The sequence below is a fragment of the Balaenoptera acutorostrata genome, chromosome 5 (genome assembly GCF_949987535.1).
Source record: "Balaenoptera acutorostrata chromosome 5, mBalAcu1.1, whole genome shotgun sequence".
NCBI lineage: Eukaryota > Metazoa > Chordata > Mammalia > Artiodactyla > Balaenopteridae > Balaenoptera > Balaenoptera acutorostrata.
In genome coordinates this window covers 50,467,195-50,604,353 of record NC_080068.1, presented here as the reverse complement: position 1 = coordinate 50,604,353, position 137,159 = coordinate 50,467,195, and the positions used below count along the sequence as shown (strand labels likewise).

The 137,159-nt window shown below is 41.6% G+C and overlaps 3 protein-coding genes and 1 pseudogene across 8 annotated transcripts; all 4 read right to left on the bottom strand.

Annotated features, from left to right (window-relative positions):
• Positions 1 to 384: 384 nt before the first annotated feature.
• On the bottom strand, positions 385 to 51,275 carry PPEF2 (protein phosphatase with EF-hand domain 2). Its single transcript, XM_007165557.3, has 19 exons — positions 51,254 to 51,275; positions 50,495 to 50,612; positions 48,401 to 48,667; positions 34,302 to 34,437; positions 29,567 to 29,694; positions 29,358 to 29,415; positions 28,321 to 28,496; positions 26,893 to 27,007; positions 25,792 to 25,838; positions 24,831 to 24,997; positions 24,329 to 24,365; positions 24,082 to 24,231; positions 14,342 to 14,725; positions 13,135 to 13,320; positions 11,864 to 12,006; positions 8,676 to 8,782; positions 7,568 to 7,731; positions 6,740 to 6,827; positions 385 to 4,377 (listed from the first exon to the last, which is right to left on the bottom strand). Exons 4-19 carry the CDS (start codon positions 34,354 to 34,356, stop codon positions 4,175 to 4,177), a joined length of 2,208 nt encoding a protein of 735 aa, XP_007165619.3. The 5' UTR covers positions 34,357 to 34,437; positions 48,401 to 48,667; positions 50,495 to 50,612; positions 51,254 to 51,275; the 3' UTR covers positions 385 to 4,174.
• A 19,399-nt stretch (positions 51,276 to 70,674) lies between these two features.
• On the bottom strand, positions 70,675 to 95,475 carry NAAA (N-acylethanolamine acid amidase). 5 transcript variants are annotated; one of them, XM_007165558.3, is made up of 11 exons: positions 95,199 to 95,474; positions 94,386 to 94,550; positions 91,756 to 91,882; positions 88,032 to 88,122; positions 84,066 to 84,142; positions 79,529 to 79,701; positions 79,308 to 79,370; positions 78,491 to 78,557; positions 77,125 to 77,153; positions 73,093 to 73,201; positions 70,675 to 70,928 (listed from the first exon to the last, which is right to left on the bottom strand). In XM_007165558.3, exons 1-10 carry the CDS (start codon positions 95,396 to 95,398, stop codon positions 73,126 to 73,128), a joined length of 1,068 nt encoding a protein of 355 aa, XP_007165620.2. In that variant the 5' UTR covers positions 95,399 to 95,474; the 3' UTR covers positions 70,675 to 70,928; positions 73,093 to 73,125. The 5 variants fall into 5 exon arrangements, 3 of the variants coding, with proteins under 3 accessions (XP_007165620.2, XP_028022052.2, XP_057403332.1); XM_028166251.2 differs by lacking the exon at positions 70,675 to 70,928 and adding an exon at positions 72,389 to 72,463; XR_009008441.1 differs by lacking the exon at positions 70,675 to 70,928 and adding an exon at positions 78,704 to 78,777 and having other exon boundaries at positions 73,092 to 73,201; positions 95,199 to 95,475.
• A 5,657-nt stretch (positions 95,476 to 101,132) lies between these two features.
• On the bottom strand, positions 101,133 to 101,650 carry LOC102999839 (mitochondrial import inner membrane translocase subunit Tim17-B-like; annotated as a pseudogene).
• Positions 101,651 to 106,346: 4,696 nt separating this feature from the next.
• SDAD1 (SDA1 domain containing 1) lies at positions 106,347 to 135,805 on the bottom strand. 2 transcript variants are annotated; one of them, XM_057547247.1, is made up of 22 exons: positions 135,714 to 135,805; positions 129,746 to 129,850; positions 128,847 to 128,945; positions 126,734 to 126,844; positions 124,421 to 124,492; positions 124,232 to 124,332; positions 123,201 to 123,258; positions 122,588 to 122,662; positions 121,319 to 121,420; positions 119,652 to 119,721; positions 118,546 to 118,649; positions 116,851 to 116,908; positions 115,681 to 115,739; positions 114,991 to 115,067; positions 113,332 to 113,429; positions 113,149 to 113,225; positions 112,448 to 112,577; positions 110,864 to 110,958; positions 110,582 to 110,772; positions 110,390 to 110,474; positions 109,068 to 109,229; positions 106,347 to 107,245 (listed from the first exon to the last, which is right to left on the bottom strand). In XM_057547247.1, the coding sequence occupies exons 2-22, from the start codon at positions 129,758 to 129,760 to the stop codon at positions 107,198 to 107,200; spliced, it is 1,887 nt and encodes a 628-aa protein (XP_057403230.1). In that variant the 5' UTR covers positions 129,761 to 129,850; positions 135,714 to 135,805; the 3' UTR covers positions 106,347 to 107,197. The 2 variants fall into 2 exon arrangements, with proteins under 2 accessions (XP_057403230.1, XP_007165621.2); XM_007165559.3 differs by lacking the exon at positions 135,714 to 135,805 and adding an exon at positions 133,879 to 134,087.
• Between the last annotated feature and the right edge of the window lie 1,354 nt (positions 135,806 to 137,159).

Genomic DNA, 137,159 nt, shown 5'->3' with positions numbered 1-137,159 from the left:
TGGAGAAAAGGGAACCCTCTTGCACTGTTGGTGGGAATGTAAATTGATACAGCCACTATGGAGAACAGTATGGAGGTTCCTTAAAAAACTATAAATAGAATTACCATATGATCCAGCAATCCCACTGCTGGGCATATAGCCAGACAAAACCATAAGTCAAAAAGACACATGCACCCCAATGTTCATTGCAGCACTATTTACAATAGCCAGGTCATGGAAGCAACCTAAATGCCCATCGACAGACGAATGGATAAAGAAGATGTGGTACATATATACAATGGAATATTACTCAGCCATAAAAAGTAACGAAATTGGGCCATTTGTTGAGACGTGGATGGATCTAGAGACTGTCATACAGAGTGAAGTAAGTCAGAACGAGAAAAATAAATATCGTATATTAACGCATGTAGGTGGAACCTAGAAAAATGGTACAGATGAACCGGTTTGCAGGGCAGAAGTTGAGACACAGATGTAGAGGACAAACGTATGGACACCAACGGGGGAAAGCCGCGGGGTGGGGGGTGGTGGGGATGATGGTGTGCTGAATTGGGCGATTGGGATTGACATGTATACACTGATGTGTATAAAATTGATGACTAATAAGAACCTGTTGTATAAAAAAATAAAATTAAAAAAAAAAGGCTGAGTAAGAAAAAATTCTTTCTCTCTGCTTGACAGTCTTTAAGCTGGAATATCAGTCTTCTCCTGCCTTCAGACTCAGACTGGAACCACACCATCAACTCTCCAGGGTCTCCAGCTTGCTGACTGCAGATCTTGGGACTTCTCAGCCGCCATAATCACATGAGCCTTACAGTAAATCTTTTTATAGACTAATCCAACATTTGACAAAGTAGTCTCATTCCTGGGAGTCTAGGCTAAGAAAATGTATCATTCAAGAGCTTTTTATGAAACAAGCTATATGCACAAAGTTATTAACCATAGTGTTATTTATAATAATTAAAAACTGGAAACAATACACATGTTTAACAATTGGAGCATGGCTGAATAGATTATATTACATCTATTTGAAATTATGCAGCCATTAAAGGAATAATCATTAAGAGTATGTAGCAACACAGATGTCAATTTATAAAAAAGCAGGACATTAAATTATATAAACATTTTAGTTTTAACAAGAAAAAGTAAATAATGAAAAGAATCCATATGTTTGGGTCATGGGATTACACAAACAATTTTTCACAACTTTCCTTTACCAATAAGACATTGTAAAAACAATAAATAAAAGGTATGCAATGAAAACAATGAAGGGGTTGAATTATCAGTGGTTCTTAACTGGGATAGACTTCAGAATTTTAAAATACTTATACCTGGGTCCTACCTTGTGAAAATTCTGAGGTGGGATAGGGCACCTATGTATTTAAAAATACGCAGAAACACTCTAACCTCATCCCCACCCCCAAATACACAGGTGATTATTTTTTTTATTGAAGTATAGTTGATTTATAATGTGTTTATTTCTGCTGTACAGCAAAGTAGCTCAGCTATACACATATATACATTCTTTTTTATATTCTTTTCCATTACGGTTTATCCCAGGATACTGAATATAGTTCCCTGTGCTACACAATAGGACCTTGTTGTTTATCAATTCTATATGTAATAGTTTGCATCTACTAACCCCAAACTCGCAGTCCATCCCTCCCCTTATCTCCCATCCCCTTGGCAACCACAAGTCTGTTCTCTATATCTGTGATTCTGTTTCTGTTTCATAGATAGGTTCATTTGTGCCATATTTTAGATTCCACACATAAGTGATATCATATGGTATTTGTCTTTCTCTTTCTGACTTACTTCACTTAGTATGATAATCTCTAGTTTCATCCATGTTGCTGCAAATGGCATTATTTCCCTCTTCTTTATGGCTGAGTAGTATTCCATTGTATATATGTACCACATCTTCTTTATCCATTCATCTGTCGATGGACATTTAGGTTGTTTCCATGTCTTGGCTATTGTGAATAATGCTGCTATGAACATAGGGGTGCATGTATCTTTTTGAATTATAGTTTTGTCTGGATATATGCCCAGGGAGTGGGATTGCTGGATCATATGGTAATTCTATTTTTAGTTTTCTGAGGAACCTCCATACTGTTTTCCATAGTGGCTGCACCAACTTACATTCCCACCAACAGTGTAGGAGGGTTCCCTTTCCTCCACACCCTCTCCAGCATTTGTTATTTGTAGACTTGCTAAAGAACCACTTTAGCGAGCACCACTCACTAAAGAAACTGTCGTTTTTTCATTTTATATCCTTGCCTCCTTTGTCAAAGATTAATTGACCATAGGTGTGTGGGTTTATTTCTGGGGTCTCTATTCTGTCCCATTGATCCATATCTCTGTTTTTGTGCCAATACCACACTGTTTTGATTACTGTAGCTTTGTAGTATTGTTTGAAGTCTGGGAGGGTTATGCCTCCTCCTTTGTTCTTTTTTTTTCTTAATTTTTATTTATTTATTTATTTATGTATTTATTTATGGCTGCGTTGGGTCTTCATTGCTGCATGAGGGCTTTTCTCTAGTTGCAGCGAGTGGGGGCTACTCTTCGTTGCAGTGCGTGGGCTTCTCATTGCAGTGGCTTCTCTCGTTGTGGAGCACAGGCTCTAGGAGCGTGAGCTTCAGTAGTTGTGGCATGCAGGCTCAGTAGTTGTGGCTCACGGGCTCTAGAGCACAGGCTCAGTAGCTGTGACACACGGGCTTAGTTGCTCCATGGCATGTGGGATATTCCTGGACCAGGGCTCAAACCCGTGTCCCCCGCATTGGCAGGTGGGTTCTTAACCACTGCGCCACCAGGGAAGCCTCCTCCTTTGTTCTTTTTCCTTAGGATTGCTTTGGCAATTCTGGATCTTTATGGTTCCATATAAATTTTAGGATTATTTGTTTTAGTTCTGTGAAAAACGTCATGGGTAATTTGATAGGGATTACATTAAATCTGTAGATTGCTTTGGGTAGTATGGCCATTTTAACAATATTAATTCTTCCAGGCCAAAAGCATGGGATATCTTTCATTTGTTTGAATCATCTTTAATTTCCTTTATTAATGTTTTATAGTTCTCAGCATATCAGTCTTTCACCTCCTTGGTCGGGTTTATTCCTAAGTATTTTTTTTTTTTTTGGTGTGATTTTAAAACGTATTGTTTTTTTACATTCCCTTTCTGATATTTCATTGCTGGTGTAAAGAAATGCAACCAATTTCTGTATGTTACTCTTGTATCCTGCTACCTTGCTGAATTCATTGATCAGTTCCAGTAGTTTTTGTGTGGAGTCTTTAGGGTTTTCTGTATATGGTATCATGTCATCTGCATATAATGACAATTTTACCTCTTCTCTTCCAATTTGGATACCTTTTATTTCTTTTCTGATTGCTTTGGCTATGACTTCCAATACTATGTTGAATAGAAGTGTTGAGAGTGGGCATCCTTGTCTCATTCCAGATTTTCGTGGTAAGTCTTTCAGCTTTTCACCGTTGAGTATTATATTGGCTGTAGGTTTGTCATAAAGCTTTTATTATGTTGAGATATGTTCCTTCTATACCCATTTTGGTAAGAGTTTTTATCATGAATGAATGTTGAATTTTGTCAGATGCTTCTTCTGTATGTATTGAGATGATTATGTGGTTTTTGTCTTTTCTTTTGTTGATGTGGTGTATCACATTGATTTGCATATGTTGAACCAAACTTGTGAACTTGGGATGAATCTTACTTGGTCGTGGTGTATGATCTTTTTTATGTGTTGCTGGATTCAGTTTGATAATTTTTTTTGAGAATTTTTGCATCTATATTCATCAAAGATATTGGCCTGTAATTTTCTTTTTTGGTGGTATCTTTGTCTGGTTTTGGTATCAGGATGATGGTGGCTTCATAGAATGTATTTGGGAGTGTTCCCTCCTCTTCAATCTTTTGGAAGACTTTGAGAGAAGGATTGGTAAAAGTTCTTCTTCGTATGTTTGGTAGAATTCACCTGAATACACAGGTGATTCTGATGCATACTGGTAGGCAAATTCTCAGCATAAAGTTCCACAAAGCTATGGAGAATAAGGGAGATATTCCCACAATGAGCTCAGCATTGCTTACGAGGCACCTTGGACGATGGGGACCAGACTGGCCTTAGTGTATATCTGGGCTGCTGCAGTCACTGTTACTAGTGTTTGTGGCTTGTCAGCAATCTGATGCATAACCCTTTGAGCAGGATTGCTCCACAAGGCGGAAGGCCTCCAGGAACTCATTGATGTCAATGTGGCCATCCTTGTTGAAGTCAATGCTCCGGGCAAGGTCACAGATGCAGTCGTCTGTGACATCAATGTTCATATGAGAGCTGAACAGCTTCCAAGTCTGCCTGAACTCGTCCAGTGAAATGAACCCTTACCAGAGAAAGCAAGTCACTTTAGTGAGTCAGTCTAGTTTTCAGTGCTCATTTCCTCTGACATTCTTGCAAGGACACCTGCTCCCTACTGTTAAACAAAGACACCCAAGGCCTAGTATCCACTTTAAACTCCCAAGAGGATAGCACTAAACCACTTAATCAGTGGTTCTGAGCGGGAAGCAATAGTGTTCCTCTCCTTATAGGGACATTTAGAAATGTTTTGAGACATTTTTGATTGTCATGACTGGGGTGGGGGTAGGGTGTTACTGCATCTAGTAGGTAAAGGCCAGGGATGTTACTAAACACCCTAAAATGTACAGGATGGGCACCAAAACAAAGAATTACTCAAGCCAAGATGTAAGTAATGCCACTGCTGAGAAACCCTGCATTAAATCATCCTAAACATACACTAATTTAATCTGCTTGTAAAAAGGCTTTGGACCTATACATCTATGGTCAGTTGACCTTTTTTTTTGGGGGCTGCACCGCGTTGCTTGCAGGACCTTAGTTCCCCAGCCAGGGATCAAACCTGTGCCCTCCTCAGTGAAAGCATGGAGTTCTAACCATTGGACCGCCAGGGAATTCCCTCAGTTGACTTTTTACAAGGGTTCCAAGACCATTCAACAGGTGAAGGATAATTTTTTCAACAGATGGTAGGGGACAACTGGATATCCACATGCAAAAAATGAAGCTAGACCCCTACCTTGCACTGCAAACAAAAATTAACTCAAAATGGATCAAAGACCCAACTGTAAGAGCTAAAACTGTAAAACTCTTGGATGAATACATACGTGTAAATCCTTATGACCTTCAGTTACTAGTTTTCTTAGATATGACACCAAAAACACAAAAAACAAAAGAAAAAATAAATTGGACTTTTTTTAATTAAAAACTTTTGTGCGTCAGAAAACACTACCAAAAAAGTGAAGAGATAACCCATAAAATCAGAGAAAATATTTGCAAATCATATATCTGATAATGGCCTAATATCCAGAATATACAAAGAACTCTTCAACTCAACAATAAAAAGAAAACCCAATTAAAAGATGGGCAAAGGATTTGAATAGACATTTATCCAAAGGAGATATATAAATTTCCAATAAGCACGTGAAAAGATGCTCAATATCATCAGTTATTAAGGAAATTCAAATCAAAACCATAATGAGATATTTCACACCCAGTAGGATGGTTATAAAAAAAATATTTTTAATGGAAGATAACAAGTGTTGGTGAGAATGTGGAGAAATTGGAACCCTCTTACAATGTCAGTAGGAGTGTAAAATGGTATAGCCACTGTGAAAAAACAGTTTGACAGTTCCCCAAAAAGTGAAACATCGTTTTACCATATGGTCCAGCAATTGCACTCCTGGGAGTACATCCAAGAGAACTGAAAACATATGTTCACACACAAAGTTGTATATGAATGTTCATAACAACATTATTCATAACAGCCAAAAAGTGGAAACAATCCAAATGTCTATCTACTGATGAATAGATAAACAAACTGTGATATATCCATACAATGGAATATTATCCAGCTATAAAAAGAAATAAACTGATACATGCTACAACATGGGTGAACCTTGAAAACATGCTAAATGAAAGAAGCCAGACACCAAAGGCCATGTATCATACACGTCTATTTATATGAAATGTCCATAATAGGCAAATTCATAGAGACAGAAAGCAGATTAATGGTTGCCAGGAGAAGGAACAGGGGATGGGGAGTGACTGCTAATCGGTATAGGTTTCTTTTTAGGGGGACGAAAACGTTCCAAAATTAGATAGCGATAATAGTTACACAAGCTTGTGAATATACTAAAAAAGCACGGAACTGCACGTTTTAAATGGGTAAATTATATGGTATGTGAATTATATCTCAAAAAAAGTAATAATATTTGAAAAGGCCTTTGGAACAATGAGGAAACAGGGTGAGGGTATACAGGCCCTCCCTGGACATTTTTTTGCAACTCCTTGTGAATCTATAATTATTTAAAAATTTAAAATTTTGAAAAATAATACTTTGGGAGTAAGATTGCAAAAGCCTTTCTGTTCTAGATACTCTTCACTCCTTTGTGGCTACTTTGATAGAAGGGATAAGGGATATCACAACTATTATAATTCTTCCTATAAGAAGTTCTCATTCAGTTTGTCTTCATTCTTCTCTGCCCAACCCCTCTTCTGTAGGAACAGCTCATGTGGCTCAAATACTATCCTAGTTTCTGCCCATTTATAAGCACTGCCACTAATTTTGCTCCAAAAGTGCTTGAGTAGAAAGGTAAATAATCAGGGAGGAGACTAAAAGGTGGGAGGTAAAATACTTGCTGTGTCAGAAGTGGCAGGATAATGAGCGCCTTTACCTGAATGATCACTGTCTATGATCCTAAAAATGGTCTCCAGGTTGGATCGGTTTCGATACAGTGCTTCCAGCAAACTTGATTGTATATTCTGCAAGAAAAAACTCATTTTCCTTCTATCTTTTATGTTTAGGCTTCTCCTGATAGATAATTAACACACAAGCAACCCTGACAATAAGATTCTTGAAAGAACCTGAAGATGTTTTAGGATCCCTTCACTCCAGCCCCCTTCAGCCTACTAAATAATCTGATGGTTTAAGAAGTACCTAGCCCATGATGAAAATGTTCTAAAATTGACCATGGTGATGTTTGCACATATCTGCAAATATACTAAAAACCATTGAACTCTACACTTTAAATGGGTGAACTGCATGATATATGAATTATATTGCAATAAAGCTTTTTTTAAAAAAAGTACGTAGCCCAAGGCCTCACATACATTACACATAAGCATTTACTGAACAAACACCTTTTTAAATAGGGGAAGCAGCATCGTGTCAAGGAAGTAAGTCAGACCTGGGTTTGAGTTCTAGTTCTATAACTTAGAAACTCTATTATCCTAGGCAGGTTATCTAACCCTTGTGGCCAGTGTTCTCTTGGATATGTTGGTGCTGATTATACCTACCTCTTGGAGGTGGTTTTCAGGATAAACTGAGGCAATATGTGTAGGTCACTTAACACAAAGTCTGACACATAGAAACTCAACAAATAGTTGTTTCCATTCATCTTCCCTTTGGGGTTCTCAATATTTGGTTGTTTATGATTCAAAGTTCTCCATAAGGGGCTTCACGGTCCACAGTACACCTTCATCCACCATTTTCACACCCTTACCTCATGGCTGAATTGTTCTTTGGCCAAGTTTTTCAGCCAGGACTTGTACTCCAGCTTGTTATCTGTCAAGCTGCTCACCAGCTGTGGCCTCAGCATCCGCCATGGCAGTCCTAGATGCAACACAGACTCCACGGCGGCTGCCCAGTCACTCAGGGTGATTAGACCTATAGGAAAGAGCTAACTTGTTGACTCATCACCTACAAATCTTTTATCCTGACATTCTTCTTACTATCTGTAGATAATAGAAATAATGGGTACTGTCATTATTTTTGTTGGTTATGGTAGAGTTGGCTGGAAAGTAGGGTTGCCAGATAAAATACAGGATGCCCAGTAGATCTGATTTCCAGACAGACTATAAGTATGTCCCAAATATTGCATGGGACATACTTATATTTTAAAACTATTTGTTGTCTATAATTCAAATGTAATTAGGCATTCTGTTTTTATTTGCCAAACCTATTTGGCAATACTACTGGAAGTCACACAAGACTCTTGTAAATAATATCATAAAACACTATATATATATACATATATACACACACACACACACACACACACACAGTACATATACACAGACACACACACATGTATACATAGCATTGGTTATTTCTATGTGTACGAAAAGATAGTGCTATGATTTTATGACTGTTACTGCTATTTCTTAATAGGGTTACATGTAGTCAATGTCCATTAGACATTCCATCGAGTTGAGAAAAGACAAAATTTCCAGCTTGGATAATAGAACAAGGAACAGATAAGCACACACTTAACAGTGAGAAACCAAATCACTGATCTTTTGTTAGTCTTGGACCCACTCTGGTAACCTGTCCCCCTGTTTCTTTTTGCTTAGTTCTGGCCTTGTCACCCTTCCCTTGACTCCATTTCTTTTCACCAGCTTTGTTTATATTTAGCTAAGTTCACGTTCTGCTAAAAGCTTAGAATTTATGAATTTAGGAAAGATAACTAGGATGTTAAGTTGAATAAGGGAGGACGTATTCAAAAAGGTCTTCTGGTCATTTAAACAAATATTTATTTGCTAATTACCTGAAACAGAGGGTTTTTTGGCCAGCTGCCCTCCTCTATGAATATTTTACTTGATTAGTCTTACCAGTTTTATCTTTATCATGCTTCTTAAATTCAACAAGAAGATCTGAGGAATGGGCAAATAACTTTTCATGTAGGGCTCTCAGAGCCGACTCCCCAACTCTGCTAATCCTGGGACAGGAGATGAAAAGGAACATTTTAAAACATTAGTATAGAATAAATAGTCTTGGATTTTTACTAAATTTCTCCTCTCTCTTTCTTAATGTCTCAACCTTCAAAGAGCTCGTCTCTTTTTTCTCCCCAATGCTCTCCTGCTTTGCCCTGCTGTGCACAAATAGGATCTGTCTGCAGAATGCTTCTGTCCTTCCCAGTGTAGGACAGTGGTTAGAGCAGAAGTTCTAGAGAAACACCACCTTTGTGGTAAAGTTATCAAATTATACTGTACCTCATTTTCGCCATCTACAAAATAGTGACAAAAATGGTACCTAACTCATAGGATTATTGTGAAGATTAAATAAGTAAATTCATGTAAAGCACTTAGAAGAAAGCCCGGCACATAGAAAGCACTCATCAAATGGTATCTGTTATCATAATCATATGCTTTCCTTGTAATTTATTATTACATTAAACAGTCACAAGGCAGGATTTATGAATAACAAAATATCACTAAGTTAGTTTTCTTATGCTTACTGGGTCAACAGAGTAATGCTGGGCATGGTACTTGGCCTAAAATGTGTTCAATAAATATCTGTAGTTGAATAAACAAGAATATAAAAAGAGATAAAAGGTAAATATATACTTTGTCCTATGTCATTGAGGAAGCAGCCATTCTATAAATGATGACCAGATAACCTATCTTTTCAAGTGCTAAAAGTAAAAAAAGGCCAAAACACAAACCAAAAAACCCCATTTTAATCATGTTTGATGAAAGTCTTCCTTGAAATTTAAGGTACTTAGCATAATGGTCTCCATAAACCCTCAGAAAAGTATGAGATGCCTAAAATTCATCTCAGATTTCATGGGTGTGTGAGCGTATGTGCTTTTTCTGGTGAGTTCTTTTTATCAGAGGCTAAAAGAAGTATGGGACCCCCTAAAAGTTTAAGAACCACTGGTTTGAAAAGCATTTAAACTATTTCTGGTAAATTGTGCTCATTGATGGTTATCATGCAGGGATGGAGTATAGCAATGGCCTTGAGACCTGCCTTGGATACGCAAGGCTCTCTGTCCCTATGTCAAGCAGCGCATATTGAGCTCTGCATGGATCATCTGATTAATCCTCCAACACCCACTGAGGTAGGTACAACTATTATGCCTATTACAGTGTAAGTAACTAGCCCAAGGTCCCATAGCTAATAAGGGGAAGGGCCAGAAATCAATCTTGACAAGTGGACTCCAGGCTGGCTAAACTATTATCATGAGATGTGGGTTTAAACCAAAAATAAATGGATTCTGAATGAGGGTTCCTCTAGGAAAAACACATGATCTTGAGTTGATGGACACTGAGACATCCATTATGGTTGTCAGAGATGTTTTCCTCTTTACTTCTTAGTTCTCCATTGTGGTCCAAATAGTTGGAATTGTTAAGACAAGTGACTTCTGCATAAATTAGGGGATGTTGTACTTGCTTTAATGCAATCAGTGAATATTTTTAAAAGGTGAGTGTTAATTATGGTATTAAAACACGTTATTTATAGGGTTCCCCACAGTGAATCCTTTTGCGGTGGGAACATCTAAATCACATGGAATCATGGTATTCCAGGTGCCTGGGGCCCACCCCTGGAGATTCTAATTTGGGAGGGGTGGGATGAGGCTCCAATAAACGATTTTTTATAAAGCTCCAGAGATGATTCTGTAGCATAGTACGTTTGACTATCATTTGGTGAGCTTAGATTTTCACATAATACTTCTGTTTGAGCGATGCTGGCTCTGATTGTGTAAAACTTGAGTGCTGAGTAACTGTTGAGTATTTAATAACTCAAGAGTGATTTAAAATAATGCACTTTTATAGCACTCACACAAGGCAGATATTAAATATTCCTGTATTCTTTTCCCACTAGATTTATGCTGACTTTTTAAAAAAATTACATAATTTCACTTTAAAAAAAATTTTACTTATTTTTGGCTGTGTTGGGTCTTCGTTGCTGCGCGTGGACTTTCTCTAGTTGCAGCGAGTGGGGGCCGCTCTTCGTTGCTGTGGGCGGGCTTCTCATTGCGGTGCCTTCTGTTGTTGTGGAGCACGGGCTCTAGGCGCGCAGGCTTCAGTAGTTGTGGTGCATGGGCTAAGTAGTTGTGGCGCACGGGCTTAGTTGCTCCGCGGCATGTGGGATCTTCCCAGACCAGGGATTGAACCCGTGTCCCGTGCATTGGCAGGCGGATTCTTAACCACTGTGCTGCCAGGGAAGTCCCTATGCTGACTTTGTTTTGATTTCTAATTTAGTTTGACTGATAATTAAGCTTGTTCAGCAGCACTGCAACTGTATCTTTCAGCAGCTTATATACTCTGGGGCCAGCTTCTCAGTGGGCAACAGCACTGTAGAGTTGTTAAGTACGTGGGTTCTGAAATAAGACTATCTGGGTCAAGGCTTACTTTCACCACTTACTAGCTGTGTGACCAATGGCCACTGATTTAACCTCTGTTCCTTAATGATCTCATCTATAAAACTGAAATTAGTAATGCTATGTATTTCATAAGCTCATTGTGAAACAATATATAAATCCTTTATAATAACACTTAGTGTATACTAAGCTCTCAACTAAGATTAGAACTCAGAATCATCTCAACAGAAACCATTTAAGTAATATTATATGCTCTCTTCCCAGGAAGAAAGGAGCATTGTTAACAAATGTGTGCACTGAAATCCATCTGCTAAATCCCCAGATAGTGAAAGAACCTTTGTCTGTGGTTGACTAGGTAACACAAACGCTTTAAGGATGAAAGAAAAAGGAAGAGTGACCCTGGAAAGATTTAGTGGCCTGGTATATGGACTTCACCCAAGACATACCCACGGAGAATAATTTCTGCAGGAAGCAAATTTGTCCCTTCCATTAATGATGGGTAGGTGGAGATTTTAGAGTGTATGGAGGAGAAAGAAGAGGCCCTGTTTTAATGTCTATTCTAGGTCCTACTGCTGACACAGCTAAATTTTGAACTCTGACTTAGAATTTGGATAAATGTAATGACATTTGCACTTCAAAGTTTCCACGAACACTATAATTCTGTCTTTCTGAAAATCATTCATTGAAAAGTCTTGCCTTTGCCTCATGGTAAGCGTGTGGGTTGCCTTGTTAGCTTGAAACTGCACAATGTGCGGGGTCAAGGCCGGCCCTAGTTTGACATAGGCTCCTCTGTTACTGCCAACTTCGTAGTAGTTGGAGGCAGAAAAGATGGTTAACACCTAAATGAAAAAGCAGGAAAGAGACGGGCATTCAGGTTCACTGAAGAACTCTTCACCCTCAACCCTACAGGGCCCAACCCAATTTCAGGGGTGGCTGTTCCTTCTTGATCTTGTCTATGTTTTTTTTGTTTCGTTTTGGATTTTTTTTTATCATTAATGCTAATAGGGCAGGAGTTATGACTCAAGTAATAAAAACTTGAACTCTGATAGGACATCCACAACATGTTTTCTTCACATTTTTATCCCAATCAAAAATAGCAGGGGTCATAGAAAACACTTCATTTGGTTCGACTCAGAGGCAAGCTAGGTCTGATTAACTGGGATGGCCATTACAACTAGCAGGCAGATCAGTTATTAAAGGTGGTGTGAAGCCTCAGAGCAGAGTCTCCTTTGGAGTGTTGGGCCTCCTGAGATGTTCTGTGAAAAAAATTTCCACTGTCAAGACAATGGGAAATGCTAGACACTGTATCTCTTCTTGGAGATTTACAATGAATATAGGAAATTAAAGGCTCTCAGAAGTCCTGCAGTAAAGAAACTTATACAACTGTTTAACACTCCTGTTAAATGTTTCTTACATTAGTTGATGTCAAACTTTTTTCCTCAGCATGGAAACCTGTAATTCTCCTGTAGAGTTGGTATTTCTGGGCATTAGGCTAAGCAAACATAGTAGGATTTGGAGATACCCAAAGATTTAGACAGGATGTTAATTATGCTCCTGAGGAGACAAACAATCCTGAATGCCTGCCTGGGGCTCAGTGCAGAGATCCTGTTACCCTACAGTGTAGTTTGAGACCTGTGACAGTAAGCAATGTGACAAAGAATAGAGATGTGGCTGGGAAAACACTGGGCCATATTTCCATCCATGAAATGGGACCATGTCTGCCCCTCACTTTCCTCTCAGGGTATTGGTAAGTGGTGGCCTCAATCAGATTTTGAGTTTTAAAGAGGCTACAAAAGTCAAGGATAAATGACTGTAAAGGACCTAGTTACTCTGGGCAAGTGGATGGCAAATGGATAACAGCTACAAGGCACAGCCGACAGTGAGGAGCTGAGAGCCTTAGCTCATCCATGCCCTGGAAGGGCGATATGGACCGGACCACTCTTGCGCGATGGCAGAGGCCTGCCCACCTTGCGGCCGTGGCAGAATTCATAGCCCTCGGGTTTGCACTCGTGCGAGCGGATCAGGAATTGCAGATTGTATTTCTGTAGCAACCGTTCTGTCACATTAGGCCCAAAATAACAGCCACCTCCTCGAACGGTGTTGGCCTTGCAGCCCGCCTGAGCCATGGGGTCACTCCACAGTATATCCACCACCTAGAGAGAAAAGGCGTATTTTGCAAAAGGAGAGACTTGCATTTTAAAGTTTCAGTTGTAAGTCGATGTTGAGGTCCAGATCGATAACTCAGGGAGAGTGTAACCCAGACTCACCGTCTCTCTCTTGGAGGTTTGTAACCTCAGAGTCACCTGCGATTCCTCCTCTTTCTCACCACCCTCCATCCAATCCATCAGCTAGTTCTGCTAATTTTACCTCTTAAGTAATTCTGAATCCCCTCCTTTTCTTTACTGAATGAGGCATAAGAAGCTGCCATTTTTCGTAGGTCAAAAATGGTTGAACACCAATGAGTTCAGGTAGTCCTATTAGCACTACTACACAAGATCACCGGCAGCAGAATCTCCCACCTGGATTACAGGTCTCCCTGCCAAAGTCTTGGCCTGGGGAAGCGGCCCCCCATTTGGCCGCCAGAGTCATCTATTTCGGCAAGCACTGTGCGTGCCTACTCAATTTCCGTTCTCCTCCTTCCTAGCTAACAGAACTCTTCCTGGGGTATTTGGCATGGCAATGTGCCTGGCTAAATACTTGCTTTCGCACTCTCCCTTGCAGCTAGGGGTGGCCATGGGATGCAGTTCTGAAGATTTTGGAAAAGCCTTTAGTTGCCTGAAAACAGAAGACAGAAGCGGCCGATGTAGCCCTTCTGGCCTTGAGCCACAGCAGCCAACTGATAGATGTCAGATATATATAAAATAATAGCATCCAATAAACTGTGGCTTACCTTCTTAGCCCAGTGATGCTAGGTCACTAAACCTAGTTTACGCAGACAATAGAGCCCACCTGCTACATCTTCCCATCCTTTATAAAACTCCAAAGTATGAGTCATTAGGCAAATACCAATATCCTTCTGGGGTGTTCTCACTCCAGGGAGGGAGAGAAAGAGGGGCGAAAAAAAAAAACCAGTCTGAATTTACATGGAAGGAGGAGATTTGTTCGGTTTTTCTGAAATCCTCGCTCCTTCCCGAAGGCAGCCAAACTGCAGGGAGTAGCGCCGGCCACACCCACCTGCCTCCACGCCTCCTGAGTGGGCTCTGGCCCCCCTTCAGCTTCCGGGTCCGCTTCGGATGCCAAGGGCAAGGGCTCCTCCTTCTCCTTGATCACCGGGAAGCCCGCTTGCTGCCGACACCTCTCCAGCTCCAGGTCCATGGAGTGCCGCGCCCAATGGGAGAGCTCGTTGGGGTCCAGGGGGACCCTGCAGGGGACGCTGGAGGAGCGCCCGGCTCTGTGGGCCTTCTGGCTGCTGGGGCGGAGGGGCGAGGTGGGGGGAGAGCGGCTTTGGGGGAGGAACCACGGGGAGGGTCTCCCGGCAGAGCTCGTCTGGTTGGCTTTTCCCTTCTCCGCCTGTTTCTTATGCTCCTTTCTCGTTTTGCACCTCATGGTGGAAACAATCTAAAAATGTCCATAAAAGATAACAGATGCTTCAATGAGACGGTTGGTCCTTTCTGAGCAGCCCTTTGGCATCAAGGCAGTGCTCCCCACATTGGGCTCCACGGATTGTCCCGGCAGTGACAAGGTCAGCAGAGAACTAGGAGTAAGCCTTTAGAAGCTTTTATAGCAATTTGATATTGCTGTCGTTCAAGCACGTGATCAGTGGGCTTATGTTTTGTTTGTATTTCATTTTTCTAGTCATTCACATTTATTGGATTTTACAATAGTATTGATCTGTGACAAATTAGAAATTTATGAAAACTGGTCCTCCACCACAGATAATTAGAAAATGCTAACCTAGGTCATTGTTTCTAGGAACCTAGCGATTTTTTAGACAAGGATGGGAAAGGGCACCTCTCAGGAAGGACAGCCCTTATTGACTTTCCTGTTGTTCCACAGACGCAAAAACAAAGGAGAAGAAATGCAGCCTATGGCTGAGAAATGTTGGAATGGGAAAAACTTGATGCTTACTGTGGGAGAGACAGCACTTACTGGCAGTTTACAGGAAGTGCTATCTTGTCTGCTGAGGAAGGACAGGGGAGGGGAAGGGAGGACCTCTTTTCAGCCTGGACCTAATCGGGAAGATACTCTTCTTGCCAAAGGGACTGAGTGTGGTCCCTCTCACTGCCTCAGAGTCATTATGGTACTGGGACCAAGCCACCAATGTAGAGGACACAAGCAGGAAGAATTCTGATCATGAGAAAGAGAGGGCTCAGGCCACAGAGCAGAGCTGGGGTATCCAGCCAAAGGGAGAGAGCAGCCATTCCCGGGGTGCCTGAGTGCCACCGTGAAGACTGAGGGCCACAGTGTTCCACGAGGACATCAAGATAAAGGTCTGGTTCACAGGGGGAATTCTGTGCAAGTGTGTAATCAAGGAGCAAGAACTTTCTGCAAATAGGTCTAAGGGCTGATGTACAAGAAAGCCACGTCCTGGTGTGGACTGACTGTGGGCGGGAACAAAGACACTCAGAGTGGCTCGGCGGTAACTGACTGACGTTTGAAGAGGGATCCAGATGGAAGAGAACAGAACAGAGGTTCTTCTCTAACATTGGGCAAGCACTAATTACTTCCTAGGCAGTTCCAGCCCTGGGCGTAGAGAGTGAAAGTCCACAAAATGTTGAGTGGACTCATAACCACCTCCTTCTCTCCTCATCTGTCTTCTTGCCAACTCACAGCCGAGGGCCAGTCCATCAGTCCTGCCCTTACGATCCTCAGGTAACTTTATAAGGATATTATCTGCTTCAGGAGGCATCCTTAGGACTTCCCTGGTGGCACAGTGGTTAAGAATCCACCTGTCAATGCAGGGGACACGGGTTCAATCCCTGGCCCGGGAAGATCCCACATGCTGCAGAGCAACTAAGCCCATGCGCCACAACTACTGAGCCTGTGCTCTAGAGCCCGTGAGCCACAACTACTGAGCCTGCGCTCTAGAGCCCGTGCTCCGCAACAAGAGAAGCCACGACAAGGAGAAGACCATGCACCACAACGAAGAGTAGCCCCCGCTCACCGCAACTAGAGAAAGTCCCCGCACAGCAATGAAGACCCAACGCAGCCAAAAATAAATAAATTTATTAAAAAAAAAGAGGCACCCCTAACTTTTATTCTTAAGGGGAATAATAGTTTTAATATGTATTGAGCCTTTTCCAAATAGGTGCTATCCTTGGCCCTTTATAGGAATTCATTGATTAGGCCTCACACCCCTATGAGATGCCATCTTCATAGTTTTGCATGAATTCATTGATTAGCCCTCACCTCTCTATGAGACAGCATCCTTACTTATAGTACAGGTAAGAAAATTGAGGCACAGAGATACTAAGACTGCACCAGGACTAACTCCAGAGCCCCTGCTTCTCCGATTTTCTGAAACTGGGGGTAATCATTAGTTAAATCCATTCCACCTATAACCTGCCTTCACTAATCAAGGTTGTTTTAATTGTTGCTACAGAAGACTTGAATGTCCTCCAAGCAGTACACAGCCTAAATAAGATGCTTGCCTGAGTTGTTTTCCGGGAACTTGGAATCAGCTGCGTCTAGTTCGAGCTGAGCTGGTTAAGACTGGAGGGGACCACTGACCTTTCAACTAGGCATGCACTAGGGTACTATTAGTGCCCTTTTGAAGGTGGAGAGGCCTGTGTAGCTTGGTTACACCTGCCCAGAACCATGATTACTGCACCTTTTTCTAATCACCTTTCCCCACACTCCTCACACCTCAGATGCCCTGCTGCTTTCTCCTATAAATACACTGAGCACCTTGCCTTCAGGGAGGCAGATTTGAGATTTGTTCTTCCTCTCCTCACTTGGGTGCCTTGTCAATAAACCCTCTCTTTGCTGTAAACCTCAGTGTCTCAGCATTTTGGCTGCTATGCTAGGGCAAAAGGAACCTAGTTTGGTAACAAATATGGCAAACCAGCCAGGAGGTAAGTCCAGATGGACCTTTTGGCTGTGGTTGGTTGGCCCCTTGCCAGTATTGAGAGCCTGTGGGTGAGTCCAAGCAGCTCCCTTGCCCGTTTTTTCCAGGGACCATCCTCTGGATTTCCCGGGTGAGGTGCTGCTGAACTTCAGTGCTTAGTTTTGCAGCAAGGAGACAGTTTTGGGGGTTTGGGGTTGGAAGATGTCTTTGGGTGAGTAACCTTGTTAAAGAAATGCACCTGTGCCTAGATTGTTTGGCAATTCTGACCTCCATACCTGGGTTAAAGGCCCGGGGCTCTGGTTTTTGGTTTTGTTTGGGTCTTGTTTTGTCCGTGTCCACCTATGGCTGATTGTCTTAAGTTGCTAAGGATTGGCAATTGGGGATTCAATTTCTTGGTGACTGTAGCAAGGACCCTTGGAAAAATTTCACTGCTGTGACCACCTGGAAGCAAAGCCTCTTCAAAAGGGAAAATATTAATTCAGTTCCCCCTTGCAGCCCTCTAGGCAGCATTCTCCAAAATTGGGAGACTTTCAGTTATAAATTCATGGAAAAGGTTTTTTGTTTTTATGGGGGTTTTTTTGGTAACACTGCATGGCCACAATATCCTTAAGACCCTGGAGCACAATGGTCTGAGTGGATCCTTGAATTACAATTTTGCAACTAGATTTTGTAAATGGGAAGAAAAATAAGATGAAATAATTTATGTATAGTCTTTTATGTTATTGTATCAGAAGACTGATATGTTATTGTAAGATTATGGTCCAGCAGGAAGGGAAGGCAAAGAAACCTGTTTTGCTTGATTCTAGTGAAAAGGAAGACGACTTGCTATTAATTCAGTCGAACGCCGCTTCGACTACTCCTCCTCCGCCCTTACATGATGGTGCTGCTGCTGTTTCATTGCCAGCGCCTGAGTCACAGCCTCAGGTTCGTCCCCACCCCTACCCCCCCCCCACCCCCGTTAGATCCAGAAATAGGAACGGTCTTCCCCTCTCATACTGCATACTAATCAGGGTACTCAGTTTGGCCAGGGAGCTACCCAAGCTCAGGTGGGGCAATATCTGTTAAGGTAAGTCAGTCCCCGTTGTGGGTGTGAATGCTGAGACCGGGCAGCCAATGGGACTCATCTGGGTCCACTCCCCCTTTTCAGCTTTAGATGTATTTAATTGGAAGAATATGCCAACTTTAGAGAGATGACCCAAAGGGAATGGAAAATCTTTTTTTCATCGATTTTTGCAACTCACAGCCCAGAACATCTGGGCAGATGTTCAAAATGTGTTAAATACCTTCCTCATTTCAGAAGAACTGGACAACTGGAATGGTGCTGGATAAAGCTAGGGAGGAGGCATATTGGCTTCATACTGAAACCCCTGGCAACCGGGTACGGGCTGCGGCAAGCGTAGCTGTACCAACAGTGGATCCTAATTGGGATGTGAATGCTGGGGACAGGCCAAAACTTGAACGTTACTGAGATTTCATTCTTGCAGATTGAAATGAACATTTCATTCTTCATTGCGAAGAGGGGTACCAAAACAACTTTTATTGGTCAGAGTGCCCCCAATATACAGAAGAAACTGCAGAAGGTGGAAGGGGCTTTAGGGATGCCTATGTCTCAACTTGTTGAAATTGCCTTTTTTTTAACGGCAGAGACCAGGTTCGGGAGAAAAGGGAACAACAGAGAAGGAAACGACAGGCCATTCTGCTGGCGGCTGCCTTAACACAGGAAAGAGCTGGACCAACTCAAGGACCCACACAAGGGACTCAGCAAAAGTTAGGCGGCCCCAAGCTTCCACTCGAATGGAGCACCCCATAGCGGGACCCCTCCAGTGACACTGGAAAAGAGTGTCCCATCCTAAATAAGACTCTTGAAGAAGGTAAACAACAAGTGGCACACCAGATGCCCGAACTGAGAATGAGTGACCAAGAATGATGGGGCCCAGGGTTTCCTTTAAATCCTGTCAAAATCCATCAATCTCTCTCCTACAGAGGCCCCAGTGATGATGAGGGTGGGAAATCAACTTTCAGATTTTCTGACCAATTTGGGGCCACTCACTTGGTTTTTAAATACCCAGTTTTCTAAACTCTCTTCTGAGACTGTGTTTTAGTAACTGGGGTGTCTGGACAAATCTTGAAAAAGTCTTTTCTCCTGCTGCTAGACTGCCAGATGGGGAAAACCCATCTGAAGTATAGCTTTCTATACATGCCTGAATACCCCATTCCTCTTCTGGGATGAGATTTACTAACTAAATTTACGGCCAAGGTTACCTTTGCACCTGGATGAATGGGTATTAAAGTATCACCAGAACAGGCTTGCGCACTGCAGACTTTATTGCTCTGACCTTGAAGAGGACAGCTAGCAATGATTCTGGATGAGATACTGCAGGAAGTGAGTCTGGAGGTATGGGCGGATGGGAGGCCAGGGAGAGCAAAGATGGCTAAGCCTAGACAGGTTAGACTTCACTCTGGGGCAAAAATTCCAAACTTAAAGCAGTAATCGTTAAAGGAGCAGGCAAAGTGTGGAATTCAACCCCTGTTACTGGCCTTCCTTGAACATGAGTTAATACGCCCGTGCCGTCACCTTATAATACTCCAATTTTATTGGTCCAGAAACCAGGCACAGATGAATATTGGTTTGTGCACAACTTAGGAGCAATTGATCAAATTGTAGTGAGCAGAATATACGGGTTAGGGACTACTGGATGAATATCTTCTACAATTTGATCAATTGCTCTTAAGTTGTGCACAAACTGCATTTACTGCATTAGAGTTGAAGGATTCCCTTTTTTTTGTATACCCATGAGTTTTGAATCCCAAGAGTCGTTAGCTTTTGAATAGTAAGATCTAGATACAAAAGTTAACAGTACCATTGGATAGTACTTCCTCAGGGATTTAAAAATTCCTCCACAAGGGACTTCCCTGGCGGTCCAGTGGTTAAGACTCCACGCTTCCACTGCAGGGGGCGCGTGTTTGATCCCTGGTTGGGGAACTAAGATCCTGCATGACGTGCAGCATGGCCAAAAAAAAAAAAAAAAAAAAAAAAAAAATTCCCCCACAATATTTGGAGAAATCCTGGCAAAAGATTTGAGGGACCCTCAACTAATTGAGGGAGCCTTGATGCAATGTGTGGATGATATTCTGATTGCTAGTAAGACAAAGGACACCTCAGGCCAGAATACGGTTTTGACTTTGAATTTTTGGTTGAATGAGGCTATAATGTGTCCAAGAAAAAGGCACAAGTTTTCTGCCCTCTGTCAAATATTTGGGTTTTGACCCCTCACAAGTGCAGCGAGACTTGCCCCCTGACAGAGGAAGCTCTAGTCAGGGTTGCCGTTCCCACTGCCGAGAGACAACGGCAGGGATTCCTAGGAATGGCTGGGTTCTGCCTCATTTGGATTCCCAACTTTGGACTCATTGCAAAACCCCTTTAGGAAGCTCTTAAAGGAGGAGGCAGTGAATCTCAAGACGGGACTAGGGAAATGCCATAAGGCATTCCAGGTTATCAAAGAAAAACTGCTAACTGCCCTGGCTTTAGGTCTTCCAGATAACATCAGAAAGCCCTTTGACTTATTTGTTCATGAGAGACAAGGAAACAACCTTGGAATCCTGACTCGGAAACTGGGCAGCATAAGGAGGCCTGTTGCATATTTCTCAAAGCAGTTAGATACAGTTACTAAGGGATGGCCAGTTTGTCTTTGGGCTATAGCAGCTACCTGTGATCTTTTACGAGAAGCAGAGAAATTTACACTAAAACAACCTACCACGGTGCATACCCCTCACTGTGCACTTCTCCTCCTAGAACAGAAGGAAGGATATTAGTAAACTTCAGGAAGATGAGGAAAATATCAGGCTATATTATTGGATAATCCTAATGTTACTCTGAAAGCAGTCTCCACCTTGAATCCTGCCACTTTGTTCCCAACTAATATTGAAGAGCCTATGCATGATTGTATTCAGATAATTGCACAGGGCTATTCCAGCCATCTAGACCTTATGGACCAACCATTGGAGGACCCAGTCCTTGAGATGTTCACAGATGGAAGCAGCTTTATGGACCAGGAACAATGCAAAGCTGGGTGTGCAATGGTAACTCATCCCAAAGACACTGGAAGCAGAAGCCCTTCCCCCATGTACCTCCTCACAAAAGGTGGAACTTATAGCCCTGATGAGAGCCCCCCCATACAGGTAAAGATAAGAGAGTAACTATTTTCACTGATTCTAAAATATACTTTCTTGGTGGTCCATGCTGGGGCCATTTGGAGAGAGAGAGGATGTTAACTGAAGAGAAGAAGGAAATTAAACCTGCCACAGAAATTTTAACCTTATTAGAAGCTGTCATGGAGCCAAAAGAATGAATGTCCACTGCCCAGGACATCAGAAATCAGATTGTCTGACTGCTCAAGGGAATAATCTAGCAGATCAAGCAGCAAAGTTAGCAGCCAGGACTAAAACACCTAGATCCCCAATGTTGGCCCTGATCCCCTGATGTGGATCTGACAAGATGCTATCCAAAGTATTTTCCTGAAGACTTAAGGCCAATGAATGGGGATCTGATTGGAGTCCTGGCCATTCTCAGGATGCTGACTCTAGGAAGGGTGGGTTTATAACAGACATAGCAAGATCCTTGTACCTGAACGCCTTATGGAAGATGTAATACGTTATATACACCGGAGTACCCACTGTGGGAGAGATGCCACCCTCTAGTGGATTCAGAAATTCCTTACAGGACCAAACATGCAAAGGACAATTCAGAAGGTGATACAGAAATGCATGGTATGTACTAAAAATAATCCTAAAACTGGGCCACTGCTATTAATCAAAGGAGTTCAGACTCCAGGTACTGGACTGGGAGATCTTCACTGTGATGCCAAGAGCCACTGGAAACCTTAGGTGCTTATTAGTATTTGTGGACACTTTCACTGGTTGGGTAGAAGCATTTCCTTGCTGGTCTGAAAAAGCCTGAGGTTGTTAAAGCTCTCCTAAAAGAAATAATTCCTAGGTTTGGGTCACCTGTGTTCATTCAGAGTGACAATGGAGGGGCCTTTATAGCAAGAATAACTCAAGAAGTATCTAGAGTCTTAAACCTTTGTTGGAAAGTACATGCTTCTTGGCGACCCCAATCTACTTGCAAACTGGAAAAGAGGAATCATACTCTTAAAAAGACTGTAACTAAAATTTGTCAGATTAATTTAACCTGGGATAAAGCCTCACCAGTTGCCCTGCTTTGAGTGAAGGTAGACCCTACAAGCAGGCTCCAGTTGAGCCAACTATGAAATGTTGTATGAGAGACCCTGCCATCGTTCCAGAAATGGTTTGAGATCCAGAAGGAACTCAAATTAAGGAACATAGATAATGTCAGGTGTGTAGAATCACTGGAAGCTACTCTAACTGCTCTAGGTAAGTTTGCTTCTAGCAGGTTAATGTTTCCCGCAGATGTTCACCTGTGCCAATTTTGTCCTGGAGACTGGGTCCTGCTGAAATCTTGGAAGAATAAACATCCAGAAGGCTATCTCCATCCTTGCTGGACTGGACCTTATGAGGTGCTACTCATGACCCACTCCCTGGTGAAGGTGAAGGGATTAAGCCAGGGATCCATCACACTCAAGTTAAGCTGGTCCCACAGAGATCAGTGTAGCCACCATATCCTGCCTACAGGAATGTTTTGACACTACATTCTGACCAATGGGATGAGAGCAGAAGAGATGTATGCAACGTCTTCATTATGTCTTTAAAGGGTAGGATCTTCTTCTTCCCTTCATTCCTCTATTGTATCGCCTGGAACACAGATGTGGCGGCAAGCTGTGCAGATGAGGGCGCGGGGATGACGCGCTAAGGATGGCAGGGAACAAGACCTCAGAATCCTTGGTCCCTGGACAGTCTAGTAAACAAAGGTGCCATACCAGCCAAGAAGTGCATGTTCCCAGATTCAAGCCCAGGTTTCATAAATGAAACGCTCTTTCATTTATGTCTCATAAAATAGACTTTTATACCAATTAGGGTTGCCCAAAGTAGACTGGCTTGTGTGTAATGACCCCTCTGTCTCTGGAACTGCTCAGGCTACTGTTGTCAAGGATGTCGTAGCTGGGATTCCTGTGTGGATGGGCAGTGGAGGAGAGAGGCTATAGGAAGATACCATTCAAGTGTAAGAGTCTATGACTAAAAGGAAACAGAATCTTTGCTTTTTTTTGGCTGCACTGTGCAGCTTGCGGGATCTCAGTTCCCAGACCAGAGAGTGAACCTGGGCCACAGCCGTGAAAGCACCGAATTCTAACCACTAGACCACTAGGGAACTCCCTAGAATCTTTGCTTTCTAGTTTTCCACTTCCAAAATGAAACAGAAAATCGAGACCTATTCATATTGTGGTATAATGTATTCTGTCTTTCATCCTCACCCTCCCCCTTCTGGTTATTGTAAGTTCCTTTAAGGCAAGTACCATCTCTGGTTATTTTTGTATTTCTGCTAGCACTTTCCTTGCATAGAGTAAGCAATTAAGACACGGTTGTTGAGTTTTAACTGCAATTGATCTTCATCTTCGTATCTGCCAACAGCATCCCCCCTGCATGTAGTAGGCCCTCAATATACCTTTGAGTTTAATTGAAGATGATCTGAATTATTTAGGAAATGGCAGCACATCAGGTGGCAGTGATTGAAAGGTAGTGATTAGAATTACCTAGATCAGGAGTGGCAAACAGGTGGCACTAGCTGCCACTCCCTACTATCACGTCCACGGCAAACATTAATTGATCACAGCACGCTTGCACCAGCTGTGGATCCCCAATCCTCTGTTCAAAGATTTAATGGATTTATTAGTCAACTGGAGTCAGCATGGAGTCAAGATGACATTTGTTTTATGTTGGCAGTGACACCTGGCATTATAGTGAAATCTGCATTATTTTAGCACTCAGTCAGTACCTTGTGCCTGTCTAGTTTAGCCAAGAACTCCAAGTCAGTCATGTCTGACACTCCACCATGAAGAATCAGGACTTTCTCGTCAACCAGAGTGGCCAGCGGAAGCCAGCAGAACACATCTTGCAGTAGTTTTAGTATTTTCTTGCCATGTGTCTAAAAAAATGACATTAATATGATAGATATTAAGTTTCAAATAATTTACTCAACTTATCTGAACTAAGAGAAGCTTTTGCTTTTAAAGGCAGCGTACCTTATATTTATGCATCACTTCCTTTGTGAAACCATATCTAGAGTTAGAAGCAGAAACAGATTTTAGATTTAGTGATATTAGTTATGGCATGCTTGCATTTTTATAAAAATGCATACTCTAGATGCATCTACTTAAATATATGGAAAAGACACTGAGAAATAATTGCCAAAATGTTTAAAATCATACCATTATCTGTGGGTAGAGATGTGGGATATTTTAATTTTCTTTTATCTATATTTTCTACTTTTTCTATAGTGAACCCTTATTGTTTATATGATAAAGTGGATGGCTATGTGAAAACAAATGTAATGGTTTTATTAGAACAGTAGGATATTGTATAAATTTTTTAAAAACCTTTTAAAATGGTATATATTGTGTATTCCACTTTAGAAAATTGGAAGACTACTTTAAAAAGGCATCTAACAAATAAGAAGCTCTGGCAAAATAACTTTACAATCACAACAAGTAAAGATCAAATCCCCAAGCGTGTTTTGGTTTGTACCGTAAGTTCACCATATGGTCCTCATGGTTTCCTCGGTTGAGATGGAACTCTTTTGGGTAAACCAACATGAAGGCAAAAAGAACCATCAGGATCTCTACTGAATCCTTCCCTCGATCCACAAAGTCGCCATTGAACACATAGGCCCGCTCTGGTGACGGGAGGCCGTTCTTCCCAAAAAGGAGAGAAGTCCAAGAAGAGGCAGTGGAAGGAAGGCAATAGGAAATTGGGTCAAGCCAGTGTGCATTTGACAGTCCTATCAGGCCTGAAGGCCAGTTCTGTGCTGTCTGGCTCTCTTCCAAACATGAAATGTCAGTAAAAGATGGGAATATTGGAAATACTGTAAATATTTTGTATTGGTCTCATATTTCCTTTCTAGCCAGGCTGAGGTTATGAGATGCTCATCGAAATAAACGCGTCATCCAAAGCCACACTGTTGCCAGGTGGTCTGTGCAAAGGGCACTGAACTTGTAATTCCAAGGCCCGTTTTAAGTTCCGGCCACTCTGTCCTTAACTAGCAATAATAACAATAGCTGCCATAGATTTCTCAGGATTTAACAAGACAATACATCAGAAACTGCTTTGTGTTAATTACATTAATAGAATATTGATATAGCTTGTTATATGCTCTGTATTTGATAACTAAAAATAGATATGAAAATAGCTTTTGGTTGCTTTGATAATAAACAATTTCTCTATTTAGTAATTGATTTTCTTTTTCCCAAATAATGATTCTTTCTCTTTATTAACCTTAGATTTTGTGTTTTAAACAGTTTATAAAAATACACTAGAATATAATGCAGTGATGACTTTTACATTACACATTTGCTACATAGTAGCAAATATTATTCTAAAATATTTTAAAATCCAAGTAACAACTTAAGCATTTCTTTAATGGAGACTGTATTTGAACTTCTAAATTAAACCTCAGAGCAAGACAGGAACATAATTTGAGCGTTCATACCTTATAAAATATAAATATTAAGTCATCCAACTGGCCGTGTAAATCTCCTAACAAAGACAGAAAAACATCAGTTTTGATTGATTGGTCTTCACCATTGTTTCTAATTTTTTATTATAAAAAGGAAAATACGCATTGTATACCTACCACTAATACAGTATTATGTCAGTTATATCTCAATTTAAATAAAAGGAAAATACCCAGGAAAACCTGACAAAGAAACCTATGCTTACTCATTTTTCCATATATAAGATAGGGATAAATATTAACTTCCCTTGTTGCAGGGATAGTTAATATTGAAAGCAGAAAGCACGATACTTCTCCTGTGCGATTATCAGTAAATGACTTACGTTTTTACTGAAGCAAAAATGGGACAGAAGAGTGCAGGGTTGAAAACCTGGATGAGAACTAGAGAGATTTTTGCCCCACCTGAAGCTAGAAGCTGCTACTCACGGGTCAGTGTTACAAGATTTTAAGAAGTTGGAAATCTGGATTTTAATATGAAATCCTCCAATTTTCAAATGCTGGAAACTAATGTTAGAAATTTAAGAACATTTTGAGGCAGACAAGACATATTGCAGGCTGCCAGTTTACAATCCCTGGTGTATCACTGTCTCCCCTAAGTTCAAGTGTGGGGCATCAGTCTATAATGGTTATTAAAACATCACTGAAAACATAAGGAGATGGAGAAGATTGTCATCAATAGGATTTCTCTCTGGAAGAAGAATAAATGTGGATGGAAGGAATAATTTGCTAGGCATTTAGCCCTGTTCAAATACAGTAAGTAAGTAAACTGTCTTCTAACAAGGGAAGGTCTGGTTATTTGCTAGGATTTTGTTCTGAATGGAGAGGATGAATTTGGGGCCAAATCTGAACCTCTGGGAAAAATAAAGCAGGGGCTGGGCCCTCTCACCCCACAGTTCTCCTTCACAGCACCACCCCTACCTTCAATAACTGTGGAGTAAATATGTAAATGTAATCAGTGTGAAGGCGTGAACCAGGCCTGCCCAAGTGGCCATCGGGTCCCCTCCAGCCCTCCTGCCCCTCCCTGATCACAGGCAGAGTTTTCTGCTTTGTGAAAAGCCGTTTCTGACTGGCTCTTACCACATACTGTGATTTCCTCGCTGTAACAAGTGGAGACCCGGTTGATGTTTGGCAGTTGTACCAGATGTTTCCTGGCTTCATACAAAAGATTCAAGACATAGCGAGCATGGAGCCTCTACTAGGAGGAAGAGGAGGGAGGGGACAAAACAACACACACTTGTGAGGGAAGATGGGCCTCACCTTTACTGCTTAATGACCCCAAGACCGCAAAAGGGACCCCAGTAAACTGCTCCTGGGACCCTATGCACAGATCCTTTCTTTCTCACCCATCTTCTGCCCTTGTTTGTGCTTTGCATCACCCCCCAAATACTGAACTGAGGTCCTCTTTCCTACCTACTCTATGTAACCCCTGCTTGCCTTGAGCTTGGGAGAAACACACGATTGTCTCAGCAAAGTATGAATAAGTGCATGTATATCGATGGTATCGGCGATCCTGACATTACTGGGAAAATCATCCCAGCTCCTCCTGCAGTGAATTATCTTCATATGAAAAAGGGGAAGGATTGGAATCTGTCATAAGAGCCAGAATCTGACCACTTCTCACCAGTTCCACCTCTACCACCAGGGCTTCAAGCCACTATCATCTTTCGCCTAGACTATTGCAGTAGTCTCTTGACTGGCCTCCCTGCTTCAGCCCTTGCTCCCTATACTCTATTCGGCAAACAGAATGATTATATTAAAAGGAAAGCTGGATTATATCATTTCTGCGCTCATTGTCTCCCCATCTCTTTCAGAATGAAAGTCCACCCTACTCACCTCTCTGTCTCCATCTTCTAATAGTTGTTCCCTGGTTCCCTCCTCTCCAACCACAATGGCCTTCCTGATGTCCCCGAGCAGTCCAGGCAAGGTCCTGCCTCAGGGCCTTTCCATTTGTTCCCTCTGCCTAGAACGCATTCCCCAGACGTCCACATAGAACCCTCTCTCACCACCTTTGACCTTTGCTCAGAAATCACCTTTTCAGTGACACCTTCCCAGACCACTCTGTAAAATTGCCATCTCTCCCACCTAGAACTTAGTTTATGCTCTGACATAGCTCTGTCACCTAATATATTAATATATAAATATTACTCATTTGTTATTTATTATCTGTCTCCCCACTAAAATCTCAGCCCCATGAGGGCAGAGACTTGTGTCTGTCTTGTTCACTGTTCAGTGCCTAGAAGAGTACCTGCACATAGCAGCACTCAGTAATCATCTGTGGGATGAATGAACATAGAGATTACATGATGGGGAGGAGGGGTTCTCAATACATAAAAACTAGCTGATCAATCACAAGGTCCTGGCTAAGAAAAGGGCAAGTAGATCTCTCTGACGGATCCCTGACACAAACACCCTAAATCCAGGGCCATTCCTTCTACATTGTGTCTGCTCTACTCCTACACATTCCGTGGAATTGGTGGTGACCCAGGTCCCCCGGGGTGAGCTTACTTGTTTCACTCTGAAAGCTTCCACCAGAGCAGTTGCATGGTCGGGAAGGAGTGGGAAGGAGAGGCGTGGCCCCGTGTAACTGTCCAGTACCTCGATGGATTCATAGTCCCTGCAATTCTCCATCTCGGAGTCCCGGGGGGATCTCTCCTCAGTGAACATGCGGTTCAGGAAGTCCCCTAGTCAGGACAGAAAGGGTGGGCCGGCTTATGATCAGACCTGCAGGCACGGGCAATATAGAATTCATTCCCTGGACCATACTTGAAGTGGGTCCTGGCCAGTCTGGCTTCGGCTCCAACACAGAAGAGAAGAAAGTAAAGGGCAAAGTGATGACAAATTAGGATGGGCGGGAGAAAGGTTACGTTATTATGTCAATTCCATTCTACTTTTATTTTAAAAGATTGCCTTAGAAAGTACAGAAATTTACGGGCCTAGGTTGTTAAGCAGGAGGAAAGCGAAAACTGCGGTGGAAAAAAAGTTCACGGGCATTTCTGGTGTACTTAGTGAGTGTGGCAGATGCCTCAGACTTTCAGGCAATTCATTCCAAATGCTGCCCCTTCGTCTCTGCCTGAGGGCCTTGTCCCTGGATCTGCAGAGAGCCCTGCATGGCAGGCCAGACCTGCGTGAACAACCCTTCCCGTCCGCCCCTCCCAGCAGCCTTCTACCAATGACTCTTGAGAGTTGAGACTCCAGTTCCCTCTGCCTTCAGGCGGGATACTTCCCAGGCTGCGTTTTGCACTATTTCCCAGGTACACTGCAGGTTTAGTAACCCACCCTTTTTTGCCTGCCTCCCCTTTCCTGAATCCCTTCCCCACTCCCTCCCCACCTCCCAGTATTTCCTGTATTTACCAAATAAACTCCTTGCACCCAAACTTTTGTCTCCAGGTGTGCTTCTAGGAGAACCATTTACTTGTCAGCCTCCTCGCTCATTCCCTGGCTGTCACCAGATTCACATTTCCCCTCCCTGTGCATCCCACACCTCACCCCGATGTCTTTGACCCTGAGACAGGAGGACCGGCCATGTGGCAGTTCATACTCACTCTCGTTGTGACTGCTGGGGGTGAAGTGATCCACAAGGTAGCTGAAGAAATTGTGGAGCTGCAGAAAAACCCAAGAAGACGTGGCTTTAGAGATAGAAAGAGAACCCAGGAGTGGTCCAGATCAGCTGCACCTCCTAGGCACCTGGGCCTTGCTGTGCGGGGCCTGGAAAGCAGGGCTGGAGGTGGCCCCATCCCACATCCCATCGCACCTTGACCTGGTCTTGCTGCCCAGCATACTCTATAGACTGGAAGATGCTCCAGGTGCAGTGCCGCCTCATCTCCAGGCGGGCCATGTAGCGCCGGTACCACCTCTGGATCAGGGCCGCTGCCTTGAAGGCTGTGACACAGATGGAGAAGCAAGCCTGTGAGGTGGGACTCCCTGGGCCTGTGGGGGGAGGTGGTGGGGGTGCCTCTCCCACTGTAACATGGGGACAAGATGGGAGGGAAAGCACTATATTTTGCCACCGGTAGGAAGGATTTGCCTCACTGCTGGCCGGGGTGCTCTTTTCCCCATTCCCGCCCCCATCCCTCCTCCATTCTTACCTATTACTTATACTAAAATCACTGGAGGACTATTGGGATTCCCACTTTTTGATGAAAACATTTATATGGGTAGAGATGCAAAGGTTGGATTCTGAGAAAGAGATGTAAACTGGGGAGGTTGCAAGGTTGCAGCATCCTTGAAGAGTAGGATGATGCAGGTACTACTCAGCCATAAAAAAAGAATGAAATTTTGCCATGCGCAGCAACACGGATGGACTTGGAGAGCATTATGCTCAGTGAAGTAAGTCAGAGAAAGGCAGATACTGTATGATATCACTTATATGTGGAATCTAAAAAATATCAATACAACAAACTAGTGAATATAACAAAAAAGAAGCAGACTCACAGATAGAGCAAACTAGTGGTTACCAAGCGGGGAAAGGGAAGGGGGGAGGGGCAATATAGAGGAAGGGGAGTAAGAGGTACAAACTATTATGTATAAAGTAAGCTACAAGGATATAGCGTACAACGTGGGAGATATAGGCAATAGTTTATAATAACTGTAAATGGAAAGTAACCTTTAAAAATTTTGTTTAAAAAAACACACATTCAAATGCAAAAAAAAAAAAAAAAAGGATGGGATGATGCAGGGGTCAGAGGGTGGGGAGGACATTTTGATACTGCAACAAAAGACAGGATGTCAGGAGTCTGGTTCTGGGCCTGGAACTGCCCTGACCAGCGTTGTGGCCTCAGGCAAGTCAACTTTCTGGGCCTCAGTGTCCTCATCCGGAAAAAGAGATGAACTAGATGGTAACTGGGGAGAAGAAACACACACACAAAATAACTACGTACTATCATGTCAGGTGGTGGTCACTGCTTGATATCCCCAAATTCCTTCTATCCCTGTGGCTTTGTGTCCCCATCACAGTACACCCAGGACCGTGCTGACTACCCAATCCGAAGGGCAGCCTTCGCTTCTCCTTTTGCCAGGACCTGTGCTGGGTGATCGTGTGCCGCAGGATGGCATGAGTAGGTTGAATTCTTCCTTTGAGCTCTGGAACCTGCAGTCAAGTACTGCTGCCAGAGAAGAGGACAGCTGTCCGCGTGAGTAACTAGATTCTCCTTACACTCCTGGGCCTGAATGTGCCACCAGGGATGAATGGAGCCTTTGTGGATAAAGCTGGATTGCAAAGGAAACCCAGCAGGTTCACTCAGGTCAACCTTGTGAACAGTAGACAGATTGATTTAATACACCTAGCTTGCGTTAGAGAGCTAGTGGAATTCCTACCGATGTCCCTAAGAGGAGATGAGATACAATAGTGAATGGGAAAAGAGAACTTGAGAGAAATTTAAGCAAAGCTGAATTTGGTTTTCTGTGAGGAAAAAATGTCATACACTAAGTATGTCCCAAAGGCACTCACAAAATAATAAGCGATGAGGATTGAATTCCGTAAATCCCCATTCAGAGTGGTGAATGAAACGCCCAGAGTAAGCGGTACTTAGCTAAAGTAACAAGTCATGGGAAACACACAGACATCTGCACCTCACCCTAGACCTACAGCATTAGAATCTCTACAAGGAACCCAGGAATCTGTAGGTTTAACAGGCTCCATGATTGATCCTGACTTGTGCTGAAGGGTAGGTATCACTGAGGAATATCATGGCCATCAAGTTTCCGTGAAAATGTTGTTTGCTAACACCTTGCCTCAAGCATTTTAAGGCAAGTGCTGCCAACGAGACATACTTATATCCTCAGTACCTCTTCGGCTGCTCAGGGTAGGCAGACCAGGCAGTGCCTCTGTTTCTCCCTTTTATTCTCCCTCCCAATCCTCTGTCTAGGGCCTGGGTTCCATTGAGAGGGGTGCTGTGAAGTTGTAGCGTAGTTTAAGGACCTCTACCCCATCCTCCCTTCCCATCAGTGCAATACTACATGCTTGGGCTCCTCTTCCTCAGCCTTGTGCAGACTAAATCCGATGGCAAAAGTTACAAATACATCTGGCTGTTAAAATTCCACATTAAGGACAAGGCAACCACGTGGGGAGACAGAGGCCAAGGTGAAGAGCCATCCTGGAAGCAGAACCTCCAGCCCCAGCTGCCCTGAGGATCATAGACAAGCCATCTAGCTGGGCCCTTTGCAAATTCCTGACCCACAAAATCATGAGCAGAATAAAATGATTGTCTTAAGCCACTCAGTTTTGGGATCGTTTGTTACACAGCACCAGATAATTGGAATGGGAATTGTATAAATGTTTTATAAAATTATAAAGCAAATTTAAATCAAAATTAAAAAAAAAATCAATCTCTAAAAAGCAAAAGTCAAACAAGTGAATCTAATCTTGTACAAGTTAGTGGCATAACCACACAGAAAGGAGTTCTTTCAAATGACTTGAAAATTCAGTAAGTTTTGTATGCCTAGTGGATGTACTCAAAGGACAAAAAGAACTACAAAGAAATCTTAAAGAGTTTTCAGTAATCATATTGTTATAATAGTATTGTTATTATTTTTCAGAAACTTTTTTATATGCTGTAGGACAAAGTAAATAATACCACATCAGTATCATTAGGGACAAAAGTTTTTTTTTAATAAAGAGAAAGGAGATATAATATCATATCAAAGTTGTTAAGTAAAAATATTGTGATCCTAAATATAAATTGGTCATTAAAATAATACATATTTTCTGTATCTGGTCACTGAAAAGGTGTAGGAAATAATGACCAACCTGGTAGCGAACACCCCAAGTCCTGGAGAAATAGCTATTTCTGGTCTGGAGCCAAAAATATGCAAGATGAGCCTGGGACCTATTGCCAAACTAGAAAGGAAGCCATGAGCTTATAAAGATGCTTAGGCTTATATAAACGAGGTGCTGTCACCATTTCCCTTGCTTCCTCCTTCATCTCTGGCTGCCTCTCCTCGGCCTCCTTCACTGGCTCATCCTCTTCGACCGATGCTTAGTAAGTACTGGAGTCCCTCATGGCTCTGTCCTAGGCCCTGGTCTCCGACCTATCTTTACTCTCACTCTAGGCTACTTCAGTGACCCCCATGGCTTCAACAATCACCCGTACTCTGATGCCTTCCAAATGCATGTATCTCCACCAACATCTCCAAAATCCAGATCTGAATATGCAACTGCCTACTCAGCACATCCACCTGCATGTTGCATGGGCATCTCCAACCCAGTGTGTATAAACTCAGCACCTTCCTTCTATTCGAGCTTGGTTCTTCTCCATTATCTTTATGCCAGAAATTGGCATTATCATCTTCCCATGTTTTCTAGCTAGAAACCTGGAGGTCATTCTTGATCCATCCTTTTCCCCAACCCCACACATGTAATCAGGTGGCTCCTAGCAATTCCACCTCCTGAATATTGTTGGAATTCACCCTCTTCTCTCCATCTCTACTGCCACCAACTCTGGACGAAGGCATTATCATCTCCTGCTTAGATGACTTTAGTAGCTTCTAAATTGTTCTTCTGGGCTTCCCTGGTGGCCCAGTAGTTAAGAATCTGCCTGCCAATGCAGGGGACACGGGTTCAAGCCCTGGTCCGGGAAGATCCCACAGGCCGCGGAGCAGCTAAGCCTGTGTGCCACAACTACTGAGCCTGCGCTCGAGCCCGCGAGCCACAACTACTGAGCCCACGTGCCGCAACTACTGAAGCCTGCGCGCCTAGAGCCTGTGCTCCGCAACTAGAGAAGCCACTGCAGTGAGAAGCCCGCGCACCACAACAAAGAGTAGCCCCCGCTTGCCACAACTAGAGAAAGCCCACGTGCAGCAACGAAGACCCAACGCAGCCAAAATAAATTAAATAAATAAATAAATATATTTATTTTTAAAAAATAATAAATAAATAAATAAATTGTTCTTCCTTCTACTCTTACCACTACCAACCAGCCTGCCTCAATCCCTTCTTCATGGAAGCCAGAAGGGTCTTCTATGTATGTAAATCTTATTCTAGAACTCCCTGTTTTGAAATCTTCAGTGGTTCTTCTTGTCTTCAGGATAAAGTTTAAAATCCTACAAGCTCCTGAGTGACATGGGCTCTGCATACCTCAGCATCTTCATGCCATGTGACCCTCCATCTTGTTCACTTCAGACCACTCAGTTCCTTGAATATGTCTCTCTCCTTGCTACTTCACGACCTTTGTACCCTCTACCTAGAACGCTCTTTCATCTCCTTTTTGTCCAATCTTATTTCATTCAGTTGTAAAGGTGTAGTTTGGGATAAACCCCAATGGACAACACTGACTCCTTGAGTAAATTTTAATTCTATTAAATATAGTTCATCAAGTCCTAAGACATTCAGCTGAGCATCCTAGTGGTCATATCACAAGGAGGAGAAGCCGATTTTCAAGAGTTAGCATGAGGAGAAATGTAACGATTTCCTGCCCGCCCTGAGAAGTCCCTCCCTATGCAATGTAGGCTTCGGGGTACCCACAGTTAGTCTGAAGGTGGGAAGCACATACCTTTCTCTGCATTCTGGAAAGCAAAATGATGTTGGGTTGAGGCGCCACTTCCCATAGCGTAAGTGTAATGTTTCTGCAGGACGCAGATAGCAGGTCCAAGGGAGTGAATTGTTTGCTGACAAAAGGAAGAAGGAACCTGCAATAGGGAGATTTGGGCAGAATATTAGTTCAGGTAGACCAAATTATCTATGAACCTTGTGTCCCACATCATAAAAAAAAATGTGAGGCTATCATGTGATAGCACCCTCCCCCCACCTCCCCAGCCTCAGTGCATGAGATATTCCTCCCCTACATTCCCTCCATGTGTCATCTCATCTCTCCCCTATGTTTTCAACCTTCCTACTAGATTTTCTTCAGTCTAAAAACATACTGAAGTCTCTTCTCAGAGCATTTCACCATCATCATCATCCTTTGACGTCCTATATCCCTCAAGCTATAACCCAACTTCTCTTTTCTTCTCATCCACATTTCTCTGGAGTAGACCACTTATTTTCTCCTTAATTCCTCTTAACACCATGTTTTTCATCCTCACTATTGACCAGACCTTTTCATGCTGATGTCTCCAATGCCTTCATCTTTTCAGCCCTGACCTTGCCGGAACAGCAAGGCCATCATGTCATAAGTCATGCCTTGATTTAAATTCTACCCCTTGGCTTTCCATGATGCCATGCTCCTACCTCTTGTTGACACAACATTAATCAGTCAATCTAAGAAAGAGTTGGAAAATTTTATTTGAGTCAAATTTGAGGATTTATAACCAAGGAAGAGCATCTCAGAAAGCTCTGAGAACTGTTCTGCTGGTTAGAAATCAAGGCACAGTTATATGAGTTTTTTTTGAGACAGAGAGCTGTACAGCAAATGATGTATTACAGTTTACACAATCCAGATCTGCAAGTACAAAGTGGCGGGTCATGTGACCCCTTACAAGATCAAGAAGGAATGTCATCTTCAAGCAATTGTCTTGCTGGTGCTGGGAGAATGTTGCCTTTACGGCTGAGCAGGTATTTCTGCCGATGGGGGCGGTTTGGTCGATGCATAATGCAGATACACAGTTCACAGTAGAGGGGAGAGAGGAGGCCAAAGGGCAGAGAAATTTTTTTATGTTTAAATTCTTCTTGTCTTGCCATAAAATATGAATTTTATTTCATACTGTCTCTTTCTTCTCTCTCCTTCCTGAGCTCATTTTTCTCTATCCACCCTTTAAATGTCGATTTGATTTGTATTCTAGTCTCAAATGTCTGCTCTCCTCACTCTGTATATGCTTCTTAAATAACTGAGTCACCTCACACTTTCAGCTATCACTTCCTCCCTCTTAAATCTCCATCTCCATTTCAGACTAACTCTAAACTTCAGCCTCACACACCCAGCTTCCTGCTGAACTTTGGGGTGCCTCAGACTCCATGTAACGCAAATAGAACTCATCTTCCCAAAAGCCTCCTCCTCCAGCCTCATCTCTCTTTTCTCCTTTCTTCGACTCTACTTCTTGACCACCATGACTTCTGGGTTCTTGCTCTTACCTGGAATGTCCTAGCCCACACTTGACTAACTTTACTCATTCCTTAAGGCTCACTTCAGGCCTCACCTTCCTTAAAGAAGCCAGTCCAACATGCCCCTCCTCTGAACTCCTGAATATCCTAGTCACATCTCTGATGAAATAAAATTTACATTTCAAGGCAGGACAAGAAAAATTAAACACAAAATTCTCTCTGTGTTTGTTTGGGCCTCTTCCTTCCCTCCCTAATGTGTAGTATGCATCTGCATTTCACATTAACCAGACCTCCTCAAAGACGGGGGTGCCTGCGGAACCATATAGATGAATTTTTTTTCTTTCCTCTTATGCTAGCAATGTGACTTCTTAGAAGAATAGTGCTCTTTCCCAGCTCTGTAGGGGGTCATGGCGACTTGCTGCTCACTTTGCCCATGCTTACCTGGACTCTGTATCCTTGATGAACTTCATGTAAAATATCGGTGTGTCATTTTGATGTACAATTCTTCGTCTCCAAAATGTATATGACTGTGCCTTTGACTCCTAACAAGTGGAACAGTTCTTAGAGCTTTCTGAGAAGCTGCTTCCTAGGTTACAATCCTGTTTGGCTCAAATAAAGTTCCCTTTATTTTTCTTCTTAACTTGATAGTTAACTGAATTTTCCTCGTCATTTTCTTGGGGTAGCCAACAGGATATCAGAGACACCCACAAGAGGACACCTGGAGTCTACCCCAAACCAGTGCTTGGTACCAGCATGGGCCCTTTGAGCCCCCTCCACTTCTCAGTATTCCTCAGGTGCTTCGGTGAGTTCTCCTGATATCCAGACACCATTGCTTTAAATGATGTCCTGAATTTTATTCAAGCTGTTTCTCTTGGGACTTGGAGTCCTAAGGGGATACTGGTATATTTCCTATTTCCTAGGCAGGGACCGAAGGGGAAATTCCTAGGCAGACACCTAGGAGGAACTTTGAAGTAAACTGGATTGGCCATCTTTTTTTAAAAATTTGGCTTAAATTGGAAAGATTATGTATATATGGTCTGAACAAACTGTTGCTGGTGAAATGAGAGACTGAGACTGCTCAGCTCTGAAGAAAAGGGACTTCGCTCCTTCCGGCCATTATGTGTCCTCAGGTGACTGAGAACCTAGCAGAAGTGTCTGAGAATCAATCCTCATGCCATGCAGTGGTCCTACAGGGGATCCCAGTACAATCATTAAGTAAATTCTGCTCCCCAGGGGGCACAATAAGGCACAATCACCTAGTGCTCTGGGCACCCATGGCAGTTTTAGACTGCTGGAGGGAGAGACTCAGACATGTAAGAGAGTCGAACAGACCCAAGGGTAACTCCTTGGGAAGCTAGACTCAGAAGCAGCACACATTCGATCCATCACACTGACCTCAGAAAGTTGTTCAGATCGTATCTGAATTAGGGTACCAAATGAATAACGGGAAACCGTGCCTCAAAGGCCGAACAGCTCCAGTATGTGCACCCACTCCTGGAACCCCGGCTGGCTTCATGTACAATTGAAACAAAGCCAGTGCTTGCAAGCACTTTAATCTTAACTCTTAAATGGCCAGGACAGAACTCTTTTGACGTTCCAAAACTGCAGAGAAAACCAGCTTGATAAAACATCTTTGCAAAATTCTGACCCTGAGAGAACAAAAGTATTCCTAGGAGAAAGCTTAAAGTTATAACTCTTATCATGTCTTGAAATGTAAACATAGCCCATATCGCCTGAGACTACAGCCTTGGCTCAATTAATAGAACTTAAAACTGAAAGGGGGAAAAAAAAAGGAGAGGGGAGCTTTTTAAAACGCAAGCAAGAAAACTATGAGATCTCTGTCTGTGTCTATCTGGATGTATGTATGTCTGTGTGTATGTTATAAAAACAATATAACCCTACCTCTGGATGGTGTTATCAAAATTAATTTGTAAAAGAGCTCTATTTAATTGACTTAAAAGCAAGTGCTTACAAATCAAATATTTCTAAATGTAACTTAAACTAACAAATTTTTAAAGGATCACGTGATCTAGGATTAATCTTTACTGAAACAAGAAGCAAGTTTAAACTGATGGTTTAATTAATATAGACATGTTTTTAGAGTCATCAACATTAAGTAGAATACTTTTATTGCACCTAGGTTTACTGAAATTCAATAAGTTCATTTATCTAAGTTATAAAATTTGTACAAGAAAATTAATGATCTGATGATATTTTCATAGGTAATGAAATAGATATAAATGGGATAAAAGGTTTTGGGTAAACTATTTAAGAACAATTATGTTTTATGGTATGTCTACCTAAAAATAGTTTCTCCAGATTTCTGGCAACTTGAAACCTTTGAGTTCTGGTAAGTTAAATGACAGAAATTCATTGAATGTCTAGATCATTTTTTTTCCTCTAGACCATTTTTAATAAGATAAAATGCTGAAACATTAATTGCTAAAGGAGTCTATGTTTACCTAATTTTGACTTCTTATTACAATGAAACTAAATATGTATGAGAATATTAATAAATATTTTGTGCTTTATTGAAAGATTATACTATGAAATGGCATATATTTCTAGAAATTTATTCTAAAACGGGAACCTTGAGTAAAGAGTTTTATGCATGGTCAAGACTATCTTAGAGGAACTTCCCTGGTGGAGCACTGGTTAAGAATCCGCCTGCAGGGGACACGGGTTCGATCCTTGGTCCGGGAAGAGCCCACATGCCGCAGAGCAACTAAGCCCGTGTGCCACAACTACTGCGCCTGCGCTCTAGAGCCTGCAAGCCACAACTACTGAGCCCGCATGCCACAACTTCTGAAGCCTGCATGCCTAGAGCCCGTGCTCTGCAACAAGAGAAGCCACCGCAGTGAGAAGCCCGCACACCGCAACAAGAGTAACCCCTACTTGCAGCAACTAGAGAAAGCCAGCACGCAGCAATGAAGAACCAATGCAGCCAAAAAAAAGAAAAAAAAGACTGTCTTAGATTAGATTGAATTTGATTAAATAAGTGAAATTTAATATTAAGTGTGAAAAGGTGTAAAACTAGAATTTTTTCTCTAAGTTTTCTTTGAAATGTTAATTTGCTTTTAATAACAGATTGTGAAGTTTCTTTACCAGTAACTTTCTGCACTTGCCTTTGAAATCGTTTACTGTCACTTTGGTTAAGTGAATAAATATTGCTTCACAGTGACTTATGATCCTACTTGGCCAAACATTTAAAACGTTTTGATATCTTTGACAAACTTTCTCAAATCAAATTCTAAATGAAGTTCTTTTGACCTCTAGCTAACTTTGGGATACTACAGAGGGCCCCTGAACATCTCAAAGAGAGATATTAAAATAATCAGGCTTATTTGGTCTGTTAAATTACATGGGAAACATTGTCAAATGAGTAATGATAGACCTTCTTAAGTTATATTCTATGGGTAAACGTTATTAATATAAATGTTCTAGAAATTATACGAAGTTCCTAAAATTTGAAATGTCCATAATTCTAGTCATTATCTTAAAATTTCATACATCACAGAAATAGCCAAATTTCCTTGACAGTTGCATTGTAATCAGGTCTTTAACCATGCTTTTAAGTCTTTTGTCACTTATAGATAGCTCTTGTCTTACTCTGACCCTTTTACAAAAATGCTTGTAAATGACTTGCTTTTATGCTCCAAAACTAAATTAGATTCGGTAGCAAAAGGACTTCTACGTTGTATGTGGACCCTTTCAGCAAGGGTTCTCTTATGTAAGACTACTGAAGACATAGTAATGGGGTCTCCTTTAACTATTTATGTCCCACACTCAGTTGAGTCTCTTCTAAACTCTCACTACATTTAGCACTATTCTGTATGCCAACTAACTTCTTAAGAGGCATTGTTGCTTTCTGCACCTAATACTATCTTGCTTCTATGTAATAACCTTAACCCTGCAACTTTGCTTCCAGCACTACAGGAAGAAAACACCAAACTGCATAGTGTTAACAGATTATCTTTTTGCTCCCAGGAATGACTTACAAGAAGCTCCTATTGATAAGGCTAATCTATTTGATTTACAGATGGGTCCTCCTTAAGGGATGAATATTACCGAGCTGGGTATGCAATAACATCCACAGTGGACACAACTGAAAGTTCTTATTTACCAGAAACAATGTCAGCAAAATAAGCTGAACTAATTGCCTTAACCCAAGCTTGCCAACTAGCCAAAGACCAGATAACAAATTTTTACACTGACAGTTGCTATGCTTTTGGAGTGGCACACAATTTTGGAATGCTATGGAAACAATGAGGTTTTTAACCTCTTCAAGACAACCTAGTTAAAAAATGGGGGAATTCCCTGGCGGGCCAGTGGTTAGAACTTAGCACTTTCACTGCCAGGGGCTGGGGTTCAATCCCTGGTCGGGGAACTAAGATCCTGCAAGCCGTGAGGTGCAGCCAAAAAAAAAAAGGAAAACAGGTTGCAGAGTTGTTAATTGTTATGCAACTGCTCAAACAGCAATTATTAAAACACCAGGGCATTCCAAATCTGACACTGTGGAAGCGAAAGGAAACCAGCTTGTTGATGCTGCAGCCAAACAGGCAGCTTTAAACACTAATCTTGCCCAGCCTTGAGAATGTCCACTGCTCTCCATTAACCCTGCTAATGAAATAAAAGATTTCTTTCTACAGGCTCAGGAAACCACCGCTAAAGAAAAGAAGCAGATACTGGAACAAAAAAGTGGAATTTTGACCCCACCACACAAATATGGTTTAGACCTGATTAAAAAACAAACCAGAAAAACCTTATAGTGTCTATTGAAGCACAATTGCCATTACTCCAGCATGTACATTCGTTACCCCTTGGGCATCCGAGAAAATGGTTTTACAGAAAAAACAATATTTTTGGAAACTTTCACCCATGGTGGTACAGAAGAAATATATTACATTATTGAAAGGGTCTTATTGAGACACTTTAAAAAACTGGTAACTAGCTCCTTTTACAGCAAGCTTCTGGGAGATGAAAACCTTAAGGATCATGGAATACTACCTAAAAGTTTTGTTTATTGGAAAGGACATCAAATAAAAGATTTTTTGCAGCCACAATGGCAAAACCTTGTCAAGTATTATTAACTAATCCATGTACAGCCAAACCGAAAGACATTAATTCATGGATTCACATCTTTATTTTTATTTTGGGCCTTGCAACGTGGCTTGTGGGACCTTAGTTCCCTGACCAGGGATCGAACATGGGCCCCAGCAGTGAAAGAGCTGAGTCCTAACCACTGGACTGCCAGGGAAGTCCCCCACATCTCTCATTTTTAAAAAGGCCCCTCCAAACTTGCACAAGCCTCTTAGATAGCCTCATCCACCAGAGGGCAGACAGAAGAAGCAAGAAGAAGTACAATCCTGCAGCCTGTGGAACAAAAACGACATTCACAGAAAGATAGAAAAGATGAAAAGGCAGATGGCTACGTACCAGATGACGGAACAAGATAAAACCCCAGAAAAACAACTAAATGAAGTGGAGATAGGCAACCTTCCAGAAAAAGAATTCAGAATAATGATAGTGAAGATGATCCAGGACCTCGGAAAAAGAATGGAGGCAAAGATCGAGAAGATGCAAGAAATGTTTAACAAAGACCTAGAAGAATTAAATAACAAATAAACAGAGATGAACAATACAATACCTGAAATGAAAACTACACTAGAAGGAATCAATAGCAGAATAACTGAGGCAGAAGAACGGATAAGTGACCTGGAAGACAGAATGGTGGAATTCACTGCTGTGGAACAGAATAAAGAAAAAAGAATGAAAAGAAATGAAGACAGCCTAAGAGACCTCTGGGACAACATGAAACGCAGCAACATTCACATTATAGGGGTCCCAGAAGGAGAAGAGAGAGAGAAAGGACCCGAGAAAATATTTGAAGAGATTATAGTCGAAAAACTTCCCTAACATGGGAAAGGAAATAGCCATCCAAGTCCAGGAATTGCAGAGAGTCCCATACAGGATAAACCCAAGGAAAAACACGCCGAGACACATAATAATCAAATTGGCAAAAATTAAAAACAAAGAAAAATTATAGAAAGCAGCAAGGGAAAAACGACAAATAACATACAAGGGAACTCCCATAAGGTTAACAGCTGATTTCTCAGCAGAAAAACTACAAGCCAGAAGGGAGTGGCATGATATACTTAAAGTGATGAAAGGGAATAACCTACAACCAAGATTACTCTACCCAGCAACGATCTCATTCACATTCGATGGAGAAATCAAAAGCTTTACAGACAAGCAAAAGCTAAGAGAATTCAGCACCACCAAACCAACTCTACAACAATGCTAAGGAACTTCTCTAAGTAGGAAACACAAGAGAAGAAAAGGACCTACAAAAACAAACCCAAAACAATTAAGAAAATGGTCATAGGAACATACATATCAACAATTACCTTAAACGTGAATGGATTAAATGCTCCAACCAAAAGACAAAGGCTTGCTGAATGGATACAAAAACAAGACCCATATATATGCTGTCTACAAGAGACCCACTTCAGAGCTAGGGATACATACAGACTGAAAGTGAGGGGATGGAAAAAGATATTCCATGCAAATGGAAATCAAAAGAAAGCTGAGTAGCAATACTCATATCAGATAAATTAGATTTTAAAATAAAGAATGTTACAAGAGATAAGGAAGGACACTACATAAAGATCAAGGGATCAATCCAAGAAGAAGATATAACAATTATAAATATATATGCACCCAACATAGGAGCACCTCAATACAAAAGGCAACTGCTAACAGCTCTAAAAGAGGAAATCGACAGTAACACAATAATAGTGGGGGACTTTAACACCTCACTTACACCAATGGTCAGATCATCCAAACAGAAAATTAATAAGGAAACAGAAGCTTTAAATGACACAAGAGACCAGATAGATTTTATTGATATTTATAGGACATTCCATCCAAAAACAGCAGATTACACTTTCTTCTCAAGTGCGCACGGAACATTCTCCAGGATAGATCACATCTTGGGTCACAAATCAAGCCTCAGTAAATTTAAGAAAATTGAAATCATATCAAGCATCTTTTCTGACCACAACACAATGAGATTAGAAATGAATTACAGGGAAAAAAACGTAAAAAACACAAACACATGGAGGCTAAACAATACGTTACTAAATAACCAAGAGATCACTGAAGAAATCAAAGAGGAAATCAAAAAATACCTAGAGACAAATGACAATGAAAACACGATGATCCAAAACCTATGGGATGCAGCAAAAGCAGTTCTAAGAGGGAAGTTTATAGCTATACAAGCCTACCTCAAGAAACAAGAAAAATCTCAAATAAACAATCTAACCTTACACCTAAGGGAACTAGAGAAAGAAGAACAAGCAAAACCCAAAGTTAGCAGAAGGAAAGACATCATAAAGATCAGAGCAGAAATAAATGAAACAGAAACAAATAAAACAATAGCAAAGATCAATAAAAGTAAAAGCTGGTTCTTTGAGAAGATAAACAAAATTGATAAACCATGAGTCAGACTCATCAAGAAAAAGAGGGAGAGGACTCAAATCAATAAAATTAAAAATGAAAAAGGAGAAGTTACAACAGACACTGCAGAAATACAAAGCATCCTAAGAGACTAGTACAAGCAACTCTATGCCAATAAAATGGACAACCTGGAAGAAATGGGCAAATTCTTAGAAAGGTATAACCTTTCAAGACTGAACCAGGAAGAAACAGAAAATATGAACAGACCAATCACAAGTAATGAAATTGAAAGTGTGATTAAAAATCTTCCAACAAACAAAAGTCCAGGACCAGATGGCTTCACAGGGGAATTCTATCAAACATTTAGAGAAGAGCTAACACCCATCCTTCTCAAACTCTTCCAAAAAATTGCAGAGGAAGGAACACTCCCAAACTCATTCTATGAGGCCACCATCACCCTGATACCAAAACCAGACAAAGATACTACAAAAAAAGAAAATTACAGACCAATATCACTGATGAATATAGATGCAAAAATCCTCAACAAAATACTAGCAAACAGAATCCAACAACACATTAAAAGGATCATACACCATGATCAAGTGGGATTTATTCCAGGGATGCAAGGATTCTTCAATATATGCAAATCAATCAATGTGATATACCATATTAACAAACTGAAGCAGAAAAACCTTATGATCATCTCAATAGATGCAGGAAAAGCTTTTGACAAAATTCAACACCCATGTATGATAAAAACTCTCCAGAAAGTAGGCATAGAGGGAACCTACCTCAACATAATAAAGGCCATATACGACAAACCCACAGCAAACATCATTCTCAATGGTGAAAAACTGAAAGCATTTCCTCTAAGATCAGGAACAAGACAAGGATGTCCACTCTCACCACTATTATTCAACATAGTTTTGGAAGTTTTAGCCACGGCAATCAGAGAAGAAAAAGAAATAAAAGGAATACAAATTGGAAAAGAAGAAGTAAAACTGTCAGTGTTTGCAGATGACATGATACTATACATAGAGAATCCTAAAGATGCCACCAGAAAGCTACTAGAGCTAATCAATGAATGTGGTAAAGTTGCAGGATACAAAATTAATGCACCGAAATCTTTTGCATTCCTATATACTAATGATGAAAAATCTGAAAGAGAAATTAAGGAAACACTCCCATTTACCATTGCAACAAAAAGATAAAATACCTAGGAATAAACCTACCTAGGGAGACAAAAGACCTGTATGCAGAAAACTATAACACACTGAAGAAAGAAGTTAAAGATGATAGCAACATGCAGCTCAATATCAAAAAAACATACAACCCAATCCAAAAATGGGCAGAAGACCTCAACAGACATTTCTCCAAAGAAGATATATAGATGGCCAACAAACACATGAAAAGATGCTCAACATCACCAATCATTAGAGAAATGCAAATCAAAACTACAATGAGGTGTCACCTCACACTAGTTAGAATGGCCATCATCAAAAAATCTACAAACACGGGCTTCCCTGGTGGTGCAGTGGTTGAGAATCTGCCTGCCAATGCAGGGGACACAGGTTCGAGCCCTGGTCTGGGAAGTTCCCACATGCCGCGGAGCAACTAGGCCCGTGAGCCACAATTACTGAGCCTGCGCATCTGGAGCCTGTGCTCCGCAACAAGAGAGGCCGCAATAGTGAGAGGCCCATGCACCGTGATGAAGAGTGGCCCTCACTTGCCGCAACCAGAGAAAGCCCTCGCACAGAAACGAAGACCTAACACAGCCATAAATAAATAAATAAAATTAAGAAATAAAATAAAATAAAAATAAAAATGGATACCATTTAAAAATAAATCTACAAACAATAAATGCTGGAGAGGGTGTGGAGAAAAGGGAACCCTCTTGCAGTGTTGGTGGGAATGTAAATTGGTACAGTCACTATGGAGAACAGTATGGAGGTTCCTTAAAAAACTAAAAATAGAACTACCATATGAGCCAGCAATCCCACTACTGGGTATATACCCTGAGAAAACCATAATTCAGAAAGAGTCATGTACTACAGTGTTCATTGCAGCACTATTTCAATAGCCAGGTCATGGAAGCAACCTAAATGCCCATCGACAGATGAATGGATGAAGAAGATGTGGTACATATATACAATGGAATGTTACTCAGCCATAAAAAGGAACGAAATTGGGTCATTTGTTGAGACGTGCATGGATCCAGAGACTGTCATACAGAGTGAAGTAAGTCAGAAAGAGAAAAACAAATATCGTATATTAAGGCATATATGTGGAGCCTAGAAAAATGGTACAGATGAACCGGTTTGCAGGGCAGAAATTGAGACACAGATGTAGAGAATAAACGTATGGACACCAAAGGGGGAAAGCCGTGGGGGGGTTGTGGTGGTGGTGTAAAAAAAATTTTTAAATAAAGAAAGAAAAGAAAAGAAAAGAAAAGGGCCCCTCCACCTAAATGGACTTCAGGCCCTGTTTCTCGCACCTGACTTCAACTAACTAATTCAAGCATCACCAAGCTAGGACAGAAGAAGACAACAGTAGCAGACAGCTAACCCAAGAGTCTGGACCAGGCCTCTTAGACCCATCCTACTAGTTCAACAGTAGTGTTTACCAAATATCTATCTCTATATCAAAATTTAAAGTTATTGGTTTTACTTCTAGCTATCCTTTTGCCCAGTGTTGAAGACGGAAGGAAAATTCTGTAGTAAGTTGTCACAAAGTATAGTTACTGGAGGCAATTTAACTGATTGTTGGATCTATCATCAAATTCCTTGGTCAATAAAAGGCTGATATAGATCCCTCATAATTCTTGACACTGACTTTTCAGATGTTCCTCTAAAGTGTTTCCTGTCAGCGTATACCTCCATGTTTGTTTACTACATTTGATAAATGTACTCAATTCTGAAGTTTCTGTAATGGGAAAGTGATGTTGGAAAACCAAATGGCTCGATTTTTAAAACTGCTTTGCAATGGGAAACTTGTTCTATAATCCAGACTGAATGTTGTGCTTTCATACCAGATTAGTCCGCTAATATAGCTATCTAATGACTCACATATAAAATCAGTTTTCTGCATTGAACAATCCCCTTTCCAGTCTAAATGAAATTCTGGGTAAATGGTTAAGCCCTGGGGATTCATGGCTTAAATCTTTGCTTCTGACTTTGCTATTGTTGTTGGCTATATTGATTGTGCTCTGTGTGATTAAGAGTAATAATCTCTTGTGCTTCTCAATGTATATTTAAAACTCCAACTAGAATAATGATGTCTAAATGACTTGAAACTATTGATGATATCTATAATTCAATATAAAACAATGGGCATGCATAATGCACATACAGGGTAAATTGACATAAGTACTACTGGACAACCTAGAATTGACTATCAGTCCTTGCCAAGCATTCTATTAGTCATTTTGATGTACGATCCTTTGTCTCCATAATGAATATGACTGTGCCTTCCACTTTTAAGAGGCGGAACAGTTTTCAGAGCTTTCTGAGAATCTACTTCCTGGGTTATAATCCTCAGTTTGGCTCAAATAAAATTCCCTTTTTTTCCTCTTGATAGTTCATTGAATTTTTGTCAATATTTTCATCACTGAAATACCATATTCTAGTTTTCAATTTTGTATCTCTCTACTATTAGACTGTGAGTTCCTTGAGAGCAAAGACTGTGTGTGAGCAAATTCATCATTTTATCTCCAGGACTTAGCACAGTACCTGACACGGAGTGGAGATTCATTAAATAGTAATTGAATAAACTTTATGCTGGATTTATTTTTACACAACATAGATGAATCTTTCTCTAGCTCTTCTTCAGGAAGCACTGTGAGATGTACTAACTAAACATCAAGAGTGGATTTCACATCTATATTCTCTTACTCCTTTACTTCTACCCCATTCTCCTTCCTCTATTTTTGAAGGTTATTGTACTGGGGATTGTCAAAGAGTTGTTATCTTTTCCCTTGCAAATCAAAATGAAAGGCTCACCTTACTTATCTTGGTTTAACATAATAAAGAAATAATCAAAGAAAAAAGCACCATATCTTTTTTTTTTTTTTAAGTCCACAAAATGGTTCCCAGATATAAGGGATGTTGTGAAAGCAGAATCTGAGTATGGGGTAAAGTGAGAAGCCATCATGACCAAACCAACCAAACTCCCCCTAGATACCTGCAGTTTTAGAGATGGAAGGGAATTCAGCAATGATTGAGTCCACCAATGACTCACAACTTGCTTTGATCATTGGTAACTTGCTTATTTGGCCGTGCTATATATTAAAGTGTTTGGGTTTTGGAAGTGCACAGAATAGAAAGAAGTAAAATAATTCTCAGGGCAAAAACTGAAAAAGTAAAAACTGCATAAGATCAAAAATGAAAAATGGGGGCTTCCCTGGTGGCACAGTGGTTAAGAATCCACCTGCCAATGCAGAGGAGACAGGTTCGAGCCCTGGTCTGGGAGGATCCCACATGCCATGGAGCAACTAGGCCCGTGAGCCACAACTACTGAGCCTGCGCGTCTGGAGCCTGTGCTCCGCAACAAGAAGGGCCGCGATAGTGAGAGGCCCGCGCACCGCGATGAAGAGTGGCCCCCGCTTGCCGCAACTAGAGAAAGCCCTCGCACAGAAACAAAGACCCAACACAGTCAAGAAAAAATTAATTAATTAATTAATTAATTTAAAAAAAAGACTATCTCCTATTAAAAAAAAAAGAAAGAAACACGAGCTTGATATGTCCTCAGCGCCTTTGGGTAATGACTAACTGCTTCTCTAGCTGGTGATTCCCCAGCTGAGCCATCTTCCCAGGTAACTGGCGCATTTACACTGCATGGGTGAGAGGCCTTGTCCTTCTAGGATTTGACTTAGTATCATCCATATCTGACATTATCTTTTTTTTTTTTAATGTAGATAATTGTTTATCTGCCCACTAAGTGAACCCAAGAAATGCAAGATTCATCATCCAGGACTCGAAGACCTCGAAACACACACAGCAAAGACCCTCCCTTGGTAAATGGATGAGATAACAAAGGGACCGTCTCTGACTCCGTCCCCAGGCCAAACCTGTATCTATTTCCCGTGTGAAACATAAGTTTGTTGCCCTCATGGTCTCAGCTATTTTCTGTACTTCAGGCTAGAAAGAAAGCTCTTACCTTCTTTGGTATGTGTTTACTACGAGCCACAACGAGGCAGAAACCTCTTTAGCACACAGGTGTGATCCCCATCTTGTCTTCAGAGTTGGCCGAGGGATCCCGGGCTGATCTGATTTCTTCCAGATCTAGAGTCCAATAAATTAGGTGCCGGGCTTGTCCGGCATACCTTCCTCGAGAAAGCCAGTGAGGATACCCACAGCCAGGGCCAAGCATTCAGGGCTCCCTGCTTTCCAGCAGCAGGCAGCTCTGACCTCAGTCAGATCAGGCCTGCAAGGAGGATTTGAAGAGGGAGGTTGCTCAGTTGGGGTGTGTCCCTCACACCCAGGCCCAACCCTTGAAGACTGTTTCCCTGCGGCTCACTCCTGCCCCCTCCCCACTTCTAAGTCTTCTTACTCTCCTGGATTAGAAGGCTATGTTTCTCAAGCCACATCTGAGAAGGCTGAGCTCCTTAACCTAGAAACAGAAGAGTGCTGACAAGACAGATGGGCCTGGGGGCTCCAGAGATGGTTCCAGAGCCCAAGGGGTCCCAGCTGGAGACACACAGGAAGCCAAGGTATTCTTCCTTGTGGCTGTCTTTTCTCTGTTTGCAAAACTTGATGGAAACATTTTGCCTTTTCTTGCTTTTTCCTACTATGGGCACTTTTTCCTTAGGTTACAACCTAAACTCTTACTATATTAAAATAGTAATCACTATTCCCAGAAAATTTACTTTTTCAATACATCTAAGATGCTTATGTGTGTGCTGGGAGGTACTAAATATTCCATGGGAATTTGCAAAAAGATTTATACTCTGTTTACGTATGTGTATTTAGTAGGTCAAGCTTGTTAATTATGTTGTTCAAATCCTCTTTATCCTTATTTATTCTTCCTGATCTGCTCATCTTTGAAAGAAATGTTTTAAAGATTTCTATGATAAGTACAGGTTTAGCAATTTATCTTTGTATTTCTGAATCTTTGCATTATACATTTTGAAGCTATGCAATTAAATATTAGATTGAACCATATGACATTGACATTGGAAATTATATAATACATTAAGGTTTATGGCTATTTTCTTGGTAGAAGATGACCTATCAAAATATCACTCTGCCCTTTTAAATCCTTTTTGCCTTGAATTCTCTTATGTCTGGTATTTTCACATAGGCTCACTTTTTGTTAGTGGTTAACAGCTAAGATACTGATATTTTCCCCAAATTGACTAAAAGTTAAAAGACTGATAAAATCCTATATTATTGAGAGTATGAGAAAAACAGCCCTCTCCATTACACTACTGGTGGGAATGTAAATTGTTTTACTTTTTTGGAATTAAACTAGACTAAACTTTAACTGAGATTTATTAAATTATGTATTTAATTTATTAAATTACAAATTTGTAACACGTAAACCCTTTGGTCCAGAAATCCCACTTTTAAGTATTTTATAAAACTATACAACCATACAAAAAGTGGTAAGGATTTTCACTACCATATTGTTCATGATCATGAAAAACTGGAAACAAAAGTTCAAAAATTGTAGAATGGTTAAATAAGTTATTGCACATACAGGAGAATACTATGTAGTCATTTAAAAAACTGTAGATCAATATCCTCTGTCATAAAGAGATGTTCATATTTTGTGCTATGTGCAAAAGGCAACCTGCTGAAATATATAAAATATAACCTCAATTTGGAAGAAAAAAATTATTTTGTACATTGAAACGTTTTCTAGTTTCTGTATTGATACTTTGGCATCTTGGGGCTTTGCTGACCAGAGAGGGCCCCCCCTCCCAGGGTTAGCTGATTCCTAGAGACAGCAAAGGGCTGTGAGTGCGATTTTCATGTGCAAACCACCCAGCCCAGACCCACATCCGCAACTGCCTCCTTTATTGGCTTTTACACTCAGGACCACTATTCCCACAGCCCTACCCACCCAAGGCCAGTATCAGACAACTAGGGGCAGCTCCTATATGATGGAGCCAATGAAAGTATTCAAACTAGCCGATTTTAGACCTGTTTAGCCCATTACCCTGTGTCAGCAGACATTCTTCCCCTCAAAAACCACAAAAAGGCTCCTGCACACAGTTTCCCCATCTCTCTCTGCCTGCGACCAACCAACCTCAGTGTTCTCTCCTGTGGTCCTGCATAGCGGCTGTGGTGTACCTCCCTCCTTTTGGGAACTGTGAGTAATCAGCTACCTTTTCAATGGCAATCTTGATCTGTTGGCCTCACCATACCTGAATAAAAATCAAATCTACATAAAACATAAATACATAAGAAGTCTTAGTGAATATAGACAGAAGTTATCTCTAGGGGAGAGTGCTAGCTCTGAGTGGGGAGGAGAAGCAATGGATTACACTGTTGACTGTCTGGTTTATTTATTATTATTTATTTTATTTTATTTTTTTTGTGGCCATGCTGCACAGTTTTCAGGGTCTTAATTCCCTGACCAGGGATTGAACCCGGGCCCCTAGCAGTAGAAGCATGGAGTCCTAACCACTGGACTGCCAGGGAATTCCCTGTCTGGCTTACTTTTATAATACTATGCTACTTGTGTACTTTAAAAGATAGGGCATTTAAAAAAAATCAGCTCTCTCCATCTTCTATACGATCGCCATAGGCCAAGCCTTCTTTTTTATTAAAATAATTCTTTTTTTTTTCCTTTTTTATGTGATAAGAACACTTAATAAGAGCTCTATCCTCTTGAAAAATTTAAGTGTATAATACAGTATTGTTAACTGTGGGCACAGTGTTGTAAAACAGGTCTCTAAAACCTATTCATCTCGCAGAACTGAAACTTTATACCCCTTGACTAGCAACTTCCCATTTCCCCTTCTTCCTAGCCCCTGGATTCTATGACTCTGACTATTTTAGATACCTTACAATGGAGGCAAAATCTTTTCTCGGCCCTTTTAAGGTCACTGGCTGGGTCTGAAAATTAAACTGACAAAGATGGATTAACAGGGGGAAAGTATACGGAAAGTATACAAATTTATTTAATGTAGTTTTACATGACATAGGAGCCTTCATAAGAAAATGAAGATCCAAAGAAACAGTTAGACCTGAGTATTTTATGCTGGATTTGATGAAGAGTGTACCACGGTGGAGGAATATGAGAGGTTCAGGAGGGTGAGGGAATTGTAGTAAAGTGGGGGAAACTTAGCACATGAGCATTTTATGACCTGTTTCAGGGAAGAAGGGGAAGGACGGGAGAAGGGCAGAGTGACCTTCCTGCTTCTGACATTTTTTCAAACTCCTTTAGCTTAAAATATTCAATATGTCAAGGTGTGGTATTTTGGGGTCACATGTCCTAAACCCCATCAACTCACTTAAGTGGAATCATGCAGTATTTTTTCCTCTATGACTGGCTTATTTCACTTAGCATAATGTCTTCAAGGTGTATCCATGTTGTCACATATGGCAGGATTTCCTTCTTTTTTAAGGCTGGATAATATTCCACTGTATGTACATATCACATTTTCTTTATCCATTAATGTGTCAATGGACATTTAGGTTGTATCCACATCTTGCAATCCCTCTGTATTTCTTATCTGTTCTATTATAATGTTAACCTAACTGTTTTTCACTTTTCCATTATTGGTCCCATCCAACTCACTCTCCATACCAGACACAGAGTGAACTTTAAAAAATAAAAATTGCTCATACAGCTCTTTCATTTCTGGATATTTTGGAGGGATAAATATCTTGAAAAAACATTCCCACTACAAAACTAGACATGATAAAGAAATATCTTTCTTTTTTTTTTTTTTTTTAAAGAAATTCACGTTCTTTTATTTATTTATTTATTTATTTATGACTGTGTTGAGTCTTCGTTTCTGTGCGAGGGCTTTCTCCAGTTGCGGCAAGTGGGGACCACTCCTCATCGCGGTGCACGGGCCTCCCACCCTCGCGGCCTCTCTTGTTGCGGAGCACAGGCCCCAGACGCGCAGGCTCAGTAATTGTGGCCCATGGGCCCAGCCGCTCCGCGGCATGTGGGATCCTCCCAGACCAGGGCTCGAACCCGTGTCCCCTGCACCGGCAGGCAGATTCCCAACCACTGCGCCACCAGGGAAGCCCAGAAATATCTTTCTTAAATGCGTAATGCTTAGCTGAGCTTGCAAGTGAGGAAGTAAAATCAGACAGAATAAAGGGAGTAAAGGATAATAGGAAATAGAGAGAAAACTTGGGAGGTAAGGAGGCATTGATGCCATGCTGGTTCTGAGGACATTTGCTAGTCCCAGTAAGCTTGAACCTTTGGTTCTATGACAATTGCCTTGAGACGTGGAGGATAAAGGGACAAAGCCTTGGGTACCTACAAGATGAAGAGTTGAAATGTCTCATCAGGGAGCAGGGCTTATCTCTGGGAATTTGTAATCACAGGCTTGCCCTCAAACAATATAAATTGAGGCTTCAATTTATACTACCTGAGTGTTCTAAGAAACCACAAGCTGAGAAATTAACAAACACACATCCTCTCTGCAGGGCACAACATCAACCCAGGCCTTCCGGATTTCCAGAGGAACAAAAGTTCACAATCCAAAATTACAAAACACCACAGAAACCTTCAAGAGGGAGAGTCAGAAAAACAAATAGTAAAATCAGACACCCAAGGACTTGATGATGGAATTTAGAAGCAGAATATAAAATAAGTATATAGGTGAAGAAGCTTAACAAAAGATATCAAAGCAAGGAACAAAATGTTATCAAAAAAAGATCCTGGCAGGTTTGAAAAAGTAGACCATCTAAATAGACCATCTAAAATAAAAAATTTGGGAATTCCCTGGTGGCCCAGTGGTTAGGACTCAGCGCTTCCACTGCTGGGGGCCCGGGTTCAATCTCTGGTCGGGGAACTAAGATCCTGCAAGCCACGAGGCACAGCCAAAAAAATAAAACAAAATAAAATTAAAAATTTAAACTCAATATTAAAAAAATAAGTCCACTGAAAAAAAATCTGACTTTTAGGAAAAAAATCTTTTAAATTACCAGGAATATATCATTGAGAGAGAAATCCATTCCTCTCATTTTCCCCCCCAAAACACTAGAAGGACTAAGAGACAAAAAGGATAGAAGGTGTAACACACATACTTAGAGTTCAGGAGAAAAGACAAGAGGATGTAGGAAAACAGTTCTTAGAGAGATGATAACTGAGTATTCTCCATTGAATAAAAGACATAAATTTGAAATTTGGAGAGCACAACAAATCCCAAGCAGGATAAATATACAGAAATCTGCATCTAGACACATAAGAGTCAAACCACGAGGCACAACGGACAAAGATCTTAAAAGCCACCAGAAATTTAGATTACCTAAATCACTTTCCTGCTTAAAAGCCCTCAATGGCTTCCCTTTGCCTGGTTAAACTTAGGGTATTCTCCAAATTCTCATCCAAAGATCATGGTATATTTTCAAGGAAACAAGAATGGAATGTGACTAATGAGTAGAAATTTCTAGTCTCAGTTGCAGTGTGCCTGGCAAGAAAAGTAAAACTACTTTTGATATTTGATTTTTAAAAGGGCATTGTATGATGGAATCTTTTTGTTTTTTTGGTTTTTTTTTGGCCACACGGTGCGGCATGCGGGATCTTAGTTCACAGACCAGGGATCGAACCCGAGCCCCCTGCAGTGGAAGCTCGGAGTCTCAACCACTGGACCACCATGGAAGTCCCCGGATAATGGAAATTTAACAATTCTGATCCAACACAATCTGATAAGAAACATGAATATTCTGGTCCACTAGAGAGGTGTGCAGTATGGTGGGGCAGGGACGATCTGTACCCAGCTAACATTTTCCTCTAGACATTCCATTTTCCAAATTTGTTCCACTGGTACACTGACACAAGAACATACAATCAAAACTCTTTTGTTCATGCTTTTAACCTTTTCTGACTCCATCCTCAAAGAAGCTTCTGTCATGTTTGTGTGAAAAATATCAAATTCTACAAAGCAGTTGTGCACTCCTTTGAATCCTGACACTTAATAACATACCATGTATGAGAGCTGCTTCCTCAGGACAGCTGTTCAGAACCACGCAACTTCAGGGATAAGAAATAGGGAGAACACCACACTGAGTATCTTGGGAAAAAATTTTAATCTCCTTTCCAACATCTCTTTCAGCATTTTGTTAACTAACTATAAGTGACAATCAGAAATAATTTGGCTTCATATTGCTTTCAAAAAGCAGTAAGAAAGTAGCTACTTAAGAAAAAAAGAAATAGCTACTTAGAAAAAAGGAGGTCTAAGTTTTTTTTCAATTAGAAACATTATTAAAAATTGAGTACAGCAGAAACTAACACAACATTGTAAAGCAATTATACTCCAATAAAGATTAAAAAATAAAAAATAAATAAAAATATAAATTGAGAATTCCATCACATAGAAATACATGATCAAAGGTCAGACTAACAAACATTCAAACAGGCTCTATTCAAACTGCAGTTCTCCATTTCTTTTAGAAGAATCTTTTTTCTCAGACTTGTGAAACAGGATAATGGAACCCTAATTTAAAATGGTTTCGGGGGACATCCCTGGTGGCGCAGTGGTTAAGAATCCGCCTGCCAATGCAATGGACACAGGTTCGAGCCCTGGTCCGGGAAGATCCCACATGCCGTGGAGCAACTAAGCCCGTGCGCCACAACTACTGAGCCTGCGCTCCAGAGCCTGCGAGCCACAACTACTGAAGCCCGTGCACCTAGAGCCGGTGCTCTGCAACAACAGAAGCCATGACAATAAGAAGCTCGCGCACTGCAACGAAGAGTAGCCCCCCACTCGCCGCAACTAGAGAAAGCCTGTACACAGCAACGAAGACCCAACACAGCCAAATATAAGTAAATAAATAAATTTATTAAAAAAATAAATAAATGAAATAAAATAAAATGGAGTCAGGAAGTCACGAAGGAAGAGCTCTCACCCTCCTCTCAACTTATACAGCCAGCAGAAAGATTTCCACATTCCTCAGTAACAGCAAACTGCCAACCACTTGAAACCAATGCGAAACCACCATAAGCCCAAACTCTCGTTCTCCTCCAATGGACTTCTGTTCAAAACAACACTCCCCAATTTCCTCCCAGATTCTAATAAAAGCTAACCTCCCCTTTGTCTCCTCAGACTTGCTTATGGTTCACCACAGTTCGCTGGCCCCAAATTGCAATTCTTCTGCTATTCCCAAATAAACTCATCTTTGCTTAATAATAACCACTGTTAAATTTGTTTCAGGTTGACACTATATGGTGTCAGAGATGGGATTCGAAGCAACTGAACTCCTGAGAAGCTAACAGTCCTTGGAACTGTGTGTGGTATCCACTTGAGCCCCTGTAATCTCTGCTTCTGTTAGGGGAACCACTGACTGAAACCCCCCTCCCTGGCCAGGCACCATAGTAACCACTTGCATGAGTTATTTTAAACAGGAAGTCCTGGTAAGGAATACGAAACTAACAAGCTACCACCGACCGGAAGAATTCAGGAAAGGTCAAAAGGAGAGAGGAGAATCCAGTCCATATGTCCTATCAACCTCCCAGAATCCTTCTCACTGTAATCCATCTTTGCTGAGTGATGCACATGCCACCAGGAAGGACCCTGAGTCAGAGTGACTGGCCAGAGACAACCCAGAAACTAACCCCATTCCCATAAAACCCAAGACTGTGAGCCACGTGGCAGAGTTCTCCTGGGTTCCCTTACCCTGCTGCTCACCACCCAGGCACCCCTTCCCCATAAAGTCTCTTGCTTTGTCAGCACGTGTGTCTCCTCAAACAATTCATTTCTGAGTGTTAGACAAGGGCCCGCTCTCGTGCCCTGGAAGGGGTCCCCCTTCCTGCAACACTTCCATGAGTCATCTTCTTCCTTTCAGCTAAGTAAGTCTGCTCTTGGATTTGAGCTCCCTCCTTTTGGTCCAGCCCTCCAAATTTATTCAGAGTGTTTTCATAAAGGCATTGTCCTCCTTGATGAATACTCAATTTTCTTCTACAGTGTCTCTGTTTTTGAGCTATGGGATCCCAGTCCTCTAAAGACTCTTAGGACGGTTCTCTTTCTGGGATCCTGGCCAGTTTTATGTTTAAAAACTACAGTCCCTGCTCATGCTCATTTTTTTTAACATCTTTATTGGAGTATAATTGCTTTACAGTGTTGTGTTAGTTTCTGTTGTATAACAAAGTGAATCAGCTATACGTATACATATATCCCCATATCCTCTCCCTCTTGCATCTCCCTCCCACCCTCCCTCTCTCAACCTTCTAGGTGGTCACAAAGCACCGAGCTGATCTCCCTGTGCTTTGCAGCTACTTCCCACTAGCTATCTATTTTACATTTGGTAGTGTATAAACGTCAGTGATACTCTCTCACTTTGTCCGAGCTTACCCTTCCCCCTCCCTGTGTCCTCAAGTCCATTCTCTACAACTGTGTCTTTATTCCTGTCCTGCCCCTAGGTTCATTAGAACCATTTTTTTTTTTTTTTTAGATTCCATATGTATGGGTTAGCATACGGTATTTGTTTTTCTCTTTCTGACTTACTTCACTCTGTATGACAGATTCTAGGTCCATCCACCTCACTACAAATAACTCAATTGTGTTTCTTTTCATGGCTGAGTAATATTCCATTGTATATCTGTGCCACATCTTCTTTATCCTTTCATCCGATGATGGACACTTAGGTTGCTTCCATGTCCTGGCTATTGTAAATAGTGCTGCAATGAACACTGTAGTACATGACTGTTTCTGAATTATGGTTTTCTCAGGGGATACGCCCAGTAGTGGGATTGCTGGCTCATATGGTAGTTCTATTTTTAGTTTTTTAAGGAACCTCCATACTGTTCTCCATAGTGACTGTACCAATTTACATTCCCACCAACACTGCAAGAGGGTTCCCTTTTCTCCACACCCTCTCCAGCGTTTATTGTTTGCAGATTTTTTGATGATGGCCATTCTGACTGGTGTGAGGTGATACCTCATTGTAGTTTTGATTTGCATTTCTCTAATGATTGGTGATGTTGAGCATCTTTTCATGTGTTTGTTGGCAATCTGTATATCTTCTTTGGAGAAATATCTGTTTAGGTCTTCTGCCCATTTTTGGATTGGGTTGTATGTTTTTTTGATATTGAGCTGCATGAGCTGCTTGTAAATTTTGGAGATTAATCCTTTGTCAGTTGCTTCATTTGCAAATATTTTCTCCCATTCTGAGGGTTGTTTTTTCATCTTATTTATGGTTTCCTTTGCTGTGCAAAAGCTTTTAAGTTTCATTAGGTCCCATTTGTTTATTTTTGTTTTTATTTCCATTTCTCTGGGAGGTGGGTCAAAAAGGATCTTGCTGTGATTTATGTCATACAGTGTTCTGCCTACGTTTTCCTCTAAGAGTTTTATAGTGTCTGGCCTTACATTTAGGTCTTTAATCCATTTTGAGTTTATTTTTGTGTATGGTGTTAGAAAGTGTTCTAATTTCATTCTTTTATATGTAGCTGTCTAGTTTTCCCAGCACCACTTATTGAAGAGGCTGTCTTTTCTCCATTGTATATTCTTGCCTCCTTTATCAAACCAAATTCATTGATTAGCTCTAGTAGTTTTCTGGTAGCATCTTTAGGATTCTCTATGTATAGTATCATGTCATCTGCAAACAGTAACAGTTTTCCTTCTTTTCTGATTTGAGTTCCTTTTTATTTCTTTTTCTTCTCTGATTGCTGTGGCTAAAACTTCCAAAACTATGTTGAATAATAGTGGTGAGACTGGGTACCCTTGTCTTGTTCCTGATCTTAGAGGAAATGGTTTCAGTTTTTCACCACTGAGGATGATGTTGGCTGTGGGTTTGTCATATATGGCATTTATATCAACATTTATTATGTTGAGGTAGGTTCCCTCTATGCCTAATTTCTGGAGAGTTTTTATCATAAATGGGTGTTGAATTTTGTTGAAAGCTTTTTCTGCATCTATTGAGATGATCATATGGTTTTTCTCCTTCAATTTGTTAATACGGTTTATCGCATTGATTGATTTACGTATATTGAAGAATCCTTGCATCCCTGGGATAAACCCCACTTGATCATGGCGTATGATCCTTTTAATGTGCTGTTGGATTCTCTTTGTTAGTATTTTGTTGAGGATTTTTGCATCTATATTCATCAGTGATATTGGCCTGTAGTATTCTTTCTTTGTGACATCTTTGTCTTTGGTATCAGGGTGATGGTGGCCTCGTAGAATGAGTTTGGGAGTCTTCCCCCCACTCTGCTCTATTTTGGAAGAGTTTGAGAAGGATAGGTGTTAGCTCTTCTCTAAATGTTTGATAGAATTCGCCTGTGAAGCCATCTGGTCCTGGACTTTTGTTTGTTGGAAGATCTTAATCAGAGTTTCAATTTCAGTGCTTGTGATTGGTCTGTTTATATTTTCTGTTTCTTCCTGGTTCAGTCTTGGAAGGTTGTGCTTTTCTAAGAATTTGTCCATTTCTTCCAGGTTGTCCATTTTATTGGCATATAGTTGCTTGTAGTAATCTCTCATGAACCTTTGTATTTCTGCAGTGTCAATTGTTACTTCTCCCTTTTCATTTCTAATTCTGTTGGAGTCTTTTCCCTTTTTTTTCTTGGTGAGTCTGGCTAATGGTTTATCAATTTTGTTTATCTTCTCAAAGAACCAGCTTTTAGTTTTATTGATCTTTGCTATTGTTTCTGTCATTTCTTTTTCATTTATTTCTGATCTGATCTTTATGATTTCTTTCCTTCTGCTAACTTTGGGGTTTTTTTGTTCTTCTTTCTCTAATTGCTTTAGGTGTAAGGTTAGGTTGTTTATTTGAGATGTTTCCTGTTTCTTGAGGTAGGATTGTATTGCTATAAACTTCTCTCTTAGAACTGCTTTTGCTGCATCCCATAGGTTTTGGGTCATCGTGTTTTCATTGTCATTTGTTTCTAGGTATTTTTTAATTTCCTCTTTGATTTCTTCAGTGATCTCTTGGTTATTTAGTAGTGTATTATATAGCCTCCATGTGTTTATATTTTTTACAGACTTTTTCCTGTAATTGATATCTAGTCTCACAGCATTGTGGCTGGAAAAGATACTTGATACGTTTTCAATTTTCTTAAATTTACCAAGGCTTGATTTGTGACCCAAGATATGATCTTTCCTGGAATATGTTCCATGAGCACTTGAGAAGACAGTGTATTCTGTTGTTTTTGGATGGAATGTCCTAATAATATCAATTAAGTCCATCTTGTTTAATGTGTCATTTAAAGCTTGTGTTTCCTTATTTATATTCATTTTGGATGATCTGTCCATTGGTGAAAGTGGGGTGTTAAAGTCCCCTACTATGATTGTGTTACTGTCGATTTCCCCTTTTATGGCTGTTAGCATTTGCCTTATGTATTGAAGTGCTCCTATGTTGGGTGCATAAATATTTCAAATTATTATATCTTCTTGGAATGCTCCCTTGATCATTATGTAGTGTCCTTCTTTGTCTCTTCTAATCATCTTTATTTTAAAGTCTATTTTGTCTGATATGAGAATTGCTACTCCAGCTTTCTTTTGATTTCCATTTGCACGGAATATCTATTTCCATCCCCTCACTTTCAGTCTGTATGTGTCCCTAGCTCTGAAGTGGGTCTCTTGTAGACAGCATATGTACGGGTCTTGTTTTTGTATCCATTCAGCCAGTCTATGTCTTTTGGTTGGAGCATTTAATCCATTTACATTTAAGATAATTATCAATATGTATGTTCTTATTACTATTTTCTTAATTGTGTTGGGTTTGTTTTTGTAGGTCTTTTCCTTCTCTTGTGTTTCCTGCCTAGTGAAGTTCCTTTAGCATTTGTTGTAAAGCTGGTTTGGTGGTGCTGAATTCTCTTAACTTTTGCTCATCTGTAAAGGTTTTAATTTCTCCATCGAATCTGAATGAGATCCTTGCTGGATAATCTTGGTTGTAGGTTTTTCCCTTTGATCACTTTAAATATGTCCTGCCAGTCCCTTCTGGCTTGCAGAGTTTCTGCTGAAAAATCAGCTGTTAACCTTATGGGGATTCCCTTGTATGTTATTTGTTGCTTTTCCCTTGCTGCTTTTAATATTTTTCCTTTGTATTTAATTTTTGATAGTTTGATTAATATGTGTCTCGGCATGTTTCTCTTTGGGTTTATCCTGTGTGGTATTCTCTGTGCTTCCTGGACTTGATTGACTATTTCCTTTCCCATGTTAGGGAAGTTTTCAATTATAATCTCTTCAAATATTTTCTCAGACCCTTTCTTTTTCTCTTCTTCTTCTGGGACCCCTATAATTTGAATGTTGGTGTGTTTAATGTTGTCCCAGAGGTCTCTGAGACTGTCTTCAATTCTTTTTATTCTTTTTTCTTTATTATGCTCCCTGGCAGTTATTTCCACGATTTTTTCTTCCAGCTCACTTATCCGTTCTTCTGCCTCAGTGATTCTGTTACTGATTCCTTCTAGAGTATTTTTAATTTCAGTAATTGTGTTGTTCATCACTGTTTGTTTGCTCTTTAGTTCTTCTAGATCCTTGTTAAATGTTTCTTGTATTTTCTCCATTCCGTTTCCGAAATTTTGGATCATCTTTACTATCATTACTCCGAATTCTTTTTCAGGTAGGTTGTCTATTTCGTTTTCATTTATTTGGTCTTGTAGGTTTTTACCTTGCTCCTTCGTCTGTAACATATTTTTGTCATTTCTTCTTTGTTTTTTTTTTTGATGGGTGGTGCTGTATTCCTGTCTTACTGGTTGTTTGGCCTGAGACGTCCAGCACTGGATTTTGCAGGCAGTTGGATAGAACTGTGTCTTGGTGCTGAGATGAGGACCTCCAGGAGGCCTCACTCTGATCGATATTCCCTGGGGTCTGAGGTTCTCTGTTAGTCCAGCGTTTTGGACTTGGAGCTCCCACCACAGGAGCTCAGTCCCGACCTCCGGCCTGGGAACCAAGATGCCTCAAGCTTCATGGAGCTGTTAAAAAAAAAAAAAAAAAAGAAAAAAAGGGGGGCTTCCCTGGTGGCACAGTGGTTAAGAATCCGCCTGCCAATGCAGGGGACACAGGTTCGAGCCATGGTCCGGGAAGATCCCACATGCCGCGGAGCAACTAAGTCCCTGTGCCACAATTACTGAGCCTGCACTCTAGAGCCCACGAGCCACAACTACTGAGCCTGCGTGCTGCAACTACTGAAGCCCGCGCGCCTAGAGCCCGTGCTCCGCAACAAGAAAAGCCACTGCAATGAGAAGCCCGCACACTGCAACAAAGAGTAGCCCCCCCTCGCTGCAACTAGAGAAAGCCTGTGCACAGCAATGAAGACCCAATGCAGCCAAAAATAAATAAATAAATAAATTTTAAAAAAAGAAAAAGAAAAAAAGGAGCAGTACAATATCAAAGGAAAAAAAAAGGGGGGGGCAGGGGCAACAAGCCAAAAGGAGAGAACGCTAACAAAATATAAAGAATAAAATAAAATTAGAAAAATAAAAGATTTATTAGGAAAAATAAAAATATAGAAGAATCAACAACAATGAATCAACAAGGTAAAACAGAACCCCAATCTAAAAGAGGAAAAAAGAAAAGAAAAGAAAAAAAAAAGCCTTGGCTATGGGGGTGGAACTTAGGCAGGGTTGGGGTTTAGGGTGGGGCGGGACCTAGGCGGGTGGGGGGGTGACGTTCAAGCATGGGGGTACCGGGGGCCTCTGCTTAGGACCTGTGTGGAAGGGGAGAGGCAGCACATGGAAAGGAGGGCCTCTGGAGTGTGGAGTTCTGGAGTTTGGAAGTAGGGCCCTGGGTGAGGGTGTGTGGGTGGGGTTTAGGCCCAGCTGGTTGGAGGGGGTCTCAGAGGGGGTCTCCGAGTGTAGAGCAAAGGCCCTGGTCGTGTAGGGGCGGGGCTTGGGCTCTGCGCGGCAGGAGGGAGGCTCCGAGGGCAGAGGGTTAGGCCCCAGAGCCCAACAGGCTCCCCGGTGCCTAAGTATACAGGGAACGCACTGGCCCTGTTCCCTTCCATTCCTTTGTGCTCCCCTCCCCCACCGTCTCCCCCAGGGTCTCCTCCGTCATCGTTGGACCTCTAACTGTGGGTGGGTCCCACTGGGTGTAGGAACTCCTCCCCTCCCCCAGCCACCCCTCAGGGGTGCCAGTCCCGGAGGTCTGGCCTTTACTTTTGCTCCCCCTTCCCCCCTCCCACTCCCTCAGGACCCATGCTGCTGGAGGGGGCCTAGGTGGGCAGAGGATCAGGCCTGGGATCTCAACAGGTTCCTGGGGGTCCACGTAGGCAGGGGAAACCTGGCCACACTCCCCTTTGATCCTCTGCCCTCCCAATGGTTCCCCAATTTCCCCCTTCGGGTGTGGGATCTCTTCCCCTCCCCCAGCCGCCCCTCAGGGGTGCTAGTCCCATCCCGCCTACACTTCTCCTCCCCCCTCACTCCCCCCAGGCCCCACGTCCTACCCGGTCCCTGGGGGTTCCTCCCATGCCCTTAGGTGTCCGTGGTCCCCCCCCAGTGCCTCATAGGTGCCCTAGTTGTGAGGAGACAACGAATTCCGTGTCCTCCTAGTATGCCATCTTGACCCTCATGCTCATTTTTAACTAAATGGACCAGCCCAACCAAAGATCGTCTAGAACTTCAGTGGCCATTGTGGGGAACTTTTGACCTCCCCAAACCTATTTTTCTCAGAACTAAAATAGAAGACCGTGGCTCTAAAGCACAACAAAGTGAATGGGATGCCTATTTTAAACGGTACCTCAAGGCCTCCAAGTGCAATCAGGACTCTAAAGCTGCCTCTTTACAAAATACTACTTATGATTGAGGCAAATAAAAAATTAAAAGAATGTAAAAAAGCATCAGAGGCCTCTTCTCCCCTTTCACTTCCTGCGCTAACTTCTCCTTTCCCTACTGTGCCTGTTCTTTCCTCTTTGTACCCTCCTCCTTTTCATTTCAACCCTATCATTGATCTTCCCTTGTTCTCTGAACCTCTCCCTACTTCCTCCTCAACTCAACCCATTAAAACCTGCACCTTTAAAAATCAAACCCTCCTAGGATCCTAATGCTAAGCTCCTAATTTCCTATGTTCCCTGAACTAAGACTGAACTACAAACCACAGTCAAAGGTTTTCCTAAAGTTACTGAAGCTCCTCATAAATTCACTGAGGAATTTAATATAATTGTCCAGACTTTTCAACCTGGTTCCTCAGACTTAATATCAACTAGTCCACATGCTTTTTGGCAAAGGTGGAACCCAACATTGGATGAAAACTGCTAATTGGTCACATCTTGAAAAATCTCTAGAATAACAAATGGGAGATTAACCCCCTGCCCTATTTTGTGATCAGGCTCAGGCAATTGTTAAGGGACTCCATTAGCAATCCCTAGAGCTTTCCTGAAAGCTGCTGATTGGAACAAAATTCAGGCCTGCATTTAAAAACCCAATGAGGGGCTTCCCTGGTGGCGCAGTGGTTGAGAATCTGCCTGCTAATGCAGGGGACACGGGTTCGAGCCCTGGTCTGGGAAGATCCCACATGCCATGGAGCAGCTGGGCCCGTGAGCCACAACTACTGAGCCTGTGCATCTGGAGCCTGTGCCCCGCAACGGGAGGGGCCGCGATAGTGAAAGGCCCACGCACTGCGATGAAGAGTGGTCCCCACTTGCCGCAACTAGAAAGCCCTCGCACGAACCAAAGACTCAACACAGCCAAAAATAAATAAATAAATAAAAAGAAGTGTAAGCCTACTGCAGGCTTTAAAAAAAAAAAAAAAAAAAAACCCAATGAGGTCCCATTTGTTTGTTTTTATTTTCATTACCCTAGGAGGTGGGTCAAAAAAGATCTTGCTGCAGTTTATGTCAAAGAGTGTTCTGCCTATGTTTTCCTCTAAGAGTTTTATAGTGTCTAGCTTTATATTCAGGTCTTTAATCCATTTTGAGTTTATTTTTGTGTATGGTATTATGGAGTGTTCTAATTTCATTCTTTTACATGAAGCGGTCCAGTTTTCCCAGCACCACTTATTGAAGAGGCTGTCTTTTCTCCATTGTATATTCTTGCCTCCTCTGTCATAGATTAGGTGACCATAGGTGTGTGGGTTTATCTCTAAATGTCCATCAACAGAGGAATGGAGGGACTTCCCTGGTGGCACAGTGGTTAAGTATCCACTTGCCAAGGCAGGGGACACGGGTTCAATCCCTGGTCCAGGAAGATCCCACATGCCACGAAGCAGCTAAGCCCATGTGCCACAACTACTGAGCATGCACTCTAGAGCCTGAAAGCCACAACTACTGAGCCCACGCACTACACCTACTGAAGCCTGCACACCTAGAGCCTGTGCTCCACAACAAGAGAAGCCACCGCAATGAGAAGCCCGCGCACTACGACGAACAGTAGCCCCCACTCGCCACAACTAGAGAAAGCCCACACACAGCAATGAAGACCCAACGCAGCTAAAAATATAAATTAAAAAAAAAAACAGAGGAAAGGATAAAGGAGATGTGGTACATATATACAATGGAATATTACTCAGCCATAAAAGGAACAAAATTGGGTCATTTGTAGAGACGTGGATGGATTTAGAGATTGTTATACAGAGTGAAGTCAGAAAGAGAAAAACAAATATTGTATATTAATGCGTATGTGTGGAATCTAGAAAAATGGTATAGATGATCCTATTTGCAAAGCAGAAATAGAGACACAGCCGTAGAGAACAAATGTATGGATACCAAGGGGAAAAAGGGTGGGGTGGGAGGAATTGGGAGATTGGGATTGACACATACACACAATTGATACTATGCATAAAATAGATAACTAACGAGAACATACTGTATAGCACAGGGAACTCTACTTAATGCACTGTGCTGACCTGAATGGGAAGGAAGTCCAAAAGGGAGGGGATATATGTATACGTATGGCTGATTCATTTTGCTGTACAGTAGAAACTAACACAACATTGTAAAGAAAGTATACTCCAATAAAAATTTAAAAAAAAAAAAAAAGAACCCATGCATGACTATTATAGTCGACTCCAGATTATTTTTAAGGAAAATTCTGGTCTCCCCATGGATGTCGAATCCACATGGGTGGCCTTTAACTCTATGTTCATTAATGAGCTAAACTGAGACCTCTCTCTTTTGGCAAAGAGAATTAGAATAAGATGGGAAACTATGTTCGTAATGGACTTGGTTAATTTAGCAAACCGGCTAACCCACACCCACACGAAGTACTAGGTATAAAATAAGCTACAAGGATATATTGTACAACATGGGGAATATAGCCAGTATTTTATAATAACTATAAATGGCGTATAACCTTTAAAAATTGTGAATCACTATGTTATACACCTAAAACGTATACAACGTTGTAAATCAACTATAACTTAATTAAAAAATAAAATAAAGTGATGGCCAAAAAAAACACACCCAAATTGTTCCCTCAAAGCCTTTCCCCAGAATTAATCAATACCCTACAAATAAAGAGTGCTTACAGGGAATCAGACCAATCACAGAGGATTATAAAGCCCAGGGGTTTATAATCCCTTGTATCAGTCCCTGCAATACCCTTATTTCACCTACCAGGAAACCCAATGGCCTCGGATAGACTTGTCCAAGACCTCCATACTGTAAACAATATTGTTATCCCTTTTCACCTTGTTGTTCCCAAACCTCACACCTTATCAGCTCCCATCCCTACTGAAAGTAAGCTTTTCACTGTGATTGCTTTGTGTAGTGCCTTCTTTAGCATCCCTGTGGATAAGGCCCATCAATATCTCTTTGCCTTTAATTGGGAAGGACAACAATACATCTGAACAGTAATGCCCCAGGGTTTAACTAAAAGTCCTTCTTATTTCTCACAAACCCTAAGAGTTTATTTAGATGATGTAAAATTTCCTAGAGGTTCTAAACTATTACAATATGTGGATGATTTGCTTCTCTGCTCCCCTTTCCAGGCCTCCTCACGGAAAGACAGCATCCATCTGCTAAAGCTTTTAGCCTCAAAGAGACATAGGGTCTCTAAGGAGAAGCTACAGTTTGTTCAAACTCAAGTTTGCTTTTCAGGACATCTGATTTCAGAACAAGGACTACGCATAGATCCAGAAAGGCTCCATGGTATCCTGAATTTCCTAAAGCCCAAAACTAAGTGCCAATTACGAGGCTTTCTTGGGTTAGCTGGCTATTATCATAACAAGGTTTCAAATTTTTCTCTCATGGTTCAGCCCCTATATATATCTTGTTGAAAAACACTAAGCCTGATCCTATTATTTGGGAAGATCAGGATGATCTAGGTTTTAAAATCCTGAAGGAAAGCTTAATGAATCTCTCTGCCCTTGGACACTAATTATCAACTCCCCTTTTTCCTCTAAGTCTATGAAAAGGTAGGAAATGCCCTCAGGGAGCTTATTTAGAAACATGGAGACCACCATCACCAATAGGGTATCACAGTCAGCAGCTAGACCCTGTGGCACAAGGATACCCCCTTGCCTCTGAGCCATTCCTGCCACTGCCCTTTTAGTAAAGGCCAACCAAGAAATACTTATGGGGCTTCCCTGGTGGTGCAGTGGTTGAGAGTCTGCCTGCTAATGCAGGGGACACGGGTTCAAGCCCTGGTCTGGGAAGATCCCACATGCCGCGGAGCAACTGGGCCCGTGAGCCACAATTACTGAGCCTGCGCGTCTGGAGCCTGTGCTCCGCAACAAGAGAGGCCACGATAGTGAGAGGCCCACGCACAGCGTTGAAGAGTGGCCCCCGCTTGCCACAACTAGAGAAAGCCCTCGCACAGAAACGAAGACCCAACACAGCCAAAAATAAATAAATAAATAAATTAATTAAAAAAAAAAAAAAGAAATACTTATGGGTTCCTCTCTGACCATCTTTGTTCCTCATGCTATTGAAAGCCCTTCTGAATTCCAACTATATCCAACATCTTTCAGCAAGACGTCTTACTCCCTATGAAATGCTCCTGTGGACTGCACCCCATATCACTCTTGCTCACTGTAATATCCCTAACCTTGCCACCCTTCTTCCCTCCTCTATGGACGAAACTCCTCATGACTAACTCTGACAGACCATCTCTTGACTCCCTATTACAACTTGCAAGAAACCCCTTTAACAAATGTTGATTCTTCATGGTTTACTGATGGTTCTTATTTAAAAGATGAAAACGGTGAATATTGTGCTGGATATGCAATTGCAACTTCTTCTGAAGTTATCAAGGCAGCACCTTTGCCTTTGGCTACCTCAGCACAACGGGCTGAATCATACGCTCTTACTCAAGCCTATAGTTCAGCCATGGGCAAAACTGCAAATATTCATACAAACAGTAGAAACACTTTTGGAGTAGCTCATAACTTTGGAATGTTATGGAAGCAGAGAGATTTCCTTACGTCTAATGGGGATAAAACTTAAAATGGCCCATATATTCAAGATTTATTAGATGCCATACTTCTACCAGCCACTCTGGCTATTATTAAAGTTCTGGGCATTCTAAACTTGACTCCCTGGAAGCTAAAGAGAACCACCTCACTGATATCTCCACTAAAAATGCTGCTCTCACAGGAACCAACAACCAAACCTCTGTCATGCTCCAAAAAGATGTTCCCCCAAATGATAATCTAGACAAGTTGACTAGAGATACCCAACAACTGGCCACAGAAAAGGAAAAACAATATTGGAAATCTAATTACTGTTGGTTTGATAAAAAGAAAGAGCTCTGGTTTGGGCCAAATGATGATCCAGTCCTGCCAGAGACTCTAAAATTCCCATTACTGACTACAGTTGACCCTTGAACAACACAGGATTGAACAGCAAGGGTCCACTTATATGTGGATTTTTTCCAATAAATACATACTGCAGTACTACATGATCTGCAGTTGGCTGATGAAGAATCTCGGATACGGAGGGCCAACTGTAAAGTTATAAGCGGATGTTCAGCTGTGCAGGGGGATCAGTGCCCTTACCCCTGTGTTGTTCGAGAGTCAACTGTACTGTATATGCATTGAATCAATGATCTACTGATAAAATGATAAACTTTATGAATCAATACTGGTAGGAAAATATTAATAAAACCACTAAAAGCACTTTATTTGCCACACGCATCCAAAATACAATGCTGGGGAACCTATCCACACCACCCCAAAACTTTAAATTACCCAATAGACCATTTGAGGTTTGGCAACGGATTTCCTACAGCTTCCCCCATCTCATGGATATAAATATGTTTTGGCAATGGTTGTATATTTTCTCACTGAACTGAAGCTTTCCCTCGTAGATGGGCCACTGCCTCTCCTGTGGCTAAAATTCTATTAGAAAAGATTATCCCGGGCTTCCCTGGTAGTGCGGTGGTTAAGAATCCGCCTGTCGATGCAGGGGACACAGTTCAAGCCCTGGTCTGGGAAGATCCCACATGCCGCGGAGCAACTAAGCCCGTGCACCACAACTACTGAGCCTGCGCTCTAGAGCCTGCGAGCCACAACTACTGAGCCCAAGTGCCACAACTACTGAAGCCCGCGTGCCTGGAGCCCGTGCTCCAAAACAGGAGAAGCCACCGCAATGAGAAACCCACACACCGCAACGAAGAGTAGCCCCCGCTCACTGCAACCAGAGAAAAGCCTGCGCACAGCAACAAAGACCCAACACAGCCAAAAATTTTAAAAAATTAAAAAAAAAAAAGCCATTAAAAAAAAAAATTATCCCTACCCAGCAAACCCCACCTCGAACTTCATGGTGACTGGGGAATTCACTTCACCAGCCAGGTGCTTGGACAAGTCTGTGCTGTCTGGCCAGTTCTACAACACTTTCCCTGTGCTTACCAGCCAAATTCCCCAGGGCCAGTCGAACACATGAATGGCACCATTAAGAGTCTATCGGCAAAATTTGTAGAGACTCTTCAAACACCCTGGCCAAAGTCACTGCCATTGGTCCTTCTAAATCTTAGGTTTATCTACCCTTTTTGCAACCCATAAACTCTCACACTTTGAGATAATCACAGGATTCTCAATGCCGCTAGCTCCTGCTTCTTTTGATCTATAGCTAATAAAAGAGTATATACTTGAATATTTTAAAGACTTAATTGTTTCTGTTGAAAATAACCATGATTCAGTAGAACAATCTTTTCACAGCATGCTCCTGGGAGACAAAGGTCTGCAGCATCATCCCTTACAACCTACAGATTTCGTCTCCTGTAGGAGACATCTTCAAAGACATCCCTCCAACCTTGCTGGAAGGGCCCTTACCAACTGTTGTTAACCAGTCCGCGTACTGCCAAGATCCAGGAAACAGACTCTCAGATCATGTATCACATCTAAAGAAAGCACCAAACCCTGACTGGACCTGTGTACCAACTGATGACCTAAAAGTAAAAGTTTCCAGGAATTGAAACAGATGACAGCTAAAAGAGACAGCTTTCCCAAGATGACCAGACCAGGCCTGTACACCTTTTCCCCATTGTTTCTTACCTTATTTCTCCCCTTTCTTTCTTGGAAAGACAATGCTCTTACCTGCACTTCTGACTCTGTTTGCAACAGAGGGAAATGTCTGATGGTTGGGTTTGCCACCAGAAACTCAAATCTGTACACAACAGCAGTAACTCGCTAGTCCATCCTGTGACCAATTTTTCATTTGTCCCTAATGCCACTGCTAATTGCACTCCATTTCCCCTCAATGTTAACTCCAGAGTGAAACTTCTGTCAACAGCACTCCTGACGCCGTTTCATCCTGAACACCCCCACTAACTGTAGCAATGATGGTACCACTCCCGATAAACTTAAAATTATGCTACTACAACCACCCCACTCACACCCTTACTTTCATAATCTTTGTCCCCAAAACACCCTAAACCCAATTACCCTGTGCCATCACGTTAGAGAATGGACTTTTCTGCTTGGAGGAATCCTCTCAGAATGCTCTCAAAACATCACTGACCCCTGGTTGACTAATGCCAATAGCTCCATTCCCACAAATTCACCAATAAACAATGCCACTTCAGCTGGAGTCCTTTGTGCTCATCCGGTTTCATCTTCGTTTGTGAAGGATGGCATCATCCCTGGGCTTATAAATGTCTGGATAGTTGGCGAATGGGAGGACAATTCTCGTTAGGATATCTAGTTGTCCCACTATCCATTCATAACCGATCTGAAACCAATCTCTGGGCCAACCCCTTAAGCCTACCTCAAAGAACCTAATGTTAACGGCCCAACAGGGTCCATGACTCTGGGTCTGTCTCCTTGGCGGATCTTTCCTCCTTTCTTGGTTTGGAGTACACATCAATGAGCACATGATTTGAAAACTATCCATTACCCTAGGTTATACAGCTGACTCCACCCCTAAAGCCATAGCTGCCCAACAACAGGCTTAGATTCTGTCAACTTTAGTAATAGAAGAGGCAGTTATTTCGCTAGCAAAAGCAAGTTTATTTGGGAATAGCCATAGGAATTACAATTCAGGATATGCAAACTATGGCAGACCACAGGCAAATCCAGAAAACAGGAAGGAGGAGTTTGCTTTCATAGGGAAAAGAGGGAGTTGGGACGGACTGTAATAATGAAAGAGTTCACTGGAGGAGGCTAGGAGTCCAAAGTATGGAGGCTTCTCATTGGTTGGGCAGCTACAGTCTGATTGGCTGGGCTGTCATCAGACGGAGAATTTTCTTCTTCCTGTTGGATAGTAGAGTAGGCAACACCTTCCTGTCTGAGATATAGGCGCATATCTCTTCCTGTTTGGAGTAATCGATGATGCACTGGTCGGGGGACTCCCCCCTACAGGTCTGTCTCCACTCCAATTTTAGCTGAGGTTTCTTTAATTAATTCCACAATTCCTTAGCTAAAGTGGTATTAGTCAAATTGCCCTTAGCTAACTCCTAGCAGAACAAGGTAGTATATGCTGGCAGCAAGAACAACTTGTTGCACATGGATAATTTTCTCTGGGGAAGGAGAAACTCAATTACATAAAATCAGGGAACAAGTACACTGATTACAAGTTTCACCTGATTCCCCATGGTCCTTCAATCTTTAGGACAATTATACAAACTGGATTTGTCATATTACTTTTAATTTTGACTTGTATAATCATTTTAAAACTTTGTACCTGTTGCCCGTCAAACATCTGCAGAAATGATGCACCAAACAGTATTATGTCAGCTCAGTGCTTTGAGATGATCTCCAAGGCTTACAACCTTGATAAGACACAATTTAAGAATGGGAGACTCCTGAGAGCTCCTCCTTCTACCTTCCTTGTTGCTCAAATGTGGCCCTGCGGTTTCCAAATGCTACTTGCTCTTTCCCCCCAACATAACTCCCAGGAAAGGTCCTTCCCAGCAATGAGGGACACAGACAAAAATATTTCAACCAAAAAAAAACCAACCTGATGCTGCATCAGTTATGCTTTCAGAGAAAGATCTTGATCAAAAGGGAGAAATGTGACAATGGATAAAGCATACTTGATTTTAAGTGGAGTGGGAAAGCCACGAAAGGAGAGTTCTTACCCTTGGTTTCAACTTACACAGCCAACAGGAAGAAAGATTTTTGCATTTCTCAGTAACAGCAAACTGACCATCACTTGCAACCAATGTGAAACTGCAACAACCCTGAACTCTTGTTCTCCTCTAATGAACTTTTGTTCAAAACAACACTCCCCGGTATCCTCCCAGATTCCAATAAAAGCTAACCTTCCCTTGGTTCCTCAGATTTGCCTATGGTTCGCCATGGTTTGCTTGTCCCGAACTGTAATTCCTCTGCTATTCCCCCTGCTAAACTCATCTTTGCTTAATAATAATTGTTGTTAATTTTATTTAAGTTTGGCAGACTCTTCCAGAAGCACTTCATAATGAACAAAGAGGTCTTGCCCGCTCATTTCTTTATAAACTGAGGTATGACAAAATAGCTATAAGTAATGGTGAGAAGCTGGGAATAAAGCCCGAGGATGTGGCTCGCCCTCTGAGACCGATTATCTTTGAGTTGTTAAAGCCAGAACAGAAGAAGCTGAGAGATGGTCAAGGCAAACCCTGAAGGAAGGTGAATGAGGACAGCTATTACCCACTTTACCACAACACGCTCCAAACTGATTCTCCTGCCCCCACTTCACAAGGTTGAAAAGCTTAATGAGGAAAGAGCCTGTATTGGTCATAAAATATAATCTTTTCACTTTATTTTTTAAAGTGCAGCTCTTCAAAAATTTCATTTAAAAAGATCATCTGTAAGGAAAAAAAAAATGCGCTTAATTTAAACACTGATTTTAAACATCCCCATAAGTGAATGAACAAAACATCAAGCTCGGTTTATAAACTCCAGGAGATCCCTGCAATAGGAAAAGGTGTCCTGTCAATAGGTGGCTGCCGAGATGGTTTGATTTTAGGGACAGCAGAAAGGACTCCTGCTTTTTTCCTCATGTCTTTCCTCTCACCTATGGCCTCACTGATGCCTGAAATAAATTTTGAGTGTCCTTGGTCCTTCAGTGTCTGTCTGATCCTGCAAAGGAGCTGGGTCTGCCTCACTGTGACTTTGGAGACACATAAGTCTTACCAGGCATTTGTCCCTCTGCGTAAGTGAAGAGGTAACGCTTTACCCTGAAAGCAGGTTTTAATCAGGGGCAAAGGGCACTGAGCACCAGAAGACTAGCTTTCATACGTACAATTCAAAATAAATACTTAAGAGTGACATTAACATGACACAAGTAACAATCATACACTCAATGCCTGTCAGAAAATATTATGTATGTATAAATGTTAAGGATGCTGCTATCTTCTAGGAGAAATACCAGCCTATGTCCTCCTTCCCCCATCCCTAACCGCTGCCCTCCCCAAAAAAAAATACTTTAGCAAACCTTCATAGCATAGGTGAATTCATTCTTCTGCTTTTAACTCGGGTTTCTGATCCTAGTCATGTACTTGTCTGGGCTGGCAGCACTCATTACCGTAGTATAAACTGTGTAGCTGAAAATGAGAGGAATTTTAACATATACATCATTTTCTCTAATATTCCAAAGAGGGGAAAAAAAATCCCAAGCTCGGCTTCCCTGCTGGCGCAGTGGTTAAGAATCCACCTGACAAGGCAGGGGACACGGGTTCGAGCCCTGGTCCGGGAAGATCCCACATGCCGCGGAGCAACTAAGCCCGTGTGCCACAACTACTGAGCCTGCGCTCTAGAGCCCGCGAGCCACAACTACTGAAGCCCACGTGCCACAACTACTGAGCCCGTGCGCCTAGAGCCGGTGCTCCACAACAAGAGAAGCCACCACAATGAGAAGCCTGCACACCACAATGAAGAGTAGCCCCCACTCACCACAACTAGAGAAAGCCCACGCACAGCAACAAAGACCCAACGCAGCCAAAAATAAATAAATAAAATAAATTAAAAAAAAAAAAGAGCCCTCTTTAAAAGTCATGAGGGACACAAAATAATTTAAAAAAAAACAACAACAAACCCAAGCTCTTTTCCTCATACTTGGGACCCAGGACAAGAATACAAATAGAGACCCACATATGTCAGGCTATTTAAAAGTTATAATTCAAGCAACCACACAAAGTGTTCTTTCCTATTTTGACAACACTGTGGAAGGCCAAGTTCAAAGTTCTCAGACTCCCCAGAGTTCCACACTGTGGCAATGAGGGAGAGCTGGCCTTGGCCTGCAGCCCTGCTCTGCCTATCCCACAAATAGCACATATGTGGACACTCATCTAGGCTTCATGCACCACCCCCAGCAAACAGCCATCCCTTGGCCACCACCAGGCACAGGACGTCCAGGACGGCTGCACACCGCCATCAGGAGAACACCACCCAGGGAAGCGGACCACACAGGCCCTGGAAATGGCTTGGGTGCTGTTCAGGACGAGAATTCCAGGGTTCTGGGTACTTGGGCCAGACTCTGAGTGGATTCCTTATATCATGGGAGAGTCAGAGGAAGGCCAGAGTGGGGCCCCGAAAGCTCAGGGATCAAGACAGGGGGCCCACTGGCCCAGATCTAAGGATGAAAAGTACAATGTCACTTACTCAACATTCTGCAGAGCAAGAGACCCAAATAACTTGTGCACATGCACATACGCATGCACATACACACTGAGGCTCCTACCCTTCACTCCCTTCAACTACCTTTTGCCCCAGACACCAGCTGGGATGCCTGCTCAAAGCACTGGGAGTGGGGCGGTTTAGGAACAGGCACTGGCACCCCACAGCTGAATCAAACACTGGGCTGAAGACAGCACTATGAGAACATGCAAAGCTTGTCCAAGGGGAACGAAGGTTCCCTGAACAGGACCTCAGCTGCTTATTTACTTTAGTCATAATTATTTTTTTTTAATTTTTTTAAAAATTTATTTATTTTTGGCTGCGTTGGGTCTTCATTGCTGCGCGCGGGCTTTCTCTAGTTGCGGCGAGCGTGGGCTACTCTTCGTTGCCAGCTTCTCGTTGCGGTGGCTTCTCTTACTGTGAAGCATGGGCTCTAGGTGTGAGGGCTTCAGTAGTTGTGGCACGCGGGTTCAGTAGTTGTGGCTCATGGGCTCTAGAGTGCAGGCTCAGTAGTTGTGGTGCAGGGGTTTAGTTGCTCCGTGGCATGTGGGATCTTCCCGGACCAGGGCTCAAACCCGTGTCCCTTGCATTGGCAGGTGGATTCTTAACCACTGCACCACCAGGGAAGCCCTTTAGTCATAATTCTGTTCTCCATCACTGTTTTAGTATTGGAGCTCCACTGCAGGGGACTGTAATTTTGTAGCACAGCACAAGGGGGCAGCATAGAGCTCCTTGCTTCTGTTCAGACATTTCTGAATATTAACCTCACACACTGAACAGACGTAGCTGATGGTAATCATTACATGTAAAAGGCCTGAGAGTCAGGGATCTGTGTTATTTTTGGTTCACTGGTGATAATCATTTAAATGTAGATCCTCTTGGGTTTTCAATTATACAATAAAGAAAAATGCTTCTTGGTAAACTGTTTATAACTTCTGACAATTCTATTTCAACAAAACATTTGCCATTTAAACATTCATAGCCTTTAACTCAGTAATCCTACTTCTGGGAATTCAGCCAAGGAAAATAATACAAAAACAGGGGGGAAATGTACAAATATATTTATTTCAGAGTTTTAATAGAGGAAAAACTAACAACTGGAGAATCTTTAATTCAATTATACTACATTCAATTGGTTATGATGCAGCTATTTAAAATTATAAGGGCTGCTCACAGTACAGAAAATGCTTTATTAAAATAAATATAAAAACTATTTGATTATACTATTAATCTTTAAACAAAATATTTATCATTTATATAAATATTTTAAAAACTATAAGAACAAAAAAATAGGTTAACTATTTTTTAAATGACTATTAAAAAGGCAAAATTGTGCCCATCTGGAAAGGGTAATGGTGAGTTGGAGCTAACTCCTACAGGCTGGTGAGAGTCAATGGCTAAATATGCAGGAAGTTTATGAGCCAACTGTAAGCTTGAAATAGGCCAGGGTGAGTATTTACACCAAGGAAATCAATAAATGCTACAAATCAGGAGTCTTTTGTTTGTTTTTGCTCTCTCTGCCCTCAAAGAACTAGTTCACTAGCATAGTGCTGGGTATCATTTGTGACCCAACTAGCTCATTTGTTAGAGTGGGAAAATACTGATTTGCTTTTCTGTAGAAGATTGTTTTGGCTGTTAGAATATCGTTTATGGAATTAATTTTTTAGCAATAATCGTTTTATCTGGACATACTTAAAGAAGAAAATTTCAAAGAGATATATTCCTATTACAGTGCAAAGTGAACGGAGTAACACCAGTTTTGAAAATGTCATTGTACCTAAGGAATCTTAGAGCACCCAAATATACAAAAGTTAATCTAGAGGCCGTCAGGAAAACTACTGTTTTATATTTGTGTGAAAGAGGATCATTTCAAAGAAAAAAATCAATTGGGTATTTGAAACTAAAAATCCCTTTACAAGTTTTATCCATATTAGGCTATTTATTGAAGAATATCATTTTTGATATTCTTGCCTTGAAGAAGTAAGGATGAAGAGGAAGTAGGAAATGCTGGGTTTTGGAATTTATGGAGGTAAAAGAAGGAGATAAGACTCTGTGATGACTTGCGTCCTCTTCTATTTTAGGCCCTACCTCACTGAGCTGGTCTTGGGCACAGAGAAGGCAATCAGGCAACACCTTGAGCGGTATGCGGCCATGAAGTGCAGGCTCTTGGCCTATTCAGCCATGCTGTGATGGTGACGGCGGACCTTCAGAGCTTCCTGTACAAGTTTGGTGGGGTCTGCGTCTCAAGTTTAACTAACAGCTTCCTGTGGCAGTGGCAGTGGCAGGCCGGCCCAGCGGTTCACGTCAAAAAAAAAGGAGGTGGGTAAAATCCCAGGCTGTAGACCCGAGAAGCCATTGCTCACAGAATGCTACTATCAAGGGCACAGGCTACAAGAGAAACATTAACTCAGGCACGGAATCAACTGTGAAATGAGCACGGGGGTAGCAGAAACTCCCCGGGAAGATAAAGGAAAGCCTAAGGTATCTAAAGCTTAGTACTAACAGTGAAGTTAAGGAGCTCGCAAGCAGCGAAGGTGGTCTCCAGCTAGCAGACGGATTTAGGATAAGCATGTCATGCCCTCCTCCTTCCAGATCACTCTATCCTCCTCCCCTTTGTTTTTCCCCATGGACTCCTCACCTGACTTTTGCTACATTGGTTTATCTGTCCCTCCCTGCCAGTAGAATGCTGGTCCCAGCAGAGCAAAGAGTCTGTTTTGTCACGGCTGGATCCACAGCACCTAGAAAACCTGCTCTGTGGGAGCCCTCAGATCCCTGCCAAGCCAAAGAGTGCAGGAGAGAGTCTACTGTGCCAGGGTGATGTATGAACAGACGTGCTTAACATGTCACTTACTTGTTATAAACCGGAAACACTGACAAAACCTGCATAGGAGAAATCATATTCAAAATGATTAGAAATTCGAAAAGATTCATGCACCCCAATGTTCACAGCAGCACTATTCACAACAGCCAAGATACGGAAGCAACCTAAGTGTCCATCAACAGATGAATGGATAAAGAAGATGTGGTACATATATACAATGGAATATTACTCAGCCACAAAAAAGAATGAAATTTTGCCATTTACACAACATGGATGGACTTGGAGGGCAATATGCTTAGTGAAGTAAGTCAGACAGAGAAAGACAAATGCTGTATGCTATCACTTATATGTGGAATCTAAAAAACAATACAAATGAATGTATATAGCAAACAGAAACAGACTCACAGATATAGAGAACAAACTAGTGGGAGAGAAGGAGGAGGGGAGGGGCAAATTAGGGGTATGGGATTAAGAGATACAAACTACTATGTATAGGGACTTCCCTGGTGGCGCAGTGGTTAAGAATCTGCCTGCCAATGCGGGGGACACGGGTTCGACACCTGGTCTGGGAAGATCCCACATGCCACGGAGCAACTAAGCCCATGTGCCACAACTACTAAGCCTGCGCTCTAGAGCCCGCGAGCCGCAACTACTGAGCCCACGTGCCACAACTACTGACGTCCATGTGCCCTAGAGCCCGTGCTCTGCAACAAGAGAAGCCACTGCAATGAGAAGCCTGCGCACCACAACGAAGAGTAGCCCCCGCTCGCCGCAAATAGAGAAAGCCCGCGCACAGCAACAAAGACCCAACACAGCCAAAAAAAACCAAAAACAAAACTACTGTGTATAAAATTAGCTACAAATATGTTATATGGTACAACAAGGGAGATACAGCCAATATCTTATAATAATCATAAATGGAATATAACCTTTAAAAATTGTAAATCACTATGTTGTACACCTGAAATTTATGTAACATTGTACATCAACTATACCTCAGTAAAATAATAATAATAATAATAAATAAAAGACTATTAAAAGGTAGGAGAAATACGCGCATAATATCAATAGGAATAAAATAACCACTGAACACTTTGGTGTCTCTTGGGGTGACAGAGTTAGACTTTTGGAACCTTTCTCTTTTTCTTCTTTTAAACAAATGAACACGTTATAACTATGCTTTTTTTTTTTTTAACATGCAGAAAAACTCAGATGAAGATGATACTTTAACCTAAATGGTTACAAGTTCAGAAAATGTTTTTCTTTTAAATGTTTTCAACCAGGTAAAACTTCTACTTCAATATTGCTTGATTTCAGAAGAATTTTTTTTTAAAATCACTATTGAGAAAGACACCAAACATCCTGGGTAAAAGCTGGACATTGTGACACAAGTTACCTGAAAGAGCGTCTCCAGGCTGAGGTTTGCCTGGCCCGTGGCATTAAGAGCTTTGATGGCAGGTGTTCTGTAAGGACAATGGTCAAAGGTCACTTGGCACTTCAGGAAACTCTGAATCCCACAAGCTCTCATTTTGGGAGGTTCAAGGCAAGGTCTAGCCTCATTACCTCCCTTTCCCCCAAACAGATTCTGGCCCCCATGCATGTTTGCTACCTTGTCTCAAACCACCATGGTGGAATTAATTCAACCCCGTCTGCTCAAGGAAGCCAGGATGATGAAAATGTTTTCTGTGAATTGAACAGTTGCCACCAAACACACGGGTCAGTAAAGCCAAGGAAAAATATATAACTACTTGCCTTTTGGGGACGCACTAACTTATAATTATAGAATATTCAAAATTAGAAGGGAAATTAAAGCCCCCAAACAGTTTATTTATTTAAGTGCAGGGAAATGTTTTCCTTCCCAAAAAGTCTTACATAGAAAACTATGAACCTTGTTCCATCCTTTCCTTTTACAGATGGGTGAACAGAGGCCCAAGAGGCCACCCAGTGAATCATCAGCAGAGCTAGGGGTGGAATCTAGAACTCCTGACCCTGAGGCCAGAACCAACCTTGTCTTCCCAACACCCAGCCATCTGCCAAGAAACTCCTTGCCATGCTCTCCACCACATACCACACTCTCCCATCCTGGCCAAGGGCTAAGGTACATTTTCTGGGAGGGGACAGCACCTATAATCCCCTCCAGTTCCCGTAGCAAGAGGGGCACATTCTCCTGACCACAAGAAAACACTGCAAACCAGAAAGTGTTTAGAGACTACCTTCGGTCATCTCTCTTAGGCACTGGCTTCCAATGGTCATAATTTGTCTCAACTCGGAACCACCTGCAACACAGCACATCATCTTGTCTTAGCCAAGGTCATTTGGGACACAGCTAAAGAAAAAGTACAGAAAAATAAAAAATACCTCTAGTTTCACCAATTAAAGAAAAAAAAAAAAAGATTACTGATACAAAATGACCAGAGCCTTTAATTCTACTCACGCTCCATTTAAAGGATCTAGAGGCCATATGTCTGCTGGGCCATCTCTGTTCCTTGTGATGACCACTCCCTCCCGGGGGTATGTGCCACCAACAATGTAATAAACATCAGCAATAAGGGGAGTCTTGGCCAATTTGTAAACAGCTGCTTCAAAGTTTTCTGATTCACTCAGGGTCTGAACAAAAAAAACAAACCTGCATTAGCATCATCATACGTGGCAGTTATCCACACCAACTGATGGACAGATGGTCCAAAGCACATTCTCCTGCTATATTAAGCCATGGCTATAATCTTGAACTGCTCTGACCTCATTCTCTTGTCATCAGGGCTCCTGAGATGGAAGAAGCCTCGATGGAAAGCCAACAGCAGCAGGGTTTTTCTCACAAAAGAAGAGAACTTTGACAAGTTCTCTTTGGTGAGAGACCTGGCTCACCAAACACAGGCTGCATGATTTCGAGGCAGATCACCCTCGCAAAGATCTCCCCATGTTTCTTCATTCATTTGTTCTTTTAGCAGATATTTCTTGAATACCTGCTACGTGCTAGGCACTGTGCTGGTGTGGGAACAGAGCCGTGAATACGATGGACCCCGTCCTTGCTCTCCCCAAACTTCCAAAGATGAAAGTAAAGTCAACAGGCAATAGTGACACAACGTAACGAGTGTCAACACAGGAGAAGGAGAGGCTGTGGACGTCACAGCAGGGGACCCATCCTTACCCAGGCCATTGAGAAGGCCCCTCAGGGAGGTGTCCCATGAGCTGAGGTCAGAGAGACAAACAGAAGTCAGACCAGAGAAAACGGTGGTTGTGGGGTTGGGAGTGGGCGTGGGGAAGAGAGTTGTAGCTCAATGGAACAGACTGGCAAAGGGCTGGAGATGAAAGACAGCGTGCTGCATTAGAACATCGAGCTGAACTGGGCTTCATCAACACTTGCATAGGTCTGCAGCATGGACGGTTAAGGGGGTCACTTTCCAAATATTCAGCTTCCACATGTGCTCCTTCCTCAAGCTCATCTGCTCGAGAACGTCCTGGGTAGAGGGCCAGCCCCTCCCACCTCTACCTTCACCAACACTCTTCCACCACTTTTGGAAAGTAGAGCCATCATGCTCACCCGTCCTGAATAGTGCCGAAGCACAGTGTCAAGGGCGGGGTGAGGGTCAAACAAAAGAACGATCCAAAACATTGGTGTCTGCAAAGGTGCCATCGTCCAACACCATAAACCATTAACCACGGCAAGCTCTGTGGACTGTTCCCTGCCTTATACATATCGCCGTTAGGGTGGGGTAGTTAGACTTGAGTTGGTTTGTTCTAAACTCAGCAAAATTATAAGTGAGGCAATAGGAGTGATGGAATAGTTTTTGGATTATGTCACCTATAGCATCCCCCAACTACTATCTAAGAATTCATCGCCTCTAACAGAATTCTATGAGAACAATGCAAAAGAACATCAGTAAGAAATACTGGAGGCAGTGGTGCCTGATTTCATTCACCCAAGCGGCACACTCAGGGGGAGACAGGTACCTTATCTATCTCAGGGAATGGAGAAAATGGGCAGTGACTGCTAATGAGTACAGGGTTTCCCTTTAGGGAAATGAAGAAGTTCTAAAACTGATTGTAGTGATGGCTGCACAACTCTGTAAGTACACTAAAAACCAGTGAGTTGTATACTTTAGATAGATGAATTGTATGGCATGTGACTTGTATGGCATTACCTCAGTTAAATATATGTCTACCTTATGACCCAACAATTCCACTCTTAAGTACTTCATAACCAACTGAAATGGATATATGTTTACAAAAAGACTTGTACAAGAATTTCTACAGCAGCCTTATTCACAATAGCCCCAAACTGGAAACAACCCAATGCCTATCAACAATAAAATGGATAAACTGTGGTATACTCATACAATTGAATCTTCTTCAATAAAAAAAAAAGGAATGAGCTAGTAATACAAACAAGGATGAATCTGAAAAACATTATGCTGAGTGAAAGAAAAAGAGTCCATATACTATGATTTCATGTATATGAATTCTAGAACAGGCAGAACTTCCTATAGTGATAGAAGTCAGAGCGGTGACTCGGGGGAGGTTGGGTGTCGGAGGAGGTTAGAAATTGACTGGAAAGGAGCACTAGGGAAATTTCCAGGGACATTTGGAAATGTCGGCCAACTAAACATGGTCACTTGCCATCTGCCTCCACAAGGATTAGGTCACTAGCCACTGCAGTCGCTGACCTTCAACACATCCTGAAAGGAGTTCAGGGTGGAGAGATCAGGAATGAGGCACTCTGCGCTCTGGGAAAAACTGGCGGAACAGGTCTTCAGACAGTTAGATATTTTCAGGAGAAGGTTTTATCAGCCCAATTCTTTCATCTCCTCCTACCTAGAAAAGCGCTAAAATCATTAATGGCGACATCTGCTCCTCATGACTAGCAGTGAGCCTCAGCCAAAATGTGTGCCTGACTACACTCACCCTCTTCACTAAAATCAGATATAACACTGACCTCTCTCTCCCCCTACCTCTCTGAAGCAGTTTCTCAGAGCTAGGTGAAATGCTGTCTCCCGGGCTATAGTCCTCATCTTGCCCCAAATAAAACTTAACTCACAGCTCTCATATGGTGCATTTTTTTTTTCAGTTGATACATTCTATATCTTGTTTTGTTGGTGGTTACATGGATGGATAAATGAGTGTGTAAAATTGTCAAAACACACTGAACTAAACCCTTAATATCTGTGCATTTCATTGTATGTAAATTATATCTAAAATTTTTTTTAAATCACTGGTGTTTAGATTCCCCTGGATAGACTGGTTGATTGATTGATTGATTTGTGTGGCTGCACCAGATCTTAGTTGTGGCACGTGGGATCTTCAGTTGCGGCATGTGGGATCTTTAGTTGTGGCATGTGGGATCTAGTTCCCTGACCAGGGATCGAAGCCGGACCGCCTGCACTGGGAGTGCAGAGTCTCAACCACTGGACCACCAGGGAAGTCCCTCCCCTGGATAGATTTTAAGTTACAGTTTTATTTTTAAATGTCAACACGTACAATACACTGGATTTCTGCAGCTTTTTAATCTTATGATGAAATACTTTAGAAGTCATCTTTAAAAATATGTGAAGGATGCATAGTTTGTCAACATCTTTAGGGAATATTTAAGTAAAATGTTTAGGAGAGGGCTTCCCTGGTGGCGCAGTGGTTGAGAATCTGCCTGCCAATGCAGGGGACACGGGTTCGAGCCCTGGTCCGGGAAGATCCCACATGCCGCAGAGCAACTAAGCCCGTGTACCACAACTACTGAGCCTGTGCTCTAGAGCCCACGAGCCACAACTACTGAGCCCGTGTGCTGCAACTACTGAAGCCCGTGCGCCTAGAGCCCGTGCTCCGCAACAAGAAAAGCCACCGCAATGAGAAGCCCGTGCACCGCAACGAAGACTAGCCCCCGCTCGTCGCAACTAGAGAAAGCCCGTACACAGCAATGAAGACCCAACACAGCCAAAAGTAAATACATAAAAAAAATTTATATAAAAAAAAAGTTTAGGAGAATTTCAAGCCCACAGGGGCTTGATCATTTAGAGCAGGACAAGGAAGGGCCAAAAAGGCTAAACCCAGGCAGGGCCAGATCCTTTCACCAGAGATGTGTTCCTGAAGATGTGCTTTCTGTGGTCAGAGTACAAGTTATACGTGGCCTGGAACCCTGCTGACTAAGAGCGAACCTAAAGCTGATGTTCCTTTTGTTGTGCGTAGAGCTACCTTCTAATGCATTTGTTTTGCTAATTCAGATACTTTCTGCAACTGGAGATTCTAAAAGGAGGGCACATCCATATCTGTAGAAAAACATATCGTCTTTTATCTCAATCAGCTATTGCGGAAAACTCTAGCCTATGACAAAGATCCTCTTCTTGACCGAACTCTATCCAGGCTCCTGGAGCCCTCTTCTCAACTATGCCTTAACCTCAGCCTATAAAGACTTGGACAAACACTATCACAGCTTCTGACAGCTCAAGGCCGCATTCCTACGATGACCACCGTAGCACCCTTATAGTGCCTGCCTGAAAAAACTCAAGGCTTCCCAAAGAATTTACAGCTAATACCTGAAGATAGGGCCCCTATGTCCCAGTCTCTGCGGGAGGGTAGGAGGCTGACTTACTTCACATGGACAACTCCCTCCTTTCTACTTTTGCTAATTTTTCACTTCTCTGACTCTACTGTGCTCCCCTCACCCGCTCCTTATTCCCTCATTCTCCCTTTAAAATACTCAGTCAAGTAGAAGTTAAGTTCCATTCACGCTGGACACTTTTCCCTATTGCAATATTATACTACTGATAAAAATCTGTCCTTAACACTTTAACTAGTGTCCCGCTTTATCTTTGGTACTTATTATCAAAAAAGGTGATAAGCATTTTGTAAACCTTTAAATGCTTATTCTTGTCAGGAGCTTCTTACATTAAAAACAGCGTTGTTAAATGACACAGCATCACAACATGAACACAGTTTAGAACATGACATTAGGGTGAGGTGGGCTCGACAGTAAAAATACTCACAGTGCGGATAAGCCAGCTGACCGGTGAGTGTCTCTGAAAAAGGGCAGCAATCATATTCTCCCACCACCAGCCTTTATCTGCCAAGGATGGAACAATAAGTATATGCTCGAATTGTTGCCCCAGAGCCACGTTTTAAAATTCCTAAATCTTGTTTCTTTCCCATAGTACAAGTTGATGCGGGAGAAATGGTGGTGGATGAAGAGTGATTTTATTAGCAACCAGTTTTCAAAGATGAAGCCCAAATTTCATGGCAACATATAAACATGTATATGTATATGTGTGAGTGTATATGTATGTATATATGTATTTCATATGTGTGTGTGTGTATATATGTAGTCTTTTACCTGGAAACAATGATAATTATGTTAATGGAAATCATTCTATTATATTACTTCATGCAAAATGAAATTATGTAGCTAATAAGAAAAGTGACTCAATAGTATTTGGAAGGGCTTCCCTGGTGGCGCAGTGGTTAAGAATCCGCCTGCCAATGCAGGGGACAGAGGTTTGAGTCTGGTCTGGGAAGATCCCACCTGGAGCGGAGCAGCTAAGCCTGTGCGCCACAACTACTGAGCCTGCGCTAGAGCCCGCGAGCCACAACTACTGAAGCCTGCGCGCCAAGAGCCTGTGCTCTGCAACAAGAGATGCCACCACAATGAGAAGCCTGTGCACTGCAACAAAGAGTAGCTCCCGCTTGCCACAACTAGAGAACCCGGGCGCAGCAACAAAGACCCAAAGCAGCCAAAAATAAATAAATTTATATAAAAACATAGTATTTGGAAGACTGTAGAGCACGTATATATTTCAGAACTTTAAGTAAGATTTGGACTCTTTTTTTTTTTAATGCTTTTTAACATCTTTAAAATTATCTGTAGGGGATTTATTTCCAAAGAAAAATTTTCATTCAAGAAATAAGCATTTCATTCAAGAAATAAGCATCTACTAGCCACCATATCCAGACTTGGTCCAGACCCTTGGAATTTAACAGTAACCAGAAGAAACTAGTGTACCATTAAATAACAAGGTTTTGATAACCATAATAAAGTAAAACAATAATGTAATCATGAGTGACAAGAGAGGACTCCTCTGAGAGGAGCGTAAGGATAGCCCCTCTGAGTTGTGGACATCTAGCTAAGGCGGGTAGAGCATTCCAGACAGAAGGCATAGGTGTCAAGCCTAAGGCAGGGACAAGCTTGGCAGATGTCAAGAAAACAAAGAACGCCAGTGAGGTTCAGGTGGAGTGAGGGAGAAGGAGAAGCATAAAATGAGGTGCTGGAGGTGATCACATAGAGTTTTGAGGTCAGAGTCAGGGCTCTGGATTTGTCACGTGAAATGGAAAGTCAGGGACTTCCCTGGTGGTCCAGTGGTTGAGAATCCGCCTTGCAATGCAGGGGACGCCAGTTTGATCCCTGGTCAGGGAACTAAGATCCCACATGTCGTGGGGCAACTAAGCCCGTGCGCTGCAACTACTGAGCCCGTGGGCTCTGGAGCCCGTGCATCACAACTAGAGAGAAGCCCGCGTACCACAACAAAGAGCCCACACGCTGCAACAAAAGATCCCGTGTGCCTCAACTACGCAGCCAATAAATAAATAAATAAATATTAAAAAAAAAAAAAAAAAGAAGAAATGGAAAGTCATGGTAGACTTTAAGCAAGGGAACAACCTGATCATGCAGCTGCAGGGTGGAGAAAGTACAGGAGGGTGAGAACAGTAGTGGGGAGATCAGATGGACAGCTAGGCAGCAACAGGTGTGACAGCCTAGCAGGGAAGGTGGAGAGAATGGACAGGGAGAGTCTCGTTTTCGGGGTAGAGCTGACAAAACTTAGGGACCGAGGGGTCAAAGAATTCTCCTGGTAGCAATTGGTTGAGGAGAAGTGCCATTCCCTGAGACATGGAAAATTAGGAGAGGTGTAACTTTGGGTGGAGGAGGAGTAAGGGCAGGAAAAGGGGAAAAGAAAAGAGCAAGAGATGTGCTTGAACATGTTAAGTTTGGGATGCCCAGGAGACATCAACGTGGAGATGCTGAGCAGGTAGTTGGACACTTCAATCTGGGGCTCAGAAGAGGGCCAGCCCAGAGAGGTGACAACAATGACAAATACGTCTATGGCCCTTGCTCTGTGCCGGGCATTGCTCTAGATACCTTACATACATGAAGGTACACCTTACATACATGAACTCATTTCATCCTTACAGTGGCTATTATCGTCTCTGTTTTTCAGATGAGGAAACTGAAGCACAGAAAGGTTAAGCACCTTGGTCATGATCACCAGCGAGCAAGTGACAGCACCAAGGTATAAACCCAGGCAGCCTGGCTCTGGGGTCTGCGATCTTATCCGCAGGTGGTTAGGTCTCCCACACTCTATGCCATTTGTTAGTCCTCCTCCTTTTCTTACCCTTATTCATATACTAAAGGCACTGTTGGCCCTCTCCATAATATCCAGAAACTTAATTGAAGATCTTAGTTATCGCTATTAATGAAGAGATGTTATTTTATCGTTCAGGCATTTTAACTCAGTCTTCGCAGACTAAAGATATAACTAGTTTTCCTTAGCTTAAGGTTTAAAAAAATTTTTTAAAGAAATTTGACAGTACTTAATTAAATGTGTATGTAAAAGAATAATTCAGTTATTTTTAAACTGCTCATACCATAACTATCAGTTAAATAATTTGAGTCACAAAATGATGGAAACAAAGCCCCTTCTGTTTACACATGTTTACAGTCATTCTCTGTAAAACTTCAGTAACTGTCATGCTGTGGTTTGGGTACCACTGGTTGAGAATTAGTCTCACTCATAGCTGACATTTGAGAAAATGATGAAGAAATACATGAGGATAAAGAACTGAGTCCCTTGGACATTGATATATCCTTAACCAGCATCCTCCTGGTCCAGCCTATGTAAAAAGATAAGAATACATCAAAGGAAACAAGAAGTTGATCAGGGGTTCATCAGATGACCAACACTACACTTTAAGAGACTCCATGTACCTGCCTTTCTCCTTTATTCAGTTGCAATTCCTGAGGACAGAGACCAGAGCTGGCTTATCTCAGGGTTTCCCACATATTGGGAAACTGAGTGGTATCCCCTGAGATTTAGGGGATGGCAGTGGGGTTATTTAATAGAGCAACCAGGCAAGGAGCCAGGAGATCAATTTGAGAACCATCTCTCCCATCAACTAGCTGTCCTTTCATCTTGTAGCCTTAGTTTCCACCTTTGCATAATGGATGCAGTTAATAATATCAGCCCAAAATAATAATAATAATAATAATAATATCAGCCCAGCCTATCTAACAGGACTGTTGTGAGGGTCTAATGAGAAAACTTAGGAGTAAGTGCACAGAAAACCTTAAAGTGTTTTACTTGTATAATGCCACCATATATCCTCTGATTACTGCAATAGCTTCCAGACAGTCTTCTGCTTCCATCTTAACCCAACATGATCAAAGCAGCCAAATGATAGTTAAGAATATAAAGGTAAAACAGATCTGTTCACTCCCTGGCCTAAGATCTTCCTAGGGCTTCCATTTTGTTTAAAACCCAAACTCTTCCTCATGACCCTGCACCATGGCCTCAGCCTTCCTCTCTGTCTCTACTGTCACTCCCCACTTACTCCATCCTGTAACCACATTACACAGTCTTTTGTTTCTGGAATCCACCAGGAATGGTCCTCCCCCAGCTTCTGCACACCTGGATCATGTGAGTCAGGCCTTCCTTGACCTTGCACTACCTGCTGCATGTCCTCCTTCATTCTCTATCACATCTTCCTGTTTTACTTTCTTGGTAGCATTTATCACTAGCTGAAATAATCTTCATTGCTTACTTGCACACTGCCCACCTTCCCCCACTAGAATGGAAGCATGTAGCGTAGAAGGTGTTCCATATGTTCTGTTGGGTGAGTGAATGAAGTACGTGCATAAAACTGAACAGGGATAGGGCTAAAAGTGCTTGGGAGTTTGTTTTGATTACCTCGTTCGTCGCCAGAAACGGTAAACTTGTGCGGACTCTGACCGGTCCATAATCCTACGTAGCCAATAAAGGTGGTTCCCGTGAAGGCGATCTGAAATCAAGAGGTAAGGCATCATCTCAACACTCCAACCAAATGTACATTGAAATCACCTGTTTTGTCCCCCAGTTTCATGGATTTTTTTTTTTTCTTATAAGTTCCAACATAATAGAATAAAAACTCTGAAATAGCCTTCTAGAAGATTTAACTTTGGGGGTCCATGGATAGAAGTCAGTGGATCTGTGACCTCGGATGGAAAAAAAAAAAGGTGCATCTTTTTTTTCTTTTTTAATAGAGAGAAAGTCTTTTTTATTTATTTATTTATTTATGGCTGTGTTGGGTCTCTGTTTCTGTGCGAGGGCTTTCTCTAGTTGCGGCAAGTGGGGGCCACTCTTCATCGCGGTGCGCAGGCCTCTCACCATCGCGGCCTCTCCTGTTGTGCAGCACAGGCTCCAGACGCGCAGGCTCAATAATTGTGGCTCACGGGCCTAGTTGCTCCGCGGCACGTGGGATCTTCCCAGACCAGGGCTCGAACCCGTGTCCCCTGCGTTGGCAGGCAGATTCTCAACCACTGCGCCACCAGGGAAGCCCAAAAAGGTGCATCTTTATTTTCACTAGCCTCTAACTGAAATTTTACTCCCTCTGTAATGAATGCATGCAAGAACTCATGTAGTCATAGCAATGCCTGTGACTCCATCACCAGGAGAAGTTCAAGTATTTTCACATACATAATGGCATCATACCTATGTTGATATGGTATACATGCGTATCTTGAAATATCATTCATACTTATCACTACTCTGAATTTATGGTAGTTTCTAGACCCACTGCTAAATTTTACCAGTTAATGTGTTAAGAAAAAGTATAATATTGAAACGGCTGTATTTCAACATAACTGGTTTCTTTGCAATCTCATGAATTTTATTTTATGTATTTATGAAACATTATTTTGAGAAGGGATCAATAAGCTTCACCAAAGGGCTCCTCGCAGAAAAAAGTTAAGAAGCTCCATCCTAGAAGTAGCAAGTGGGCTTCCATTTAAAAACTTATGTTGACTCGATTATAAGAGATTAATATCATGCATCTTACAAGCTCTGTGAAGTAAGGGGAAACAAGTGAGACTGTTTGTCAGTAAAAATCAAATTTAAATTTTAAATATTAAAAAATTCTTTTACATACATCCTTCGTTTAATCCTCATGATTATTCCATGAGTTGTAGGGATCACACCCACTTTTTTTTTTCTTTCTTTCTTTTTTTTTTTTTTTTTTGCTTTGCTCCCACTTTAATTGAAGGAAATGAACTCTAATGATTACAAGACACCACTATATCCCTGAGGAGAAAAACAAACTCTATCAGTTATTTCAGATACCAGACACCCAGCTCACATGGTTCAGTAAAGATGAACTAATACTTTTGTATTTTGAGAAATGAACGGGCCTAGCTTACTTTTTTCCTAGAAAGTTGAATTTTAAGTCAGTAACTTTTCATTTAATTGTTTATTTCTACCTCGTCTGGTTGTAAAATAAAGTGGCTAAATTACAAGGGGAAAATGCAATGGTCTTAATTTCATAAATGACCTCTTCCCCGAGACTCAGTGAGGGTCTTCCATGAATTCTCCCCATTTCCATTCATGGCAGTAAAACGGGAATAAGTCTACCTCACTACTAAAGCCCTTATAAAACTTAACTATAGGGAAAAAGTAATCACACAGTCACTTCATTCACATGGCAAACCAACCCTCACATCGGTGTTACTCTTGAAGAGCAGCAAATTAAAGTTGCAAAAATCAAAATCCCTGGTAGTTTCCAAGATATTTTATAACATGTAACTACAAATAATTATAAGATATTATTTGTACGATATTGTACTTTGTAGCTCTGAAAAACTGTATTTCTAAATGTCTATGCTTTCCAACCGTCTGTGCCAGGTCAGTTAACATAAACAAAGCCCTAGCTGGGGCAGGAGACTCTAATTTACAATCTGAGTTTTGGGGAGACAGCTACTTGAAGGCTGAAGGCCTGGGTTTTGTCCCACCTCTGCCTCATCTCCTCGTGTGATGTGGAGCAAGTTAGTCTCTGTAAGTCTCGGCCCTTTCATCTGAAAAATGAGGATACAAATGTTGACTTGAGCCTGCCTCGCAGGGCTATCATGAAGATCAAAGGAGGTCCTGTATCTGAAAATACTTTTAAAACTATGAACACTAGGTAAGACTAAGAGCTTAATTATTGGATGAATAACCTGTTCTTAATTTAGCAAAGCAATTTATTAGCCATGAGCCCTCAGCAGAAAGAATACCCAAGTGTAAACTGTTAAATTCGGTAATAATAGCCTGAGCACCCAGATAAGCCATACCAATAGACCATTTCCCATGAGAGCTCCAGGAGCAACAGAAACAAATGAAGCAACACCTGTTAGTTAGGGTGAGTCTAGAGGGAACAGCTGAAATTATTTTTATTGCATTTAATATTTTGTCGATTTTTAAGAATTTTTGCTCATTGTAGAATAATGGAGAAAAGCATAAGGTACTAAAAATAATTATTGTCCCCTATTATTATTCAGTAATAATTACTAACATTTTAGTAGATGTCCTTTCAGAATTTATTTTCATGGATATTCTGTCATTGCTACCACTTAAAACCATTTTTGAAGTAAATCTTCAGCTACAAATTAAATTGGTAATAGCGGTGAAGTAAAGGAATGAAATTGGGAAAGGAGAAACATTCACCTTAAATATTTCTGTACTGTTTGAACGTTTTATGAGAAAGTTTTTGTTTGTAAAAGCAGACGACCAACTGAGTATTTAGTAAATGAGTTTCTAGTATATGTGACTCAACCCCCAAATGCAAAGAACAAATGAAATAAAGTCCTTAAACAGTGTCCCCCCAAAGCCAAGATCTGACTTTTGCATTCTCTGTTCTGTTTCATGGCAATGACATGCTTTGTGTACACAATGAACATTGATTTCTGCTATCTCTCTAGATATTTACACAGAAATGTGACAATACAATAGTACATACTAGGTTGTACTTTTAAAGGAACTATGATGAAAATAAAATGATGTATAAGTATAATTTCTTAAAGATCAAAAATAAGAGTAGTGTGGGTCAATTATACTTTTAGAGTGAAGGACCATTTATTATTTGGCCACGATTTATCAAGCATCTACCATATGCTTTGCATAGATTACTTCATTTAACCTTTATAACTATATCCATAAAGTAGTTATTAACCTCTCTGGGCTATAATCTGCAAAATGGGTTTAAGTAATTTCCCAAGTTCACAAAGGAAGTGACAGAAGCAAACTTCAAACCCAGCACTGTCATATCCCAAAATTAGGTGTTGCTAGACATTACACTACCCAGCCCCTCTATTCTAGAAGCAGCCTGAACGTGGGAAAGCAAAGAGCTGATTTAGCATCATAAGTGGAGACCGATCATACACCCATAGAAATTTCCCTAGGGAAAACTGACTGACCTCTGTAAGTAGATTCTCAATAATAATAAATGACCCTTGTTTCTACAAGCATACTTGATGTAAATCTCTCTTGTGGTTTTGTTTTTCCAGGAGGTTGATGTTTTTTGTATCTTAAATTGATAACACAGTTAAGCTGCAGACCATCCAAGTGACGGCTAACTTGGGTTAGCAAGTCTCTCTGATTTCTGAATCTCACACCGTACGGACTATACCTGCCCATTCTTTATGAACTGCACATCCACTGTCAAATTGCGTAAGATATTTCCAAAAGAGTAATCCAGATTCCGGCCATGATAAACGTTGCCTTTGGAGTCCTGAGCCACAATACTGGTGCAGAATCTGGGAAAAGGGAAAAATTCAACATAAGTGAACGAGAAAAAGGAAACGAGTTTTTCATTTAAAAAATAAGTCCTCAAAGTAAAACAGTTTTCTTCCTTATAACAGACACATATGCTATATAATCCCTGTGGATCATAATTCAAGATGAAAAAGACAACTGGACACAACTCAACAGCGTTTGTTCAGTGTTACTAGACCTCTGCCCTCAGCACACAGGACATTGAAAACATACTGAATGCGAATTTCATCCTAAATCTAAATCTGAAACGGACTCATTCTGGGCTCAGCGAGTTCACTGAACTTTGCTTAGTCCTGTGCTTGGCAGTATGTAGTCTATTTAATACACCATTCAAGGCTGGCTCAAGCTCAACTTTCTCTTCTCTGGATTTCTCAGAGCAAGCACCATGGCAGCTAACCATTTTGCTCCACAAATTGTTTCACTTTGTCTCCTTGGAAAAAGGGTGAACTATTTAGGGGCTTGGCACTTTTCCTGTCCCCCTTAAAGCTCCCTGCAGAGAGCTAATAAGAGAAAAGGATCTTTTAAGAACTCCTAGCCAGAGAGATGTATTTTGAGGAAAAGACGAAGAGGTTTGTTAAGATGTCTAAAGGTCCATATTCTCTGAGAATATGTAATGTTATGTGAAAAATATTTCAATACATCATGTCCAATTCTGGGACAGGGGAAAGATATGTACACACACACACACACACACGTGCACACATGAAATATCCTGAAGGATGGGTAGTCATTTCTGAGTAACAGGATTGTGGTTAATTTTCTTTATACTTTTCTGTATTTACTAATTTTCTATGATTACATATTATCTTTATAATTAAGAGAAAACAAATGTTACCTCCTTTTCTGTTTGTTTAAAAAAGGAAGCTTGGTCAGGTTTTAATTTTTTCCAAGGTCTCTGATTTTCAAAGAGTTCACGTCAAGAAGCAAACTGATCAAACACTGGAAGTAGCTAAAGCAAAGTTTGTAGACTCTCAAAGGTGATTTTTCAAAACTGGCGAGACAACAATTCTTTCATGTCATGCCCAAATGTTTTGGTGTGAGGTGGCCCACAAGCACAGGGAACAACTAGGGAGCCGGGCTCTGCTTTGGGAGACGCACTGCATTGTGCTGGGGACACGTGCTTTTAGCAGCAACTCTGACCGCTCACCATGCACCTGATCTTCAGCAAATTGTCCCCTTTGAGGCTTGGTTTCCACATCACAAAAGGTAATACAATCTCCAGTGCCTCATACCCAGTAGGCTCAATAAAGCATCGCTAGTCTTACTTAATCTGATTCAAAAAGCCTTATACCAGAAGTGAGGACAAAACATTTCCTTTGTTAACGCTAGTGGAGTCTGATGGTGCTTTTTCTTGCCAGGCGATTCAGTATATACCTTAATATCAAATCCAAAAGTTAGAATTTTTTTACTAGAATTTTTGCTTTAGTTGATTTGAATATAGTGACTCCAACAAAGGAAGAGGAAAATGAAAATGAAAATAAATTGATTTTTTCCTTGAGAAAACCACATGTCAGAATAGGAAAAAGATGGGGGTAGGAGACGAGGAATGGCAAAATTAACTTAGGTCAATTGAAAGGCACTTTAATACATCTGTGTCTTATCTGCGTCTTAAAACATTTCCCTGAAGAGGACGGCAGTCACAGTGCTTCTTAACCTACTCTACCTAGATGTTCTGGGAAGATGCCAGCAGGCAGTAAAGTTTCATTATCCACAGGAAAAAAAATTTTTTTAAACATCTTTCGGCAGCGAGAAGCTATAAGTATCTAAAAGATGTTACTAATGAGTCTGGTCTGGTGGCAAAACAGTAAGTCCTGAAGACAGAAACCAAGTCAAATCTCTCTTAATTGCAGGACCTGTTACTGAGCCAACAGACTTGAGGCTCTCCCTGCACTTTGCCTGGGATCAACCACACACTCCATATTGCTTTCCCCTGTGTATGCCACAGCTGATCATGCCCACTCCAGGTACCAAATACTGGCTGCCCCTACTAGCCAGAACAGTGTAGCCTGTGACCCCAGAGCTGGAGGCAACAGGCTCATAAAGAGGAATCATGATCGCTAGCCATGATGAACATGGAAAGTTAAATGCAGGGGGACAAATGAATGCTGGGACAGCCCCCGCATTATAAGGCTGGGCAGTCATTGGGTTAACTTGAGTGGGATTATTCCAAGACCTTCCTGGGAGAGTACATGTTGAGCAGAGTTTCAAAAGTGGGATGCCACCTGGATTGGTGAAGGGAGAAAAGGGGACTTCAGGTAGAGGAACGGTTCAGCGTTGAGGTCAGAGAAGCTGCTTTCCCTTCTCGAAACTCAAAATCTGCTGCTCAGCTTTACCCAGAGAAGCAAAGAGGAAGCACTGGAGGTTTCTGGGCAGCCCGGTCACCACCCTGCTTTCATTACACTGACAACATGTCTCCTTCCACTCAGATGCGGCAGGAATCTGGGTCAAGTCTCAAATTAATCCGCGCTAGCGCGGGGCACTCACGCGGTGGACTCGTAGGCCAGGTTAAGGAGGATGCAGTCGGCCAGGTTGAAGTTCAGGGCGTCGCACTGGCCGCGGATCTCGTCGGTGAAGGGCTGGGGCAGGAAGAGCTCCAGCTCCCAGACCGCCTTTCGGATCAATCCGAGGACCCACTTGGGGACATTATCCCTAGAAAGGAAGAACCACGAGAGTGTATGATCTGCTCAGAGGTTCGGAGGGGTGCGAGTATGTGTGTACTGGAGGAGGGGGTACCTGAAGCTCTCATCCTTAGGGGTGAGTTCTAGGTGCCTCGCTTACCCAGAGAGCTCAGTCCAGGTCCAGCCGGCATCACCCAAAACGCAGCGTCCAGAAGAGAGAAGAACACTCCGAGAGAGGGAAGTAAGGCGACCGAGAGTGGCCCCCAAAAGGGTGGGCCTGGGGGCCCACGAGGCCTGCTAGGGGTGCGGGGCTGCGTCCCCTACTCGGTAGCTGAGCAGCCAGCCGGGGCGACGGCCCGGGCGACAACCCGCGCGCCACCCTGATCCGGAATGGCTGGTGGACTGGCGTGCCACTGGAGACACCGAACTTGAAAGTCAAACCAGCTGCGCGGGATCATCCCCAACCCCGGCGCTGCCTGGGGCACTAGCAAATGCCAGCTCTGGTCCCCGCCACCCCTGCACACGCCAGACGCCCGGGGTGAGCGGCATGGGGTGGAGGGCAAGGCTGTCCGAGAGGGAGGGGAGGGGTCACGAATCTCAGTTTGACGCACATTGCGCAGCAAGCGTCCGGGCTTTGCCGCCCTCCGACCCCCGCCCGCTCCCCCTGTCCTGCGCTCACCCGATGATACGCGCCATAGCGGCGCGCAAGAAGTCGCGGTCGAAGTGCTGCAGCATTGGCAGCCAGCGCAGCTCGGGGGCCGCGTCCAGGCTCACGTTGAAGAGCGGCGGGGCGAGGGACGAGGCGGCGGCCGACAGCCCGGCCCCGGCCAGCAGCAGCAGAGCCAGCGCCGTGCGCGCACTCAGACCGGCGGCTCTCATAACTCGTGCGGCCACAATTGGACCCCGGCAGCAGCTGCCCGCGCCCTGGGGAAGCGCTGGAGGACGAGGAGGAAGAGGAGGAGCTTGGGCGGAGCCGGGAGGGCTGGAGGCGGAGCCCGTGCGCCGCTTGGCCCGCCTGGTCACCCGGGACCCGGAACGGTGAGGGGAGCCGCCTCCCCAAGTCCAGCATCTGCGCTTCTCGCCCCAGTGCCTGCGTGCCACGCCCCCGCCCCCGGCCAAGGGTGCCGCCCTGCTCCGGGTCCCCCGGCGGCGCTAAATGCGGCAGCCAGCTTCTCGCCCCCCACTCTCCGCCCCATCCCACCCACGTGGGCCGAGAGAGCGTAATCGGCGGCCTGGAGGGCGTTTATGAAAATGGTTTTCAGCGGCGAAGAGGGAGGCAGCAGAGTCCTATTGCGATAGGAAGGGCCCTCCCACCCCCGCCTCATTTGATCTTTTTTTTTTTTCTTTTTAATTAATTAATTTATTTATTTATGTTTGGCTGTGTTGGGTCTTCGTTGCTGCATGCGGGCTTTCTCCAGTTGCGGAGAGCGGGGGCTACTCTTCCTTGCGGTGCGCGGGCTTCTCATTGCGGTGGCTTCTCGTTGCGGAGCACGGGCTCTAGGCACGTGGGCTTCAGTAGTTGTGGCATGCGGGCTCAGTAGTTGTGGCTCGTGGGATCTAGAGCACAGGCTCAGTAGTTGTGGCACACGGGCTTAATTCCTCCGCAGCATGTGGGATCTTCCCGGGCCAGGGCTCGAACCTGTGTCTCCTGCATTGGCAGGCGGATTCTCAACCACTGTGCCACCAGGGAAGCCCTCATTTGCTCTTATTTAAATTCTTCAAAGGTTTAATCTGGATTTTATAAGGGGAAGGAGAGCTTTTTCAGTTCAGCAGTCCCACTTTTCAGTTTCTTTAAAAAAGCTAAAAAGGTAGCTAACATTTACGTGCAGAGTGTTTTGCCCACTCTGTCTCATTTGACCATCAAAACAAGCCAGAAGATAACGTTCTCCTGACTCATCCCTGTTTTCCTGATGAGGAGTGTTACGTAATTTGCCCGAGGTCACATCGCTGGTGAGCTAGCCTCAAAGCCAGACTGTCAGAATCCAAATTCCACCTTCACAATCATTGACCTGAAGAGCCTCACCTTTTCGCGTTCCCAGTATGGGAGACAGAAGGTGTTAGGCTCAGGAAAATCACCAGACTTAATAAGGCTGGAACATTCTTTAATGGTTAGCACGGTCGTCCGTAGGTAGAGTGTGTAGGGGAAACTTGGAAAGTTTGCTTTTTTCAGCCCCCTCCCCCAACTAGAATACACCATCACTACCTCTGATTTTTTCCCATTCTTTAAATTGAAGTATAGTTGATTTATAATGTGTTAATTTATGCTGTACAACAAAGTGATTCAGTTACACACGTATATATATATGCTTTTTTATATTCCTTTCCATTATGGTTTATCACAGGATATTGAATATAGTTCCCTGTGCTATACAGTAGGACCTTGTTGTTTATCCATCCTATATATAATAGTTTTCATCTGCTAATCCCCAAACTCCTAATCCATCCTTCCTGCACCCTCCTCCTGGCAACCACAAATCTGTTCTCTAGTTCTGTTTCGTAGATAGGTTCATTTGTGTTATATTTTAGATTCCACTGAGTTTTCCCATTTTTGTGGCTTACATGTCACTGGGCTAAAGTTTCAAGCCTCTGTTCCCATTTCTTCCTGGTCTTTCTGTAAAATTTAAGACCCAGGTGTTAATTTGCTCATTTGCAAAGCCTGAGTAACAGCAGTTGCCTGCTTAAACCATAGGTGCATTGAGAGAATCACCAAGGGAGCAAACAGATTAGTTGGGTTCAAAGAGATGTGCTTGCATTAAAAAAAAAAAAAAAAAGTGACTTCCTGTCACTTCAAGAGTGATAGTAAAAAGATAAAAATTAAAAACAATTGCAGAATTTTTAAAACAACCATGATAAAATGTATTGAATGGGGCTTCCCTGGTGGCGCAGTGGTTGGGAGTCTGCCTGCTAGTGCGGGGGACGCGGGTTCGAGCCCTGGTCTGGGAGGATCCCACATGCCGCGGAGCGGCTGGGCCCGTGAGCCACAATTGCTGAGCCTGCGCGTCGGGAGCCTGTGCCCCGCAACGGGAGGGGCCGCGATGGAGAAAGGCCCGCGCACCGCGATGAAGAGCGGTCCCCACACCGCGATGAAGAGTGGCCCCCGCTTGCCGCAACTGGAGAAAGCCCTCGCACGAACCGAAGACCCAATACAGACAAAAATAAATTAATTAATTAATTAAAAAGAAAATCCTTAAAAAAAAAAAAAAATGTATTGAATGAACAAATCTACAGTGTGGTAAAATAGGTGTTATTCACAATTAAGCTTAACTAAATATAATTTCATATAATCTATTCCTCTATTATTAAAAAGTTATACATTTGTTATAGGACAGTTTAAAACAAAGATTAAAGGGAGATCTGGAATTACCAATCTATGAGCCCTCTCCCTTCTGCTGCTTCTATGCTGTGCAGATTTCAGAGATGCTATACACTGATTTCATGGTTTATTTATGGAACTGAATCTACAGTTTAAAAAATACTTCTGTGGAGCGTGCAAGAAGGTAGATGATATATCAGAAACATGGGATATAATGTTTTTATAGCTGGCATCTCATTTTGTTCAGTTTAAAAGTAGTGTGGGGACTTCCCTGGTGGTCCATTGGTTGAGTCTCCGCACTCCCAATGCAGAGGGCCCAGGTTCAATCCCTGATCAGGGAACTACATCCTGCATGCCACAACTAAGGCCCGACGCAGCCAAATAAATAAATAAAATTAAAAAAAAAAAAGTGGTATGGTAGTTTTAAAATAGATCTACATATTCTTCAGTACGCCTCCCTTCCAATGGTGGAGCCTAATTCCCCTCCTCTTGACTGTGGGTTACATTTAGTGACTTGCTTCTATCATGTAGAATATAGCCAAGGAAGTAATGGTGTCTGACTTCCAAGACTAGGTCACAAAAGACATTTTGGACTCCTTGCACTCTCTCTCGGATTGCTCACCTTGAAGGAAGCCGGCTGTCATGTTCTGAGGGCACTAAAGAAGTCTTATGAAGAGGTCCCTAACTTGAGGAACTGAGACCTTCTACCAAGAGCTGGAGAGGAACTGAGGCTTCCTACTAACAGTCATATGAATAAGCCATTTGGGGAGTGGATTCTCTAGCCCCAGCTAAGCCACCTGAAACTCCTGATCCACAGAAACTGTGAAATGATGTTCATTGCTTTAAGCCGCTAAATTTTGTGGTGTTTTGTTATGCAGCAATAGATAACTAATATAGATCTAGGTAATGCAAATGGAGTGATACCAAATACCTAGAACCATGGGTGTGGCTTTGGAACTGGGAAGCTAGAAGGAAGATAGTTTGGTGATTTCTTACAAAACTAAACATACTTTTACTGTATGATTTAGCAATCACTCTCTTTGGTATTTACCCAAAGGAGTTGAAAACTCAGGCCCACACAAAAACTTGCACATGGATATTTATAGCAGGATTTTTAAATGGCAAAAAAGTGAAAAAACCTAACTGCTCTTCGGTAGGGTAATGATAAATTGTGAATTTATGGATAAATAATGGAAAACTATTACAACAGTTAAATGATAGAATCTTCATTTATCCAGAATCTAATGTTGAGTTATAGTCAGCAAAAGGATATGTACAATGATACTATATATGTAAAATTTTAAGATACTCATGATACTTTTATTACACACACACACATACATATACATGCACAAATATAGTAAAAAAAAAAAATAACTAAAGGAATAATAGGCATCAACTGCAAAATAGTAGTTAACCCTGAGAAAGGGAGAAAATGCCTGAGTGGGGCTTCAGTTATACTCTTAACATTCTATTTCTTTAAAACAAACCAAAAAAGGTAAAAATTAATATTGAATAAATCTAGGAGATGGATATGTTTCATTATTTTCTATATGTTTAAAAAATCACAGTTAAAATGGTAAAATGTTTCTAAAATTTTTAAAAAGAGGAAGATTCAAGTATCCTTAAAGTAAGTTGTGAAGTATCATAATTTATTCTTAGTTTTCATGTCATCCTTTTATACTTCCCCTCCTGTAACACTTTCCAGAATTAGGTTCCCACATCATCTTAATTTTCCTTTACCTCTTAGCCAAATTCCCTCTTAAAGCACTCCTGGATCTGATCTTACTATCTAAATAATAGGAATACTAGGCATACCAATATTGGATCTTGCTATAAGAATGGAACTAGAGGTGTTTTATATTTAAAAAAAAAAAAAAAAAGGGGCCATTGGCACTCCTGATTCTCAAGCCTTCAGATTTGGACTGAATTACACCACTGGCTTCCCCAGTTCTCCAGCTTGCAGACAGCTGATTGCAGGATTTCTCGGCCTCTATAATCTTCTGAACCAATTCCTATGATAAATCTCCTCATATACATAGGATATATGAGATATATATATCTCCTATTGGTTCTGTTTCTCTGGAGAACCCTAATACATGCTTAATACGTAGAGAAAAGAAAACCCAATCAGCTATATTCGCACCACACTATTTTCATATTGCATATTATACTTACAAAATTGTAAGTTGTAAGAAGCACCATTATTTTATGTATCTTAAAGAGAAACTTGCTGACATTTAAACTACAACACAATGCTTTCTTATTAGAATTTTAAAATGTGTATGTATTGAAAGAATTCTAAGTCTTTTGTCACAGATATTTAAAAATAAAATACCTGCTCTTGTACATGTTTGAGGAAGCGAAACAAATTGGTTAACATATTGCATAAGCTTCTTTGCATTCAAAATCAGACTCTTGTGAATCTCTTTGACTTGGCATCCTAGATGCCCGTGTTTTTCCACAGCACACTTGTGTCATTAAGAACCTTGGTGTTGCAGCATTTCTTGAGCTCTCCACTCAAAAGGGGACTTCTGAGGTGTTGGTATTATTGTTTCTTGATCTGGGTGCTGATAACCAGGGATGTATTCAACTTGTGAAAATTCACTGAGCTTAAGTACACTTAACGATACTTGCACTTTTCTTCATGTCTGTATTATACATCAATAAAGAACTGAAAATTTTAGAAAAATGTTCCACTGTTTTTTTTCTGGAATTTTCTTACCAGCTACTGACTCCCCTTCTGCAAGTTTTGATGCTGGTCCTTGCTTGATCTAAGCAAATGTCAACTTAAGATTTTCAGACCAAGTTCATGAATGTGCATGAATGTACAACTATGTCAAGACTGTCATTTGGCTGCAAAAATTTTAAGACACATCCCAATTTCATGAATTAAAGATGTGAAAAATGTTTGTCTTAAAATCACGTTACACTGATACTTTGCTTTTGAAAATAGTGGCATAGTATTTTTCACATTGCTGTAGTGTACATACCTTACTATTATTATTATTTTTTTGTCATTTCAAAACTGGCTTTAAATACTCATCAGGGCACCATGCAAAGGGACTGGGGTGAGAGCTTGTTACATATGAATGGGGGCTGGGGTGCCTGAGAGAGAAGGGACCCATCCATCAGGGCAGCTGGGGTGCCCCACCCCAAACCTGGGATAAGGCAACAGAGTAGAGGCCCTCTCTGGAGGGTCCCAGGACCAACTGGGAGCCAGACCTCCCTTTGAGGTAGATCATCAGGGACGGAACCGAGGAGGAGCTCCCATGGTGGCGGTGACAGGCAGTCACATCCTCAGTGGTATTGCTGATAGCTGGGGTAGCCTGGGGCCGGGGTACCCTCCTTAGGGGGCAGCTGGCTGGGGTCCTCCAGGAATGGGGGTGCAGTGCAGAACTGCTGCAACTGCTGCGATTGAGGAGGATGCCACCATCCTCGATGAGGGCCAACGGAATGCTTCCTGTCTTTGCCGAGCCCACCGTGGCCGATGGGCCACTGCAGGCAGCCAGCACAGCCCTGGTCAATGCTCCACCGGTGATGGAGTTCCAGGGATCTTCCTTGCCCCGCAGCCGCACCAGACCGCAGTCGATGGTGGAGAAGAGGCTCCACCGCACCGCGAAGCTACCTCCAATCCGAGGGGCTCGGATCCTCACAGCGTTGACACTGCCTCTCATTCGGTGCCGAATTCCGACAGGGGCATTGCGGAAGCCTTCAATGGCCTGGAAGACTCCACCGCCGATAACACCCGTAGTGAAGCCTCCACCGCAGGCATCCACAACTCACCATGGGCAAGTCTCCCAAGCGTACTCCTCCATGGCGCCCTATACCTTATTTTTAAAATGACTCTATCAAAGTGCTTAATGGCTGGATTTTCCATCCGAAGTTGCTTAACTAGTCCTATATTCTGATATATTTTCTTGCACCCATTTTTGCCGCTATAAATTATGTTGCAATGGATATTTCCCTACAATTAGCTTGTGGTAGACATTGCTGGCTGCCTACCCCAAATCTATTGAATGCCTCCCTCTCTTCATTGTGAACAGAAGACCAGTTCTGTCGGGCTTGTTACAGTCCATTTAAGCGGAGGGGGTCAACAATCCTGTTTCCTGCTTGCACGGCTTCCACTGTTGGTAGCGTAGCCATATAACCCAATTCTGGCTAATGAGACTTAAGGGAAGGCTGTTGCAGGGATCCTGGAAAAGCTTTTTGCTTTCCTAGTAAAAGGGATACATGTGACAACGCCCCTTCTTGTTGCCTTAAACTTAGAAGAAATGTCTATGAAGGTAAGGTATTATCATCTGCGTTGTACAGACGAGAAGACCTGGGCACAGAAATCTTGAGTAACTTGCCTGTGGTCACACAGCTGTCAGTCGGCATCCAGATCTTAGTGTGTGGATCCAACACACTAAGAATGACAAAGCAGAAGAGGAGCCCAAGATCTTGAAGGCATCACTGAGCAGCTGAACCCAGGCCAGCAACTGTCTACCTCCAGACTTATGAGAGATTCCAATTTGGTTAGACTATTTTATTTATTGGCTGTGTCAGGGCTTAGTTGCAGCACCTGGGATCTTCGTTGAGGCATGCGGGATCTTTCATTGCAGCGAGTGGACTCTTCGTTGTGGCACGCCGGCTTCTCTCTAGTTGTGGCCTGCAGGTTTTTCTCTAGTTGTGGCGTGCGGGTTCCTGGGCACGTGGACTCTGTAGTTTGCAGCACGAGGGCTCTCTAGTCGAGGCGCACGAGCTCAGGAGTTGTGGTGCAAGGGCTTAGCTGCCCCGCGGCATGTGGGAACCTAGTTCCCTGACCAGGGATCGAACCCTCGTCCCCTGCATTGGAAGGCGGATTCTTTACCACTGGACCGCCAGGGAAGCCCCAGACTATTTTTAGATATACTCTGTTACTTGCAGCAGAAACAGACCCAAACACATCTTTTGGGCTGCCATATTTTGAACCATTTTCTTTGATTAGACTCTCAAAGTGGGTTTGAGTCAAATATTATGACTATTTTTAAAGGCTCTTGGTACACAGCACTAATTATTTTCCCTAAGAATTGTACTAACTCAGCGCTCTCTTAGCACTGGGTATTGCTGACTAGAGTCAGAGGGTGTCAAACTAAGGATGACTAGCACCATCAATAAACCACTGGAAGAAGGAGACTATAACTCCTCTGGAGTATTTTCAAATCAATCCTTGCCTTGCTTTTAAGGTGCATTCCTCTTGTGATTTAAAAAAAAAAATTCATGAGTCTTAAGATACATTATTCCCCAGGCTCAAATAAGTTATTTTGTTTCTTACACAATAACACAAATAAAAACACAGGTACTGTAAAAGACTGAGAAAGCAAACTAGAAAGAAAAATAACCCTCACATGTGATCTCAATACCGAAGAAAATCACTTTACTATTTGGTGGCTTTCTTCTTGGGCTTTTATTATTCCCCATTTTCTTACAAGTGTAATTGGATTACACTATAAGTATTTTTATATTTTGTTCTTTTATAATAAGCATTTCCTATTGTAAATATTTTAATGGTTGCATAATATTCCATCATGTGGATAAATCACAGCTTATTCAACCATTTCTGGATTGACAAAACAACAAAAGCAGAATCTGCAGAAGGAAGTAAAATTACCACCTCAGGTATGCGCTATATACAAATATATGGTATTTAAATAGTACAGAATTAGCTATGCTCTCAGTTCTTCCTTGCATATCAAAGACTGTAATAGGGAAGGAAAAGGTCGTTTTCTTATAAAAGAGAAAAGGCTCCACGTCAGTGCTTTACCTTCCTATTCATATTCAAGATCTTTTTAAAATCTCATAAAATACATTCTAAAAATACGTAAGCAGTAGTCAATTTTTAGTTTCATTTTTATACAATGAAGGGATGCCACTTGATAGAACAGTTTAAAAATGTGTTTATCTAAAATAGTTTGAAGAACAGAATATTCTTTTTTTATTTATTTTTTATTTTTTAATTTTTTTTAGAACAGAATATTCTGATTAAACATTCTGGTTAATACTGAGTTGCCATGTAACACTATATAGATCATAAATTTTCAAAGAATTAGGATATGAGGTAATGAAAACAAAATTTATATTAATCATAAGCTTTAAAAAATTACACCAACTTTTAAACCCTTTCTTTCATGATTCAGGAATTTATCTCCTGCTGCTGCCCTGTTCATTGTAAGTATCAGCGTGTTAGCAAACAGGCATTTCACCTATGCCCCTACCCTGTGCTGTGCCTTTGTTATACTGTCATTTTGTAAGTCTGTTTCCTTCACTGGATTAAAAGTTTCTATATGGCAGGAACATTGTGTTTGCAACACACACAGCTTCTAGCAGAGTGCTTTGCACTCAGTGAGCATTCAACAGACTAGTTCCCCCTAAATGGATAAGGGGTAAAACAAGTATTTGTAGCAATGGCAATTGTTTCAAGTAAATTAAGCAAAAAAACAAGAAAAAAAAAAAACCTTAATAGATATCTAATCTTTGATGAGAAATTTACTGAATGCTTTCTTTGTGGCAAATACCACGCTAAGTGCTTATAAACGTTAGTTGTCAAAATTCTCAAAACAATCAATGAGGTAGGTGGTATTTTATTTATTTATTTTTATTTTTGGCTGCATTGGGTCTTCGTTGCTGTGCGCAGGCTTTCTCTAGTTGTGGTGAGCAGGGGCTAGTCTTCGTTGCGGTGCACGGGCTTCTCATTGTGGTGGCTTCTCTTGTTGCAGAGCACGGGCTCTAGGTGTGCAGGCTTCAGTAGTTGTGGCACACGGGCTCAGTAGTTGTGGTTCGCGGGCTCCAGAGCTCAGGCTCAGTAGTTGTGGTGCACGGGCTTAGTTGCTCCACGGCATGTGGGAACTTCCCGGACCAGGGCTCGAACCTGTGTCTCCTGCATTGGCAGGCGGATTCTTAACCACTGTGCCACCAGGGAAGCCCTAGGTGGTATTTTATTTACAGAGAGAAGACAGACAGGAGTTACATCAGGTATTCAAATATTTGCTGAGCACCTACCTACTGGGCACCGAACTAGCATCAAACAGCATAGTAGTCTCTCTGCCTTCTGTGGAGCTTATTTTCTAGTAGAACTTGCTAAGATCACATATATATCAGTATTCTAGATTTAACACATTACTTTATATATATTATGAGTTTGGACAATGTGAATTCATCCCTGAAATGGACCCATTCTAAGTGTTGACGAAAATTTGAGACTATAAAGCTGAAGTTCAAACCCTGGTGACTTCTTCAATGTAAAAGTCACCCTGAAGGTTACTCTGCCCTTGCTGGCAGCATCCTTGTGAGGATCTGACCTCCAAATTTAGAGTAAACAGAAAATATTCTCAAGAGAAGACTTATAAAATAATAAAAGGAACCTACTACGGGATTAAAGAAATAGAAGTTAAGGCTATAGCTTTTAAAGCCAGATACCTAGCTTCCGTATAAACCTCAGTTAAGAGTAGTAGAAGAACAGAAGTCAGAACACAGAATGGGCTGGACTCTCGGCAGTAAGTGAGGTGGGAAAGTCTAGGGGAAGGATGGAACTTCCAGGCATCACCGCAATTCACACAGCAAAGCTACAGACCCTCGGTGCTAGGCCATTTTGAATTTTATTTACTTCTCTCTGGAGCTAGACACATAAGGAGACACCCAGTTCAAAAATGCAAAGAGGGGGCTTCCCTGGTGGCGCAGTGGTTGAGAATCTGCCTGCTAATGCAGGGGACACGGGTTCGAGCCCTGGTCTGGGAAGATCCCACATGCCGCGGAGCAACTGGGCCCGTGAGCCACAACTACTGAGCCTGCGCGTCTGGAGCCTGTGCCCCGCAACGGGAGGGGCCGCGATAGTGAAAGGTCCGCGCAGCGCGATGAAGAGTGACCCCCCGCACCGCGATGAAGAGTGACCCCCGCTTGCCGCAACTAGAGAAAGCCCTCACACGAAACGAAGACCCAACACAGCCAAAAATAAATAAATAAATAAATAAAAGTAGCTATATAAAAAAAAAAAAGTGCTAAAAAAAAAATGCAAAGAGAGAAGAGAGGAGTTTCAGGTCTGAAACATTCAAACGTGCATCGGACACTTCCTGTGAAACACTGAAGTTGCTGGGGGTTGACTGAGGGCTCCTCTCACTAGGCCAGTGCAATTTAATCAGTAAAAAGCAAGGTCTTCATAACTAATCCCCAGTGGTATGGGGCATCTTAGGAAAAGTCACAAAGTTTCATTCAAATAAAACTGAAGTTGAACTGAGAAAGTGAACAGAAAATGCTGGAATAGGAGTAAGAAAGGTGGTTTTAGAAGCTGCTGAGTGGGCAGAAAATTGCCTTTTCCTCTAGCTTGAAGCAATTTTCCCAACTACCACGCTACCTAAGAAATCTGAGACAAAGGGCACCAAACTATTTCCAAACGCAACAACTTGCAAACAGCTGACCACAGCTCTCGTGTGGTGACCCCTGAAATCTACTCAAGCACACCTAGTGAAGGGAGACACACACACCACTCAGCACACAGAGTACCTATTTGACATTAGAAACCTTTTATTGAGTGAGACAAGGCAAACGGTGGGATGAAAATATTACAGGGTGAAGGAAGGCTGAGGAAACCAATCTAATTTCTTTTTCCTCTATGGAAGAATGAGCAGCCCAAATGATGAACTCAAGCCACTCCAAGATTACTATTTATACTTAAAGCAATGTAAAAAGCGAGGTTTTAACCAAAAAGCCTCTGTATCTGGCATTAAAAAAAAAAATTACATCTTTTGGATGGATGGACTAAAAAAGCTATACTGTCTACCCAAAATCTGTACAGCAGGGACCTGTTTTCAGCAGGTAAGCCTATTTACAAGTAAGATCCTCTTACTCTTGTAACATTGTCCTGTTTTAAGAGAATATATAACTCCCATCCCCTGCAGAGTTAGTCCATAAGGCCTCTGTGACCCCATAGAAGCATGAACCTATCTCTCCTAGAGAACTATTTATACAACACTGTAAATACACAGATACATACTTGCCCCTCGCCCCATCCTACAAATAGGCTATAAATTTAGAGTGAGGAGTTGTGGCTCATTCAATTTTATATCTTCAGTGACAATTAATAGGCGCTCTCTCTCTCTCTATATATAATTATTATTTTTTTGCATGAACACTAAATGAAAATGATTTTACAACACCACTACTGTTTACATTTCAAACATTCCCACCCCTACCCATCTCTAAAATAAGAACACCAGAAGCTACCAAGTTTACTGTGGTTTTCACAATATAGTGCTTTTGGACTTTTTAATGTAAACATTCTTAATGTACTAGTTTTCAGAGTAATGACACGAATTTAGCATTCTCCCTGGAATGGAAAACTTGCTTGGAAGTTACTTCATTCTTTTTCTCTTTTTCAAGAGAGCATCTCGTAACGCCAGCTGGAAGATTAAAAAAAAAAAATAGTAAATATGATCTACAGAAAAAGACCACAGGACCAATGTTCACAGTGAACCTATGAACATCCTTATAAAGTCTTACAGTTCCCAAAAGAAAATAACAGAATATTAAATAAAAGATTATTAAGAATAAACCCAAATTATACAAAGAAGACAGCCAAGGTCAATGTATACATCTTAAGTGTGTGATGGATATTATTCCATTAATTCCCAAGCACCCACCACTCTCTGAGTCCTAGAAACTTTAAAGCATTTTTTGGGGTGGAAGTTGCCTGGCTCTAATCAAGCTTTTTGAATTTTGTGACTTTAAGTTATTGACTCTTTGCCTTTAGCTCAGATCTGGGTCTTGGTGTGTCTTTGTAGATATGCAGAGTAAGTGGGACGCTTATGGTAGAAAAAAAAAACCAACCAGTTCATTTTAACCTAATTTGCATGGCTAAGAAGGCATTTCTCAGATTCAGCTATCTATGTCTTATTTTCTCATTTGTAAAGTCAGTTTAATCACAGTATCTGTTCATATTGTTCACATGAACTAGCACATATCCAGTGAACTGACTTCCTCTTACAAAATTACTTTAATCTTTGAGAGAAGTATTTTATACTGAAAGAGGTACTGATAGGAACAAAGCAAGGCTTCTCTATCATGCCAAAAAAAAGCATGCTAAAAAATAGAGGAAGTAGGGGGTGGGGGAACACCCCTTGATAAAATGTAGCAAGGTCACAAAAACCTCAATAGGAAGCAAGGCCTGCCAACTGGATGATCATTATTTCCTGGACCCAAAAATCTTATAAAGGGCAGGGGAAGGATAAACTAATGAATTTAATCAATTCAACCATGCATTTAAACTGAATTGGCAAAATTCAGACTATTTAACGGCACCTTTCCTTTCACCTAAACTTTCAACAAATTCTAATCAAAACTACTGCCACTTTATCACTTACATAACATTGTTGAAGAGTTTAGAACTAGAAAGATTAAATAAACAGAGTCAGTCATATTGACTTGGTTCCCACACCGACGGAGCCCTGCCCTGGAGGGCTGGCTGGCGCACTGAGGCCTGGCAGGCTCATCCCGGCTTGCAATTTAGGAACCCTGGCTCAGAATGTGGCACTATTTTACCCGTGACCTGACTTCCTAGAGATTCTTCCTAGTACATTCAGATATACACTCTGGTACACTGGCAGTAGAGGAGGATATAAAAACATAAATTTGTTTTACTACAATGAATTATGAAATAAGCAAGCCAACAGGGCAGCACAGGACTACCCATCAAAGACTGAAAATGGATAAAACGCAATTAAAAAAGGTCTGTAAACATAATGGCTTTGCAAAAGGGTACACAGAGAAAGGATCATGCCAGCAACAGAACTGTTTAGTTTGTACTGCTTTCCTGAAACTGTTACTGAGATATTACCACACATAATTGTTGCTTTTTGGAAAAAAGTACCATATAATAAACACTCAAAAATTATTATTCAGTTTATTTTGATGTATTTCACAGATGCAACGTCAAGAGAATTTTAGCATAGGAATGGACCTCAGAGCTCATCTAGTTTAAACTCCTTTATTTACAGAGGAGGAAAATGGCCTCCCTTTGGTCACACAGCTGAATCTCAACAAAGTCAGGTCTAGGATTTACAAGCCCTGACCGCTTTCCACCTCTCCATGCTCTCCAATAATGCACCCCATTAATCCTAAGACACACATAATACAAGGTTTTAGAAGGCACAACTCCACTCAAATGTAGAGAAGTCTTAGAACAACAATACCACTCTATCCAGTCAAGCTTCAAGTTGAACTCACCTGCTTTTCTCGGAAGGAACGCTTATTTTTTGACCGGACGTTATGACTATACCGCATCATCATGAAGTTCTTCTGTTTTTTCTTCTCCTTATTCGTGGAACTGGAAAATGGATTCATTTTGGTTTTCCTCCTCACGAATTCTTTTCGGTCTGTTTTTCCAGCCTATCAGCACACACACACAAAGATACCACTGCAGGAGTTATCTCACCAACATACAAGTCTCCTCTGTGCCAGCTCCACTGGATGCCAAGGACACTAAGGTGGAGGGAACACGCAGTCACTGCTCCCCAGAGACTCAGTTCAGGCCAGGGGAAGAGATGACCATGATGTACTGTAATGGGGCAGGGGAGCTCAGTGGAAGAAAAGGTTTCTTAGAGGCCAGAGAAGCCTCTGAGAAAGGGAGACCCTATGAGCTGTTTCTCGCAGGATGAAGGCCTTCCTGGTGAGGAAAGGAGGGAAGGGTAGAGCATTTCAGGTAGGAATAGTATATGCAAAGGTGCGGTGGAGAAAAGAACATGGGTTTTCAAACTTATCCAAACAAGTGTCAGTACAAATGGAATAGAGGGTAATGCGGAGCCCATTTGGAATGGCGTCTGAAACAAGTCAAGGTAGAGAAAATGAAGCTGGAAAGGTAGGCAGGCTGCAGTCACAAACAGCCATAGGACTTGCCTGAGGCAGCTCTAACTGTCTCTGGCTTTTCTTTAATGACTGTAAACATTCCCCTGCTTTTCTCGTAGCTCTGGTAAATGTACTGAGCCTCCCTGAGACCGTGAACATATAACGGTGCCTTTCTGTGCTCTACAGCTTGTCTTAGACGGTGGTTACGTATGTGGCTATCAAGTTGTTAGAACTCATCTAACTGAACACCTCTTATCTGTGCCTTTTATTCTATGTTAATTATACTTTTATTTAAAACATTAAAATAAAATACTGCAGGGACTTCCCTGGTGGTGCAGTGGTTAAGAATCCGCCTGCCAATGCAGGGGACACGGGTTCAATCCCTGGTCCGGGAAGATCCCACATGCCGCGGAGCAACTAAGCCTGTGTGCCACAACTACTGAGCCCACGTGCCGCAACTGCTAAAGCCCACGCACCTAGAGCCCGTGCTCTGCAACAAGAGAAGCCACCGCAATGAGAAGCCCGCGCATCACAACGCAGAGTAGCCCCCGCTCGCCGCAACTAGAAAGCCCGCGCGCAGCAACGAAGACCCAATGCAGCCAAAAAAAACCTGCAGTTCTGTGCCTATACAAGTTCTGAGTCATATTTCTGTGTAAACAACTTTCTGTTGTTTAAACAACTAGGCAATGACATGCCCCACTCACCATTGCAGTTGCTAGTCTTGTCTCCTTGTCAGACTTTGGCTTTTTATGAAGGCGTTCAATGTCCCGAAGAGAAAGTAACTCACCCCTGGGGTGAAGGAAAAAATGTAATATGTAACAAGGATGGAATTCCTTTTCCTAATACTTTCATAATCATGTGAGCTGACTGAAGACCTGGTGTACACGCTGTCTTACCTGGGCTCCTCATCACTGTCTATTTCGATGTATTTCCTCTTTTGGGCTTTCCCAGGGGCAGCGTCTAGTTCTTTCCTCATTTGGGCCATTCGGATTTTCTGGAAGTCTTCCTGACTTAACACTCGGCTAGTGCTGACGGCCGCGGCTTTGGCTTTCCGCTCCTCCAAGGGCATGCTGTTCAGCTTCTCAGACTTGAAAGGACACAACACAGGCTTAAACGGCTATTAGCTCCAGTGAGGGCGTAGCCCCTCAACACTGAGAAAAGGACATTTTAGGACTTACGATTTCTTTCTGTTCTTCATCGGAAGAATGGTGCACGTCAACCCATTCGCCATCGGAAACTGCCTCGTCACTGAGACTGGTGTTTTCCCACTCATCTGTGTGAAAAAGAGCACACCATTAGCACCCGCTTTATGTTGAGTGTTCATGGTACATTGAGATAAATCAAGCAAAAGAAAACTTAGGTAATGAATCTCAAATAGATGCTCACCAAGAATTGAGCAATATTATTGTTAAATAAACCACATCAATTTAATTAAGTCAAGGAAGGAATGGAGAATAAGCACTGATCAATTATCCACCATGAGCCAAAACTTTACAATCTTTCTCTAACCCTCGTGACTCAACAAAAGAGGAACAGACTCCGGAGTTAAGTAACCTGCCCCAGGCCACGCTGCTAGAAATGCAGCCTACACTGAAATTAAGAAAATCATGTATGACTCTGGAGCCCACATTCTTTCCACCAAACTAGCCATGTCCATCAGAACTGTACTTGTACATTTACAGTGGCCACATACAAGTTATTTAACTTGTCTAAGCACATTTACACGTTTGAGAAATTAGTTAGAAACAAGTCATTCAGAGAACCAAGGTAGACAATTTTGGTTGTGTAAGAACCTTGTAGACCCCTCAGTAAAGAGGTATCAGAGTTCCTAAGGGAGCCACCACAGTAAGCTTTCAAAATGAAGGATACCTGCAGTCTCTCAGCAGATGCCCACGTTCTGTAAGACAGTGTCCCAGCTCTTAGGCATGGCCTACACAGCCACTCACGTGAGGCCCCACCTCTACCTCTAGTCTCGTCGCTTTCTGTGCATCACATTGTATCCTACATTCTCATAGTTTCCTAAACCCTTCAGTACTTTGCTCACAGTTTGCCTGGAAAGTCTCCACTATACTACCACTGCTCACTAATCATTCAAAATACGGCTCATGGGTCACCATTTCCTTGAAGCCTTTGCTGAACCTCTGAGGTGGACCTGACCTCTCTCTAGCCCTTATACCCCACTCCAATCATAAATCCTGTTAATGATTTATTAGCTGTTTATGAAAGACCCTCAAGGATAAGAACCATATCATTCATCTTTGCTTTGACAGTGGCTGGCTCATAGCTAATGCTTACGAAAGTTTTGTTGAAATAATGAAGGAATGAAGAGGAAGAAGACAGGACCCTAGCAACCAATGCAGTAAATGCTAACCCTGGAAATGAGAATGGAGTTCCTCAAGCATTCTTCGACCAGTTCAACAAGCATTCTCCTTCAACAGGAGGATTGCTATAGACTAATCTTCATTATTTTATCTAGGCAACAAAAGAAACCCATTATCTTTCCCAAGTGTCAAACAGCATGCCCTTGATAAGTGGCAGCCAGTCTGAAGGACATGAAAAGGCATTTCCAACACCAGAATGTAAATTCTCTCAGAGCAGGACCATGCCCATTTGACCTTCAGTGCCCATAACAGGGTGCGTCACACAGTCATTACTCAGGAAACTTCTGCTAAATGAATGTCCAAACAGTATAAAGATTTCAAGATCAATACAGATATAGTAGGAGTGATTTTGTCCTGACTAATGGTGAAACAAAAATGAACCTTCATCATCTTCAGCATTTTTTTCTTCTTTTTCAACTTCCAGAACTTCTGCTCCTGGAATGTAATCTTTAGTATCTAGTTCTCCATATTCTTGCACTCTTGCTTCTGTGGAGGCCTCTGTAGGCTTACCCTAAAGGAAAGGAACCAGTTTTTAATGAGGTGCTTAAACTGCAAAACATTATTCATGAAAAGGATTCTCTAGGATTATGAATTGAGAGGGAGAATCACAAAAAACGGAAGCAATCGAATGACAAGAACAGTCCACCAATGTCTTGGGTCAAAGTAAATCCCCCAGCCAGAACTTTGCCCACTGTTTTCTTGCTTTCTTCTGATCCACCTCAGGAAACTTCAATTAAGTCTTGAGAGCTCTCCTTCTGTTACATACATGCATCTTTCTTTGTCCCAACTTGAAAGAGGTAGTATCTGGTTAGGGAACAGCCTGTTCAATACTGGCATCAGTTACTGACTTCCAGCAGTCTAACAGGTCTATAAGAGTCATCCATCATCAAAGAGCATATACCAACTATAAAACAGTTAAGCCACAGTATTCAATCAATTTTATTCTGAGCTTAAAGAATAAAACTACATGTATCACCAATACTCCTAATGGAAGCATCAGAAATACTCAAACTCAAATTGTAGGAAATTACCCTCACTTTCTGGGACCAAATCCTTGATCAACATATGTATGCTTCACCTACCCGGAATTTCTTTTGTAACATCTGAGGGTTCAGTGTTCGGAAGAGCTGAATCAAAGTTCTAGCAGACATCATCACATCTGGAAAATAATACCTTTAATTAGAAACTTCAGAGCAAAGAGTCTACTGAGGCAAAAATGAGTTACTCTGTGCTCTTTGATCTACCGAGAATAACACACCACTTACTCTTATCTCTGTGTGTTTTATACTGAGCCAGGTCTTGGAGAAGTTCTTCAGTCATGGCTAGAGGACATCGAGCTGTTATCTCTTTTATAGCATTGATTCTAAAAAAAGGAAAAAAATAAATTAAAAACAAACAAACAAACAAAAAAAACCCCCAGCAGTTTCATGTGGTTCAACCTACGAATATTTTCTAAAAAGACTAAATCAAAAGGAATGTAAGTTGGGTTTTATAGGTCTTAGGTCTCTAAAACTGCAGCATGGTAGAGTGTGAGGGTGGGGAGCCTCAGAGGGCTTTGATTCCAGACAGTTTACTGCCATTTCCTCTACTAGAAGAATAAGAAACAGTGTAATCTGTGTAAAATACAGGCATACCTCAGAGATATTGCAGGTTTGGTTCCAGACCACTGCAATAAAGTGAGTCACACATATTTTTTGGTTTCCTAGTACATACAAAAGTTATGTTTAACTATACTGTAGTCTATTAAGTGTACAATAGCATTATGTCTTAAAAAGTACATACCTTAATTAAAAAAATACTTTATTGCTAAAAATGTAACCTTCATCTGAGCCTTCAGGGAGGCATAATCTTTTTGCTGGTGGAGAGTTTGAAATATTGTGAGAATTACCAAAATGTTACACAGAGGCATGAAGTGAGCCAATGCTGCTGCAAAAATGTCACCGACAGACTTGCTCCACACAAAGTTGTCACAAACCTTTAATGTATAAAAAAACGCAGTATCTGTGAAGAGCAATATAGCAAAGGGCAATAAAAGGAAGTGTGCCTGTATATGACAGCAGCATTTATTCCCCAACTCTAGGGGAGATAGTACTAGGTCAAATAAGGAAAAGTTAAAGGTCTTTCGGGCTGTTATCCCAGCAGTATTTTCCAAGGGAGATGAAAAGCAGCGTTCAGCGTACTGCTTAGTCATCGGGACCGATCAGTCGTCCTTAAATTATTGCTCACACTTATTAAGTGCTTTTGAATTAATCAAAAGGGCCACTGAACCGCCTTGGGATTAAAAAATGATTCCATAACGAACCATTTGTTCTAGGGAAGACAAGAATTCAGGGTAGAAGACAGAAGAAAAACATTTAGATTGCCACACAAGCATTCATTTGAAAGAGGGAAAGCTAGTTAAAAACCAAAATGTTGGGCTTCCCTGGTGGTGCAGTGGTTGAGAGTCTGCTTGCCAATGCAGGGGACACGGGTTCGAGCCCTGGTCTGGGAAGATCCCACATGCCACGGAGCAACTAGGCCCGTGAGCCACAACTACTGAGCCTGCGCATCTGGAGCCTGTGCTCCGCAACAAGAGAGGCCGCGATGGTGAGAGGCCCGCGCACCGCGATGAAGAGTGGCCCCCGCTTGCCGCAACTGGAGAAAAGCCCTCGCACAGAAACGAAGACCCAACACAGCCATAAATAAATAAATTTAAAAAAAAAACAAACAAAAACCAAAATGTTGATTAGAAGGGCAAATATCTTTTCTCTGGCTCAAAATTCTGACCAATAAATTAAAAATACCAAGCCTGCTGAGAAGACTGAAGTGTACTTAAACTGTTTTTGCAGAGAGCACATTATAGCTGAAATTTTACATCTTGGTAATGGAAAGCAAACCCAGTGCGTTACAACCATACCCACTGCCTACAGCCACATTCTACATACCCTACTGTCATGACCTCTCCAGAGTTCTTGTCGGTAACAAAATTGTTGGCCACAGTCATGAGCAATGACTGCGTGATCTGAACAGGAGGGAGAGAAAGGATATGAGTGCTGGTAAAACGTCTACACCTACTCAAACGCTTGACGATGAAGGGACCATAAACTATTACAGTGGAAAAACAGCCCTCCACCTTCCGTTTGGGAGTTGGAAGGATCAAGACTGAGGAAGACTGAGAGAAAAATATTCCACTTTGGGTTTCAGCCTTCTTCCTAGCTATCCTCAGATTAAATTTGGCTCGCCTTTAATATTAGTTTTCAACATGGATTAAAAATTGCTTTGACCCAGGATCATCCAACACTATTTTAATCAAACAAAGAAATGATCAGTTTTGAATAATCATCACTATAAATTCACTGATATTCTTGCCCTCCCCAGCATAAAATTTGGCAATTAAACAAAACCAGAATTCTCAACAACTTGTCCAAAATAAACTTTACTTTCTACAGTAAAATGTTTTTACTTCTATGAGTAAACTTCTATGGCTATCTCCTTAAGAGCTAGTGTCTCTTCTACTCAGTTTAAAAAAGGCAGGGAGGACAGTAATCCCTGTGGGAAAAGCCACCATGACATACTTAGTGGCAGGGCTACGTATGCACTAGATCCTGACAGAAGTAAAGTTTAAGAGTTCTCACCTCTGGGGGTACTAAGTGATGAGATGCCTGTGCAGCAAACAGAAGGATCTTCGTTACTTCTAAAAACATCAGAGATCGGAAAGGCCACGGTCAGTTTATTGCCCTGCGCTCAGGACCACAGCAAACACGGCCAGCACACGCTGGCCGTAATGCTACTGCTGCTTAACTCTGCCCCAACACCCAACCCCCGACATCTGCATAGCTCACTGCCTCGCTTCCTTCTGGTCCTGCTTAACTGCTGCCTTATCAAGATGATTTCCTGACCACATAATCTAGACAGAACCCACCCCAGCACTCCCTACTGTCCTCACCTGCTTCCTTTTTCCTCAAAATACTTACCGTCACCTGGACATATTACACACAGCACTCTGTAGATCTCCCTCTAGAATGTAAGCTCTATGACGGTGAGGATGTTACTTTGTGTTCACTGGTGTCTAATGCAGCGCTCAGACTAGAAATCACTCAATCAATGAATAAATACAAACACATATACACACACACTCTCCCTTTAAAGGGGCAGTATGGATAAAGAACAAGGCCTCTGGCAAAAAACAAAGAAGTGAGGTGAAGCCTAATCAGCCATTATTTGCTGAGTGATCTTGGTCTTTTTTTTTTCTTTCTACACCTCTCAGGATTGAAGTGAGGATTAAATGAGATGACTGTATGTAAAGCACTTAGCACAGTGCTTGGCTCATGCTGAATGTTCAATAAATGTTCATTTCTTTCCTACCTTGGTTCAAGTTCAAAGGCAAAAACAACCATCTCTTCCTTCCTGCTTTCATGTTGCTTTTAATTAAGAATATAAATGAGGGCAATGAAAGCAGTAAGTTAAACCCTGGTATCTATAATCAAGTTACAATAAATAGTCAAAATTCTTTTTTAGAATTTTTCCCATGAGTATTTATAGTATTACAAAAAGACTTGCTTTGAGAAACCAACATTTTGTTTCGGTGTTTTTTCCCCCCTCAAATAATTATTTCTTAAAGTTGATGAGCAGAACAATTACCTCATGGCAGAATCTGGAAAGAAAACATACAGGTTTCTCTCCTTGTCTCTGAAGCAGAACACACTTCACTCCTAACTCTTGTCTTTAGTATTAATTCCAGAACAAAAGACTCTGGATGGTTAACCCCAAGGCCACCAAAGGAACACGGCAAGTGGAAGCCTTACCTCTTTGGTGGGGCTGCAGAAACCTCTGCACAAAGGGGTAGAAGTTGAAGAGAAAAAGCTGTGGAAAGAAGAATGCACTGACTTTAATATATATCTAGCTGAGCTGTGGAGTTTCATTTCTCCATGATGCAATTATATCATCAAGTTCAACTAACTGGGAATCATTTTTTTACTGTCTTTTTTTCTCAACAAGCATTCATGCTCCAGGATGATTCAATGTGCTGTATTAACCAAAGAAAGGAAGGCCTTGTTGCTATCCTGTTATGTCAAGGAAGAAGAAAGTGTACACAGAATAAACCAGGGGGTGAAAAGGCAGTCAAAAAGCAACTTTCTTCTACTTTTAAATTGGTGTGGATGCAGAACCAATTTCTTAGTCTTCAAAGATAATAGTAACTCAAATCTGAATAGCGCCTCGTGTAATCTGATCACCAAGAAACCCACAGTCTAGTTTTGTTACGGGATACCAGTCCAACCACACTGGAGGAATTACTCTGAGCTCCATATTTTAGACAGAAAACACTAACACTCTGGAGTCTATCTAGATAAAGGAGACAAGGATCCAGTTATTAAAGCAATTGTAATCTTTAACTTCAAGAAGAGAAACTTTGGAGATGGCCTAGTCTTTTTCAAAGTTCATCATATGAGAATAAATTTTTTTCTATTTTAGCCGCAGAGCAAAACCAGGACCAGAGAAGTAAAAGGGAAGACTTGGGTTCAGTACAGAGATGGGTGTTCAATTGTAACCAGTTGTGAAACTCCAGTATCATTTCCGTCAAACCATGCTCGAATTAAGAATCACTTTTGCTTTTCCACTGAGCTCAAATTCAGATGTGACTTGAAATTACTGCACAAATGTAACAAGAATTGACCTGGTAATCCTGCTTTAGAACTGCAGCCCATGTAGAAAAAGCAATTTATTCACTAAAATGTTAAGGTTTTCTTAGAGAAATGGAATAAGTGCATTTATTCATTTTTAACTTGATATATGTCTATAATGTTTGATTTTCAATAAAGGAGGCTGTTTTACTTCTTGTGTTTTTTTTTTTTTTTTTTAAGAAAGCAACACATTCAGTGACGATCAGAACAGCACTAGTTATAAGAGCAAAACTATAGGGAACAACCTCAATGGTCATTTCTTCATGGGCTGAATTTCTGGGAATCCCTCCTTTTCTACAATGGCAGTTAGTCTGAGTATGTGTGAGGTTTCCATATGTATACACAATATATATACATTATACCACCAAGGAGCTCTTGCAATCTAATTTAATATAAAGTGAATGGCCAGAGAATTCAGCTTTGCAAACATGATCCTCCTGCTAGAGTGGGCTAGAAGTCAGGAAAGCTATGAAGGGGTAAACTGTGAAATGTAATAACAGTTGATAAAAATATGTGGGCTATGTTGGCTCAGGAAAATGTATAAGTGAAACATAGATAAAATAAAAGTAGAAAAACAGAACAAAAATAGTCTGTCCATAAACTAAATACATGTACAATTCAACATCCATACTTACTGATAAGAAAACAAAGCGACAAAAACAGCTATTTTCAGAGTGAAAGACTTTATCCCTTTGTAAACTGTATGGGTTTAAATGGTTTGGGAGGATAAAATTAAGCCACTGCTCTACCTTAGTGTCCTTTTACCAAGAAAAATTCTACTTCTAACACTCATCAAGAGAAACATAATGTAATTCCAACCTCGTGAATTCCCACCAATCTGGAGATGAGGTTCATGAGCATCATCTTCACTTCAAACCTCTCCTTAGAGCTCTCGAGCTGCTTCAGTAGTTTCTCTGCAAAATCTGAAAGGAGAATATCAGAGAAGTATACTGTGGGCCCATGGTCTATACAACATCATCTAACAGGTGTAGAGAAAAGCAGTAGTTTGATCACTGACTCTGGTATGGCTGTGCCTGAAATCACTCTGCAGAACCAGGATGGTAAAAACAGCGGCATGACAGAAGGTGAAAAGACTCACACACAGGCAAATATACCTTCAGTGGTGCCCAAAGTTAAGTCTTAAGGATTTCCAAGATTTTTAGCATCAACATCTTGAGTTACCGTTGACAGATGCTCCACTTATAGTTCTCTGGGGCCCTGCTTCTCAAAGTGTGGTCTGCAGACCAGCAGCAGCTGTCCACCTAATAGCTTGTTAGAAGTACTGAACTGCAGGCCCCACCCCCAGACCTACTGAATCAGACAGAATCTGTACTTTAATAGGATCCCAAGGTGATCAGTATGTGCCTTAAAGTCTGAGAAACACTGACCTAGAGGAAGGGTCAGCAAACTAAAACTAAAATACAGAGAGCATTTAAAAGCCCCACTGCCCAGCCATACCCCGTATCAACTAATCGGTCTCTGGGAATAACAGGACCCAAGTACCAGTATAGTTTTATAAATTCCCCAAGTGATTCCAATGTGCACTCTAGTTTGAGAACTAGTGTTCTAGAACAGGGTTTCCCAAACTTTTGGTTTCCACATACCAGTTAAAAAAAAAGGGACTAATAAAAGATTGTCAATTTTTCATTTGGTCAAGTACAATGTCTTACAGTACAAGTACTGTGTTATTAAAGACATGAATTGCAAAGAGAGCTGTTCCTCCATATTTTTCTTATTTTGCTGTGGATTGGGCATCACTGCTTTGGAATAGAATTCTCTAGGCTACAACCAATAGGTAACAACTAAGTATTTACTGATTGTCTATTAAGTGCCAAGGATTTTATATTCCCTGGTAACCTTGAAGGTAGGAAGCTAAATAGGCAGATAAAGCCAACAAGGAACTTGGGAGGTCATAATTATAGTACCTTGGGGATCATGAATCAAGTGAATAGCTGAAAAGTTAAACACCTCTGGTTTTCTCCTCTTCTTTTGTTTCTGAAAGAAAGGGAGAGGAAAACATTTACATTCTGAATTACAGTGAAGAGGCCCTTGGGATTAAATGTGCTAATGTGCTAAAGGCTGTTATCAAGTCCATCACACTATTTATATTTATTTTATTTATTTTCCTTATTTTTTTTTGGCTGCGTCGGGTCTTAGTTGCAGCACACTGGATCTTTTGTTGAGGCATGCAGGATCTTTTTGTGATGGCATGCAGTCTTCTCGGGTTTCTCTCTAGTTGTGGCACGTGCGTTTTCTCTCTCTAGTTGTGGCGCATGGGCTCCAGAGCACGTGGGCTCTGTAGTTTGCAGCATGCGGGCTCTCTCATTGAGGCACTCGAGCTCAATAGTTGTGGCATGCAGACTTAGTTGCCTCGTGGCATGTGGGATCTTAGTTCCCAACCAGCAACTGAACCCGCGTCTCCTGCATTGGAAGACGGATTCTTTACCACTGGACCACCAGGGAAGTCCCCATCACACTAATTAAAAAGAAAAAAAAAAAAATCTTTGTTCCAAAAACCTTTCTTTCAACTAGAAGAACTGAAGGTGGTTTTTGTCTTTTAAGATTAAACCTTGGGGACTTCCCTGGTGGCGCAGTGGTTAAGAATCCTCCTGCCAATGCAGGGGACACGGGTTCGATCCCTGGTCTGGGAAGATCCCACATGCCTCAGAGTAACTAAGCCCATGCGACACAACTACTGAGCCCACACACCACAACTACTAAAGCCTGTGTGCCCAGAGCCCGTGCTCCGCAACAAGAGAAGCCACCGCAATGAGAAGCCCGCACACTGCAACGAAGAGTAGCACCCGCTCGCCGCAACTAGAGAAAGCCCGTGCGCAGCAATGAAGACCCAACACAGCCAAAAATAAATAAATTTAAAAAAAAGAAAAAGGATTAAACCTTGGGAATGTTCTAGCTATTAGCACCTGTGAGACTTAAAGGGATTTGGAAATATGAACATTAAAAAACACACAAGGACCAAATTAATGACTTTCAAATAATTATTACAAAACAAAATGTACTTCATTTGCATACTCTTCTGAGAAGACATCGTGATCAAAACAAATGAATTTAATCAAATTAATTTATTCAAGCCACAGATCTTGCTAGAGCTGAGAACATTTATTCATCTAAAAAATTAGTGCTTAAAAAGTCATCACACATTTCTAAGTCTTTCAAAAATGCTATTTTCGGGCTTCCCTGGTGGTGCAGTGGTTGAGAATTTGCCTGCCAATACAGGGGACACGGGTTCGAGCCCTGGTCTGGGAAGATCCCACATGCCGCGGAGCAACTGGGCCCGTGAGCCACAATTACTGAGCCTGCGCGTCTGAAGCCTGTGCTCCGCAACAGGAGACGCCGCGACAGTGAGAGGCCCGCACACCGCGATTAAGAGTGGCCCCCGCTCGCCGCAACTGGAGAAAGCCCTCGCACAGAAACGAAGACCCAACACAGCCATAAATAAATAAATAAATAAATTTATTAAAAAAACATAAAAACGCTATTTTCTTTATTCCAAATGCTTAAAAGCTTTTCTAAAGACCACATATTCTGCATTCTAATGATTCCTATCTCATTTCCCAGGTACAAGTCTCACCTTGAGGACTTTCATAGCCTTTTCCAACTTTTTTTTATTTTTGGAGCTTTTCTTCCCTGTGGCATACTGCACTAGCAGGTCTCTTGCTGTTGGTCCTTCATCCTGAAGAATAAACTACTTTGTAAAACTATAAACAAGGAAAATCTGCATAGAAGCAAGGAATAACCCTTTCAATCACTTCTTTGTACTTATACTCTTTGTATGCAGCTATTAAAAATAAACACAACTTTAAAAATTCAATAAAAAACAAATTTGCCCATCTGCAGGAACAGGCACATACAAAGATTTTCACTGCAACAATGACTTTTGTTTTTATTTTGCTTTTAGTTTTTATTGAAGTATTAATATACAGACAGAATGCAACTTTGTTTTTATTTGAAAAAAGAAACTGGAAACAAATATTTATCAATAGGGAAATGCTTAAACTATAGTACATCCATATTCTGAAATATTATGTGGAGGTTAAAAGAATGAGGTAGACCTATATGTACTAGTAGAAGAATATCTAAATGCATTGGTACATCTATATATGTCATCACAAAGGAAGCAGGTTGCACAATAATACATATATTATTTATATATATTTTAAAAACAGACCACACACATAAGACAATATGTGTACACATCCACACAGAAATGCATGGGAAACGAAATGGTTATCTGTGAAGAAGGAACTGGGAAGGGGAAATAAGAAAGGATCAAGAAAACTTTTATCTATAGTATCTGAAATTTTATACAGTAAGAATGTATTGTTCATACATTATTTACTAAAGTAATAACAAAAGGTGTTATCCCATATTCCAGTATTCTTGTTACCAAAATGCTAAAATGGGAAGGGAATTTTTTTTTAATATTAATAAAAAATATTTTTTAATAAAGAAAATTTCATGACATCATAAATCCTGATTCTTCCTTTTAAAGATGCTGTACTACCCTTCTCCCTTTCTCCACTCTAAACTTCCATGATGTCAACACTCTACCTCAAAAATATATTGGCAGTAATTTTTATTCTAAGTTTATATAGTGAGATATAGGTATAGCTTTAGCACTAAGAACAAGGTTGAATGAATCTAAGTTTTACTAGTTACTTAACCAGTCTTTCTGAATGTAAGTGACAAGTTCTAAATAGAATAAAATCTCAGCATGGCAGAACTCAATAAAGGATAAAGGTAGCATCTAAGTTTCTTTCCAACTTTTACAATCTGTACTCAAAACAATAATAAAATCTGCTCAACTGAAAAGTTCAGAAGTACCTATGGTTAAACTAACCTCAGATTCTGAGTCACTGTCCTGTTTCTCCTCTTCATCTTTTCCAAGGAAGAATGTCAAAGCAGCAACTAATATCTAAAGACCAATTCAAACAACGTCAATTACTCATCCCAGCTTACAACAAAGAATGAATACCTTTGTCTATATTTTACACATGCATATGAACTAGGATCTGAAGAAAAAAAAAACAACAAAGAATGGTGGGATTTGGGCTCATGTGTCTTAGCCCAGCTCTACATAGTTGATATCCTTCAAGTAGAAAGTCAGGAACTTCTACATCCCCCCACAAGAAAAGTGATATAGCCCCTCTAACAGAAAGTCAAACATGTCCTTAAATTTCTTTCAGCTGTGCCTGAGCCCAATAAAAGAACAGTCAAGAATTACAGAGGAAAACATAAAATAAACGCTAAGGCTATCGTTTAATACCAAGCATTTTAAAAACTCATAATTTTGTGTGACTCCTCTAAAGCGCAGATAAACCAGGGAAGCAGCCTAAGCACAAGCAGCATGTCCGCACACCACCTCTTCCTCGCGTACCCATCTCCTTCACCTTCTAGCTGAAGAAGCGGGCTACTCACAGACAGTGCCTTCACACAGCCATACACGTGCTCACCTTGGTGACCTTAGAGAAACATGCTGTGGTGATCACGTTGACAGTTTTGGCATCATTCCTGGGGGAAGACAGTTGAGTGTTTTAAAGTGAATTTTCATTCGACTGTATTTGACAGCATAGACAATGGCACAAAATAAATAGTAAATATTTCTGACATGTTAAAATTCACAGTTTGTAATATTTCAAAAAGTCACGGGTTGCTAAATAGTCAACTACAGGCAAACATTTAATTCAATTTTAGCCCAGTCGTGTGTCAGAAAATTATGCTGCCATTCAGATGTATTTTTTGAAGAATTTTTAATGACATAAAACCTACTCAAGATAACTGGGGGCGGGGGGGGAATAAAAAACCAATAAAAAACTACAATACAGCAAAATTCCAACCATACTTTAAAATTCACATTAAAGAAAAGACAGGAGGAAATATCATAAAATATTAACTGATTATCTCTAGGGAGTGGGACTATCAATAATTAAAAAAAAAACTTTCTAGCTTCTCCAAATCTTCTGCTGCAACGAATATTACTTTTATATTTTTAAAAAATCAGTGAATAAGAAAAGCAAAAGACATGAGTTGGGACACTGTACCAACAAGCCAAAGTTTATGAAACATGATAATTTAAGTATATAAGGTAAATTGATTTGAAAATCTTCAGAGAGGCAGAGTAGAAAGAGCCCGGATTTCAGTCAGACAGATCGGGTTTGAATTTCAATTCTGCCTTTTACTAGCTACTAAACTTAAACTTATGAACCTATAGGTTTCATTACCTATAAGGTGGGAATAATCCCAAATAAGCTGCATTACACTGTTCTGAAGGTTGAATGAGGTAAAGCATAGTGCAAGTGTTCAAGAAATGGTAGTCAATATTGTTATGTCATTTGGATTGCCTTTGTATTTTTACTTCCAACTTAATCTATGGCAGAGATATATTAAAGAGCTCAAAATCAAGAAAAATATTTGTGTATGTGTTCTGTGGTAATTACGAATGAATAAAAGACTATTTCGAAAGAGACAGGTACATAGATATTACCAGATGTTTCTTCTGTAGAGTTCAATCATCACATCCAAAGATATCTTGGCTGCAGTTGCATTGCTATCTCTTAACATGGTATACATGAAATTCTGCAACACCTGAAGAAAAAGAGGAGAAAGAAGACTTAATAAACTGCACGATACTGTAGTATAATGCTGCAAACATGGAAAACAAAAAGGTACTTACCACATTCACTTTATTGTTCTTGTGTTTTGCATTTATATTCTTGATATCAGTCACAATATGAGTATATAAAGTCTGAGGAAAAGAAACAAAAACATATACACATTAACCAACATTTCTAACCTTGCTTAATTTGGAGAGAGATATAAATGTACTGGAGGATTTAATTTTCCCCACTTTTCATTCTATCACAAAAGAGACCAAAAACAAATACAACAAACAAAAAAAAGCAGGTAAAGCAAAATGAAAGTTACCCTCAAAAGGTTAAATATGAAGTTCTATGACCCAACATTTCCACTCCTAGTTATATACCCAAAAGAAATGAAAATATATTTCCAACCAATGTTCACACAAATATTCATAGCTGCATTATTCACAACAGCCAGAAAGTGAAAACAACCCAAATGTCCATTAATTGATGAGTGGATAAACAAAATGTGGTATAACCAGACAATGAAATATTATTTGGCAACAAAAAGTAATGAATACTGACATATGCTACAACATGAATGAACTTTGAAAACATTATGCTAAGTGAAAGGAGCCAGTCACAAAAAAATTACATATCATATGATTCCATTTACACGAACTATCCCAATTAGGCAAATCTATAGAGACCGAAAGTACATTGATGGTTGCCTAGGGCTGGGACAGATGGGAAGATGGAAAGTAACTGCTAATGGGAATGGGGTTTCTTTTGGGGGTGCTATAAGTGTTCTAACACTGACTGTGGTGATGGTTGCAAAACTCTGTGACTACACTAAAAACCCGTGAATTGTACATTTAAATGGATGTATTGTATGTGAATTACATCTCAATAAATTTGTTTTTTTGTTTTTTTGTTTTTTTTTTTTTTTTTTTTTAAATTGAGGATCTTGAATCAGATGCGTATGTTTGATTGATTGATTGATTGATTGATTTTGGCTGTGTTGGGTCTTCGTTTCTGTGCGAGGGCTTTCTCCAGCTGTGGCAAGCGGGGGCCACTCTTCATCGCGATGCGGGGGCCTCTCACCGTCGCGGCCTCTCTCGCCGCGGAGCACAGGCTCCAGATGCGCAGGCTCAGCAGTTGTGGCTCACGGGCCCAGCCGCTCTGCGGCATGTGGGATCTTCCCAGGCCAGGGCTCGAACCCGTGTCCCCTGCATTAGCAGGCAGATTCTCAACCACTGCGCCACCTGGGAAGCCCTTTTGTTTTGTTTTGTTTTGTTTTTAAAAAGGAAAGTCGGGGCTTCCCTGGTGGCGCAGTGGTTAACAATCCGCCTGCCAATGCAGGGGACACGGGTTCGAGCCCTGGTCTGGGAAGATCACACATGCTACGGAGCAACTAAGCCCGCGAGCCACAACTACTGAAGCCTGCGTGCCCTAGAGCCCGTGCTCCGCAACAAGAGAAGCCACCGCAATGAGAAGCCCAAGCACCACAACAAAGAGTAGCCCCCGTTTGCCGCAACTAGAGAAAGCCCACACGCAGCAACGAAGACCCAACACAGCCAAAAATAAATAAATTTTTAAAAAATAAATTAAAAAAATAAAAAGGAAAGTCCAAGCCCTTAACTACATGCAAGACAATATTGGGATTTTTACAAATATCATTGGTACCCAAAATATGCTCCCCTGGATCACTTTTATTCACAAGTTAGTCCAAGAAGTACAACTGCTAAAATCAAATGGTTGCAGTCTCTTAATATTTTGGAAAAAAAAAAAAAAATTTTTTTTAAGTTAATGTATGTAAACTTTAGTTTCTCTTTCTTAACATTCTTTCATAAATCTTCAACTTCTGGTCTTACTTATAAAAGCAAACACGAAGTCACAGGGAAATATTAATAACAAAAAAAGTCAGTTTTGGGGAGAAGAGGGTGGGAGTGGCTACAGCCACGAGTGTCCAGTCCATGCTCTGATTTAGCTGGTCAGTACAGCACAGCGGAAAAGGGCTTGGGCTCTGGAGCCAGGTTCCCTGGGTTTATGTTCCTGCCTCACCACTCAGAAGCTGTGTGACCCTGGGAACATCACTCTATCTCTCTGTGCCTCAGCCTTTTCATCTATAAAATAACAACAACAATAACCCTTATCTCATGGCACTTTGTGAGTAAACGAATACGTAAAATGCTCTGAAAATGGTAACCTAGCAAAAAGTAAACAATAAATGTTAGCTATCACCACTACATTGCATGCACACAATGGTCAATTTTTTTCCTATCAGAATTATTCTTAGCTGTATCCAATAGTATGAAGCATCAAGAGACTCCAAATGCTATAAGTTTCATGTCACTGCAAGGAAGAATGAGATATGGAGTGCAGCGGGGAGTGATTTTGCTCTTTACCTTTCGCAGAAGTTTATCGTGGCAACGCAGAAGTTCAAAGAAGAGTTCTAGCAAACTTGATGGATTGATGAGATTCTTATTTCTCAGCAAGATCAAAGCTTTGCAAAATGTCTCAGGAAGGAAAAAAAAACATACTATAAGATAATGATAAAGTTAGGATGAGAAAATGGAGCAAGTATATCCCAAAAGCACTTAATATCTTCTACTAACTAGGCATTATTCTAGGCATGGGAACAGAACAGTCAGTCTCTGCCCTCATGGAGCTTACACTGGGGGTGGAGCGGAAGAGGGGACAGGCAAGCAAGTAAGCATATCAACAGGTATACCTCATATAGGAAGGAAATAAAACAGGGTAATATAATTGATACATAGTGACTGCAGGAGGGCTCCTTTACACAGGAGGTCAAGGAAGTGTCAACATAGAAAAACGCTAGTGATCAGTAAATCCACAGAGATAAGAAAGGTGGGTTACAATAACATAACACACTAAATTGGGATAATCAATCTGGATCTGTGACCTTACAAGGCATTCTTTTGAAATACAGTTAGTAGTAAGAACGGCCCAATGGTAGTTGTAGCACCCTTACTTACCACCAACTTTCACGAGCACCCTCTAAAGAGGAATGCTAATTATACAGACTCAATCCCTTGCTTCCTAGCAATGTCCTAATTATTTTTTAAAACCCATTAATCATCATAAAACACTATAAAGAAATATACACACACATTTATTTATTTAATAATGCCTGCAGACCAACTTGGTTGGGTACTGTTAGCACACCAAACTTAAAGAAGACCTAATTACTTGGAAAGACACTAAGTCTCCACACTCAAAGTCTCAAATCTGTACGGCCCACAAGGACTTGACCTAAGTCTTGACCTAAGTAAAAGTCTTCTGCAATGGTTCAAGTTTGAAGCCTCTGAGGCTGTGCCGCCAGGTCCCATGTCCCAGCTGAGAGTTAATCAGAGACGCCAACCTTGGCTTGTCTGAGATGGTATTCTTTTTTTTTTTTTTTTTGGCCTGATATCAAATTAAGATAATCCTAGAGAAGTATAAAAATTGAAGAATTACAGAAAGCCTGGGAAAATGCAAGAATAAGAAACAAAGTTGAATCTACAGACGTAGCACTTTTATACGTTTTGGTAAAGGATATTAGTATGTTTTGAGATCATAATATTTGTGTAAGTTCTACCAGCTGTAAAGGTGTTTGAAAAGCTGATATATAAAACTTGAAAATGCCTCTGGTTGGGTTCCCTAGAAGCAGAACCCAATTTAGTACAGAGGTTTGTCCAGGGTGTGCTCTCTTCTGGAAGGGAAGTAAAAGAAGCAGGATAGGGCAGAGAAAAGCTGGGCAAGGATGTGTCCTTGGCTGGAGACTAGCTTTAGTCTGATTACAGAGAAGCCCTGAAGCACAAACTGCAGGACAAAGTTGGACCTTTGGGAAGGGCTGGGCTTTTGAGCCTCTGGGTTAGTCAGATACCACCTGTGGGCTGGGAGGGCCACTTCCCAGGTGCTAGGCCTCCCATTTAGCTGAAGACAGTGCTCCAGAGAAAGGGCAGCTGGGGGCCATTAGCAGCCAACATTCCCCGCGGCGGGGGGGGGGAAATGGGACCACTGGCCTGGTAAAGGGGATCCCAGACAGGACCCAATGTCGATCACTAAGGGAACAATGTTTACATGCTCAAACTGGCCAATTAATAGATACATGTCTAAACTAAGCTCTATAAAAACTATAGGTTATAATTAGGGTTCTTCATGCATTTGAGATTTGAATGACTAGAAGGAATCACCTAATCAAAAAAGGGAAAAGAGTATCTTGGCAGCGTCAGCATACTGGCAGAACTGAGAGATCAGAGACAGGAGTGCAGCAGAAAAGGACATGAGGTCAAAAACACAGGAAGGAAGCAAATCATGTAGGGACTTACAGGCTAAGTTAATAAGTTTGAGTTTTATTCTGTGTAAATGAGAAGCCACAGAAGGATTTTAAGGAACGGGTGACACACTGATTTACATTTTAGAAAGATGTTTAGATGACAGGCTGTTCTCCTTTAAACACATATTATACGCACACGTGAACACAGCACAATTTATCAATCCAACTTCTGGTCCTACCATTCGGAGATCTGGATCCAAGACAGTGTGGTTGTAGGAGAGAAGATCTTTCAGCTCTTGAGGAAAGTTACTTAAATGTTCTGGATAACAGTGACCAATCTGTAACAAAGCAAAAGCTCTTATGAAGTTTTTCTTTCTCTCCTATAATTCATATGCACATATTAAGGATGTTCTGCAAAAGGAGAATAAAAGGCTATATTTCATAGAAGTAGATGGCTCCAAACCATCTTTTTCTTCTACATGCTAATCTCTCTGACCCCTTTCATATTTCCTCTAGTCTTAGTAAAGTACGTGACATGATTCAGAATCTGCTTTTATGATGAATTTGAAGAAAACAAATAGTTTGAAAGCTTTTTTGCTCCGGTTAGTTCTGTGAAAAGCTCTAGTGAAATCCTCTAACTGAACATAAGGAGGAAATAAAATCTGCAAAAAGGGAAAATTAATTTTCTTTTTTAAATTAAGTTTCTACTCCCGAATTGAATGAGGTTGGGTTTAAGTGAAAAATATTCTGCAAGCTGTGTGCAACAACTGGTCTTTGTTTTACTCAAAAATTATCTTCGGGCTTCCCTGGTGGCGCAGTGGTTGAGAATCTGCCTGCTAATGCAGGGGACACGGGTTCGAGCCCTGGCCTGGGAAGATCCCACATGCCGCAGAGCGGCTGGGCCCGTGAGCCACAACTGCTGAGCCTGCGCGTCTGGAGCCTGTGCTCCGCAACGAGAGAGGCCCGCGCATCGCGATGAAGAGTGGCCCCCGCTTGCCACAACTGGAGAAAGCCCTCGCACAGAAACGAAGACCCAACACAGCCAAAATCAATCAATCAATCAATCAATCAAACATACGCATCTGATTCAAGATCCTCATTAAAAAAAAAAAAAAAAAAAAAAAAATTATCTTCTTACCTGTGCCATAAACATCACCAGCTCTGCCAGTTCTTTGCTGGGTTTATTTGGCTGTAATTTGAAAATCTCCACATTGGATTTGTAGTGATTATACTGCTGTAGAAACTGTAGAAAAATAAAATTTAAATTGGTCACCTTCTATTATAAGACTTTCTCAGTAGAGAATTAAAAATTACTTAGAAATCTTTGATAATGGCATTGAGAAAAAGATGTGGCAAAGGTATGTAGAAACACTATGTTTTCCTTATCAGCATTCTTCAAAATGAGTTTTGAAAAATCTGCGCACATCTTGGGTAATCTAAAGACCCTTTCCCTTATCATTAGAAATTTAGGTAGTAAGGTATAAAGAACAGTGAAGCGAGTCAAAAACTCAGATCTGGCTCTCTACTGCCATTTACTATCTAAATGACCCCCTACTATATTGTCCATGTATATAGAGCCCTAATATCTGCAGAAATACGTGAGTCAGAAAACGTAAATTATAATTCAAGTACACAAAGCTCTCCAGTCAAAATTCCCCTCTTCTTTTAAATAATAATTATGATTTTATCCTGGAGTTCTAGATAAGATGTGTTAACAGGCAAAAGCAATAGACACACAGAAATAATAATAGCTTCCATTTATTCAGCACTTGCTATGTGCCAAACTCATCATGTACATTATTTCATTTAATTATGTTTAATCCTAACAACAACCCATGTTGGAACTCACAAGGCCTCAGTTCCACACCCTACAGCTACTCTCATGCCTAGGCCATGGCTTTAAACTATGTGTGTGTTAGATAGAGTGATAGTGAGAAAGGAGGAGAGGGGGAAGGGAAGGGGAGGGAGAGAGAGACACTCAGAAAGAGAATGAGTATTTCTTTCTTTCTTTTTTTTTTTTTAATTTGGCTGCTCCAGGTCTTAGTTGCAGCACGTGGGAGCTTCGTTGTGGCCTGCGGGATCTAGTTCCCTGACCAGGGATTGAACCCAGGCCCCCAGCATTGGGAGCGTGGAGTCTTAACCACTGGACCACCACGTAAATCCCAAGAATGAGTATTGCTTTATATTACCAGCCCTAACTGGTTCAGTGAGCTCCAAATTCATATATCCAATTGCCTGTTTAGATGTCTAACAGACATCTCTTAAACTTAGCCTAGTCAAAAAACATAACAAAACTGCTAAACCTCCAGTTTTCTCCAAGAGTAAGAATCAAGAGGGAGACCTGCAGTCCCTACATGCTTCAGTTAAGACCCTACCTCTCTTAACTCCACGTCACCACTGACAAGCGAAGAGAGAGCTCCATAACTCAATGTGCTCCTGGCAAGATTCTTATCCCACTTCTTCCCCTAGACGACTAGAATGTAATCTAATGAGAAAAGTATTTTTATCTGTACTGCTCACTACCGTAGTCCCAGTACCTAGTACATAACAGGTACTAAATAGTATTTGTCAAATACCCAGATGCAGAAATAAAAAACCTGAACCATCCTTCCTTCCTTCTTTTTTCCTTATCCCCCATATCCACTCCACCAGGAAGTCCTACTAGCTCTATTTCCACGTACAGCTAGTCCCAATCTGTTCACTTCTCTCCACCTGTGTTGGTAATTCCAGTGGCATCACCATCCCTTGCCTAGGCTATTCCAACAGCTATCATATTAGTTACCCTGCTTCCAATCTTGCTGCTCTACAATCCATTCTATCTACAGCCTCCAGAATAAATTTTTAATAACATAAATCAGATCATGTCAGACCTCTGCTTAAAACTCTTCAATGGCTCCCTAACACACTAAGAGTAAAATGTTAATTCCTTACCGTGTTTTTTTTTTTTTTTTTAATTTTATTTATTTATTTATTTATTTATTTTTGGCTGTGCTGGGTCTTCGGTTCGTGCGAGGGCTTTCTCTAGTTGCGGCAAGTGGGGGCCACTCTTCATCGCGGTGCGGGGACCGCTCTTCATCGCGGTGCGCGGGCCTTTCACTATCGCGGCCCCTCCCGTTGCGGGGCACAGGCTCCAGACGCGCAGGCTCAGCAGCTGTGGCTCACGGGCCCAGCTGCTCCGTGGCATGTGGGATCTTCCCAGACCAGGGCTCGAACCCGTGTCTCCTGCATTAGCAGGCAGATTCTCAACCACTGCGCCACCAGGGAAGCCCCTTACCGTGTTTTAAAAGGCCCCACATCATCCCACCTCTGTCTGCCTGCATTCCCCACATCATCTTACACTACCCTTTTCTGTGCTCACTATATTTTAGCCACACTGGCTGCCTCTCTACTTTTCCATCAATAGCTTCTTCACTTCCTATTCCCCCTATCTAGAATGCTCTTGATCTGTCTCAGTATCATAGCAGACAAGCCTTCCCTGTTCATGGGAGCCAAATCAACAGCCTCCAATTCTGACATATTCATATCCAGTTTTACTTTCTTCAGAATTCTTACTACTATATGTTTTCCATCACTAGAATATAAGTCCAAGAGAAGAAGCCTCTTGTATCTTATTTATCATTGCATCCTGAGTGCTGAGAATTATACTAACACACAGTAGGTACAATATGTGTGAATTTGCATAAATATTTGTTAAGTGAATCAAACAGTAATCCTCTGAAGTAGGTATTATCTCCTTCTCACATATTAAAATACACATAAGCTCAAGTGGTTAACCCTCTGGTTACACAATTGGTCAACAGTTGGGCCAGGATACGGAGTTAGTTTTGAAACCAATGCTTTTAAATACAGCGCTGTACAGACTCTCAGCTATTACTTTGTCTAATGGTTTATAGTGCTTCACACATCTCAAAGCCTCACCTATATTACTTAACTTCTTGTATTTGTTCCTTAAGTCTTTGTTTCCACTCCCTTGAATCTTTAGAAAGGCTCTCTCTACTGGTGACCTAAACCACTGAGACCGCTATTTGTTAAAATGTATTCACATAAATATTTCTATGTAAAAATCTGGGGGAGGAGGAAAATGAGAAGGGCAATCAAAAGATGAATAATTGGGCTTCCCTGGTGGCACAGTGGTTGAGAATCTGCCTGCTAATGCAGGGGGCACGGGTTCGAGCCCTGGTCTGGGAAGATCCCACATGCCGCGGAGCAACTAGGCCCGTGCACCACAACTACTGAGCCTGTGCGTCTGGAGCCTGTGCTCCACAACAAGAGAGGCCGCGATAGTGAGAGGCCCGCGCACCGCGATGAAGAGTGGCCCCCGCTTGCCTCAACTAGAGAAAGCCCTCGCACAGAAACGAAGACCCAACACAGCCACAAACAAACAAACAAACAAACAAATAAATAAATACGTGAGAATTTAAGGGTTAAAAAAAAAAAAAGAATAATTGTGTTAGCCATCTGAACATACAAGTAACTGAAGCAAATACCTGTTTAATGCCGGTCAGAAAAATGGGTGTCTGAAGAAAGCACTTGCCAAATTAATGTAGCAAAATCATCACTTTCATTTTGTCACTTCTCGGCTCAAACACCCTTAATGTTCACAATTTGTATGAGGTCAGTATACAAAGCCCCTCACGGTCCGGACCTAATCTAATTTTCAACTTCATCTTTTCCCGAGGTAAATTCTGACATCCAGGTCATGCCAGCTTCCGATGAGACTGAATCCTGTTTTTTAACTAGATAATACTAAGCTCCTATGTCTGTCCCTTATACTTGAGAATACCCCCTCCTTCCCAACACAGTCCATGGCACAGAGCGCGGGCTCCCGGAAACAGACGTCGGTGGAAAACAATCTAAACAAAAGTTTCATACACTGTTACAGACTAATTCCATTTAGGGGTTTCAGGAAAGAAAAGGCTTAAGAAACTTGTCTGGAAGTCAGAGGTTGGGGGCGGGTCATTTGTCTCTCGACCTCAGTGAGCTCGGGAGATAACCCGTAAAGAAAAAATGAGGTCTGTTAAATGGTGTTTCTGTGGCAGCAGGGTCTATGGAGCACGCAGAAAACCCAGACGGGCAGCAGATTTCAAAAGGTGGGGAACGAACCCTGTGGCATGTCTCTCCCTTAACCCCTTTTCTCCTCTCGCGGAACCCCTGAACTTAAGAGCAGAACACGAGGCGAGCCAGGACCCCAGCTCCACTCCATGCCTCCCTCCAGCCACTGTCTCAAACAGCCGCGTCCCGGCTTCTAGCCTCACCGCGCCGCATTCCTACCTCCTCCCCGTAAGCCGGCGGGTCCCGCTTGATCAGATTCTGTAACTGCGGCAGGTTGCTGGGCAGCTTGTTATTGTTTCTGTTAGACATGTTAGCTGCTGACTGGTTCCGCGACGAGCAGTTTTAAGAAAACCCACACCGCTGGCAATTGCCAATAGTCCCAGCTACGACCGGAAACAGCACATGGGTAACTCGGCCGGCGGCGCCATCTTGGCTCCTAAAGCGAGCTTGACTACGGGAGCCTCAGAGTGTCAAAATTACTCTCACGGCCGAAATGCTCTATAGTGGTTTTTACGAGGTTTTTGCTTTTTTCCTCGATCAACCGCTGCTACTATCTCGCGTTCCTGAAATAATCTGAAATGCAAAGACTTTTTCCACACACCTTAGTTTATTTCACTATCCTGACACTCTTATGAAACAGACAGATGAGAATTAATATTTTTTTATAAAAAAACTCACAGCCTGAAGTTAGACCCTAAAAATATCCCTGGGGAGTTGATAGCACTATCCTATTTTGGAGAGGGGGAAAAAGGTCAATGAGGGGCGTAAATTAGTTTTCTTGTATATTTTAAATAGCTGTTCTTGTGTTGTTTTTAATTGTTTCAACCCAATGTAACCAAGGGAAAAGGGTGTGAACTGGATAAAATGTAGTCATGTTGGTTGTTTTAAAATGCAAATGAATTTGTATTTAAAAGCCAACCATTGTTATAACCTTTGTAAGTACTGTTCAGCCAGAGTTTTAAATTCAGATCCTGGTAATTTGAAGAGAATGCGTTTCCACAGTTTCATGGTGTGCAAAAATAAAAATGTGGAGAATGAATTAACGAAATAGAGTGTTGTTAATATAAAGAGACACTTGATCACTCTCTCTGTTTCAAGCCCTTCACTTGTATTTAATCCTGAGAAGAGCCCTCTAAAATAGGTACTATAATTATCTGCACTTTGCAGGTTCAGACAAGTTGACTGCTTAAGTTCATAGCAGGTGAGAAGCTGGGATTTCAATCCAGGCAGTCTTGATTGTAAATAGATGAGAAAGAAAAATGTAGCCTAACAGTTGTCAGCTGGTAAGCTGGTCTGGCATCAGTAGAAGAACCGTGGTATTCCCCTGCTTAACATGAGCAATTTCACACAACACCAACTTCAGCCCAGGTCATCTGTGGCCAGGTCAGAATGAGCCAAAAACAAAGCAACACTGTAACCACATCTAGGCACAAGCAAATTCAAGCACACTGTGCAAACCACTATTAGTTTTTCAGCCACATTTGGAGAATGACTATTTTATTTATTAATCATTGAATCATTGAATCAGGTACTCGTGAAATTATTAAGAAGTAAATGTAAGCAATAAATCTTTTTTTTTTAAAACCCTTTCACAGATTTAAATTAAAAACATTGTTTTTGGTTGGTTGGATTAGTAAGAAAAAAAGCATCCTCAAAACAAAACATACTGATATTATTTAATATAATTCCTGTCAAAATCGTAAGCTTATGTACTATGAATATTTGTCACTAAAATGTGACTTATGAGTAAAACACTCAGGCCATGTCACAAGCTTTTACAGTATGCACAATCTGTCAGGCACTAGGGTAAGTGTTTTTTTGTTTGCGTGTTTTCGGGGTTTTTTTGGCCATGCCACGCGGCTTGCGGGATCTTAGTTCCCCGATGAAGGATCAAACCCAGCTGGCAGTGAAAGCGCAGAGTCCTAACCATTGGACCAACTAAGTGTTTTGAATACAAAAATAAATAAGGCATGGGCATTTGCCCTTAGGAAACTCACAGACTAATAAGAGAAATAGAAAATACTCTTTTTTTTTTAATAAAATTTTTTACTTACTTATTTTTGGCTGCATTGGGTCTTCGTTGCTGAGCGCGGGCTTTCTCTAGTTGTGGCGAGCGGGGCCTACTCTTCGTTGCGGTGCACGGGCTTCTCACTGCAGTGGCTTCTCTTGTTGCAGAACACAGGCTCTAGATGCGTGGGCGTCAGTAGCTGTGGCACAAGGGCTCTAGAGCGCAGGCTCAGTAATTGTGGCGCACGGGCTTAGTTGCCCCGCGGCATGTGGGATCTTCCCGGACCAGAGCTTGAACTCGTGTGCCCTGCATTGGCAGGTGGATTCTTAACCACCGCGCCACCAGGGAAGCCCAGAAAATACTCTTAAAATGAGTAAATGTGTTCTTACGATAGAGTGGAAGCAATAGGACAACACAGCCAGAGGAATCAGAATGTTTCACAGTTATGGTACCATTTGATTGAAATTCTGGAAGATGAGGAGTTTTTTTGGAGAAGGGAAAGAAAGGCTTTCTACATAAAGAAAGCAACCAGTGTAAAGGTGCAAAGGCTTGAAAAAGTCTGGTGGAATTAAAGGACGACCAGAAGTCTGGGTGTGACTAATGGTTGGGAGGGCTGTGTGCAGCAAGGAAGGAGCTGAGGAAAATGAGTCGAGTGAGGTTATGCAGTCCTGATGATGAAAGGCTTTACATGCTAATCTAAGGAGGGCATATGGGTCTGCTCATTTTACCCCCCAAACACCCTGAAGCAGGATTTTTTTTTTTTTTTGATAGATGAGAAAACTAAGGCTGAGAGTGGCTAACTAAATATGTATATTTTAAATGTTAAATAATAGCTATATTATATGCAATGCAATGTACATATGTTTAATGTATATTAGTCAGATCAACACCAAGAAAACTCCATATTCACTTCTGTATTTAGTCTTGAATTAGCAAAGGAACTTTCCATCTTTTTCTGATCCCCAAATGATTTTTAACCTAAAGTGAATTATTCTAGAAAAGAAAATATCCTTTATACCTTTGCAAAAGGGAACCTATTATTATAATTATAAAATGGATCATAATATCTGGATTCAAATGGCTTAAAATTTTCTTATTTGAAGGAGCCTAGACTAGAGGACTATTTTAAATTGTTTGCATAAGAAGCACACTCTTTTGACTTATCATCTCTACTTGGGGTACATTTTTGGTAATAGTCCAGACAGCAGCTTGAGCACCAGTCTTGAGCCATTAAATCTTATTACAGGTACATTAGTAGGAAGGAGGAAGAGGGGGAAGGGCAAAATGGTACACCTCCCAGCTGAACTAGCCCTACAAAATTTCCAAACAATATAGTACTTCTTTTTTTTTTTGTGGCCGAGTCACTCACATGCCTTGTAGGATCTCAGTTCCCCAACCAGGGATTGAACCCGGGCCACGGCAGTGAAAGACTCGAATCCTAACCACTAGGCTACCAGGGAACTTCCCCCAAACAATAATGTATAATACTTCT

What these genes read in the sequence shown, in the direction of transcription:
- PPEF2 (XM_007165557.3), bottom strand. Translation starts at nt 34,356, where the DNA reads ATGGGAAGTGGCGCCTCAACCCAACATCATTTTGCTTTCCAGAATGCA. An exon ending in TTTCCAGAATGCAGAGAAAG is followed by an intron (nt 29,695 to 34,301) that starts GTATGTGCTTCC and finishes TCTGTGTCACAG; the next exon opens with CCTTCAAGGCAGCGGCCCTG. An exon ending in AAGTGATGCATAAATATAAG is followed by an intron (nt 24,232 to 24,328) that starts GTACGCTGCCTT and finishes TCATTTTTTTAG; the next exon opens with ACACATGGCAAGAAAATACT.
- NAAA (XM_007165558.3), bottom strand. Translation starts at nt 95,398, where the DNA reads ATGAGAGCCGCCGGTCTGAGTGCGCGCACGGCGCTGGCTCTGCTGCTG. An exon ending in CCTAAGAGAGATGACCGAAG is followed by an intron (nt 78,558 to 79,307) that starts GTAGTCTCTAAA and finishes TTGTCCTTACAG; the next exon opens with AACACCTGCCATCAAAGCTC. An exon ending in GCCTGGAGACGCTCTTTCAG is followed by an intron (nt 77,154 to 78,490) that starts GTAACTTGTGTC and finishes TCTCCTATGCAG; the next exon opens with GTTTTGTCAGTGTTTCCGGT.
- SDAD1 (XM_007165559.3), bottom strand. Translation starts at nt 133,968, where the DNA reads ATGTCTAACAGAAACAATAACAAGCTGCCCAGCAACCTGCCGCAGTTA. An exon ending in CTCTACAGAAGAAACATCTG is followed by an intron (nt 123,259 to 124,231) that starts GTAATATCTATG and finishes GTCTTCCCCCAG; the next exon opens with GAATGATGCCAAAACTGTCA. An exon ending in GATTGGTGGGAATTCACGAG is followed by an intron (nt 116,909 to 118,545) that starts GTTGGAATTACA and finishes TTCTTTCCACAG; the next exon opens with CTTTTTCTCTTCAACTTCTA.